Here is a 141,408-nt window from a genome sequence, read left to right as displayed (position 1 = left end):
TAGCTTTCGGAGCGCTGCTCCTTCCTCAGGTGAATGAAGAGGTATGTTCCAGAAACATATATATAGACAAATTCAAAGATGCCAAACAATGCTTGGAATGCGACCATTAGCAGGTGATTAAATGTTTACAGTTTACAGTCTTTACAGTCTTTAATCACCTGCTAATGCTCGCATTCCAAGCATTGTTTGGCATCTTTGAATTTGTCTATATATATGTTTCTGGAACATACCTCTTCATTCACCTGAGGAAGGAGCAGCGCTCCGAAAGCTAGTGACATCGAAACAAACCTGTTGGACTTTAACCTGGTGTTGTAAGACTTCGTACTGTGCTCACCCCAGTCCAACGCCGGCATCTCCACATCATGACTTCAAATGACATATTTACATTTTTTGGAGGGTTTACATTTTTTGAGTTTGCGGCCTAATTTCAGTGAGTCACTGGTCCAAGATAGGAGATAGCGCACAATGCTGATGTGTCTGATCTCTTCAACTAATTTCTCTTCAGGATCACTTTGTGATCACCATCTTTATTTGTCCAGGCAATTCATATCTACTGAAAGCTCCAGCAATGCCCACATATGCTCATTGTTCATCCTGTAATTTTGACATGTGCTTCTGCAAACATTCTTGGCAATTTGGATGCTGAAAGGAATGATTTCTTACAACATTTTCAAAGAGATTCTGCTCAGTCCCCATCCAAATGTTTCTTCCATATGCAGAAATGTGAAGTCCCTTGCAGCCATATGTTTTGACAGGCATCTCTATCTCATTTTGTACATAATTTACTCCTGCTAAAGATTGGAAGTGCACCTTACTAATCCTTTTTGGGATCAGCATTGCACCAAGGTCCGATTGCAATGGGATCACTCCCTTCAAATCACAGCATGGACGTTCCGTACTTCATACTTTCATCTTCTGTTACAACTCGGTACTGGGTCTATATCCAACTCTTATCCATACCTACATCCATTTCAATGGTCCAGTTACAGTCAACAAATTACTACGATTCCAGACCCAGACCTGAACAGTAGCTAGGATAATGGACAGAAACTCTAATATTTTATTTTAATTTTGTAAGACTGGCTACAGGAGTGATTTCACGCAAAATAGGAACATGGTATATTGAAACTAACTTTATTGCTAACAAAGTATTAAAATATCTTTAACGTCACTCAAGGACATAGCTTATAGTTACCCCCTAAACAATGCTAATTAATACAGTGACACAATAGTGCTTAAATACTCTTTCTTCCACTCAAACAACTAAACCAGCTCAAGTTCACAATCCACTTTTAAATACAATTATCAGACTCAGGAATACTTGCTGGACAGAGATGTCACGTATACTCCATTTTTGAGAAAGAGAGATCTGTTGAGACTGCTTTGAAAGAAAGAGACCTGACCCCTTGTCAGAATAATGCAGAATCTCTGGCTGTATTTCTTCAAAAATCTTCTCGGTTCACCTTCCAGCAAAAAACGAAACCGAACCTCAACCCCTTACTACTTCACTCCTGGCTCTTCTCATTAACTACAGCATCTTACTAAACTGAACACAATGTCTCTAATTGACTATTCAGCAGGGAACCCACTTAATATGAATAAAAGTCCTTCAGCCCAAACTTTTACAATGCTTTAATTGCACCTCTGGCTCCAAAAACTCTAGCTGTCTTGCAAACCAGGATTTTTAAAAACATCACTACAGCAGTCATACACGCTTTAATTAATGCTTTTAACCTTTACTGCACCAAAAATATATGATACAATATATCTGAAATTCCTAAGTTCATCACACCTCCCCCTTAAACAAAATGAACCAGCAATATGAAAAGATGGCTTCATTTTCCAAAGCCATTCAACTCTAAATATTTCTCATTAGTAAACACAACTAATATTCAATAAGATCCATATCATATTACCTTAAAGAATGCAAATTTAACCATGAGTACAATCCAGTTCAGTCTTTCTTTTCCATCTTCGTACGTTCCAGTCTTCTCACATCTTAAAGTCAAGATAAACCATTTGCAATCACATTTTCTCTTCCCACTACATGTATCATTTTTAAGTTAAACGGATGTAGCAATAAATTCCATCTAAACAGTCTTGCATTTCGATCCTTAAACTTTTCCAAAAACTTTAATGGATTATGGTCTATGTATAATTGTCTCCGATGAATTGTTAGCACCATAAATGCCAACATGTTGTAATGCCAGTATCAAACTCAATATCTCCCTCCCAGTCCTTATGGTTGAATATTTCTTTTGATGAATATTTAATTTCCGAGAAAAATAACCAACAGACCGTTCTATTCTTTCATCATCTTCCTGCAACAGTACAGCACTAACGGCCACATCGTTTACATCAATTGCCACCTTACATTGCTTGGCATAATTAGGTGTTGCCAACTGGTGTGGTGGTTAACACCAGTGTTGAAAACCACCTGACATTCTGATGTCCACTGAAATATCTTGTGTTATTTAAAGAAGTTTAGTCAGTGAAGCAACACCACCGCAAAAATTTGGCATGAATTGGTAGAAGCCACTCATGCCAGAAATCTCAGAACTTCTCTCCTTGTTGATGGTATTGGAAAATCCCCAAGAGCTTTCATTTTCACATTCCGTGGGGCCATCTGACCATGTCCAATTGTACGGCCTAAAAATGTGACTTGAGCTTTCGCAAATTAATTTTCAGCCAAGTGTACCACCAATTCAGCCCTCTTTAGCCGATTGAAAAATTCCTTTAAATGTTTGAAATGACTGAACACCACCAAATCGTCAATGTACACTGCACAATAGTTTAGTCCGGAAATTACCTCATTGGTTAATCTTTGTAAGTTGCTGCCGCATTCTTCATTTTAGATGGCGTAACTTTAAACTGATACAGACCATTTGGTGTCACAAAGTCCGAACCTTCCATTGCCCTGTCTGATAAGGATACTTGCCAGTATCCTTTACGTAAGCCACGTTTGGTAATAACATTTGATTGTCCCACCTTTTCATCAGAGTCTTCCAAATGAGGAATAGGACATGAATCTGACTATGTAACTGTGTTTTATATTGTCCACACACAATTGTTGTGTTCCATCTAGTTTTGGTACCATTTCAATAGATGGGATCCAATCGCTGCAACTCAGTTCAATGATACCATTCTTAAGTGGATTGAGCTTGCATGAAAGTTGCTTAATTGGAGGAGCATTTTTTACATCTACATCATGTATAATTACTTTTATAATAATAATCTTAGGGCGGCTCGGTGGCACAGTGGTTAGCACTACATTCTCACGGTGCCAAGGACCCAGGTTTGATCCCGGCCCCGGGTCACTGCCGGTGTGGAGTTTGCACATTCCCCCCGTGTCTGTGTGGGTATCACCCTCACAACACAAAAAGATGTGCAGGGTAGGTGGATTGGCCAAACAAAATTGCTCCTTAATTGGGAAAAAAGAATTGGGTACTCTAAACTTACAAAAAAAAATTATCTTTATTAGTGTCACAAGTAGACTTACATTAACACTGCAACGAAGCTACTCTAAAAATCCCCAAGTTGCCACATTCCAGCGCCTGTTTGGGTACACTGAGGGAGAATTCAGAATGTCTAATTTACCTAACAACTACTGTACTTCCTAATTTGTTCCCACATATAGCTCTATGTGACTGTAATATCTCTTTTAGATCATTTTGAATTTCCTCAGGAGGTAACTCAGTAATTTATCCCAATTTCTTATCGCGTCCTCATTGTCCAATCTAATTTGAGGAATGTCAAATTCAGAATAATCTGGATTCTCCATGATTTACAATGACTAACACCTCCTCCTTCTTTCCTTCTCTACCAAAATACATGTTGAGTATATTAACATGACACACTCTGAGCTTTCCTTCTATCTGGCATTCTTATCAAATAATTCACCACACCCAATTTCTTTTGAATTTGATAAGGCCCATTAAATATTGCTTTTAATGGTGCACCTACCATTGGTAATAATATTAATACTTTCTCCACAATAACAAAATTATGAATTTTTGATTTCTTATCTGCCTCTTTTTTCATTGTATGCTGTGACAATTTTAAATGCTTTCGAGCCAACTCACCAGCCCTAGTTAATCTCTCCCTAAAGTTTGACACATAGTCCAACAATGTAGTCTCCAAATACTGACAAGTCTTCTTACCTCAAGACCAAAAATCAATTTGAATGGACTGAATTTAGTTGATTCATTAAGTGCATCCCAAATTGCAAATAATACAAATGTAATTTCTTTATCTCAATTCTCTAGATAATCCTGACTGTAGGCCCTCAACATGGTCTTTCCACCTTTCTAACGTTCCCGGTGATTTTGGATGATATGCAGTTGAGTTAAATTGCTTTATTCCTAAGCTATCCATAACTTCAACATTAAATTGGACCCCTGATCTGACTGGATTTCTTTTGGTAGTCCATATCTGGTAAAACATTTGGTTGACTCCTCTGCAACCCTCTTAGCTGTAATGTTTCTTAATAGAATGGCTTCTGGAAATCAAGTAGACACATTTATTATGGTCAACAAATACTGATTGCCACTTTTTGTTTTAGGCAGAGGTATTAGGACCCAAGTAAAAGGTTGCTTAAATGGGTGTTAAGATAATAATAATCTTTGTTAGGGTGACAAATAGGCTTATATAACACTGCAATGAAGTTACTGTGAAAAGCCCCTAGTCGCCACACTCCAGCCCTTGTTCGGGTACACCGAGGGAGAATTCAGAATGTCAAACCTACCTAACAAGCACGTCTTTCGGGATTGTGGGAGGAAACCAGAGCACCCGCAGGAAAGCCACGCAGACACGGGGAGAACATACAGACTCTGCACAGACAGTGATCCAAGCAGGGTTTCGAACCCGGGTCCCTGGCGCTGTGAAGCATCAATGCTAATCACTGTGCTATCGTGCCACCTTTAATTACCACTTTAGGTTTTCCTATTACCTGACGTGGGTGACATGTATGGCAAAATTCAACTACATCAGCACGGCAGCGTGATAGCACTGTGGCTTCACAGCCCCAGGGTCCCAGGTTCGATTCCCCGCTGGGTCACTGTCTGTGCGGAGTTTGCATGTTCTCCCAGTGTCTGCATGGGTTTCCTCCGGGTGTTCCGGTTTCCTCCCACAGTCCAAAGATGTGCAGGTTAGGTGGATTGGCCATGAAAAATTGCCCTTAGTGCCCCAAAAAGGTTCGGAGGGGTTATTGGGTTACGGGGATAGGGTGGAAGTGGGTCGGTGAAGACTCGATGGGCTGAATGGCCTCCTTCTGCACTGTATGTCCTATGTACATCATTATGCAGTCCAGGCCAATCAAAATATTTTTGTATTTTTGCTTGAGTTTCTTTGCTCCTAAATGACCACTTACTGGAACCTCATGCACCACCTGCAAAACCTCCTTTCTATAACCTACCAGTAATACCACTCGATAAACCTCTGCTCAGTTCTCATCTGCTTGAATATGTAATGGTCTCCACTTTCTCATTAATATATTATTTCTAATATAATAACACTCTGGTGCACACTCAGATTCCATTTCCGTATATGCTTTCTGATACAATTGCTTTATCTCTGAATCTTTCTCTTGTAATTCAACCAACTTGCTTGAACTAAAGATAACCGCTATATCTGCTCCTGTTATTTACTAACCATCTGATCAAACATGGTTTCTGACAACTGAATCTTAGCCTCCCTATTGGTACTCCTCGAGTAAGCAACACTCCCACCTGTGATCCAGCTACATCATTATCCAGGTTAAACTGTATAACGGAAAAGGGTAATTTTTCTATTACTCCAATGACCACTTCACCACTTTTGCCGGACTCTCTAGCCTTACCTTACATAGTGGCACACTATTCCTCTCACCACTAATTCCACATATTATCATGTTTTCCGGCATGAACTACATAACTTCTTATCTCTCACCATTGAAGATTGACTTTCACCTGTATCCCTCAAGATCTACACACGAGTAAACATTACCCTCACAAATAAAATCTTTAAAATGACCTGACAGCTGCTTAGCCACCAACCTCTGAATAGGCTGTACACCCCGTTGCACCTTTTCCATGGAACCATGATTCCCCCCCCCCCCCCCCCCCCCCACCCACTTTAATAAATTTAAATAATCTTTATTGTCACGAGTAGGCTTACATTAACACTGCAATGAAGTTACTGTGAAAAGCCCCCAGTCGCCACATTCCGGCGCCTGTTCGGGTACATGGAGGGAGAATTCAGAATGTCCAATCCATCTAACAGCATGTCTTTCGGGACTTGCGGGAGGAAACTGGAGCACCTGGAGGAAATCCATGCAGACACAGGGAGAATGTGCAAATTCTGCACAGACAGTGACCCGGGAAGCCGGGAATCGAACCTGGTACTCAGGCGCTGTGAAGCAACAGTGCTAACCACTGTGCTATCTTGTTGCCCAGTCTGTTTCCCAGTACGTTTCTTAAGCCACCAGCACTGTGACTTCATGTGTCCAACTTTATTACAATTAAAACATTTAAGTTTTCTTGTCTCTCTTTGACTATCATAGGTTTCCTTTTTAAGCTGAGGCAAACTCTCCTTAATACCTCCAACTATAGACCTCCTTTTCCTTGACTAGCTGTGAATTTCTCATTTCCCCAATTTCTATTGAAATTGAAGTCAAAAAACAGAATTTTCTGTGTGAAATAATTCAAAATATACTATAAGTGACCATAGACCAGTGAGCCTAATGCCGGTAATAAGGAAGTTGCTGGAGTCCATTATCAAGGATTTCATAGCACAGCATTTTGAAAGCAGTGATATATCAGACAACATCAGTATGGATTTACGAAGGGAAATCATGCTTGACAAATCTACTAGAATTCTTTGACGATGCAACAAGTAGAGTTGACCAGGGAGAACCGGTGGATGTGGTTTATTTCAGTGTTTTTCAAACTTTTTTTCCGGGGACCCATTTTTACCAACCGGCCAACCTTTGGGACCCAACCCGGCCGACCTTCGCGACCCACGCTGGCCGACCTTCGCGACCCACCATTTTCTCTTACCTTGTCTGTTGCTGACAAAAATGGAGGAAATGGTTTTGGGTCCCTTTGGCCCCAATGGTCCCTTTGTCCCCCCAACTTGTAAAAACAAAAGGCTGCGACCATAAAAAAAATGCGACCGCACTGCGCATGCATGCCTGATCATCGGTGCGCATACGCATAGTTTTGCGCACGCGCACCGATTATTGGGCACTCATGCGCAGTGCGGCCGCATTTCTTTAATCTGTTCCGGGCCATTTTGAAGGCTGCTCGCAGCCGGCTGCTGCGGCTGTTGTGCGTGGATTTGCGCGCTCGGGAGCGCCGCGAAGGATGGCTCCGCAACCCTCCCGTTACCCGCCACCAAGTTTGACAATGCCTGGTTTATTTAGACTTTCAGAAGGCTTTCAACGAGGTCTCACATAGCAGATTAATATGTAAAGAAAAAGTGCATGGGATTACGGGTAGTGTCTGGTGATAGATAGAAAGCTGGTTAGTAGACAGGAAGCAAAACGTTGGAATAAATGTGTCTTTTACTGATCGGTAGGCAGTCACTAGTGGGGTACCGCAGTGACATGTGCTAGGACCCCCAACTGTTCACATTATATATTAATGACTTGGACGAGGGAACTGAATAAATGATCTCAAAATTTGCGATCATACAACGTTGGCTTGGGATGATGAGCTGTGAGGAGGATGCAGAGATGCTTCAGTGGGATTTGGACAGGCTGAGTGAGAGGGCATATGCATGGTAGATGCAATATAATATGGATAAATGTGAGGTCATCCCCTTCGATAGCAAAAATTGGAAAACAGATTATTATTTGAATGGGTGTAAATTGAGAGAGGTGGATTCTCAGCGAGACATTGCTGTCCTTGTGCATCAGTCGCTGAAAGTAAGTGTGCAGTACAGCTGGCAGGAAAACAGGAAAATGGTATGTTGGCCTTCATTGGGAGAGGATTTGAGTATAGGAATACGGATGTTTTTCTACAATTGTATGAGGCATTGGTGAGGTCACACCTAGAGTATTGTGCACAGTTTTGGTGTCCTTATCTGAGGAAGGATGTTCTTGCAATGGAGGGAATGCAACAAAGGTTTACCAGATTGACTCCTGGGATGGAGGGACTGCAGAAGAGAAACCGAAGGGGCAGCACGGTGGCGCAATGGTTAGCATTGCTGCCTCACGGCACCGAGGTCTGAGGTTCGATCCCAGCTCTGGGTCACTGACTGTGTGGAGTTTGCACATTCTCCCCGTATCTGCGTGGGTTTCACCCCCACAACCCAAAGATGTGCAGGGTAGGTGGATTGGTCACGCTAAATTGCCTCTTAATTGGAAAAAATGAATTGGGTACTCTAAATTTATAAAAAGAATAAAATTGACATTTCCTAAAACCTCTGCTTTTGTCGCTGTTAAACTGGAGTAGGGAGGAACACCTCACATCACTGACCTTCAATACTACACAATTATTTGTCATATATCCATTATTCAAAAGTGTCAGTGGCAGCACTTTCACTTGAGTCAGAAGATTATGGGTTATGAGCATCTAAGATGATACTCTATTGCAGTACAGAGGATACCATGGCATTAGGTAAAAAGAAGTGTAAATGGACTGTCCTTGGATTGTGGCTTGGCCAATACTTATCCCTCAGGTAACATCACTAATATCAGATTATCTGCTGTTTACCATGTGTCTGTTTGAGGGAGCATTGCTCATAATTTCCTCCTAATGTCTTGAGGATCCTTCTGGCTGGATGAGGAAATGTTCACACCTATTTAGAATTATTATTGTATGTTTTTTTCTTCGGTTGGTGAATTGGTGGGGTGAATTCAAATTCTTATGAATGGTACAAGCCACCCTACGTAACCCATTGCAGAACGACAGTTGTGATGGAAATTTAAAACGAGAGTCGATCTGTAACTTCTTTTATGGGATGGTGACATTTATTGCCCAAAGGCTATTCCATAGGGCAGTCAAGAGTCAACCATTCCACTGTGAATCTGGAGTAATATGTAGACCAGACCAGATAAGGGAAGCAGATTATTTCCTTCCCGAAGGGGCATTAGTGAACTGGATGGGGTTTTCGACAAACGACAATGGTTTCATGGCCGTCATTAGACTTTAATTACAGTTTTTAAAAATTGAATTCAAATTTCACCATCTGCTGTGGTAAGATTTGAACCCAGGTCCCCAGAACATTACCCATGTCTCTGGGTTACTAGCCCAGTCGCAATACCACTGCAGCAGCACCTCCCACTGGTATGGGTAGCAGCGTCTAGGTAAATAATCTGTCTTATTTTTCTACCGGTAATTATGAAATCATAAAGTTGAGCAAGTTAAATTCCACAAATGTCTTAGGGAACGGTTTTGAATAACTGTATTTCCTACCCATTCAATAAAGTAAAAAGTTTTACACCGCAATCTAAAGAACCTAACACTTTTAGAAAATGATCACCATGCATACAAACTCGACAACTGGAAAGACCACCCACTATTGGTCAACATTTCTCAGGGGCTAACTTTGATATCTGACAGGGCAATACGGTGGCACAGTGGGTTAGCCCTGCTGCCTCACGGCGCCGAGGTCCCAGGTTCGATCCTGGTTCTGGGTCACTGTCCATGTGGAGTTTGCACATTCTCCCCATGTTTGTGTGGGTTTTGTCCCCACAACCCAAAGATGTGCAGGGTAGGTGGATTGGCCACGCTAAATCGCCCCTTAATTGGAAAAAATGAATTGGGTACTCTAAATTTCTAAAAAAAAAATGTTGTTATCTGCCAAAAAATGGGCACAGGGATTGCGATTAACTCATGCCTATTGATGCAAATGCAAGTGAGATGCCAACTTCATACTGCCTTTGGTTTCTGCGTACAGCCAGTATTCCCTGCACTGCTCATTGACTTGCATGTCGAGTGCTATTTAATGCTGGCCTACCCTATTTAAAGCTGGTCTGTACCTTTAAAGAAGAAGGTGTATTGTGATTGCAGGAGAGGCTAAGATAATTTGGAAAAGTGCTATGCAACAAGTGCCAATGACTGATCATGGGAGAAATTGTGCACCAAAGTTTTCAGATAGAGGTCTTGCTTGACGAGCTAGAAAGGAGAGATACACTGATACGTTCAGGGGGGACATTTGCTTAGATGGTTGTGGTACGAGATAGCAGAAAAGGTCCATGGCAGGAATATAGCTAGCTGCAAGAACACAGGTAGTAATAATAATCTCACACAGGTCGACAAGGTCAGTGAAAGCATTTTCAAATGCCATGTCATTTTAAGTGTAAGACTAAGCTCAGAAACTGCTCAATTCACTATATCCCCATCACTCATCCACCACCAATTAAACAGGGCTCGTGTCCAAAATTCATATTCTACCAACACTTAACACATGTGGAAGCATCAACCCCATAGCCCTTAGCCTGCACACATAAGCAACTATTTAACCACATCAACCAAAAGGATTGCACAAGACTCATTGACCCACTTTCCCATCTAGCAGGAGAAAGTATGCACAAATGGAGGCAGCAGGAATTAATTGGCATGGGAGAGGGATGATGCATGTGTTATGGACCAGGGTTTAGAGAACACCAAATTATATCATGGAGTTCACCTGACCTACAACTGTTTATAGATTTTGGTTATGAGGAGCACAAGGGCCTGCCTTTCAGGTGTTATGCAACAGAGCCTTAAGCACTTTTAAACAAAGCAAAGTTTATTCTACGAAGTCAGTTAACACTTTATAAACACACACAGTAAGCATTTCATCAACTACCTAAACATAAATACCCCACACAGCTACAGTACTCTATATTTGACCTTAATAACTTCTCTTTATTGTTTCACTCAAGTAACAACATCCATAAATCAGACAATCCCTTTTACCACAAAACAGTAGGTTTGAATCTCTTCCAGAACACAGTTATTACTTTGGAGTTATCAAGTGATCTGGAGACACCTTTTTTTAACATGCAGAGAGAGAGAGACTCCAAGATCCTTGTAGTCAGAATACAGCTTCCAACTGTCTAAACCGAAAGTAAAAGTCACAGCCACTAACAGCTTCCAGCTCAAAACGAAAGTTCAAACCAGAGCCACCGCCCAGCTCCACCCACACAATGACATCATGCCCAATTTGAGAAGACAAACAGTTCTTAAAGGAACATTCCCATGACACGTGCTCTAATGCCATGGAAGAGACAATGTTTGTCATTATGGGTTGCACCATTGCAGAGGTCATAGCAAATGGGAAGGGGTGGGGGGTACTTGAAGTTATTGAAGATGAGGCTATTGTTGCTCTTTTTAGCCTTAGTTTTATTACCTCTGATTATGTCACCTTTGCTCACGAGTCGCCAGGTATCTTTCTGATACCGCCACGTGGTTCAAGCTCGAGTTATGATTAATAAGTCAGCACACCGCTTAGTAAGATTGAAATCAATGGTTATTTATTATATACAACAATTAATGCTTACACAATAATCCTACTATCTATATCGAAACCTACCACTACTGGCCAATACTTAACTTTAGGAAGGGCCCACCAGGTCAGGGAAATGAATGGCTTATCGAATTGGATCTGGCCCGCGGGATTCAAAAGGCTGATACGGGTCGATGGCTAGGAATCTTTATCGGGTAGCAATCGCTGGAGTCAAACTTACGGTTCTTTGCTGAAGGTTCTTGCGAAGGCTGCGAGCAGGTGAAGAAGGGAGAGAGAGAGAGAGATCTGAACTTGGCCCCTCACTTTATAGGGCCCAGGGGCTTCCCGCCTCTCAGGGCGGCCCTTGACCCTGAGTCCCAAGTGATTGGACTTGTTCCCAATCACTGGGTTCGATATGCTCCAATAATGGGGCGATTCCTCGATCGGGGGGTGGTCGTTCACCTGTCTTTGTTTCGGCCACTGCAGGCGCTGACAGGTCTGGCCCGGCATTCAATTGCTAATATGTTGCAATTGTTCCCGGGGATAGCCGATTAAACTGCAGATGTCTGGGTTGATGTGCTGATAATCGGCTTGAGTATCAATCTGGGCCGACTTCCCCAGAGCCGAATACGCTATTCTGTCTGCAGCTGTCCGTTTGTGCCCTGTTGGCTGCTTTCCCCATCAGCCTTTTCGGTTAGCCATTTTAAATCGGGTTTTGGCCAAATTAATAAGGAATCAGCCATTTTAGGTGGCTACAATATCCGCCTACTTAATCCTTCTCTCATCTTAATCCATCCTCACCCCCAATCTCTTCTGACAGAAAAGCTGCTGATAATCTAAGCAAGTCTTACCTTTTCCTCTCTTATCACAAACATACTTCCTATTAGCTCCATAAGAACTGCAACCTGTCCAGTTAATGGCGGAAGACCAAGCAATCAGTGAAGACCACAGCAATACTACAGACTAGGCAGTGATGCTCAGACTGGTGTTATTGAATTTCAGCATGACACTCCAGCTTTGACAAAGGGTCATCTGGACTCGAAACGTTAGCTCTTTTCTCTCCCTACAGATGCTGCCAGACCTGCTGAGATTTTCCAGCATTTTCTCTTTGACTCCAGCAATGTTCTCTCCTAACAGGTTACTAGGATTGCTGGGGCAGTGCACTGGGATTGTGGCATCAGCACAGAAAGGGGACTGCAGTAGAATTGTTTTGTGCTGCTTTCAAGATAATGGGTATGATGTACAGCTTGTGGTCACACAGCAGCTGCACACTGAGGGAGAGGAACTCCTTCCTGTTCAGCACCCTGGCAGAGTTAACTCGGGGTGCCCACAAAGCAATGTGCGTGCAGTCAATAGCAGCCTGCACTACGGGGAAGGCTGCAGTCCTTGCAGGCCAGAAGTTTTGCTCTGGCAAGCGGTATTGAGATGAAGGTATGGAAATTGTTCCCTAAATACCCTCAGTAGATTATGACCTTCTGCCCAGAGGCCTTCGCTCCCCCTCCTCTCTCTTCTAGCAGTTTGACCAAGGGGAAGATCTACCTGTTTGCCATATCTAGGAGCAACTAGTCCATCCAGAAACCTTTAAGGCAGCAATACCTGTAAACTACTGACACTTCAACAAACTGTAAAAAGCACCAGAAATGTGGACTTCCAGTGATGGCGGGCGGGAGGCAGCCGCGCGTTGGAGGGCTCCTGTTCGGGAACGGCACTGTTGGGGGTTAATGCCCGGTCCTAGGGCCAGCGAAGGCAGTAAAAGTCGGGAGACAGCAAAGAGAAGGGAAATGTCGAAGACCAGCAAAAAAATGGCTGTGAAAAAAGCAGCTGAAAGTCCGTCGGGAGGTGGAAAGGTCACCGCGGGATCAGTAAAGAAAATGGAGGCTGGAGCACCAGGGGAGGCCGCATTGCTTACGGCTGAAGAAATAACTAAGGTGATGGCCGTGGAATTCGAAAGGCAGTTTACAAAACATATGGAGGCAATGAGGAAGGAGATGAGGGCGGTTTTGAAAGTGCTGGTGGAGGAGGCGATTACCCCGGTGAGGACGCCGGTGGCAAGCACAATAGCGGAGGTGCGGGAGCAAGGCGAGGCGCTGAAGGAAGTTGAAGAGACATTACTGCAGCATAATGGTCAACTTACCTCGATGGGGAAGGAGATGCGGAAGGTGATAGAGATCAACAAGGATCTGCGAGACAAAATGGAAGACCTGGAAAACAGATCCAGGCGACAGAATTTGAGGATTGTGGGTCTGCCCGAGGGAGTGGAAGGACCGAGGCCAACTGAGTATTTTGCCACGATGTTGGCGAAACTATTGGGGGAGGGGGAGGATCCCTCCCGATATGAGCTGGATCGGGCTCACCAGTCGTGGAGGCCTGTACCAAAGGCGAGTGAGCCGCCAAGAGTAGTGAGTCTGTGCTTCCGTAGGTACAGTTTAAAGGAGGAGGTCCTGTGCTGGGCTAAGCAGAGGCGGGTGGTGCAGTGGGCTGGAGCTTGTATACGGGTATACCAGGACTTTACAGTGGAGCTGGCGAGGAGGCGGGCTGCCTTCAACCGGGTGAAAAGGGCTCTGTACATTAGCAGGGTGCAGTGCGGCATTGTATATCCAGCGAAGCTGAGGGTGACCTACAAGTTCACGGACTTTTATTTTGGGACGGTGGAAGCAGCGGAGGAGTTTGCGAAGACAGAAGGACTGTGGCATTATTGAGAAATGGTCATGTACCAATGTAGCCTCATGACTATTTTTTCTTTTTTGTTTCACTGCGTGCTGGTGTATGGGCTATAGGAGTCAACGCTGTATGTATTTGGACATTGGAAGAAATGGGACTTTCAGTCGGAATGAGGGTTCTTTGGGGTGTGGGTGTGTAGGCGGGGTTTGTCTGCTAAAGGGACTTCTGGGTTTTTCCTGGGGCCAGGCAAGGGGGAAAGAGGCCCGGGCGGGGACCTCCATGCTGGCCGGTTTAAGCCGGCCAGTGAACGGGGGTGAGGGACTGCGGCCATCGGAGCTGGCAGAACAGGGTCCGAGTGGTCTAGCCGGGGTGGAAAGTTAGGGGGAAGGAACCGAGATTGGGGGGAGGAGTTTTACAAGAGGAAGAGAAGGGGAGGAGTTTGGGAGGGGGGGTTTGCAACTCTTGGGTGTCATTTACGGTACTCTTTTGGAGGTTGGATGGCATTGAGTGTCGTCGTGGATGGGGACGGGACGGGACGGGGGGGGGGGGGGGGGGGGGGGGACGACGACGACTCTAAGTTCATGGTGGCCATGGGCGATTCCGGACTCCTTTCTCTTTTTCCCCGTTGATTTTTTTCCCACCGTGGGAGGGTTTGTTTTATTTGATGCATATATTGACAGTTGGGTGGAGTGGTGGGAGGATGGGATCGTTGTTGATGTTAAGGGTACTGACTTTGTATTTGTTACCATTTGCTGCCTGTTGGTGGGGTGTAAATTTTGAAGGAAAATCTGAAAATGGAGAATAAAAACATTTTTAAAAAAAGCACCAGAAATGTGTAGAATTGCTCCAACCGCCATAAAAAAATGAAACAATAACTAACCTGGAAGTCGTTCACAATCCCTTGGTGGAGAAAGCCATGGAGACATTATGATTCCTTATTCCAAACAGATCATCGAACCTCATGGCCCCATTGGAAATAAGGCAAATTAGTTTTAGTTTTTAAGTCCCTGTTTTGATTTTGATTTTCAGTGGGATTTTTAGTTGAGCTTTGATTGTGTTGGCTAAATGATGAGTTCACAGAAATCAGGCTGGTGTGGCGATGGTCCCTTCAGCGTGGAGATTTAGGAATTTTAAGGAAGAAATTGGGACAGTCTCTCAAGGCTGAGCCCTTCCCAGCCGGGACATAAACCGGCTTAAGGACTTCCCTATCTTTTTAAAGTTTCCTCTAACAACAAATGGTGTTAAATGTTTAATACTCTCCTCTGCCACCATAACAACGCCAATTTTAATGTCTTCATGCGTGCAAGGATGAGTTTACATCACCTTTTAAAAAGCCTAGTTAGGTTCAATGGAATTGACATTTCATAGAGAGTAGAATCTATATTAGAGAGTAGGACTATATTAACCAAGATAAGGTGAGCCCCAAGGATAATTGTATTGTTCAGCATCCTGAAGCCTTGGTAATTTTACATTTTATAACTCCAACTTTGAATATTACCAAGGATAATTTAACTAATCTTAACAGTTTGAGTGCTTTAAAACCAGATTAAAAATATTATGCAGGTGAAGAGTACTATAATGAAAGAATCAAAGGATAATCCAAATTTGGGTCATGTCAATAGTCAGAATCCATTGTCCATGTGATCATATAATGTGCAGCTTTTGTCAGGTTTTTAATTTGATTCGTCCTTTGAAACAAAAATCTGAAAAACGAAACATTTCATTTGTCACCATAAACATAGGCAGGAGGGTGTCATTATGGGCAATAGGGTGGGAAGTATTAAGCCTTGACAGAGGAATTATTGTATGTTTGTGGACTGAATTTTAAGACACAAGAGATATCTAAGCCAACTTCAGCCTTGGGGCTGGTTTAGCACAGGGCTAAAGAGCTAGCTTTTAAAGCAGGCTAGCAGCACGGTTCAATTCCCATACCAGACTCCCCAAACAGGCGCCGGAATGTGGCGACTAGGGGCTCGTCACAGTAACTTCATTTGAAGCCTACTTGTGACAATAAGTGATTTTCATTTTCATTTCAACAAATGGAGGGATGTAGTGAGAAGAGAATCGCAAAGAATGATTTCCCCAGAAGGCTAAAAGCCGAACCTCGTGGACTGTGAAGGAAGTGAAACACTTCCGCGAGTTCCAGGTCAAATATAAACACTCTCAAAACATTAAGGTGACATTAAGTTTTAATATCCAAAATGAATAACTAAATCTTAGCTGGAAGAAGATCTGAAGAGATTACATCTCTCAGGAAGAACATGAAGACGAAGAGCAATTTAACACCTATTGTGGAGACCCTGGAGATAGTCTTGGATGAAGGTGAAATGGTTAACCACAGTGGTTAGCACTGTTGCTTTACAGCACCAGGGTCCCAGGGTCGATTCCCGCTTGGGTCACTGTCTATGTGGAGTCTGCACGTTTTCCTCGTGTCTGCGCGGGCTTCCTCCCACAAGCCGCTAAGGTGTGCTCGATAGGTGAATTGGACATTCTGAATTCTCCCTGTGTTCCCGAACAGGCGCCAGAGTGTGGCAACTCAGGGAGTTTCACAGTAACTTCATTGCAGTGTTAATGTAAGACTGCTTGTGACAATAATAAACATTATTATTAAAATCACCAGTGCTAGCTAGTTTACAGGTTAGTGAACATGTGACCCATGTGCCAGAGGTGACAACAATTGACCAGAATAGTAACGATTTGACAGCTATGATTACTAATGGGGAACAATTGATTGTATACCAGGATGATGCAGATGGCAGATTATAAGCTGCTGGTTTGATTGAAAGGATCGCGGAAAGTTTAAATGTGAAGAAAGAGAGGTCTGGAGGTCATTTTAAACGGAATTTTTAATAAGCTTTTTAAAAAAATATAATCTTTTAAATAGCTCTCTTAACAACAACAATCCACGTAAAAGTTTTGCTGTAAAGTCAGATTTTAAGACCCATGTTCTTTTATAAAATGACAGGAGATTGACGAGAAGAATAATGCGTTGCCCAATTCAAATCAAGAGGTCAAATTCAAAATAAATTTTCTGAGTAAATGATTAAATTTTGGTACTAAAACTGACTTCCATAAATTTGTCTGTCATCTGTCTGTGAAAGGCTAATAATAATGGTTTAATGGAAGTAGTTAATGAAATAGAAATTAATGGGGCCTAGAAGATTTGAAGAAAAGCACTGTCCCCAGTACTGATGAGATGTCGGTCGGCGCCCTTTTCAGATTTAATAAACACCAATTTGATGATGTCACCAAGGCACTTTATCTTATAAGTGAAAGCCCAGATGGTTCATGAAATATTGCAGATAAATAGAACTGCATTGCTGCCCTAAAGATATGGCGATAGGTTCAATTTTGCTCTGCCTCTTGAACAAAATAATCACTGAAAGATTGGCGGTGCAATTGATCTTATCCTAGACAGAAAAGGTTTTACTCCACAATATATGGCTCTAATGCAAACATCTCTACTCTTTTAAACTGTTTCACTGGTGCAAAGCAGTAACAATAATGGGCTGTTGTTTTTGTAGGCCTCGCTAAAGCCTTTGATTCAGCAGCACGGTAGCATAGTGGTTAGCATAATTGCTTCACAGCTCCAGCGTCCCAGGTTCGATTCCCGGCTTGGGTCACTGTCTGTGCAGAGTCTGCACGTTCTCCCAGTGTGTGCGTAGGTTTCCTCCGGGTGCTCCGGTTTCCTCCCACAGTCCAAAGACGTACAGGTTAGGTGGATTGGCTATGCTAAATTGCCCTTAGTGTCCAAAATTGGCCTTAGGGTTGATTGAGTGGGGTTACTGGATTATGGGGATAGGGTGGTGTGGGCCTCGGTAGGGTGCTCTTTCCAAGAGCCGGTGCAGACTCGATGGGCCGAATGGCCTCCTTCGGCACTGTAAATTCTATGATTCTATTAGGCATAATTTCTAAAGGCCTCAGGTGAATGTGATAGTGTGGTAAATTTATTAATTACGTGTATTCTGGAATCATGACTGAGATTGAGGTAGGTAAAGGTAGGACTGTCCTCATATGCATTAATAAGGTGTCAAGCAAGGTGTCCCCTTATCACTTATGCTCTGTCCAATTCTCTTTCCACAATTAGTAGTGCATTAAGACAGACTTTTGCCTGCTTCCATAGCCAATAATGCCCAGAACAAGTCGCTGGTCAGCCTCACACACCCACACACACATATTCACTCACTCCAACACAAACTATTTCCGACATAAGCGATTATTATTATTAAACATCTCCAACCACCTCTCCTGACCGAGGGCCCAACAGAGTCAGTCAGGGGGCTTGTAGCTTCCGCTCAAAGGGCTCCACTCCCCGCTTCCACCTGGCCCACCGACTCCCGCGGGACGGCTCTCTGACTCTCAGCCTCCCCCGGGCCCAATCCGGCTCACCGCTTCCCCCAGGCCCACTCTCCGGCCACCGCTGGCCCCAGGCCCGCTCATCGCCTTGCCCGGGCCAACTCTCCTGCTCACCGCCTTGCCCGGGCCCACTCACTGCCTCGCTTGGGCCCACTCTCCCGCTCACCGCCTCGTCCGGGCCCACTCTCGCGCTCACCGCCTCGCCCGGGCCCACTCTCGCGCTCACCACCTCGCCCGGGCCCACTCATCGCCTTGCTCAGGCCCACTTTCCAGCTCACTGATCCACCCGGGCCCACTCTCTGCCAACTGCTTTCCCCGAACCCACTCTCTGGCTCACTGCTGCCTATCAGCAGGAAAGGCGAGGGAAAAATCAGCCTGCAATGGAGGAACCTTTTCTTGAACATTCCTTCACTGCAACTTGCCTGTTTGATCACCAATTTCCAAACTATTTCCGGGGGCCATACAGAGGGGCTTCCCAGGAAGGTTCAGGCTTGTAGGCCGTACTTTGGACAAGCCAGTCAGCAGATTTGATAGACTGAATGGCCTCTTTCGGTGCACTAAATGGCAACGATGCAAGGTGAGAATATTAATTTCTTTGGTTTCATCATAGAAGGGCAAATAAATTAGGCTGAACAATTGCTAAGGAAATTCTTTAATACTGAACATTTCAACACCGTTGCCAGCTGAACCTCAGCTTGTGATACTGTTGACACTTGAAATTTTGATATTATAGGTAGTCACATCCTGTTTTTACTTGGTTGTTTTTCAAAAACTATATTCTGTTTTAGCTTAGTTTCGTAATAAATGAATTTATTAAATTTTGTTTCAACGTATCAGATGAAGAGATGGTTTATAATTCCTTATCAATAAATTATTTGCCTCGGGTCCTCCCACACAGATTCTTTCATCCTTGGAGACATCCTGCAGCTTTGTGCGCCTGTCACTTTGAGTTAACACCCCGCTCTTGATTGATCGTGACTTTTTACCTGCATGTGACAACCTGGACAAGCTATGACAATATTTGAAAAAGGTACTCATTGGAGTGCTTCATTAATAGCTGAATAGATCATGGTCCTTCATGTCATTTAATGTTGTGTTCAGATGTGCAAGGTTGAGAGTGGACATAGGCTGGAGTGTGAAGCTCCAATATGGCAGTGTGGACATGAAATCAGCGTTGCATGCTGATTGACATTGTTATCTGCTTGCGAACATTAGATGCCTGCACACAACCTTTTATACAGTCGGTGCCCAATGGGCGTTTCATCAGAAACATGCGCCACTTTCGATGTTCAAGGAGCCCTGTGGCACTGCCTAAACTTGTATTATAAAATCCAATTTCACCTCACCACGTGTTTTCCTGTGACGTCAATTAGTTTTGAAACAACGCTATCCAATCATAAGTCAGTATTTATAGATAGAACTTCTGTGCATCAGAAAATTTCAGGGTTGAACTTGGACAAAAATCAGTGAAACAAAAAATGGTCACCAAATAGCTCCAACATTACAACTGAACTGTTGGTTATTAAACCTGATCAGTAATTCTGCAGTCATATTTCATCTGGAAACCAGATGACGAAAGCAGTAAGTGGCCTCCGGTGCCCACAGGTTTGAATACAGTTTAATCAAATATATAGATTGCATTGATCGAAGTCTAAAGCCAAGATATTATACTGATATTTTAAAGAAATTTCAGCACGTACAAATCCAAACAAAGACTTCTTTACAGGCTTTTAAAGCTTAATCATCCAACTTCTTCCACATGCAGTATAGATATTAGATAAAAGTCATAATTTCAGGGGCAGAATGACTATGCACCATTTCACGTGCCCAAACTAAAGTGTTTGTTGAGAGAAAATCTACTGCACGGCTTTAAACAAAAAACAAAAAAATAAATAAAAATAAATTAAAAAAATCGGCAATTTTATTGCATCCTTCAGACAGGTCAAAAGCTTTAAATAGGTTAACTTTACACTATTACCATAGATCAGAGAATTTACAGTGCAGGAGGCCATTCAGCCCATCAAGTGTGCACCGGCCCTTGGAAAGAGCACCCCACTTAAGCCCACACATCTACTGTATTGCCATAACCCCACCTAACCTTTTGGATACTAAGGGCAATTTAGCATGGCCAATCCACCTAACCTGCACTTCTTTGGACTGTGGGAGGAAACCCACGCAGACAGGGAGAAAGTGCAAGCTCCACACAGACAGTAACCCGAGGCCGGAATTGAACCTGGGACCCTGGAGCTGCGAGGCAGCTGTGCTAACCACTGTGCCACCATAGTTATCTTGTATTACTGCAGCAACTATGCTCCAAAAGTGTTTCATTGACGTATGTACTTTGGGAAGTCCTAGAATTTTTTATCACATTATTTAAATGCCATCCCTTTCTTCCTTTTCAAAAAACAGTATTTCTAGAGATCTAAAGCCGATTATTCTCCCGATTTTAATGCAGCATTGGGATTTTGTGGACTCTTTGTAATGTAAGCCAGAGGCTGTAGTAGACAAATAGATACTGTAAACACGTTTCTTGCCCAGGAGAATTTAATGCACCACAGTATCACGGTGCAAAAACTATACTTTAATCATTTAGCGGTCATTTTACATGTAAATATTCCAAACATATTGGAAAGTGATGTTGTTAAATCAGTATTGATCAGATACACAGACAAATATACTTAAGCCAACTAGTTTTAAATACATTCATTTTAATAGTTTCCAAATATTAAAACAGGCTTTACAGTAATTGAAATTTGTTATACCAATCACAAAATTTGAAAAAAAACAACCAATACAGTCCATTCAATCAATGTTACTGATTTGGAAGTCTAATATGTTTACCTAAACATGTTTAATTGCAAGCCATAAATAACAAATTTACACAAGAAATTACATTAACATTTTCCCATCATTTGATAGGACAATGTCTTCAAAAGGGATTCAGTCATAAAATATATACAAAATACAGTTTCTAATTGAAATCATGATCTATTCCAGGGCTGACAGTAAAAACCTAGGGTTAAGTATTGGCGCCTTCTCCAAGTCATAGGTTCAACCCATTGTGAAGAGGAATTATCCAGTCACTTTGGGTCTGATTTTAATACCAAGGATTGGAAAAAAAAAAGGAAGCAATCTTACCGTTTTGGGTGGTTTACATTGGAAAAAAGAAGCCAGTCAGTTCCTGAGATTGAGTTAGTGGCTTGGCTAAAAATAAGAAAGGCCTACACTTCAAAAAGCTCCGTCATAGTGCTCAAGACATCTGGCTAGCTGCAACGTAAAATCTGCACTTCAACCCCCATAACATTAACCAATTTAACTCCAAGGCTGTTTGGAGTAACAGTATCAATTCTTGTAAATATTTACAAATCTACGTTCGTACATTACATGACTGTGCTATGTTCATGTTACTGCATGGCAAATATTTTGTTACAAATGGTTTAAATTGTTTTAATGTTCCCCCTTGCATGTGAAGGAGCAAACTATTTCTGATTAGTGCAGAGGATGATAAACCTCATGTAACATGTGGCAAGCAGTGCAGATCACGATCCCAACGGCCATACTCTGTTACGAATCATGTCCTCAGAGCAAGTATATGCTGGGATCAGGGTTGACGAGAAAGTTACAGGCTCCTTTAAAAATATACACAAGTCTGGTCTTATTTTTAAAAAAAAACCGGGGAGTGTATTTTTCAGTTATTCTTTAGCGATGTTTGTCACATGCCCTACCTGCCAACCTCAATATATTTATGAATTTTACGGCCTGTGAATAGTGAATAAAGACAAAAAGAAAAGCAGGACCATGGAAAATAAAGAGTTACAAGGATTGGATGTTGGGTCTATCATTATCCATTGCACAATACCATGGACCCTGGCCTTCCTCAAACCCAAACCAGCGTCATAGTGACAGTATCATAGTGATCGAACCCGGGTCATCAGCACCCTAGGCAGCAGTACTAACCACTGCGCCACCGTGCTGCACCATTGCTAACTGACTCGTGTTTACTTTGTTGTATTGTGGAAAAGAACAGCCAGCACATACTATTTTGCAACTATCAGTTATGATCCAACAAACTCCCAATTCAATTTGCAAAACTTCTGTATTATCACCAGACTTTCCATGATGCTTATTGCTATCAAAATCGGCAACTGCATTTGCATTCAAATTCTAAATTGGCAAAGAAATGGAAGGGGTAAATATCACCATATAATTCATGGTCTTCAGCGGCAAGCTGGGCTAAATAGAGAATTGCAAGATTATGGATGCGTCCTACATGATAAACCACAGCAGAACATCCTTGCGCCACAAATTGTAAGAAGTTGTTAAGTGACACTACTCAAGTAACAGCCATATTTTTGTTGCATCCAAAGTCTCAAACAGCATGGCCAAAACTGATACCCAGATCAGGAACTCAGCTTCTCAGGACGAAGAGCCGAAGTACTCCTAATTACATTTGAACCTCATGCTCTAAAGACCAAAAGCTTAAATCAGTTTTTTTGTATAAAAATAAATTATATCATATCAAGTCACTGTGCAGTAATAGTTAGGGTTTACAGTGCCACTGAATATCATACGAAGAAATCTGATAAGAAAAGAATCGGACTGAAACGACGTACTCTTGGCTACGGTCATCGCTTGGATTTCCGAGAAACCCTAGAATAGGGAGCAGTTCGTGATTTGTTACTCTGTGCTTTGTCTGTGGGCTTATTGTACGAGTAAGTTGGGGACCCTGTAAACTCGGCATCTGGGTTTTCGGCCATCATTTTAAGCTTGGTTTCAATTGCTTTTATTTTTGCACTAATGCTGCAAATAGAAAAAAAAGAGATGACCATTAGAACAAGATTAAAGCGCTTCAATCTACATTATATGCCGTGGCTTTGAAAAGTCAATTGAAAAGTGGCTTTTGAAATCAAGTAGCTGGCTATTAACATAATAGCTTAAGATATTGTTTGCTAGACGTCAGAAAATGCAGATATCTGATGTCAAGCATCAATATAAAAGCTTTCCTAAAATGTTTGAAGTTTTCATTTCAATACGATAAGAAACTTTTATTTTAAATAATGGAAGAGCCTTGGTGGCCGAAAGAGTTACATTTTCAGAACATCAGTACCTAGAATTTGATTCAACCAACTAAAGGGCAATTGTTTGCAGCTTCAAATAACAAGAATCAAAACATGAATCAAAACGCAGTGCACTCAATGACCAAACTGCATTCAGTAAATCGCACCCATTTTGTTTTTCCTTGTGCCGAACACACTTGAGATATCATCTATTGTAGAAGGATTGTGATAAATTCAAATTCAGACTCCCAGTCCATGAAAATACACTTCCAGCAATCAAATGGGACATGGAATATGGATCACAAATTTAAATGTGCTTTAAAGACCCATGTATGCAGAGTGTGGTGAACTCAGCCCAACGCATTACACAAGCTTGCCATCCGCAGATGATTCTGTCTACACCTCCTGCTGTCTCAGGAAGGCACCTCCCACTGCCTCAGGAAGGCAGACAGCATTATCAGAGACTCCTCTCACCCAGGCTTTGCCTTCTTCCAGACCCTTCCATCAGGCAGGAGATACAGAAGTCTGAAGACCGCACATCCAGACATAGGAACAGCTTCTTCCCCACAGCTACTAGACTCAACGACTCTCCCTTGGGCTGACCTGTTCCCTGTAAGAACACTATTCACAACGCCCGATGCTGCTCTTGCTCATGTATTTGCTTTGTTTGGCCCCTTGTTCCGCACTGTAACCAATCGCTATTTGTCGATGTACCATTTGTCGATGTACTCTGTTGATTATTCTTTTTTTGTCTACTATGTACATACTGTGTACGTTCCCTTGGCCGCAGAAAAATACTTTTCACTGTACTTTGGTACATGTGACAATAAATCAAATCAAATCCATCCCTAAATTTTTTTTAATTTTTTTATTTATTTATTTTTTTTTTTTATAAACGGCCCAATTTAGGATTTCACAGTACACCCAATGGAAAAATCCTATTGGGCTCCACCAATGTAACACAGCATAGTTTGGACTCCATATAAGAAACAGCTTTCTGTGTAATTTCTTAAAGTGGGAACTCCACTTGTAGACTGTGCTATTCAAATGTGCTCTGATTTTATATTAATAAAAGCAGTCTATTTAATATGGATCTTCAAATGTATTTCATTATTTCAAACCAGTTTCACTATCACCGTGAAAATTTGGTACACTTTTGGCAAGCAAATGGTTTTGGCCTTTATTCTGTTCTTGGGCTTTGACTGCTCATCAGTAACATGTCAAACAACATGGCCACAGGTATCTGTCCCTACACAATTCTTTTAAAATAAATTTAGAGTACCCAATTATTTTTTTTCCAATTAAGGGGCAATTTTGCGTGGCCAATCCACCTACCCTGCACATCTTTGGGTTGTGGGGGATGACACCCACGCAAACACGGAGAGAATGTGCAAACGCCACACGGACAGTGACCCGGGGCCGGGAGTGAAACGGATTCTTGGCGGCGTGAGGCAGCAATGCTAACCACTGTGCCATGTGCTGCCCATCCCTACACAACCTTGACACCATTTCGCAAAAGCCTTAGACCACTGGCTGCGTATTCTTATGTTAGATTCTCCATGTAAATATCACCTGGTTTATCATTTTATACCTGGACTATCAGAAGCACTAGTTATAGTGAGCCAGTTGTATATCTAGTTTAGTAGGAACAATAATAAGGTTTTTCTAATTTAAAAAAGTGTTTGAAAAGCAAATACATGAAAACATTCCAGTGTGCCAATAAGTGATGCATGAAGCACATCAAACTGCTTGATTCTCTCCTTTTTTGACATTTTACCTAGTCGTAGAGATGGGCAGAGATAGAAAATCAGCTGGCCAAGCAGGGGTTTCTGTATAATTTATACAAGTCAAATTTATATTTGACTTCCCCCTTCCATCCCACGTTTTGTTTTGTTAGTTATGACCATGCTCAGTTCTGGAGTGTGCAGTTAAAATGCTTTAAAACATGCAATTTAACTCCCCCTTTCTCTCTCTTCCCCCCCCCATTCAAATTACATCAACTCTTGAAGGTACTGGTTGTTCACTGGGCTACAGCTCCATGATCTAAGTGGCCAGCATTCCATTTGGAGCCTTGATAGTTAATGTCAATGAACTAGATGTCTGTGGGTATATCCAGCTAAGCCAAATCCTATCCTCGCCCTCGATCCACATATGGAATTTCCAATCAGGTTTTCTGGATTCTGACCAGGAGCAGAAATTCTGACTGACGTCCTGCCCGTCCGCACTGCCTAACCCGACATGTTGAGGCATTTTGGCATAGCTATATTATCTCCAGTTATCAGCTAAACCCATGCAGGTCTCGGATCTTCTCATCTTGTAAACTTGACTGATTTTCACAGTAACTTCATTGCAGTGTTAATGCAAGCCTACTTGTGGCAATAATAAATATTATTACTTATTGATGGTGGCCAGAGAAGCTCAAAATATGCTGTTCTTGTAGTAAGTGAATCAAACATAATTGAATGTCAGTGGATAGCACACCTATAGAGTCAGAAGACTGTGGGCTTAAACCTCACTCCAGAGACTTAAGCACATAAGACTCTAAGCCTGATACTTCAATGCCCCACTGAGAGAATGTATCCTGCCTTTTGGATGAGATATTAAACCAATGTTCTGATTGCTATTTAAGGTGGATAAAAAAGACCCAGTGGCACAATTCTGATAAAGCAGGGGAGGTCTTCCCAATGGCTTGGTCAATAAGTACTCCTTGGCCAGCGTCACTAGAACATATGATTTGATTGTTACCATATTGCTGCCTGTGGGACCTTATGGTATGTAAATTGGCTGACGCTTTTCCTACATTACAACAAAGACTACATTTCAAAAGTACTTAATTGGTGGTAAGGTGATTTGGGACATTCTGCGGTCATGAAAAGCATTGTATAAATACAATGGAGGACGGAAGTGCCAAAATGGTATTGTCACTGGACTAGCAATCGAGAGATCCAGGGTAATGCTCTGGGGACCCGGGTTTGGGTCTCACCACAGCAGATGGTGAAATTTGAATTCAATAAAAATATGGACTTAAAAGTCTAACGATGACTATGAAACCATTGTTTCATCTGGTTCACGAATGTCCTTACCTGGTCTGGCCTGCATGTGACTCCAGATCCACAATGTGGTTGACTCTGGAATGCCTCCTGAAACGGCCATTTCAAGATGGGCAATAAATGCTAGCTCAGCAAGCCACGAATCAAAAAAAAAAGTCTTTGTTTTATATTAAAACTCTTAACGTAGTTAAAGACGAATCAATTAAACAATGGAGTTTTGCTTACTTCAGAGTGAGGAACAGAAAAATGCAATTATAATTATTGCATTTTGAAATGAATCAGTTTAGCATCAGTTATTCAGAAGCAAAATACTGCAGATGCTAGAAATCGGAAGTAAAAACAGAAAATGCTAGAAATGTTCAGCAAGTTAGGTAGTATACATATCAGGCCAATGACACGGCCAAGACACCGGGGAGAGTTACCCTGCTTTTATCAGCATTGTGCCTCTGGATCTTGTGTCCAGTAAAGAAAAATGAGAGGTTCTATCTTCCATGGCATACATTGACACTTCCCAGTTCTGCAGACTTTACATATTTGCGACGAACTGGTTGAAGAAACATTCTCTACATTACCTCAGATTGGACTGTACTGGCTCAGTGCTTGAAGAAGGCTCCAGACTTATAGGAAGAATCTTATCATTTTTGTATTGATCATATCTCTGCATTAAAAAAAAAAGGAAGAAATATAGGTGATAAAACTTTCACTGGGTCAAACCTTTGATGAACTAACAGTAGATAAAACTCAAATCTGAAATCCACTTGTATAAATTTGCATTAGGGGGACTAAACAACAAAGAATATATTATATTTTAGTGTAAGAGCACTTGGTTTCTGCCAGGTAGTTATCCAACTTGCTGGTACAAACACCAACAATGTCCCAGGCCCAGACATCTTCAGCTGCTTCATCAATGACCATCCTTCCATCCGAAGGTCAGGAATGGGGATGTTTGCTGATGACTGCACAATGACTCCTCAGATACTGAAACAGTTTGTATCTAAATGCAGCAAGATCCGGACAATATCCTGGCTTGGGCTGACAAATGGCAAGTAACATTGGCACCATAGGTGCCAGACAATGACCATCTCCAACAAGAGGGCATCTAACCATCATCCCATGATATCCAATGGCATTACCATCACAATCTCTCACAATCAACATCCTGGGGGTTACCATTGCTGAGAAACTGAACTAGTCATATAAATACTATGACTACCAGAGCAGGTCAAAGGCTAGGAATCCTGTGGCAAGTAACTCACAAAGCCTGTCCACCATCTACAAGGCACAAGTCAGAAATGTAATGGAATACTCTTTGCTTGCCTGAATGAGTGCAGCTCCAACAAGACAAGACGTTCGACACCATCCAGAACAAAGCAGTCCACTGGATTGTTATCCCTTTCACAAACAATCACTCTCTCCAACACCGACGCACAGTAGCAGCAGTGTGTACCAATTACAAGATGTATCGCAGGAACTCACCAAGTTTCCTTAGACAGCTACTTCCAAACCCATGACGACTACCATCTATAAGGACAAGAGCAGCAGATATCTGGGAACACCACCGCCTGGAGGGGTCCCTCCAAGTCACTCAGTCATAACTTGGAAATATATCCTCCTTCCTTCCCTGTCACTGGGTCAAAATCCTGGACTTTCCTCCCTAATAGCACTGAGTGTATCTACACCTCAGGGACTGCAGCAGCTCGAGAAGGCAGCTCACCCTTCTGAAGGGAAACCAGGGCCGGGCAATAAATGCTGGCCTAACCAACGGAGCCAACATCCCGCAAAGTGAATTTAAAAAATACTTACAACAAAATTAATTCTTTTTACTTTAAAAAAAACTAACTTTAAACTATTTTTTTTCCCAATTAAGGGGCAATTTAGCATGGCCAATAAACCTACCCTGCACATCTTTGGTTTGTGGGGGTGAGACCCATGCAGACACGGGGAGAATGTGCAAACTCCACACGGACAGTGACCCGGGGCTGGGATCGAACCCAGGTCCTCCGCACCGTGAGACAGTGATAACCACTGCGCCATCGTGCCGCACCCAAAATTAATTATTTTAAGTGCAAACAGCATGTTACATTTTGTTCAGTACAAATATGGAGAAACATTAACCAACCTACCTATGGGCAAAACAATGGACTGCTGGAATGTAATAATTGTTCACAGCAACAATTAAGATCTGTAAATATGTGATACAAAAGTAGGAAAGTAAACGTTATCCTGTGCTTCCAGCAAAAAAGCTACACTTGAAGTGTAGATTAGCAGTAGAGATACAACACTTTGCCTCATCTCCAACCTGTGCTCCCTGCAAATTCTCAAACACCAGGTTTTTGGCAAAAGCTATATTCACATAAACTGGAATGCATATTATTCAGGCACGTTCAGATAAAGTTGACTGAGCGGAACAATGCTCACGTACATCTAGTTAGATAGCAATAGTGCATAATTAAACACCAGATGATTCTGAAGCAGCGTTAGACATCAAACGCATGAAAGTACTAACTCAAATAGCTCTTAAATAGTGAATGAATACTTGATCAATTTAAATCTCTATGCAATGTTATTTTATACAGTGCACATATACACAATTATGTACAATTTGTACATGATTCACAAATCTACAAGAGTACATGCATGTTCTATTTTGTAACACAATGAAATACAAAAGTGAATGAGAGATCCACAAATTGTGGAAAAATACTATCGGGGCAGGCGGATGAGGTATCTGAGGGATTGTGCTGATGTTCAAATATCATGTAATTCTCTAGCTCTTCACAAAAGCGCCTGCCGTATTTCCCCCTTCTGCCTAAGTGAGCAAGTGACAGTACTGATATCTGTAGACTATTGGCTCAAGTGACCCAAAAACAATCCATAGTTCTTGCTAGAAAAACTACCATAATCTGTAATAAGCTCCGACTTTCAATAGTTACGAGAGGTGTATTCCAAATAGAGTTAAATAATGTTGGTTAAGTTTATCTTTGCAGTCCACTGGAGATTATGTCATCCTAAATCATTTATAATGTTTCCACTTTTTTTAAAGCTAAGTACACTAGAGAGCTAGGATAAATCACTTACTACTGGTTCTTGAAGCAATAATCTCCCGCTGTACTTTGGATATAGTCATGTAGACACTTTCAGTGCAGATTAGTGTTAACGTCTATTTCTACGCTTACTTTTGAATATAATTATTTTGGAACGTTTACAAAGAAAAAATAAATAGAACACAATTAATGAATGAGTAAAGACAACATCATGATATATCTAACTAAAATGAATGTTTTAAGCAAAATATATGAAAAGCTGGTTACTATAATTCTGAAAATAGAAGCTACAATTTTCAATTTAGCTGTAGGCTTCCCCACCCTGAAATATGGAAGTTAGGGCCCCTGTCCCAAGTCCTGGGTTGTAAGGCCCCCTGGAACAGCATCAGCATGTTCGTTTCCTCAGAAATGTTTTACTTGGCAGTTGTTCAAACTTACTTTCTGGGTGGAACTTTTTGAAATGTCCCGCAGCTGTTAACCACTTCATACCCAGGCAATTTTCATGAAAATAGCCAGGGCCTCCAACATAACCAAGTAATAGGTCAGAATTAGAGTGCTATAGAATGTTCCCCATTATTTATGACAGCACTCAATACAGAAACTAGCATACTTTGATAAATTACTCAGTCGACATGACTACTGCAATCAACAATACTGAATATGACAAAAACAATCTTTGGCAGGAGTCAGATGAAAGGAACTAGCGCTTTCTCTATTTCAACCCCGAGTTAACCTATTGAGAACCAGAACTCATCAATTTGAAAACTTCATTCATTTAAGGTAAAAGGCCAATTCGTTTGAAAAAGCTATTAAAAATATTTATTAAAAAAAAACAATTCCTCACTCATTCTCTCCTCCCTTCCACCCACAATACAGACTGAGAGCTCTGACCATCGACACAACGCACTGTAACACATTACCGGCTCCTTACCTCAACATATTAATCTGAAAATTCACTGCGATAAGAGTCCCGCCTGAACTTACAGATGTTGGCACACACCAGACGCAAGTGTCAGTATAAAGCACTGTTGCAGTACGCAAATGTTAATCACAACCGTTGGGACAGATGACCAGTACTGCGTGTTGCACATTTTGACTAGAATTCTCCACAATGACTGAATAGATGATATTATTTCAGCAGTTCTGAAATTAGAATCCATAGGATCCCTCCAGTACAGAGGATGCCTTTCTGCCCTTCTACCCTTTCAGCCCATTGAGTCTGCACTGACCAGCCAAAAGAACACTCAAATGATCAATGCGCGGAGTCTTGCCCCATCTCTGTTAATCTGTGGGAGGAAACCGGAGCACCCGGAGGGCCCATGCAGTAAACTCCACTGTCACCCAAGGCCGGAATTGAACCGGGGTTCCTGGCCCTATCAGGTAGCGGTGCTAACCATTGTGTCACCGTATTCGTTCATGGGAGGTGAGCGTTGCTGGTTGGCCAGCATTTATTGCCCATCACTAATTACACTCAAGGTGGTGGTGGTGAGCTGCCTTCCTGAACCTCTGTTCCTGTGGTGTACATACACCCACAGTATTTAGGGAGGCAGTCCCAGGAATTTGATCCAGTGACAGGAAAAGAATAGCGATTTATTTCCAAGTCAGGATGGACTTGGAGTGTGGCTTGGAGAGGAAATTCTATGTGGTAGTGTTCCCAAGTGTCTGCTGCCCTTGCCCTTCTAGATGACAGCTGTCATGGGTTTGGAAGATGTTGTCTAAGGAACTGTGGTGAGTTCTTACAGCGCATCTTGCAGACAGTAGCCACTGGTGCCACTATGTGTTGGTGATGGAGTGTGAATGTTTGCTGTAGGGGTGCCAATCCAGACAGCTGCTTTGTCCAGGGTGGTGTCAAGCTTCTTTAGTGTTGCTGGAGCTGCACTCATACAGGCAAGTGGAGAGTATTCCATTGCACTCCTGTTTATGCCTCGTGTCATGGACTGGATTTTGGGAGTCAGAGGATGCACCGCAGGATTCCTAGCTTTTGACCTGCTCTTATAGTTACAATATTTTTATGTAAAGTCCAGTTCAGTTTCTGGTCACTGGTAACCCCAGGAAGTTGATATTGGGGATTCAGTGATGGTAATACCATCTAATGTAAAGGGGAGATGGCTAGATTCTCTTTTGTTGGAGATGGTCATGGCCTGGTACTTATGTGGCACAAATGTTACTTGCCACTTATTCGCCCAAGCCTGGATATTGTCCAGGTCGTGCTGCATTTGGATGTAGAGGAACAGCTTCAGCCTCTGAAGAATCACGGATGTTGCTGAATATCAGTGAACATCCCCACTTCTGACCTGATGATGGACGGAAGATTATTGATGACGCAACTAAAGATGGATGGGCTTAGGACTCTACTCTGGGGAACTCCTACAGTGATGTCTTGGAGCTGAGAAGATTGACCCTCCAACGATCACAACTATCTTTGTTTGTGTTAGGTATCACTCCAATCAATCACACTCACCTCTGGAGCTCAGTTCTTTTGTCCAGGTTTAAACCAAGGCTGTATGGAGGTCGAGACTGAGTATCCTTGGCAGAACTGAAAACCGAGATTCAGTGAGCATGTTATTGTTAATTATGCATTACAGCATTGTTGATAATCCCTTCCATCACATTGGTAGACTGATGGGTTGGTAATTGGTCAGGTAGGATATTTCCTGCTTATTGTATACAGGACATTCCCAGATAATTTTCCAGAACTTGCCATACCCCTACAACACTGGCATCTACCTGGCAACCTGGAGCACAGGATATTGCCGGAATATTGTCAGGGCCCATAGATTTGTAATATCCAGTGCCTTCAGTCGTTTATTGGTATCACCCGGAATTGGCTGAAAACTGGCACTGTGATGCTGGGAGGAGAGTGAGATGGACCACCACTTAGCACTTCTGGCTGAAGATTGTAGCAAATGCTTCAGCATTGTCCTTTACACTAATATGCTGGATACCCCTATCATTGAGGATGGGGATATTTGAGGAGCCTCCTCCTTCAGCGAGTTGTTTAGTTGTCTGCCAACATTCACAAGTGGATGAGGCAGGACTGCAGAGTTTAGATCAAATCAGTTGGTTGTGGAATTGCTTAGCTCTGCCTGTCGGTTACTGTTTGGCACATAAGTAGTCCTGTGTTGTAGCTTCACCAGGTTGACACCTCATTTTTAGGTATGCCTGACACTGCTTCTAGCATGCTCTCTTGCACTCTTCATTGAACCAGGGTTGATCCTCTAGCTTGATGGTAATGGTAGAATGTGGAATATGCTGGGTGGTGTACAGTTCTGCTGATGGCCCGTAGCATCTCCTGGTTGTCCAGTCTTGACTTGCTAGATCTGTTCGAAAATCTATCCCATTTGTACTGCCACACAACATGATGGAGGGTACCCTCAATGTAAAGAATGGGCTTTGTCTCCATAAGTACTGTGCGGTAAAAGGGGGCCAGTTTAGCTCAGTTGGCTGGACAGCTGGTTTGTGATACAGAGCAAGACCAACAGCGAAGGTTCAATTCCCACACCAGCTGAGGTTGTCATGAAGGCCTGCTTTCTCAACCTTGCCTTACGTCTGGGGTGTGGTGATCCTCAGGTTAAATCAACATCAGTCAGCTCTCGCCCTCAAAAAGGAAAGCAGCTTAGGGTCAATCCGACTGATTTTGCCATGAACAGATGTATTTGCGGCGGGCAGGTTGGTTAGGAAGAGGTCAAATACATTTCTTCCTCTTGTTAGCACCACAGTCTCAGCTATGTTCTTTAAGGAACAGCCATCTGTCTGAAATGGTGCTCCCGTGCCACTCTTGGTGATGGACACTGAAGTCCCGCACCTAGAGCATGTTCTGCACCCTTGCCACCTTCACGCGCTTCCTCCAAATGGTGTTCAACATGGAGGAGTACTGATTCAGGATGGGGGTGGGGGGGTTCACCTGCTGCCACGAGACATCATGTGGTCCAAAGCCAGTGTTGGTCGGTGTTAAGGACTTGCAGGTAATTCCCTCCTGACTGTATAATGCCACCTCAGCGGAGTCTTTCCTGGTAGTGGGATAGAGACTCCGAGATGGCGATGGTGGTATCTGGGACATTTTCTGTATGGTATGATTCTGTGAGTATGCCGATTAAAGGCTGTTGCTTGACTAATCTCCGAGGCAGCTCTCCCAATTTAGGTACAATTTCCAAGACGTTAGTAAGAAGGACTTTGCAGGGTTGACAGACTGATTTTGCCATTTTCGTTTCTGGTGCAGAGGTTGATGTTGGATTGTCCATCTGGTTTTATCCCTTTTTGAGACTTAAAAAAAAAGATTTGATACAACTGAGTGGCTTGTTGGGCCATATCAAAGGGCATTATGAATCAACCACATTGTTGTGGGTCTGAAGTAAGGATGACAGATTTCTTTCCCCAAATGATGTTAGTGAACCAGATGGATTTTTATGACAATCATGAGAATTTCATTTCCCTGTATTTATTGAATTTTCTTTATCAAACACGGGTGCCCAGAGCATTACCCTGGGTATTTAGATTACTAGTCCAATGACAATACCAAGACTCCACCGCCTCCCCTGCCTGACCCACCAAGTCATGACATGTTCTGTCCATGAGACCCGATACAAAGGTGCCTGCCCCACATACACAGATTGTAACTGTTCAGGTACCAAAATCTTCCAACATCAAAAGTAGAAATTCAGTTAACAAAGGGTCCTGAAGTAGGTAAAACAATGTTGGGAAAATAAGATACTCAAACTGATATTGCGATATGAATTATCTTTTCGGATAGGCATTAGAAATACTTATAAAATTAAAATCTGAAATACAAGATATACTTACACCACAGCTGAAGAAAATATCTGGTTTGTTTAAAGGCACAACTTAAAGCATTTATTGTGCTAACAGTATCGACCTTCTGTTCATTGAGCTGGGTACTATAAAATTATAGTCCAGTAAAGCAAACCAAAAGGCTGCACTTTTAAATTCCAAAACCTTTCTGAAAAATCTACAGGAACTTTTATATATGTGTGACAAATTGAGAAATTCAGCAACAGTATTCACCTTCACTTGTGCATGTGCCCAGCGCACTACCAGTTTCTTAGAGAGAGCAAGTTTGCCATTTAAGCACTGAATAGCTCGCTCAGCTTCCTAGAAAAATAAAACAAGGGGGAAATTGAGTTAATGTTTGATTAGGCAACATATGCTTCTTAAAAAAACTTCAACACTAATATATAGTTATCTGAATAATTCATTGGGTTTAGTCATTGTCAGACTTGGCTCAGTTTGTAGAACACCTGTCTCTTTTATAGAAGGTCACGGATTCACATTCCAATCAAGATTTGAGTACATAACCTAGGCTGGAACTTTGATGCATTACTAAAGGAGTACTGTACCCACCTACATTGGCCAACTCCTGATTTAAAATGGCGAATGGCAAAGGCTGATGGGAAAGTCAGCCAACAAGTCAGAAACCAGCGGCTGCAGGTTTGCTGTGTATTTACCTCTGAAAAAACCAGACAACATCGATACCAGCGGCCATCAGCATAACATAGTAGCAGCCATCTGCATACTGATGAGCAATCCCCGGGAACAACAAGTAACATTTTTGACACACAAAGCAAAGCCAGACTCCTCAGCGCCAGCAGGAGCCAACACAAAGGAGGTGTACGAGCACCTCAAGACCACCCATCGATCAGGGAACCGCTCCAGTATTGGAGCAAATCGAACCAAGCGATTGGGACAAAGTCCAATCACTTGGGACCAGGTACAGGGTCCACCTCGAAAGGCGGGAAGCCCCTGGGGTCTATAAGAATTGTGCCCCAAGTTCAAATCGCTCTCTTCACTCTTCTTCACCTCTGCGTCCTGCCCGGGTCACCCAGCAACACGAACCAACATTGACCGTGACCGGTGCAGTGACTCCAGTGATCACCGAAGCCTGTAAGTCTTAATTCAACGCTCGCTACGAGATAGGCGCTCCTAGCTACCAATCCGTACCAACTTCGAATCCCGCAGACTCAGAACCCAAACAAAAGGCCATTTGTTCCCCTGACCTGGTGGGCCAGTCCAAAGTTAAGTATAGGCCTGTTAGTTGTAGAAGTAGCTTAGAAGTAGAATTTGTGCATGAGTAGCGATTACTGTGTATAATAAATGTGCTTTGATTTAAATCTTACTAATCGGTGTATTGGGTTATTGATCATTACTCGGACTTGAACCTCGTGGCGGTATCATAAAGATACTTGGCGACTCGAGAGCAAAAGGTAATAAAACAGAGCAATTGAACCGAGGAGAAAATCAGCAACAGTACTGCACTCACAAAGATGATGTCTTTCAGATAAGATGTCTGCCCTCTTGAGTGGATATAAAAGAGCCCAAAGCACTATCTGAAGAACAGCATGTGAGTGCTCATAGTCAATAAGATTTATCTATGAATCAATGCCTAAAACAGATCATCAATTTCATTGATCTGCTCCGGGGGGACATTTTGCGAGGTTAGAAGAGTTGGGGGAGAAATATGGACTGGGGAAAGGGGAAGGGTTTAGGTACCTGCAGCTCCGGGACTTTGCTGGGAAGTAGGTTCAGAGCTTCCTGACCGCGCTGGCCCCCTCATTGTTGGCGGCGATCTACGGGAGGATTTCGGGGGAAGACGGGGAATCCATGGTGGGGATTAAAGCCAAGTGGGAGAAAGAGTTGGGGGAGGTTATGGAAGATGGTTTGTGGTGTGAGGTGCTCCAGAAGGTGTACGCATCAACCTTGTGCGCAAGGTTGGTGCAGATACAGCTGAAGGTTGTGTATAGGGCGCACCTCACGAGGGCGAGGATGAGCCGACTCTTTGAGGGAGTGGAAGATGTGAGTAATGTAGGAGGAGCCCCGCAAATCATGTACATATATTTTGGTCCTGTCCGAAGTTGGAGAAATATTGGAGGGAGGTTTTCAGTGTCACATCGGGGATAGTGCACGTGAACTTGGAACCAGGGCCCCTGGAAGCCATTTTCAGGGTGCCGGAACGGCCAGGGCTGCAGGGGCAGAGGCGGGTCCTGTTGGAGTGGAGGTCAGCTTCTCCACCCTGTGCCTCTGCTTGGTGGGGGCCCTGTTGGAATTTTTGACTCTCGAGAAGGTGAAGTTTGAGCTGATGGGGATGAAGGAAGGGTTCTACAATTCACGGGGATTGTTTATTATGCACTTTGGAGAATTGGTTGCCATCGAACATTGGTAGGGTGGGTTGGAGTTATTGTTGTTCCTGAGTACACTGTTTACGGATTGATGGTTAATTTTCCTTTTTACTTGGAATGTACGGGTGATGGTTTGATCTGTATATTGAATGGGGTGCTGTTTGGGGATTGGCATTTTACTTTATTTTGTTTGTTTCCTTTTGTTGATTATTTGATAAAAATTAATAAAAAGATTTTAAACAAAAATCAATTTCATTGATATTTGGAAGGCCTTCATATGTGCAAATTGGCTGTCTTGTTTCCTATGTTACTAGTTGCTACAATTCAAATGTACTTTTTTTCCTTTATTCTTTCATAGGATTTGTGTGTTGCTGGCAAGGCCAGCATTTGTTGGCTTGTTGGCATCTAATTTCCCTTGAACTGAGTGGCTTGCTAGGCTATTTCAGGGGGCACTTAAGAATCAACCACATATTGCTATGGGTCTGGAGTCACAGGTAGCGCCGTACAGACCTGAAATTCTATTGATGTCCTATAAGAAGGTCTTTTAAAAATCAAATATTTTGACAGAGTTTCAGAAAGAAAAATGATTAAAAGGCAATAAGAAAAATACCATGGCACTATAAGCTACGGAACTATCCATGTAAAATTTATTGAGGACGATACCTTTCAGTATTTTAGGAAAACTTCCAGCTTGTCCAAGAAAGATACATCTCAATGTTTCGATCACACTGATAACTATTAAATAATCACTTCTTAGAACATCCAACTGGAGGTCAAACTATTGTAAATTAAACAAACAGCTAAGTTTAGGTATGGAAAACAAAATTATCTAAGCAATATCTACGTTCCAGCACCATTCCTTGACCACTCGCCATGCATCGTACAATGAAATATACTTGGAACCTTCGATTAGAATATACGCTAACTCAATCTGAGCAGGTGACATCCTTAGTTGGCCATTTACGGAATACCTTTCAATGCAGTAACAATCGTAAGTATAGAGATAGCTCAACCGTTTGATTATATAAAACACTCTAGTCTGAGCTGCAACAGAACCGTGCCACTCAGACAACATTAACAAGCCACTTGAGGTTCAATCATCGTTTATGATGTCATCTTAACCCCTTAATTGTTACAGCTTGGATACAAACCCAGCTAGATATACATAGATATACAACACTCCAGCTCAACTGCTATTTTATGTCATGAATACTTTGAATGGTGCATTGGACAGTATTAAAACAGGGCCTTAAAATCTAGTTGGTACATGCGATCTAGATGGTGAATCGAGACGGCATATGCGAACTCCACTTGAAACCTGCACTTAATCAATCAGTTAATTTAGTATAGCGATGTTACCTGATTTCAGACCCACCCCAGAGTCAAATAACAAAGTGTTTTATCAGACCATTTAGCCTATATGCAAGCAGAACTTGAATGAGGGCTTGGGCCAGTACTGCAAATTTCCCAATGAACTCTCAAATCTGTTGGTTTGTTATCTTGGCAATCAATGGTGCTGCTTGATTAAAAAATTTTTTTAAGAGTACCCAATTTTATTTTTTAAAAACAATTAAGAGGCAATTTAGCGTGGCCAATAATAATAATAAAAATATATGGCCAATCCATCTTTGGGTTGTGGGGGAGAAACCTACACAAACACGGGGAGACTGTGCAAGCTCCACACGAACAGTGACCCAGGGCCGGGATTTGAACCTGAGACCTCGGCGCCGTGAATCAGCAGTGCTAACCACTGCACCACCCTGCTGCCCTTCATGGTGCTGCTTGATGTAGGGAAATTGAGAATAGTTTTGTAGGCCTAATGGCATTCTGCTTTTTGTCATCGTATAATACCATTAGAAATAATCCTTAGTGGCCCACCAGTGTTAAACACTAATTCTGCCAAGTTGTTATTTGTACTGGTTCAAACACTGAAGTTGCAGACGGCGCTTTTTTAAATTGAGAAATATTGGGAAAAATAGACTGGGTGAAAGAACGAGGATCCAGGATTTTCATGGCCCAGAGTTCATAGCCCTAGCAGCTAGTGTTTCCACAAAATTAAAAACGGAAAAACTTGTCAATACATTAGTGGTAAGAGATAGAAGTGCTAAGGGACAAAATTTACTGTGAAGAATAAGGGAATGGTAGATATAATAAGCAAATTCATTCCCTCAGTTTTAACAAAAGAGATAGATAGCGAATTTCAAACAGTTGATGGTTTTTATTTAAGAAGGGATTGATATGATAAAGTTAACTAAAAACTTAAACTAGACAAATCACCAGAATCAGCAGGATTATAGTTATTCATTGAGAAATTGTCAAGATTTAGCAGACTAACTATAATTTTCAAAGATACGTAGGAATGGTTAAATTGTGCCAGAGCTCTTTAAAAAAAAAAAATGGGAGAAAAGCCAGGAAATTATAGCCTAGTTAGTCTCACTTAGTTGTTGGTAAACTACTCATCTGGGCACAGTACAAAACTCACAAAGAAACTGGAGCCACAGCCATTCAATACAGATGGCCAAAAAGGCAATCCTAGAATTGAAGAAATGATAGTGGATAGAAAAAATAAAATGTAGTGGATGCTATACGGTATATCATTTATATGGATTTTTAAAAAGCATTTGTAGAAGTTACAAGAGGCAAAAATTAAAGATAATGACATGGAATTAAAGAGGAAGTAGTCACATGAAGAGCTGTTTGGAGGGTAGGAGTAAAGGACTGGAAAGATGTGGCAAGTAGTGTTTCACATGGTTCTAGCTTGGTGATGCTTTTATTTACTACATACATAAATTATCTGTTCTTGGGTATCAACAGCCAAGATTCACTAATGACACCAAATTGCACTGAAGGAGAGATGACCTTCCAACCACTTATCCGTGCCATCATCAAGATTGCCTATTCCAAATCTGTAACATTACATAATTTACCTCAATCCCTTCATCCTCAGCCAAAAATTTCTTTCATGTTTTGTTTCTAGATGTGACTATTCCAAAACACTGCTGGCTGGTCTCTCATTTTCTACCTTTTGTAAACTTGGGGTCATCCAAAACTTTGCTGCTCAAGTTCTACAGTGGATTCCAGTAAGCAACATCTAAAATCCCACCCAAGTTTTCAAATTACTTCCCAGCCTCCTCATTCCTCCCTATCTCTGTAATCTCCTCCATCCCTACAACCTTCAAAGATATTTGCACTTCTCCAATTCTGACCTCTGAGCATCCTGGATTTTAATCGCTCCATATATTGGGTGCCACGCGGTCAGCTGCCAAAGAACCTAATAGCTGGAATCTCCCTGCTAAACCACAATGCCTTCCTGCGTGTCTTTCCTCTGAGACACTCCTTAAAGCCTACCTTTTTGACCAATTTTGGTATCTGCGCTATGATCTCATGAGGTTTGGTGTCAAATCTTTTTTAAAAAAAATATTAGATTTTTTCCATTTTACAATGAACTTTATCACCAAACTCACATTACCCACAGCAGATGTTAAACATAATCAACATAATGAAAACCCAACAAACGAGAAACATCTCATCCACAAAGAGACAAAACAAAAAAGAAACAAACCCCAAACACTCCCCCGCCCAACAGCAACTGACGATGACTAATTCCTTAAAGTAGGCAACAAAAGGTTGCCATCTCCAGTAGAACCCCTCAACCAAACCACTCAAGAACCGGTGTACTTGACTCTCTCCAGGTACAGTCATTCCATTAGGTCACCCAACCATACCAAGGTGTTGGATGGAGTAGGAGACTTCCACCCCAGCAGAACTTGCCTCCGGGCAATCAACGAGATGAAGGCAAGGACATCCACCTTCGCTCCCACCTGTAGCCCCGGCAGGTCCACAGGCCAAAAATGGCTACCAGAGGATAAGGCTCCAAATCAATATTCAGAATCGCTGACATGGTGCTAAAGAAGGAGACCCAGAAGCTTAGCATTTTGGGAGAAGACCAGACCACGTGTGTGATTGACCGGCCCCCAGAACACCATTCGCACCCGTCCGCTACCTCCCGAAAGAAACCACTCTTCTTAGCTCTAGTCAGGTGCATCCTATGCACCACCTTAAGCTGGATCATCCCAAACTGTGCACATGAAGACATGGAGTTCACCCTACAAAGAGCCTCACTCCAAAACTCATCATCCATTATATATCCCAACTCTGCTGTCTCACGGTGCCGAGGTCCCAGGTTCGATCCCGGCTCTGGAGTTTCCACATTCTTCCTGTGTTTGCTTGGGTTACCCCCGCACAACTCAAAGATGTGCAGGCTAGGTGGATTGGCCAAGCTAAATTACCCCTCAATTGGAAAAAATGAATTGGGTACTTTAAATTTTTTTAAAAACTCTGCACTATAGATCCAACTCCCTCTCCACTCCACCTTCACCTCATCTGCCGAGCCCGAATCCTCAGACAGAATTCATCTGTAAATGCCGGATGTGCTATCCGCCTCTATTGACCTTGCCAGTGAAAGGATCCTTTTTATCAGAGACGTCGGCGGTGCAACGGGAAATGTCGGGAAGGACCCTCGTACAAAATTGCACATGTAGAGATACCTGAATGAGTTCAACCCCGCAAGCCCAAACTTCCCCGACAATTCATCCGAGCTGACGAACCATCCAGCTCCAAACAAATCCCCCAATTTCTCAAGCCCTTTTCCTTTCCCACACCCCAAATGTGTTGTCCAGTTTTGATGGCTCAAATAAGTGATTAGCACCAGTAGGGCCCATCCTCGATGCAGCTCCAAGCATAAAGTGCTGCCTGAATTGTCTCTATATCCTTAATGTGGACATGACCACTGTGTTTAGGCAGTACGTTGCTGGGGAAAACGGAAATGAGGCAGTCACCAATGCACCCAGACTAGATCCCCTAAACGGCCTCACCATCCCAGCATCTGGGATTCAGATCCAATTCAGGGCATATACATTAATCAATACCATCAATGATCATTAGGTACCCTCCGCACGGGTCCGACATGACGTTGTCTGCTGAAAAAAGGACCCGTTTATTGATTAAAATTGCTGCGCCTAGCCGCCCCCCCCTAGCCTGCCCAGAGGGTGGTGGCCCAAAGCCCACCCATGATGGCTTCCAAATCCACCCATAAAATGAAACAAAGAAAACCCAATAGTCACCACCAGTAAACTAACCATCCCCGCACCCCCGAAACAGACCCCACCCAAATGTACATGTTGATTACATTCCAAAGAACAATATCCCCTCCCAACCCCAACAAAACGACGATCCTGTTGAACCATGAAAATCAGGTCAAACAGGCCGCAGATTTTCCCCCATCTCGCGCCCATTCGCTAGCTAAACATTCACTGCTAGCAAAGTAGCCCCTGCCCAAGGCTGAATAAAAAGAGAAAGAAATAGCCCCTCCCATACTGGCTACAAAAGTACATCAAAATTCAACATCCCGACAAAGAGCAAGATCCCACCGGGAGCCACACATTTCCCAGGAAAACCCCCCAAACATTACCATAAAACAATATCCCTCAGAACAATTAACGTCCCACCCCCCACTGCACAACATATGCAAAACACTCCCATCCCAACCCAAGAACAAAGAAATAACAACAACGATAGACAAAATACTCCAAAACCCTTTCTCATACACACCATTAAAAAGTCCACTCGTGTCAAATCTTAACACTCCTGTAAAGCGCCTTGGGACATTTTATGATGCTAAAGGTACTTTGCAAATGCAAGTTATTATTACGGGTTGAGAAAGACTTGTAGATAATTATAAATGTAACAGAAAAGGTGCCTTGTAATTTCACCAGGTTATTATGAAGGACGAGAAGGAAGAATTAGAAAGAGAAACTTGAAGCGTTTGGACATTTTTTACTAAAGCTGCAAAGAGTTAAAGTCTCATCCAATCAAGGATTTTAGAACTATGATGGAATGAAAAGTAAATATCAATGGATTATTTCTACAGAGCAGCAGCGGTTGAGAAGAGACTGGTAACCACAAACCTGAAGCAAATGGCCAATTCTGGACTGTGATGTTCTATGATTCTGTGCAAATAGGGCAACTAACCAGAATCCAGGAATGAGGAAGCTAAGTTCTAAGCAGAATTAAATTGAGCTTATTTTCTTTAGAAAAGAGTCTTCAGACTGACTGAATTTTAACTTTCTGAATTCTGAAGACTGAAAGCTGATTGAGGATTTTGTTTTAAATATAATTAACACGGTTAAATCTCTTTAAAAAAAAGTAGGATGGTCACCATGAAGAATATTTTCACACAATGCAGGCAAAAAAACTGGTGCAATAGGTTACCCAGGGAGACTGTTGAGGCAAATAGAATATTAGGTCAAAAAGAACCTGAAGATATTGCTGAACATGGATAAAGGATCCAACAAGAAGATGGAAAGATTGGACCCATGGAAAAACACAGATTTGTTGGACTAAACTGATGCCAGAGAGTACAATTTAACATGTACTGATTGCTGAATAGGACAGGTCAGTCCCACGTACTTTATCCTATATAATGCTGAGATTCCTGCAACATTCACAACCTCCCAACTTAACTGAGAGCTAATAAATCATATCTTTTGCTTTTAAAGCCAACAAGCTTTTGTACCTACTCTTGTTAAAAGCAGGTCTAGAAAGTACAAAGTCAGTCCAACATAATTAAGGTGACTCGCTTTTAACATTATGGTAAATGTAAGTCAACATTCAAAATGAAGTTGGTTACTCTTCACAAAGCTGTTTTTGATTTGAGGGTTTTCTTTGTAGGAAAATATTGACTGCACCTTATTAGCATACGAGAGGAAGTGAAGTCAAGAGAAAAAAATACCTGAGGGAGGGCACCCAAGGTCACCAATTATTAAGGCCTGTACAGTTGACTAGTAAACAGACTGGTCCAGGAGGTTTTCCTCATGTTCACTGCAAAGGTCATCTGGTCTTTATTTTCTTTTGTTGCTACTATGTTCTAATATTTAAAACCTTCGCCAAACAAATGGTTTACAGAATTCTCAATTGTACATCCTGATGGTTTGTGAAAATAGAAAATAATGGTTTCTATATAAATATTTCAATGATCCCTTAAAGAACCAAATGCAACTTGCCTTGTATACATGATTAAATACATAGTGTGTGAATTTTGTGCTCGATTAAATTTAATATCTAACACTAGGAATCAAGTCAAAATTAAAATCCCATCACAAATAAAGTCCTTAACAATGCTCAGTGAGGTTTGAAAGAAATGAGCAGGTAGCTCATTGAGTGCTATTAAAAAAAGGAGAAAACACAGAGCGCACTTGACGGGGGCGAGGTTGAGTAGGTTCTTTGGGGTAGAGGACAGATGTGGGAGGTGCTCAGGAAGTCCGGCGAACCATGTCCATATGTTTTGGTCATGCCCGGCACTGGAGGGATTCTGGAGAGGAGTGGCGGAAACAACATCTAAGGTGGTGAAAGTCCGGGTCAAGCCAAGCTGGGGGCTAACAATATTTGGAGTAGTGGACGAGCCGGGAGTGCAGGAGGCGAAAGAGGCCGGCATTCTGGCCTTTGCGTCCCTAGTAGCCCGGCGAAGGATCTTGCTAATGTGGAAGGAGGTGAAGCCCCCCAGCGTGGAGGCCTGGATAAACGACATGGCTGGGTTCATTAAGCTGGAGAGGATAAAGTTTGCCTTGAGAGGGTCTGCGCAGGGGTTCTACAGGCGGTGGCAACCGTTCCTAGACTATCTCGCGAAGCGTTAGATGAAGGTCGGTCAGCAGCAGCAGCAGCAACCCCAACCCGGGAGGGGGGGGGGGAGCAAGAGAACACATGAAATATCTGGAAAACTGGCATGTGCGGGAGGAATCCAGTGTACAAAGCTCTGTAACATATCGTTTTACCATGTTTATATCTTGCTATGTGCGTTTTCTTTCTATTTTGTTACGAGGGGTTTTTTTTTGTTTGTAAGGGTGAAAAATTATGTTAAAAAACTTTAATAAATATATTTTTTTTTAAAAAAGGAAAACAACATTAATGCTGCCACTGGCCTTAAGACATTAGAAAAAGGAATCACCATTCACAAAGTTCCAAGGGTGTGACATAGATATGAAGTACCTATGATGGCATAAGGTACATGCGCTAGTCTTAGATAGTATTTGGCTCAGGAAACTTTAACATTTAATTATTAAGATTTTGAGAGTTTGTTATTAATGACACCCGTTGTGGTGATATAAAAATGCTACTGAACCAGGGACTGTGCATACAGAAGACCATACCGGCCATCTTGCTGGTTGTTTTCTAACAAGTGAGCTTTTTTGTTTTCTTGGTATGAACCATTTCATTGTAATTTAAGCTAATAAGTATTGGGGTTTCGGTGCATGCCACAACATATAAAGCGTGACCTACTTAATCAACTACCCAATGTCCCAAACCTTTTTAAAAAAAAACTTAATTTATGTTTTCAGGATGAGGAAGATTGACAAAGTTGTAGGCAAATTGTTCAGCTACAGGAGGATTAATAAAAATGTAAAGAGTGAAATTTAAGTTAATAGGCTGGTTTACAGGGAAGGTCACAAAGGTGAATAATAAGTGGGTACAACAGACAACTGGATAGATTTGTAACAGTAGCAGGGACTATAGAAGATGGTGAGAAAATGTGTGGATGGGGAATTAAAGTGTCACTGTAACTGCGACAGATAAAATAAATAATGTTTAAAACGACTTTGGTAAGCACATAAGCAGTTATTTGAAAAAAAACTTGGAAGCAAATTTTGTATTGGGGTTTCACATCAAGCTTGACCTCACTAATAGTGTTAAGTTCGATTGCAACAGTATTACTAGCCAGATTTCTTTAATTCCACGCAAGTATCCAACATAAATACAAAATTAAAAAGTCTCGATTGAACTAAATCTTCAGTGGCAAGCAGTAACATCCTTGGGAAAATACCTACCACTTTTGTCTCAAAGTTGACAAAACAGTAGCCCCTAGGTTGTCCCTCAAGTGGACCCGATTTGTGAAACAGAAAATCAAATTGCTTGACTTTTCCAAATTTCTGGAGTAGCTTTAGAAGGTTATATCTGCAAAACAGGGGAAAATATTGTTAACATGAATGCAATGATAGGAAATTCAGAACTGAATATGCACTGTCCAATAAACCTGGACGCCTACACATAATTTCAACAAAAACTGTGTGTATAGCCTAAATTGCAAATTCAAAAAGGTGGTATACTGAGCTCTATTTAAAGTCTTGCTTTCATCTCAAGCTGGAACATTTTGTTAAACTCAGTTAATGCTGAAGTAAAGGAACCTCTTAAGCGTCAGGGATAAATGTGCCATGTCCTTTATCTGTTGAATACATACCTTGGTAGTTGAGGGAATTGGGCAATGAACATCAGAGCAGGCACATTAGCAGAATCGGTGCTATATGGAGGATGTCATGGGAGGACATGGTTAGTGACAGAAAAGCAAAAGTGTACGACTGGGGAGAATTTTTTTTTTTTTTTTTTTTTTTTAAATTTAGCCCATCCATGACAGGGAGAATAATTTCTTCTTTTGGAAATATTGTTTCTTTTTCCTTTCCCTTCAACTAAAATGTGAGACATTTTTTTGCCAAGACATCAGACGGTTTTAATTTTTGAGTCGCATCAACTTTGGGATTCTGCACATTTCAATTCAATTCCTCTGGTTGTCCCACCCCCGAACAAAACAAAAACATATACTTTATACCAAAAAACAAGACAGGCAGCTGGTGATACACGGGGGGGGGGGAAAAGTTTGTTGGTGAAGCTTGGAAAAGAAAATTACCATGAATGTTTATTGCACAAAATACCATGGCAACAGCAGTGCACCAAAAAGCTGACAGTCCCCCTTTTGCATTGTTCAATTTCTAATATCAGTTTGACAGAAAGAAGCAAGGTACATTACAATCTAATAAAATCAGTCCAATGACATCCAGTGTCCAAATCTTTCTGGAAGAATACGTTTGAAATTATTTTGAGTGCAGCTATTTAGGTTCAGACTTCTGTTTCAAGGACATGGTCAACAGCAGCAATGGATTAGACAGCTGTAACCACAACTTGTCAATCAAACACGCCATTTCCACCCAATTCACTGCCAGGTTTCAAAAACATTCCGCAGAGCCTCTACTTTTAAAGAGCTATTGTAGTATTATTATTTTCCAACCATTAGACCGCAACTTTCTATAAACTTTTATCACAATGGGAAAGCCTGAACTGGGGAGTTATTAATGGATCCATGCCGAAAGCTGGTAGTGAAGAAAATAAATAGCCAAACATCACATTTAATAGAAATCCTTATTTTACTGTGATTGACATGATCTTACTGATAAATTCAAACTGAGTAAACGTATTTTTGTGGTTTTGCCTCCATTCTTAATATAAAAAGTTTAATTTAGAATCAAACTAACTTGACTGAAACAGCCTAACCGTGCTGATACTTCAAATGCAGTAGCTTTAATGGGTATATTAGCAACTTCCCTTATTTTCCCTCTAGCAGTAACCTTCATGTACAGAGGTGCTCACCTCCCCAGTCACCACCCACAGAGGCTGGACAAAAGAACTCCCTTTGGGAAAACTATATAAGGGCGTTAAAAATTACAAGGAATGCACAACAAAGTACAGATATGGACGTCAGATGTTTACAGAAACATATCGAACTTTAATTCCATTGAATTATGGCTAATGTGGTATAAAATAAAGAAAAACAAAAAGGTTACATGCAGGGCAGAAATCAGAAGCTGGGGGGCAGGGAGAGCTGGGCTGAAAGAGATCAGTTTCTGAGACAGGCAGTTAAAACTAATGGGAATCAAACATGACAAGAAAGGCGTGAAGAGAGGACCAAAACATGGAGTAACAGTGTTTGTAATATACAACAGATTGTACACATGAAGAAATATAGGAGTGAGGGGTAAATAAAGACAGCTGGAATTACAGGAATTATAGGTCAGAGTAGAAACTTATTTTTCAAAGAGGTGGCAATATAGAAAGATATCGTTGATGGGAATGAAAGACAAACAAAGACACATGGACAATAGAAGATTTCACAACAAACCATGGAACAGAAATAAATCAGGAGAGGAGATTCAAGGCTTGAGATAGGTCAATAATGAAATAAAGATGGACAAAGACAGACAAAGTTTGTGGTACAATGCAGAAACACTGATCAGACACACAGCAATCTCAGGAATATCACAGATCATCTGTCCATCTATACTGCCTGGTGATTCCATTGGCCCAGAGTCTGCATCATCTTCCAGTAATTTGAAATTCCTGTGGGATTCACAGGATCATTGCCATTCCTTTCTTATACAATGCTGATCTGACTGATCCATGGGACGCAGTATTCTTCTTCCTCCTGGAATGACAGCGCTCAGGTCTCACCCGAGTCCTTGACCTTACGAGACCAGTGTTCTTTGTGGGGATGTTGGAGCATTGGGCCTTCCTACTTGAAGCAATATTTGAGGAAGTACAACAATGCTGAGCCACAACACAGGGGATCGATGACCATCTTCCTTTACTTTTCCCACAGGGTTTCTGTGGAGTTCAGAGGCACTATTTTCAAAAGTGGAGAGAGCTGTACTAAAGTTTATATGCCCATCTAAAATACAAACTGTTGAAGCGGACATGTAGAAAACTTTCACATTTAGAAATATTATGGAACAGTCGAAAGTTAAGAACATAAGATACACAAGGAATTGGCCACACAGCCCTCGAGCCTGCTCCTTCATTCAATATGATCATGCCTGATCTTTTACTTTAACTCCATTTCCTGACCCCCATCCCCATAACCCGGATTCCCCAGGAGATCAAAAATCTATCAAACTCAGTCTTGAATATACTCGAGGATGGAGTTTCCAGAACCATCCGGGGTAGATAATTCCAAAACTTGACAAACACCAGTGAAGAAATTTCTCCACATCTTAGTTCCTTCACTGTCGCTGGATCAAAAATCCTGGAACTCCCTCCATTGTGGGTGCACGTACACCCCAAGGACTGCAGCGGTTCAAGAAGGCAGCTCACTACCACCTTCTCCCTAGGGATGAGAAATAAATGCTGACCTAGCCAGCGATGCCCACATCTCAAAGAATAAAATAAATGATTGGCCCTTAAACCTGATACTATGCCAGTGTTCTAGAATTCCCAGCCAGTGGAAAATAAGCCTCACAATGTCTACCCTGTCAGAATCATGTGCGTGTCAAAAAGATCACCTCGCATTTTTCTAAACTCCAGAGAATATAGGCCCAACTTACATAGTACCTCATCATAGGACAGACCTCTCAGCCTAGAGCCCAATCTAGAGAACCTTCAATGTACTGCCTCCAAGGAAAGATATCCTTCCTCAAATATGGAGGCCAAAACTGCTTGTAATGAATTCTAGGTGTGGTCTCAACAAAGCTCAATGCAACTGGAGCCAAGTTTCCTTATCTTTGTAGCCCAATCCCTCATAACTAAAGCTAACAGGCCATTTGCCTTCCCAATTGTTGTACCTGCAAGCTAACTTTCCATATTTCTTGTATGAATACACCCTCTGAATACGAACATTTAAATTGTTAAGCCTTTTAAAAAGGTTTTCCTATTATTACCAACGTGAATAATGTAACACTTCCTCCCCCCTCCCTGCAAAATGTCACTTTTGTTATTCAACCACTTCTTTGTTAGACGTTTTAGTTGCTGTGATATGAAGAGTCTAAAGCTCTGTTCCTTGTTAACAAACACACATTTATTTCCTTCCAACAGCCTTTGCACAAAACTCTCACTATACATCACCTGACAGAGGCCACCTGAAGCCCCTTTACATATCAGTGTCAATTAATGGATACTTAACATAAATGAGACAACTAATTGCAATATCTCTTAACCCATTACTTACCAGTCTCCACTTCCTTGGAGAAAAAAAAAATAGGTGAAAACATAATTTCAAGAAACTCAAAAACACACACATGATTTCCCCCCCTTTTTTTTGTTTGGACAAGAAAGAAAAAAAAAGTCACAGAAACAAGCGCCCTTCATTAACAATATCCAAAAGTTTCTGTGAACTCGCCCCTCTTTTCGTTAAACAGTCCGACAGTTGATAGCTCCTGTCGACCCATTTAATTTTTGTTTTTTTCCCTCTGTCCAACATCTGCTTCAAACTTGCGATGTCTATCCGTAACCTTTCAGTGACACTTCTTGTAGAGTGCACGTTTTCCCACAGGGATTTATTGTCAATGTGACAGTCAATAGGTATATTACCCAAATCCCCTAATCCCAAAATTTGTCAATATCATACTTGTATAAAAGGCCATATCCACCGCCTCTACAAGGCTTAACGTCTCAGCAGCCAAAGTGCTTTTTACCACTCTCCTTATTTTCTTTGTTTCCCACACAAGTGGGCAACATCTACCATTGTTCCCCAAAAGGAAAATTATAAAACCTCCTGTGCTTGAAACCCCGTCACATAAATTTGCGTAGGACACATCACTATAAACTATGAGTTTCAAGTGCTTAAGGTCACCTAAAACCGGGAACTTCAAAACACACTCCTGCATTTTTAGTTTGGCCAACACTTTATTTGCTCTTATTATGTCTTCCACTTTGGGATCATTCATTTTTGTACTCAACTCTAAGACATCAAAACTCACGTCCGGTCTAGTCTGTCTACCTAACCAGTTCAGTTGCCCAATTAAACTTCGCAGTTGCACTTTTTCTATCTTTGAAACCATTGCGTCTTTTTGTGAAACTCGGCCACGACTAATTGCTATTGGGCTGATGCTTTCCAAATAAGATTGCTGATGTAAAGTTGCCCCTAACTTAGTCTGTCCAATTTCCAGTCCAATATATTTAAATGCACCGAAAGCCTGACTTCCAACCCTGAATTCTTTCCTCAAACCAGAGATTACAATAGCTTCAAAATCACTAGTCCCACCCCACAAAAAATCATCGACATGCAACATAAAAATGCCAGAAAGATTTCCTTTATAGTGCCAGTAAAACACTGCAGGATCTGCTTTCAACTGGCAACAGCCTAACTTTAACAAAACTGGCCTTCCCGAAAAATACCAGACTCTAGATGCATCATTTAATCCATATACACATTTGTTCAACTTCCAGAGTACTCCTTCTGTGTTAGCTGCTTCTTTTGGAGGATGGAGAAAAGTGTCTCTCTGGAGCTGATGCCCCTGCAAAAAGGCAGCTTTTATATCTATAGATTTGCATTCCCATGCCTTTGTGGCTAATAGAGCCAAGAAGATCTTTAAAATAACCTTTCCTGCTGTAGGTGAATCTACCCTTAAATCCTGATCTTCTAAGTTTTCTTCAAATCCCCTTGCCACAAGCCTGGCCTTTGCCTTATAAGTTCCATCCGGAAGAACCTTTTCCGTGCAAATCCATCTGTGGGATAGAGCTCTTTGTCCCCTATCCGGTACTTCCGTGTATACCCCAAATTCACTCCAACTATGCAATTCTTGCTGTTTACCTTCTTTGATAACTTTTTCCATCTAATTTATTTGAAGCCACCAAAATCTCACGTGCATGTGGGCTTCTACTCCGATTAGTATTCATAGTCTTACTCATATTCAGAGATCTTGATAAACTACGTCCCCTCTCCCGCCTGGTATCTTGTTCTGTACTGCTACTGCTTAATCTTCCCCTTCTGCTGTGGGATGTCCTTTCAATAGTTCTCGACCTTTTCCTGCGGACCTATTCACTATCCGATGTACTATCTGAACTGGCACTGCGGTTCTGTGCCCTCCATTTTTGAACTTCGCTTTCCCAATCCATTGTCTTGACTCCTTCCCCTGAATGCTGTACATTCAACCAATGTTTATACTTTCCAGTGGCCTTCCCTGCTCTACTAATAACAGTTGCATCCTTCCATTGACTAGACCCTTCAGGCAAGTATGTCACTTTTGTACCAACTTTTGGCAGTTGCCCTTTCGGAAAAATGGCCCGTTCTAATTCATCAGAAGTGTTGTGTTCCTCCAGAGAAACCCTGTCTATATCAGTTAATTGGTCCTCATAGTTCTGTAACACATGCGTACCAGATGACTCTGGTTCCTCGTCATGCCTGTCTGCTCTGTCTAAGTTTGAAAATTTGTAATCTGTACCCATTATCCTTGATGAATGTACCCTAACAGTTTGATTACCATGTTGCAAAATAATTGTTTTGCCATCTATGCCTATGAACTTCCCTGGGTCTTTCCATTCATTAGAATTGTCTCTCTTATAGTATACCATGCCTCCTTGCTGCAAAACAGCATCTGATGGCCGTACGTTATTTCTTAAAGCTCTGCGAATTCTTTCAGAGACTTCTGCTTCCAAAAAAGCTTTTCTACTGTGATGTAATGCATTTAAATGTTCAGCAAAACCAGAGCTAATTGATGTCCCCTCCCAAGCTGGAGGTTGGTCATCCAAAATGGACGGAATTTTAGGATTTCTACCAAACACTAATTGATAAGGACTATAGCCCCCAACCATCTACAATGAATTCTTTGCATGTACTGCCCATGCTAAAGCTGAATTTAGCCTGCAATTTGGCCAAAATTTTCCGAAGCACGTCATCAATGACAGCATGATTTCTTTCACAGACACCATTACTAAACGGGCTTTCTGCAGCCGTATTCATAACTCTGATATTCATGTTTTCACACATATCCCCTAAACTCATCATTAGCAAATTCTCCCCCATTTTCCGTAAGGAATTTTGCCGGTGGACCCTTTCCTGTCCCTATCCATTTTTCCACGATTTGATCCAGAATTACTCTCTTTTCTTTACTTCGTACAATCGTTGATTGACTAAATCTGGTTGCTAAATCTACAAAATGCAAAATAAATATATTAATTGCTTTATCCCAGATCTTAAGGTCCATGGCCACAATGTCGTTAAAATCCCTGGCCAAAGGTAGGGTTACTATCGGTCGTGCTGGTGTCCTTCTGTACTTCCTTCAAACTTCACAGCGGTCACTAACCTGTTCTATCAGTTTAGTATAGTCATCATCCCTTACCCCTGAATCCTTTAATAAATTTTTCAGCCTCCGAGGAGACGGATGTGCAAATTGCCTATGCAGTTTTAATACCACAAGCTTTTTATCAGCTAAAGTCCCATTTTCAACTGCCATTAACACATCCTTAACCACTCTACTTGAAATATTGTGTGTCAGTAATGGAATACAATAGTGTCCCGACTGTGTAAATTGTAAGTCCACCGTCTTTCCAAAAGCTGTTGCCTTATCCTGTTCCATATCCAGTTTCACGTGTGCTTTCTTCAGCGATGGTCTGCTCAGAAGCAAAGGTATCTCACTTGATACAACATCTGTGCTAATGAAATGATTCACTCCGGCAATATTGCAAGGGACCACCACTCTTTTTCAGCGACTTCAGAGTATTATCATCCCCAAACCTGAAACTTGTGGAACTTTCAAATTCCTTAACCTTGTTACGATTTTCAGCATTCAAAAAGTCCAGGTAACATTTTAACCAGTCAATTCCACACACAGTAGATGTGCAGCCACTGTCCAATACAGCACAATTGAAGGATTCTGCAACCAACACCCTCATTACCGGCGTAAAACTGCTTGTCAATAGGACAATGCCTTCTTTCTGGTCACTATCTTTTTCCTCTTCTGACTCTTCCATGCCATGTGTCGCTTCAAACACTAACATAACGAGTTGGACAGTTGAAAGCATAATGGTATTGAGAGTCACATCAAAAACATCGATTTATCATGCCTCGTGCATTTCTGGGGTTCATCTTCCTATTGTAGGTTCTAACTGGGTTTCTATCTTCATAATTTCCTTGTCTCGGTCTCCTTCTATAATCTTGAGCCCTGTTCGTAGCCATACGATTTTGCCATCCTGTTAGTAGTGTATCTTCCATATTCTGCCTTATTGCAGGCTGACCTATTTGGGTCATCAGAGCCATCGGAATCGAATGTTTCCCCAGAAACCTTTGCCATCTGTTCGAATAGGGTATCCTCATCAGTAAACTGAACTGTCAAAACCTATCCATGTTGCTCACTCTAGCACAGTCAAGTAATTTAAAGGCCAACACAGACTGTGGAAATTCCAGGTTGTGCTTTTGCAGTCTGTTATATAGTCTGCCAAATTCCATTATATAGTCTTCCATGGAGATATCCTCCATTTTCCGGAACTTATCAAAATCCGACCATGCTTCATACGCACTTAACAAGTCATCTTTCTTATAAATCTTATCCATATAATGTAATAAAGTCTCCAGACCTTCTTCTGAGTCTAACTCTTCCAATTCCAGCTCAGAAAGCACTTTGTTTCAGATTTTACTGCCATATGGTAGAGAAAGAGCCAATGCCATACCTTGTTTTCTCTTTCCCAAAGCAGTTACCTTAGTCCACTTAACTACTGCACTTCTCCATTGGTCGTACAATTCCCTTTCAGAAAATAAGGGAGGATAGTCATATCCAGCCATCTTTATCCTCGGTTCAGCCATATATCCATTTTATTTTTATTTTCTCACTCACACTTGGTTTGATCTGGAAAGTTGTATCTTTCAACCCTTCACATTTACACAGCAACCATTCTCTGCTACCAATTGTTAACCGTTTTAGTTGCTGTGATATGAAGTCTAAAGTTCTGCTCCTTTTTCACAAACACATTTATTTCCTTCCAACAGCCTTTGCACAAAACTCTCACTATACATCACCTGACAGATGCCACCTGAAACCCCTTTACATATCAGTGTCAATTAATGGATACTTAACATAAATGAGACAACTAATTGCATGTCTCTTAACCCATTACTTAACATTCTTGTCTGCACCTCCATGCAGTGTGTGTCTTCCTCACAGCTTACATTTCCACCCAAGTCTGCAACATCAGCAAACTTTGATACATTGCTCTCCATTTCTTCATCCAAGTCAATAACGTAGATTGTAAATAGTGGAAGTCTCAGCACTGATTCTTGCTGTACTCCACTAATTACATCCTGCCAACTTGAAAATGCCACATTTATTTTGTCAGAAAGTTGGAATGAAATTAAAAATAAAGAACTGAATAAAAAAGAAACTGATAGGGATTTAGCTGCACGGAGGACTTGAGATGCAGCCTAGCCTTTTAGCAGGATGAAATGGCTACTTTGTTAAACAAAGTGGAGACTAATAAGCTGAATAATAATAATCTTTATTGTCACAAGTAGGCTCACATTAATACTGCAATGATGTTACCGTGAAAAACCCCTAGTCGCCACATTCTGGCGCCTGTTCGGGAACACGGAGGGTGAATTCAGAATTCCAAATTACCGAACAGCACGTCTTTCGGGACTTGTGGGAGGAAACCGGAGTACCCGGAGGAAACGCACGCTGACACAGGGAAAACGTGCAGACTCCGCACAGTGACCCAAGCCTGGAATCGAACCTGGAACCCTGGCGCTCAAAAGCAACAGTGCTAACGACTGTGCCACCGTGCCGCCTAGTCTAAGGACCTAAGGATCATAGCCACGCCCAGTTGCAAAGTAGGGCTCTCTGAGGATCAAGTTGTGCAGAAAGAAGCAGAAGTCTATGTCAGACCCCATATGTTCTTCCCTAAACTAGAAGAATGGTCCCCAAATAAAATCTACAGGTCGTATGTGGTAATTATTTTCTGGATTTGGCTCATAGTGTTAAAATATGTGGGATTTTGTTCTGGGGGGCATGTACTCTCAGAATTTAGGAAAGTAGATAAATTAATCCCCAATCCAAATCTAAGTATATGGTCTATGTAACCATTATTGTAGTTAATTGTGAATTATGAATGAATAATTCTGCACTGTAAATTCAATGATAATATCTGATTAATCTAGGACAAAGGTTCGGCACAACATCGTGGGCCGATGTTTGTTTTGAGTTTAATAACAACAAAATTGACCCATTCCTCACTGCATTCTATCTCTTTTCTCACATTTTTCCCAAGTTGCAAAAAGTGAAGAACCAGCGTTCAAAGATTCCCTTCTTTTTAAAACAAAATATTTTTATTAAAGTTTGCATTTTTACACTGTGCAAGAAATGGAGGAAACGATTAGAATTTACACGTTGTTCCTTTTGGCACTCCCCTTTGCACCCCCCTCCCCTTACTGCTGTCTCCGGGTCCTATCCGAGGTCCTTCTTTTCACAGTAAGAAGCTTTCGGAGCGCTGCTCCTTCCTCAGGTTAATGAAGAGGTATGCTCCAGAAACATATATATAGGCTCAAAGTGGAGAGGATCTCCAGGAAGATCGCGCATATAGACACTGACATTAAGTTTCTACAAAGATGCAAGAAAGCAGACAAGATAATCACCTGCTAATGCTCGCATTCCAAGCATTGTCTGGCATCTTTGAATCTGTCTATATATATGTTTCTGGAGCATACCTCTTCATTCACCTGAGGAAAGAGCAGCGCTCCGAAAGCTAGTGACATCGAAACAAACCTGTTGGACTTTAACCTGGTGTTGTAAAACTTCTTACTGTGCTCACCCCAGTCCATCGCCGGCATCTCCACATCATGGCTTCTTTTCACAGTAGATGGTTTGTACTGCCGTTTGTTTTATTCTTATAGTGAGGGCCCCTCTGATCTCCTTGGACTCTCCTTCGGCATTTCCTTGGGTCTATCCCTCCTGTGCCACCCACCCCCCCTGTTCCTGTCTGCTTTCTGTGGCCCTGGTGGTTCCTGTGCACCTAGCCCCCCCCCCCCCCCCCCCCCCCCCCACCCCCCCATCCCACTGTTCGACCCGTTGTTGGATTCAAACAGGTCTTGACGAATGCCCCCACACTTTGTGGAAGCCATCTTCCGATGTGCACTTTCTACAGATGGAAAAATTCCAATAGGTCTGCCAGCCAGTCCGCAGCTGTGGATGGTGCTGTTCACCAGCCAAGCAGGATTCTCCGGCGGACGATTAGGGAAGCAAATGCAAGGGCGTTGGCCCTCTTCCCCATATGACGTTCTGGCTGGTCCGATACCCCGAAGACTGTCACTCACGGGCATGGCTCCACCCTCACCCTACAACCTTGCATATAGTCTCGAAGAAGGCTGTCCAGAACCCGCCAAGTCTGGGGCAGGCCCAGAACATATGGCCGAGGTTGGCTGGGCATCCCGGTTACCGTTCACATTTGTCCTCCACTCCGAGAAGAACCTGCTCACTAGGGTTCTTGTCAGGTGTGCTCTGAGCACCACCTTAAGCTGCATGAGGGTTAGCAGTGTGCAGGAGGTGGTGGAATTGGCCCTGTTCAGTCCTTTTGCTCCAGAGGCCCCACCCTACTTCCGTCCCTACAAGTTTCCCTTCTGCATCGAACATTAGTGGAGCTCACAACAATTCCTACTCTTTGCTTTTATGCCTGTTAGCCAATTTTCCATCCAAGCTAATACATTACCCCAACAAATGAGTTCTCAGCTTGCATATTAACGTTTTGTGTGCATTTTATTAACTACCTTCTGGAAATCCAAGCATACAACATCTACTGGTTGCCCCTGGCTACATCCTCAAATCCTAATAAATTTGCGAACCAGGATTCCCTTTTGCAAAACCATATTGACTTGTTCTCATCATACTATGTTTTCCTAAGTGCAGTCTTAAGACATCCTTAATAACAGATTCCATCACTTTCCTGATGACTGGTGCCAGTCTAAATGGTCTGTAGTGCCCTATTATTTCTAAGGAACTTGAAAGGAGCTTTAACTTGCGAAATAAATCGACAGTGAGGCTAGTCAACTCAAGTCAGAAAAATTTATTAAATATAAAACTTAAAAGAGGACTGCTTCTCCCAGAACCTTGACGAACATTTAATCCCCAAACTACCAAAAGTAAATTATCTGATCATTTATTGCTGCAAGCAAATTATCTGCCTTATTTCCCTACATCGCAACAGTGATTACACTTCAAAAAATATTTAAGTGGCTATGCAGTACTTTAGAATGCTCTGGGATGATAATGGCGCTATGTCAATGCAGGTATATGAAAATGAAAATCGCTTGTCACAAGTAGGCTTCAATGAAGTTACTGTGAAAAGTCCCTAGTCGCCACATTCCGGCGCCTGTTCGGGGAGGCTGGCATGGGAATTGAACCATGCTGCTGGCCTGCTTTAAAAGCCAGCTATTTAGCCAAGTGTGCTAAACCAGCCCCTACTTCAGTCCACCTGACAAAATGTAGAAAAATAGATACTACTATCTTGATTACAGGTTGCTTAGAAACTGCAACTATTCAAAAACTAGTGCAAATGAATACAGAAGTTGAGAGTTTAGCATGAAAAGCTACAAAAGACCTAAAATTTGGGTGTACTAGAACATTGTTGAGCATATTCAGATTGCCAGCTTCAAATGAACCCTGTTGTATTTGGGTTCATGCTGAACACAATTGTAATATCTATGTTTGGAATATATGCTTTATTCGAGAAAATCTCAAGTTCTCATCTTCATACTTCAATAACAACCGGTGTGGAAATATTTTCTGGAACACGTCTGTTGTAACTTTATTTTCTTTCTAAACTCTTTATCCAATTTGAGATAATTCCACCACAGGTAGGATGCGCTGCTGCTTTCTGGTGGTTGGATAATCCAGAAGACGCTTGAGATTTGTTCTGGAACCTTCTTGGTCCACATGGCTGAGGTCCACACCACACAATTCATAGAATTTACAGTGCCGAAGGAGGCCATTCGGCCCATCGAGTCTGCACCGGCTCTTGGAAAGAGCACCCTACCCAAGTTCAGCACCTCCACCCTATCCCCATAACCCAGTAACCCCACCCAACACTAAGGGCAATTTTGGACACTAAGGGCAATTTATCATGACCAATCCACCTAACCCGCACATCTTTGGACTGTGGGAGGAAACCGGAGCACCCGGAGGAAACCCACGCACACACGGGGAGGATGTGCAGACTCCGCACAGACAGTGTCCCAAGCCGGAATCGAACCTGGGACCCTGGAGCTGTGAAGCAATTGTGCTATCCACAATGCTACCGTGCTGCCCCGTACAATTATTAGATGCAATGAGCCTTTTCAGGAGTGAAGTCAAACTCATGCTGACACCTGGGAAATTCTTAAAGCAGGATTAAAAAAAAAAAGGATTTTTGGGATGCTGTTTACTTCCAAAGGAGAGCCAAAATCACACTTCTGTTTCTTACAAATGTATTAATAGCTTTGGCAAGCATTTGATGTGCCGCTATTCTTCATCATTTAGCCAGAAAAATTCATTTCTGTCTTTGTTTTTGAAAAGCCCTTTCTGTCTTGGCAAGATCACCTGATGACATAATCAGAACAGTACTGGCATGGCATTAGAATTGTTACAGGTTCATTCCAATTTTGCTAGTCTCAATAATTTCACTATAAACCCAATAGTTCAGGTGCCAAAACCGGCTCTGGCACTCTGCATTGGGTGAGGGAAATGAGAAGAGGGGAAAAAGAGAGCCACGGTCACAACACATTGCTGGTGTGCTTCATGTGTGACATTTTACAGAAATTATTTACAGAAAAAAGGCCATTAGAAATATAAGCTCTCAGAAGGCACAGGGTAAACTGTCCCATTAAAAAAATGCTGTGAAAATGAAGCTATGTAGCATTAAGGGAAATGTAGCTACGTGGAAAGAAAGTTATGGGAAAATGGGAATGGGAGGGGTGGATAAATAAATGCTTTTCAGATTGGCAGGATGTGGGTAACCATTTGCCACAATAATCTGTCTGGGCCTGCTTTTTCTTTCTATTTATATCCAAATTATTTTGACTTGGGAATGAGGAATAGTATAGAAATTAGGGGCCATTGAAGATTGTGAAGAAGAATGCAGCATTGCAGGAGAACAGACAAGTTGATAAAGTGAGAAGATATGTGACAGATGTAGATATGTAGTAAAAGTTAATATACCCCAAGCAGCAAGGTTCTTAACACGTTGGAGAAACAAACATTTAGGGTGCAGGCAAACTTTAAATATTTGTAGGCAAGAAAAATGAAAGGCAGCAAATGGGATCACAGGTATATACAGAGATATTGAATAAAAGCTTGTGGTGAGGTTGAATTTGTGCAGTATGTCAATTAGACCAAAGTTGAGAGGGGCGGCACGGTGGCTAGCTCTGCTGCCTCATGGTACCGAGGACTGGGTTCAATCACGGCCCCGGGTCACTGTCCGTGTGGAGTTTGCACATTCTTCCAGTGTCTGCATGGGCTTCACCCCCACAAATCAAAAGATGGGCAGGGTAGGCAAATTGACCACGTTGAATTGCCTCTTAATTGGAAAAAAATAGAATTGGATACTCTAAAATTTTTTTTAAATTAGACCAGTCATATTTGTTTTGGGCACCTATTTATAAGGATATCACAGAAATGGAAAGGTTACAATGTAGATTTACTGAATTGTTAATCCATGTATGAAGAAAGATTTCCCTGCAGCTGAACAGAGAATGATAATGGGGGAAATCTACTGGAGCTTTTCAAAGTTTGAAAGATTTTGAGTTGTTAACATGTAAAAGATGGTTTTCACAGGATAATGATATGGTGACAAAGCACAAGGCTAACGTAAAATATTATGTATGGCCTAGCCCATGTGGCTAGAGTGGAATAGGAATGGGCTGCATCTCCACAGGCAGAAAGTTAAGAACGGTCATGGGTTTGATTGGAGGTCAATTACTAGTGTTGATGCACAGGAATCGGTGTTAGGTCCATTGTAGGAAATGGCCTGCAATTTCATGAATGAGAAAACAATTTAAGTGCTAGGACTATGGAGGAGAACAAATTTCTGCAAGGAGATTTAGATGCATTGTGAGAATGGGGCAAACTCTAGCAAATGGCATTTAAAGTAGTTAAGGGCAATGTCCTGCATGTGGTTGGACTAACACCAAGTTTACCTCCAGTTCACATGGAAAAACAGGCCTAAATCGGTTAGGTAATTATAGTTCAGAATAGTTTGCATTATAGGTCAAGGCCAATGTCAAGAAGCCATAGCCCATGCAAATGAGGAATTAATCTATTTAACAGGACTATTTAAAATAAAACAGGATTTGTATAGACTTCAGTTAGATCACGGGCGGGATCTCTCAGCCTGGGGCCAGCCCGGAGAATCCCTGTGACCGACGGGGATCGCGCCACGCCACACGATTCTCCGCAGAGTGGAGAATCGGCGCCATTGGCGCTGGCGTGGTTGGCGCGGCACCGGTAGGGGGCCGCTCTACGTGGCCAGTCTGCCGATTCCCGGGATGGGCTGAGCGGCCATCGTAAAAACGAGAAGTCCCGCCGGCGCCGTCCATACCTCCTCTCAGCCGGCGGGAACTCGACGTGGGAAGGGTCAGGGGGTGGCCCTCCGATTTGGCCTGACCCGCGAACGGGGCCCACCGATCGATCGGTGGTCCGGCCTCTCTGGCTGGGGGCCTCCTTTCTTCCGCGCCAGCCCCTGTACTCCTGCCCATGCTGCGTCGGGGCCGGCGCGTTGAAGGGAGACACTGCGCATGCGCGCGTTGGTGCCGGTGCCACTGCGCATGCGCGGACCCCGCGGCGCCCAGTTGACGACGGGATCAGCTGCTGGAGCGGCGTGAATCGCTCCAGTGCCGTGCTGGCCCCCTGTAGGAGCCAGAATTGCTGATCCTGAGGCAGTGTTGATGCCATCGAGAAACGCGACAGCATCAACACTTAACCTCAGGATCACAGAATCCCGCCCCACATTTAGAACACTGCATCCAATTTTGGTCATCTTTTCATCTAGGTGGTGATTTGAGGCTTTGGAAAAGGACCAACAAAGGATCCAAACACTCATTATATCCTCCAAAGCAGACTTTAGAGTGACAGCAGTCACAATTAACAAGCTCCAGCTGCCCAGAAAGGAGTGGTCATGCACATTACTGCTGGCCAAGTTTGCCTTCTATTTCCTGACAACTGATGTGAACGTGAGTCACAACAGCAGCCTTCCCAATTCTCTCTCTTTCCTCTTCCTCTGGCTTTCCGCCTGGCACTATTACAACTATTCAAACTTTTTTGCCATTAGAGTCAAGGCTTCTTTCAAAACAATAATATCTCAAACACCGAAAGCAATAAAACAGCAGTCAACCACATATGCTAAATCAATCACCACCAGTGATTGTACCCCAAGGAACAATGCTAGTTTACTCTGACATAGACCTGCGACAACTTCTTAAAAGTATAAAAGCTGAGACATGGTCCACCATAGCAACTGAAACATACCTCTATACATTTTGAGCTGAGAATAATTTCAATATAGTACTAACTTTTTCTTAATATAATAAATATTTCCAAATACAACAATAGCTTTTTGAGAACCTGAACAATATTCATACATCAAATGAATGACAAGATCCCCAAGTTATTTGGAAAGTATTGCAATGATCAACTATTCTGTACAGTAATTCAATCTACTAAACACCTGTAGAAAAGCAAACATTTATAATTCAGATTAACAGCATAACATTAAGTAATCCATTACCCCGCAGATTATTTTAATCACAAATTTCTATCATGTTGTAATTTTGTAATTTTTCTGAAGCCACCAGCGAGAGAGGCACCAGAGACATTCTGTGAACATGAATATGTTTCTCTCACTTCATTCTTTCTCTTGCTGCAAGACCAAACAGTAATAGCATATTCAAATATCCACCAATTGAAACATTCTTCCAACATTCATTGCAGCAGAATAACACTTGATAACGCTTTTATACTTAAATATCTTAGGACATTTTTTTCAAAGCAGAACCTTACTACCGTTGAAGTCTAGTGAACACTAAAGAGAACCATTTAACCAACAATATGAAATCAAACAGCTCACACCAAACATTAGGGCATATGGAGTCACGGAACAAATAGGTAATTGATAACAAGTGGGCTATAGAGCAGAAAGTTATGGTTAAAGAATAGCTTTTCATTTTGCAGGTAGGTAGAAAGTGGTGTTCCACACTGAACAGTGCTGGCATCACTGTTAGTTACAATCTACAGTATTGATGAAGGTGGCAGGGGAGGCGAATATGGTAGTTATCAGTCGTGGCGTAGATTATAAGAGCAGGGAGGTTATGTTGGAGCTTAGGCCACATCTGGAGTACTGTGTTCAGCCACTGTACTATAGGAATGATGTGATTGCACTAGAGGGTAGAGGAGATTAATCAGGATATTGTCTGGGATGGAGCGCTTTAGCCATGAAGGCAGGCTGGATAAGCTTTGGTTGTTTTCTTTGAGGCCGAGATGGGACCTGCTGTACGTGTACAAGGTTATGAGGGTGATGGACAGGGTGGATAGAAAGCAGCTGTTTTCATTAGTTGAAGGGTCAATAACAAAGGTGCATAATTTTAAGGTGAAAGGGAGGCGGTTTGGAGGGGATTTGAGGAAAAGAATTTTCACCCAGAGGGTGGTGGGAATCTGGAATGCACTGCCTGGGAGGGTAGTTGAGGCAGGAAATCGCACTATCTTGAAAAAGTACTAGGATGAGTACTTTAAATGCCATAACATTCAAGGCTGTGGGCCAAGTGCTGGGAAGTGGGATTAGTGTAAACTTAGAGAAGCTTTTGTCGGTGCAGGCTTGATGGGGCGAGGGGCCTCTTCTGCACTGTATGATTTGATGATTTGGACTTAGGAACAAGTATCACAACATCAAAATCTGCAGATACTAACAGTTGTTAGCACTGTTGCTTCACATCACCAGGGTCCCAGGTTTGTTCCCGGCGTGGGTCACTGTCTGTTCGGAGTCTGCACGTTCTCCCAGTGTCTGCGTGGGTCCTCCCGATGCTTTGGTTTCCTCCCACAAGTGCGAAAGACGTGCTTGCTAGGTATTTTGGATATTCTGAATTCTCCCTCCCTGTACCCGAAGAAGCGCCGGAATGTGGTGACTATAATAATAATAATCTTTATTGTCACAAGTAGGCTTACATTAACACTGAAATTAAGTTACTGTGAAAACCCCCTAGTCGTCACCACTTTCCGGCACCTGTTCGCGTACACAGAGGGAGAATTCAGAATGTTCAAATTACCAGACAGCACGGTTTTTGGGACTTGTGGGAGGAAACTGGAGCATCCGCAGGAAACCCATGCAGACACAGGGAGAATGTGCAGACTCCGCACACCGTGTTGATCCAAGTCGGAAATGAACCTGGGACAATAGCGCTGTAAAGCAACAGTGCTAACCACGGTGCTACCGTGCCGCCCACCAGGGGTTTTTCCACAGTAACTTCATTGCAGCATTAATGTAAGACTACTTGTGACAATAAAGATTATTATACTAAACTGCATGAGAAATGGTGTACAGCCAACACTGAAGATCAATACATTAGACAAATAACTGACCTGGCAGTGGGAAATTAAATTCATAGGAACAGGAGTAGGCCATTCAGCCCCTCAAGCTTGACTCGCCATTCAATGAGATCATGGCTGATCTGTGGCCTAACTCCATATACCGCCTTTGGCCTATATCCCTTGATCTCAGATTTAAAATTCAACATAAATAAATGTGAGGAGATGGATTTTGCTCGAAAACAGATACATCAATTATATCTTAGAAATTACAGAGCTAAATGGGGTAGAAGAGCGGATCTAAGGGATACACATGAAAACATAATTAAAAACAGAATCAGAGGTTAGTAAAGGAACTAAACATTCTCAAAAGCATTAGGATTTCTGGGGGTATGTAAATCAAAAGTAGTAAGGCTCTGCTAAGCATTTATAGGATTCTGATCAGGCGGCCTTTAAAATGCTGTGCACAGTTCTGATCTCCGTACTATAAAAAAGGAAATAGAAGCACTGGAGAAGTGAAGAAAAGATTCACAAGGATAGTACGGGAACTGAGAAAGATTGAACAGGTTTGTGCATTTAGAAGCTTGAGAATGCTAAAATTCAGCATAATGCTTAAAGATGTACCTACAAAAATACAAATTAGGAGCAGGATGAGGCCACTTGGCCCCTTCTGCCTGCTTCGCTATTCAACAAGTTCATGGCTGATCTGATTGTAACTTCAACCCCACGAGAGACCAAGTGGCCTCATCCTGCTCATCATTTGTATTTTTGATTGAGGAACATTCGAATTAGGGACAGGAGGCCTCTTGTGCCTATTCCGTCATTCAATGCAATCATGGCCGATCGGATTGCAACGTCAACCCCACATTCCTGCCCACCCCCTATAACCTTTCACCCCCTAGTTAATCAAGAATCTATCTAGCTCTGCCTAAAAATATTCAAAGATTCTGCTTCCACTGTCTTTTGAGGGAGAGTTCCAGAGGCTCATGACCCTCAGAGAAAACATTTCTCCTCATCTCTGTCTTAAATGAGCAACTTCTTATTTTTAAACAGTCGCTCCTCGTTCTGGATTCTCCGGCAAGAGGAAACATCCGCTTCACATCCGCTTCACAACATGATCTTAAGGGCTTTTATGATCAAGTCATCCCGTACTCTTTTAAACTCTAGTGGATACAAATCTAATCGCTCTGACCTTTTCTCATAAGACAACCCGAACGACAACATTTTGAGTCTGAACACTACTTGGAAAATAAACCAACATTTAATGTACTTACTCGGTTAACCTGGAATCGAGATTGCCAATCCAGAGTCGATGTCCCTCCTGTGAGGAGCTTTCAGATAGAATAGAAGCATTCTCCAATGGAAGAGATTCATTTTCAGTCCCCATACGTTGCTAGAAGAAAGCATAAACTGCATTCATACAGCACTTATCTCAAACCTCAAACATACCAAAGTGCTCAGGTACTTTATAAATGTAGTCACCCTTGCAATTTAGAAAACGTGGCAACTAATGTGCTCATAGCAAGGCCCCACATATAGTCATGAGAAAAATGGCTAAATTAAGAGATGTTGGTTATGGGATAAATATTTTCCAGCACACCAGGGAGAACTCCTGGTACCTATTTGATCTTTTAGACTGGTTTAATATCTCATCCAAAAGATAACACCTCAAATAATGCAGTACTGCTCTAGAATATCAACCTAGATGACGTTGTTTGAGTCTCTGGTATGGAACTTGAACCTGAAAACCTTCTGACCACGAGACGAGAGTTCTACCACTAAACCATGGCTAATACCTCAAGAAGATTCAATTACTAATATACATTAAGATACATTACTAATTTAGCCACTTTAACAATTATTTCTAACTGAATTTAAATAAGTAAGAGCTGGAGTAGGCCATTTGGCCCTTAGAATCTGTTCCACTATTCAGTAACATCTTCTATCACAACGCCATCTGCCCACACGACCCCCATCTCTTGTTTCCTTTGAATCTGTCAACCTCTGTCTTCTTGAATAAGCTCAATGACTGAGCATCCCAGCTTTTGGGGGTAGAGAATTGCAAAGATTCACAACACATCTTCTCAAAGATTCTCCTCATCTCAGTCCTAAATGCCATTATCCTGAGGCTGTGACCCCATATTCGAGGTTCTCCAGTAACAAGCATCACCACAATTCTTACTCTCCATGTGACCCCTCTCATTTCCCTCTTTCCCCTTGAAATGCAAAGCCAGCTTTTCATAATACACTGGATAGAAATAAAAAACAGAAATCCTAACTGACTTTCCCCTCCCTAACACCAGCCTTGGGACCATATATAGATTTGCCTCTGCTAGCTACCCAGGCTGTCATCTGAATTAGCACTTTCTGGAGCTTCTGGTGTATATGAGCCAGGAAAACAATAATTTGTCTTCAAATAATGATGTGTCAGAAAGCGCAAATTATATTCTTGATTCTGCTCATTATTTTAGTAAATCCCCACTTACTATAACTACTTTTAGCATTAAATCAGGCACTGGTTAAATTAAATTATTTTCTAACTAATGCAAGGAACTACAATTACATAGTGTAGTATACTTCACCATTTAAGAAATAGCCAATATACAATTCTCCCCCCCCCCCCCCCCCCCACCCCAAACTTTACTACTGCGTTGGTGCAAACAAAAATCCAGCTCTGTTCTCATGGCTCAGCTGGCAATTTCATATCCATTGTATATGGTGGATGGAACGCTGAATTATATAGCAAGTCAATGAAGTTCAAGTTGGAAGCTATAGCACTGAAAATGTATCAGGCTAAAATCAGACACCCCCCATACTTAGTAAAGTGGGTCATCAATCCTTAAGAGAGATATTCAAACCCTCGAAACAACAGAGAGGGGAACCATGAGGCTGATACTTGGCTTAAGTCTGAATTGAGGAAAGACCAAAGAAACTTAGTCTTTTCAGTCTCGGAATGGAGGCAACTAAAAGAAGAGCTTGAGAAAGTACAGAAAAAGATCGAGAAAACTATTTCAAATCAAATCTAACATGCATTAGAATATAACAGTGTTGCAGTACAGTGAATCATCCTTTACAAGTTAAAGAACTTGTCCTACACTGACTTACATTTTTACAATGATCTCAGTGCGCTACATGGGGGTGGACCTGGAGCAAACATAGAAAATAGGAGTAGGCCATTCTGCCTTTCGAGCCTACTCCACTATTCATTATGATCATGGCTGATCATCCAACTCAGTAACCTGTTCCCACTCCCCCACGCCCCATGTCCTTTAATCCCCTTAGCCCCAACTGCTATATCTAACTTCTTCTTGAAAACATACAATGTTTCGGCCTCAAATGCCTTCTGTGGTAGAGAATTCCACAGGCTCACCACTCTCTTGGTGAAGAAATTTCTCCTCACCTCAGTCCTAAATGATTTACCCCATATCCTTGACTGTGGCCCTTGGTTCTGAACTCCCCTGCCATTGGGAACATCCTTCCTGCATCTACATTGTCTACTGCTGCTAGAATTTTATAGGTTTCTAGAAGATCCCCCCTCATTCTTTCAACTCCAATGAATATAATCCCAACTGACTCAACCTCTCCTCACATGTCAGTCCTGTCATCCCAGATATCAGTCAGACAAATCTTTGTTGCACTCCCTTCACAGCAAAAACATCCTTCCTCAGATAAGGAGACCAAAACTGCACACACTATTCCAGGTGTGGTCTCATCAAGGCCCTGTATAACTTCAGCAAAACTGCCCTGCTGCTGTACTCTAATCCTCTCGCTAAGAAGGCCAGCATACCATTTGCCTTCTTCATCACCTGCTGCACCTACATGCTTACTTTCAGCGACTGGTGTACAAGGACACCCAGGTCTTGTTGCACAATCCCCTCTCTCAATCCATAGCCATTCAGATAATAATCTGCCTTCCTGTTTTTGCTACCGAAGTGGATAACCTCACATTTATCCACATTATACTACATCTGCCATGCATTTGCCCACTCACTCAGCTTGTCCAAATCACACTGAAGCATCTCTGCATCCTATTCACAGCTCACTCTCCAGCTTTATGTTGTTTCCAAACTTGGAGATATTACATTTCCCCCATCAAAATCATTAATATACATTATGAATAGTTGGGGTCCTTGCACTGATCCCTGTGATATGGCACTAGTCACTGCCTGCTACTTGGAAAAAGGCCTGTTGATTCCTACTCTGTTTCCTGTCTGCCAACCAGTTTTCTATCCATCTCAAAACATACCCCCACTCCCATTCTCTTTAATTTTACACGCTAATCAAAGTGGGACATTATCAAAAATCTTCAGAAAGTCCAAATAAACCACACCCACTGGCTCTTCCTCACCAACTCTACTTGTTACATCAAAGAATTCCAGAGATTTGTCAAGCATGATTTCCCTTTCATAAATTCATGCTGAGTCTGTCTGATCCTGGTAGTGTTTTCCAAGTGGTCTGCCAATAAGTATTTTATAATGAATCTTAGCATATTCCCATTACCGACATGAGGCTGACTGGTCTATAATTACATATTTTCTCTCTACCATCTTTTAAATAGTGGGGTTACATTAGAATCATAGAATTTACAGTGCAGAAGGAGGCCATTCGGTCCATCGAGTCTGAACTTACCTTGGAAAGAGCACCCCACTTAAAGTCCACACCTCCACCCCATCCCAGAAACCCCACCCAACCCGTTTGGACACCAAGAGCAATCGAGCATGGCCAATCCACACCTGCACATCTTTAGAATGTGGGAGGAAACTGGAGCACCCGGAGGAAACCTACGCAGACACGGGGAGAACGTGCAAACTCCACACAGACAGTGACCCAAGCTGGGAATCGAACCTGGAGCTGTGAAGCGACAGTGTTAACCATTGTGCTACCGTGAGCTACCCTCTAATCTGTAGGAACTGTTCCATTCCGGAGTCTATAGAATCTTGGAAGACGACCAACAATGCATCCATTATTTCTAGAGCCACTTCATCAAGTACTCTACGATAAAGATCATCAGGCCCGGTGATTTATCAGCCTTCAATCCCATCAATTTCCCCAACACAATTTCTCACAATACTAATTTCCTTCAGTTCCTCCCTCACTAAATCCTTTGCTCCCCAACATTTCTGGTTCAAAGGAGAGAAAATAATTTTATGAAGCTATGGATGGATTTGTTCACAGGGGGGGTGCTAACATTCAATATAATTTCACAATCACCAAATTATTTTGAGACAGAAGACCATTCGGCCCATTGTGTACACATCAGCTCTCCAAATGAGCCATTCAGCTTGTGCCTCTCCCCTGTAACTCTGCAAATTCTTCCTTTTCAGATATTTGAAAGCCTTGATTGACCCTGCTTTCATCTCACTCACGGGCTGTGCATTCCAGATCGTAACCATTCACTATGTGGAAAAGTATTTCCTCACAATGCCGCTACTTAATTCCTTACTTTAAACCTGTGCCCTCTCATTCCCGATCCTTCCACAAGTGGGAAGTTTTTCCCTATCTACTCTGTCCAGACACCTCAAGATTCTGAATATCTCTACCAAATCTTCTCTCAGCCTTCTCTTCTCCAAGAAAAACAGCCCCAACTTCTCCAATCTATCAACATAATTGAAGTTTCTCTTCCCTTTAACCATCTCGTGAATCTTTTCTGCGTCTACCACCTTCACATCTTTCCACTTCAGAACTGGATGCAAACTCCAGTTGAGGCTGATCCAGTGTTTTATACAAGTTTAACATAACCTCATTGCCTTGAATATTTATAGAGACTTGAATATTTTATGCTTCATAAACCATGCCCTCAATTCGCCCTGCCATCTTCAATGACCTATGCGCACACACACTAAGATGCCTCTGATTCTACATCCCCTTTAGCATTGTACTCTTTATTTTATATTGTCTCTCCATGTTCTTTCTACCAAATGAATTACTTGATTGTCACATGTACTGAAGTATTTTTCTGAGGTAAAGGGAACGCACACATTAATCAGCATTGAACTTCACTTGCTACTTATCCATCCATTCCAACAACTTGTCTATGTTCTTTTCAAATTCTACACTATCCTTTTCACAGTTCACAATTGTTCCAAGTATCATATGTAAACTTAGAAATTGTGCCCTGTACACCAAGGTCTCGGTTAAAGCAAGGGTCCCAACATCATAGAATCTCAGTTACAAACTTTCCTCCAGTCGGAAAATATCTATTAAACCAAGCCACTCAGCCAATTTTGTATTAGGTTACTAATGTCCCTTTTATTCCATGAATGATAACTCTATTCACAGGTCTGCTGTGTGGCACCGTATCAATTGCCTTTTGGAAGGTCCATGCATCCCACATATCCTCATCAACCCTCCCTGACACCTCTTCAAAAGACTTCTAGCAAGTCAGTTAAACACTTTTCTAGGTAATTGTGTGAAAAATACAGGCAAACGTTGGTGAAGTGGACAGGTGAAGTTAAATGTGGAGAAGTGTGAGGTAATGCATTTTGGTAGGAGGAACATGGAGAGACAATATAAAATCAGGGATAACATTTTTTAAAGGGGTGCAGGAGCAGTGAAACCTTGGTGTATATGTGCATAGATCACTGAAGGTAGCAGGACAGGATAGAGAGAGCAGTTAATAAAGCATATAGTATTCTGGACTTTAGGGCCGAGGACGCAGGTTCAATTTCGGCCCGGGGTCATTGTCTCTGTGGAGTTTATACATTCTCCCCGTGTCAGCGTTGGTCTCACCCCCACAACGCAAAGATGTGCAGTGTAGGTGAATTGGCCACGCTAAATTGCCCCTTAATTAGAAAGAAATAATTGAGTATTAGTATTGTGGACTTTATTAATTGGGGCATAAAATACAAGAGCAAGGAGGTTATGTTGAACTTGTACAAGGCACTAGTCAGACCTCAGCTAGAGTGTTGTGTACAGTTCTGGGCACTAAAGGAAGGATGCAAATGCATAGTGAAAGTTGCCAAAGAGGTTTACAAGGATGGTTCCAGGGATGAGAAACTTCAGTTATGAGGATAGATTGGAAGGACTGAGACTATTCTCCTTGGAGAGAAGGCTAAGAGGAGCTTTAATGAAGATGTTTCAAAATCATGAGGGCACTGAACAGAGTAGATAGGAGGAAACTGCTCCGGTTTGAAAAAGGATCCAGAACAAGAAGACACCACATGTAAAGTGACTTGCAAAAGAAGCAAATATGATGAGAAAAAACTTTTTCACACAACAAGTGGTTTGGGTCTTGAATGCACTGCCTGGAAGTATCGTGGAGGCTGGTTCAATCGAGGCATTTGATGATTACTTGAATAGAAACAATGTGCAAGGGTATGAGAAATAGGCAAGGGAATGACACTAAATCATAATCATAATGCTGGTTTGCAGAGCCGGCGCAGACATGATGGGTCAAATGGCTTCCTTCTGCGCCGTAACAATTCTGGGGAAAAATTGGATCTATTCTATAGTGGGTGAACAGGCGATCTACTCTGCCGCACTAACCCCTACTCTAACTGCTGATGCTGAAAATTATTCCTTTTGGTTTGTAATACATTTTTGTTCATAGAATTTTGCTAGTGGGACAGCTAGAGGCGGTTTACCAAAACCTAGATCGTCCTTAATACAGAATGGTCATCCAAAGTGCTTTACTGGAGCACTGCCAGACAAAATTGACTGAGCCATATAGAAACATAATGAAAGGTGACCGAAAACTTTGGTCAATGACCTCGTATTTAAAAGGCGCAGTTGAAAAAAATCAACATAGAGGGGCTTCAGAAAGAATTTCAAAAGCTTAGGATCAAGATAGTTTAAAGCATGGTTTTTCAAAGTGCGGGTCGCGACCCATGGGTGGAATGCAGGCAGGTGTCAGGAGGGGCAGCATGGCAGCAGTGGTTAGCACTGCTGCCTCACAGCTCCAGGGACCCGGGTTCAATTCTCAGCCTCGGGTGGAGTTTTCACTTTCTCTCCGTGTCTGCATGGATTTCCTCTGGGTTCTGTGGTTTCCTCCAAGAGTCCAAAGATGTGCAGGTTGGGTGGATTGGCCATGCCAAATTATTCCTTAGTGTCCAAAACGTTAGGTGGGGTTATTGGGTTACGGGCATAGGTTGGATGCATGGACTTATGTAGGGTGCTCTTTCCAAGGGCCGATGCAGGTTTGATGAGCTGAATGGCCTCTTTCTGTACTGGAGGGATTCTATGGGTCGCAAAGCAATCGGTCATGCCCTTCCTGCTGGTCCCGATCGAGGGAGAAGCACCCAATGGCCACTTCCGGCTTTTACATTGAGAATGGCGGCTGCTGAAAATAAATGAGGCTGTGTGGAGTCTTCCGGCCAGAAGCACCACAGAAGGTCACGCGCTCTGCACTTAACGTCAAGCGCCCTCCATGTACGTACTTTTTGCGCCAAATCATGGAGCAGAGTTCCTTCCATTTTCCAGCTGCTGGAAAGAAGACCGTGAAGATGGATCATTTCCTTAAAAGTAAGATACACCAATAACCAGTGTACCTACTGGATAGGTTCTGACAACAGAATCTGCTGGAGGGAGCTGCTCAGAAGAGTCCAGGGCAGGACAAAGCAGTGCTAGCTCTGTACAGAGCTCCAGGGTCTCTGGTTAACAGCCTACAAAGAAGAAACTTAACTCAGGAACGAAGCAGTATAACAATTTCTTGATGTTTTTTCCAATTGTGCCAATGCAAAGCCCACATGTGTTATATGCAGGGAAGTTATGGCAAATGAGAGAAGTTTCAGATGTTAGAAGAGTGGAAAATTGGCCCTTCGAGTCTGCACCGACCCACTGAAAGAGCACCCTACCTAGGCCCACAACCCCACCCTATCTGAGTAACGCCCCCTTAACCTGCACATCTTTGGACACTAAGGGGCAATTTAGAATGACCAGTCCACCTAACCTGCACTTCCCTTTGGACTATGGGAAGAAACCCACGCAGACACAGAGAAAGTCAAACTCTACGCAGTCGCCCAAAGCTGGAATTGAACCCAGGTTCCTGGCATTGTGAGGCAGTATGCTAATCTAACCGCTATGCCACATATTCTGGAGTAGCATCTCCCAGTTGCAATTGCTCTTCACAACAACCTACACGTGCGAGGCTTGATTTTCCATTTTCATGAAGATGAAGACTGCAAAAGGCACTGCCTGAAGTCTGCACCGGATATGCACATTGCCCTCTTCTCTTGTGAACCTAATTGAAGTGAGATTGCGAGGACCAAACAGGTTTACCAAGGTAAGCAAATATGGCGTGGACCCCAAAGGTCGGCCAGTTGGCAGAAGTGGATACACTCGTTTAAAGCATAGTTAATAATGCACCACTGGAAGATGGGGGTACACCAAAGACCAGAACTGGGGGAAGCGCAAGGACCTCTTTCAGTCGCCAGAGTTGGGGTAGGGGAGGAGAGGGGGGGTCACCACGGGGGCGGGGACCTGGGAAAAGGAAGACACTTTTGGTGAAGCTGCCTTTGCCGGCAGAGAGAGGACGGGCCGAACGGCCTCCTTCTGTACTGTCACCTCTGTCGGGATACAGGAAATGGGGTCCCCGCGTGCGTGATTACCCCGGGACCGTGGAAAGGGGGAGAGGGCGGGCGAATGAACACCCGAGTGTGGGAGAGACTTAGGCCCTTGGCTGACGGCGGGGATAAACCTGCAGCTACCCTTTCCTCCCCGCCTCCGGGGATCACTCTGGGCCCCGGTATCCACTCATCCACGTCGTGCCCGATCGGAATGGGGTGGGGGCTTTGTTCCATTCAAACGTTCCTCCCCCGACTGGATCCTTATTAACCCCGTGTCTGCACCCCTCAGCCTGGCCGAGGGCCGCTTGTCCCACCTCCTCCCTTGATTACCTGTCCACCCGGGTGAAACTTTCATTCCCTCGCCGCTTCTCTCGCCTCTTCACGACATCCGGTGAAGACAACGGTTAACCTTTCACCCCTTCCGCCCGGGCTCAATCACCGCTTCCGGTCTCTGCCACCCCCCCGCGCCGGGGGACTACATCACCCATGATGCAGCAGCGCGGCCACAAGGCACCGCTTCCACCACGCAGCCGGGCCGGGCACTCTGGGTAGTGTAGTTCTCAGACCAGAGAGGGGCGTCAGGCCCGGATGTGGCAGCAGGGTGGACGGTGCAGGAGGAGCGGAGAGTCTAGTCTTGGAAAGCCTCTGGGTAGGTAGTTGACCTTCCAGTCCAATCGCCCCCATGGCAACAACAATCGCAATGAGGAACGGCCACTTTTGCTAAGATGTCTTCGCGTACAGGTGAACGCATCCCCGTTTGAAATGTCCGACTCTCGAGTCTGGGGCTTCAGGCCACATGCCCTTCAGTGGCATCCCTGTTCCACAGGCACCGGCTGCTTGTGACCAGGCCCATGTGATAATGCACCGTTATGCTTCATAGTAATCACATAATTCAAATGCAAAATGAGATGGGGCAGTAGTGAAAGGCATAATTGTTCCCCATCATCACATAAACACATTCTCTCCCTTTCTGGGGCATTTGCCTCCAACAATAAAACGGGACAAAAACAGAAAATGCTGGACAATCTCAGTAGGTAAAAAGCAGGGAATTTCCCTTTTTTTCTGCAGGGCGTTGCACAGTATTTATTTTCGTTTTGTTTGATCAGAAAGTTGACCAATTCCAGTCGGTTTTGGTGATGAAATTGATGCAAATTGTTCGATTTCTGTAACTGAGGGTCTGTAAAACAAATTTGTAGCAATGGTTGATTAGCCTGTTTGGTGGTTCTGCTTCACTTTCTTGCTCGTTTTCCCACATAAAAGGTTTGGCATGTTATTCCTTGTTACCTTATATCAGGTGCTGAGCAGATCGGTTCAGGTTTAAGTAACGACTATTATAATTCAAATGCATGCAGATCTGGCCATTAAATCATTTGAGACAATATTGTTGCCCATGAGACTACATACAGGTGAGCAATGAAGATGATTCTGAGTAAATATAAATGTCGCCACAGTCCCAGAGGGCCATAGGTTGCTCTCCTCTTTGACAGAAAGCTGACTGCTGGTGATTTAACCCGAGGGTCACCACACCTCAGGCCAGGGGCAAGGTTGAGAAGGCACGGCCTTCATGAACAACCACAGCTGATATGAAAATTGAACCCGCATGACAAACCAGCCAAGTGAGCGAACTCACCCCAATAATTCTGCTTATTAAAGAAGCAAAGATCTGGAAGTAAGTGAAGGAAGTTAATGGTTGAGATCACTGGCAGCATTGCTCCCGAAAGGCTGTGCGATGCGGCCGGTAGATGCCGGGAGATCTTTTATCCGGGATCTACCTGCAAGATCTAAGGCCACCTTGCGAGACATTGTGATGTGAATCCCACCCATTGTGGGGGGGGGGTCACTTTTTAGCAAATCTGCATATTAGAGTGAGATAGCTAGTCTCACTCGAATATACACTCCCACGATCTAACCATGGTGTTGGTAACGTGGTACTGTTGTTGCCACCTGGACACCTTGGCACTGCCAGCCTGGCATCTGGGCACTGCCAAGTTGCCCAGGTGGCACTGCCAGCTTGCAGGGGCACTGCCAGGGTTCCAGACTGGCTGTGCTAAGTTGTAATTTTTCCCATGACTGGGGTCGAGCCTGCGGGTGTCCTGGGTGGGTTGCAGGAGAGTGTGGGAGGGGGCCTCAGGACCCCCTTATAGATGAATTGGGGTTTTGGGGGAAGTTCAGGGGTCATGTGGGGGGGGGGGGGGGGGGTCGAATGGTGTCCCGCTCACCGGAACTTCTCAATGCAGAAAATGGGACTAAGTGCGGCTTCGTCGGGAAGTTCCCCGCCGAGGCCCCGAATCTCCCAAATGGAAACAGACTCCCGTTTGATCGGGTGGGGTTTTACGGTGCTCCAAGAAACACCCGGCTAAACGCCCTCGTTATGAGACTGTTACCATTCGAGTAATTGGCACCCCATCTCTTTGGCAGAGACTCTACCATTATGAAACGGATAAACAATGACAATCAAGATACATTTTTCACCGATGAAGTACTCCCAAACTGGAGACACAAGTTTAAAAGTTAGGAGCAAGTTGCAGAAATTTTTTAATGCGTCTGATTTTGGAGAGATTGAGAAATATGGCATGAAAATGGAGGTTAGATTATTTGAAAATGACCAGATTCATTGGAAGGCTGATTTTTAAAATCTTGTTCTTAAAAACTCTTTTGTTATACATGCACTTACGTACAAGCAGTATTTGTGCGGAACTTGGCTATAAGCTTCTGCTCGGCGACCCCAGTCCAACGCCGCCATCTCTACATCATGGCTACCATCGACACCGCAAGCTGCCGGCTCAAAGTGGAGAGGATCTCCAGGAAGATCGCGCATATAGACACTGACATTAAGTTTCTACAAAGATGCAAGAAAGCAGACAAGATCCCGAAAGGGCTACAGATCACAAACCCACTCAAGTCGACCTACAACACAGACTACGCTGAGAGACTCTGCCGTCGCACCTCTCTCACACTCCTCAACCACCTCATACGCCAGCTCTACAGCAGACGACACAACCTGGAAACCAAGATAGAGGCCATATTCTCAACTTGCGCTCAGGACGCAGCAGACCAGCTGCGCAACACCGCCAAACAGATGAGACAACAATACTATGCCACCTATATGCATACCAAGAACAGGAAGCTTGAGAAACTCGGCATCACCACCAGCAGCAACCAAGCCACCCCCGGTACCACAGTAGAAAACAATACAGAGAAATCTATTGTCAACTTGTCAGACTACACCCTTCAACCAGATGAAGTCGTCAGCAGAGGGCTCAATTTCTGCACCACCACCAAAATGGACCCCATCAGTCTCACGGCAGACACGGAGGAATTCATCAGGCGAATGGGGCTCCGGGAATTCTTCCACAGACCCCAAGAGGCCAACAGCAAACCCAAGCAGACTATCAATGAACCGGAACAGCAGACCGAGAGATCTGCGGTGCGGCAACCAAAGAGGAAAGAGTCGAATTGGACCCCTCCGGAAGGCCGCTGCCCTAGACTCGACATGTATGCTCAAGCCGTCAGGAGGTCACGTCACTGCATGATTCATCAGTCGCATTCACAAGACAGCCCCGAACGTCACCCAAGCACAACGCAATGCCATCTTCTCAAGACCAACCGCAGCATCGTCATCAAACCAGCAGACAAAGGAGGGGCCACTGTCATACTGAACAGAACGGTCTACTGCAAAGAAGTATACCGACAACTGAACAACCAAGAACACTACAGACAGTTACCCGCAGATCCGACCAAGGAACACATCCGCCAACTTAACAGACTGATCAAGACCTTGGATCCAGATCTTCAGAGCACCTTATGTGCTCTCATCCCACGTACTCCCCGCATTGAAGATCTCTACTGCCTCCCGAAAATACACAAGGCCAACACACCAGGCCGTCCTATTGTTTCAGGCAATGGGACCCTGTGTGAGAACCTCTCTGGCTACATTGAGGGCATCTTGAAACCCATCGTACAAGGTACGCCCAGCTTCTGTCGCGACACGACGGACTTCCTACAGAAACTCAGCACCCATGGACCAGTTGAACTAGGAACATTCCTCGTCACAATGGATGTCTCGGCACTCTATACCAGCATCCCCCATGACGACGGCTCAACACCGACAACTGCCAATCTCCAGATGCAATTCTGCAACTCATCCGCTTCATTCTGGATCACAACGTCTTCACCTTCGACAACAAGTTCTTCATCCAGATGCACGGAACAGCCATGGGGACTAAATGCGCACCCCAATACGCCAACATCTTCATGCACAAGTTTGAACAGGACCTACTCACCGCACAGGACATTCAACCGACGTTATACACCAGATACATCGAAGACATTTTTTTCCTTTGGACTCACGGCGAAGAATCACTGAAACGACTACACAATGACCTCAATAAGTTCCATCAGACTCACCATGGACTACTCTCCAAAATCAGTTGCATTCTTGGACACACTCGTCTCCATCAAGGACGGTCACCTCAGCACTTTGCTTTACCGCAGACCCACGGATAACCTCACGATGCTCCACTTCTCCAGCTTCCACCCTAAACACATTAAAGAAGCCATCCCCTATGGACAAGCTCTCCGTATACACAGGATCTGCTCAGACGAGGAGGAGCGTAACAGACATCTACAGACGTTGAAAGATGCCCTCGTACGAACGGGATATGGCGCTCGACTCATCGATTGACAGTTCCAACGCGCCACATCAAAAAACCGCACCGACCTCCTCAGAAGACAAACATGGGACACAACCGACAGAATACCCTTCGTCGTCCAGTACTTTCCCGGAGCGGAGAAACTACGTCATCTTCTTCACAGCCTTCAACACGTCATCGATGAAGATGAACATCTTGCCACCGTCATCCCCACCCCCTCCACTACTTGCCTTCAAACAACCGCGCAACCTCAAACAAACCATTGTTTGCAGCAAACTACCCAGTCTTCAGAACAGTGACCACGACACCACACAACCCTGCCATGGCAATCTCTGCAAGACGTGCCAGATCATCGACATGGATACCACCATTACACGCGAGAACACCACCCACCAGGTACGCGGTACATACTCGTGCGACTCGGCCAATGTCGTCTACCTCATACGCTGCAGGAAAGGATGTCCCGAAGCGTGGTACATTGGCGAGACCATGCAGACGCTGCGACAACGAATGAATGGACATCGCGCAACAATCACCATGCAGGAATGTTCCCTTCCAGTCGGGGAACACTTCAGCATTCAAGGGCATTCAGCCTCTGATCTCCGGGTAAGCGTTCTCCAAGGCGGCCTTCAGGACGCGCGACAACGCAGAATCACCGAGCAGAAGCTTATAGCCAAGTTCCGCACACAGGAGTGCGGCCTCAACCGGGACCTGGGATTCATGTCGCATTACATTCATCCCCCACCATCTGGCCTGCGAAATCCTACCAACTGTCCTGGCTTGACACAATTCACACCTCTTTAACCTGGGGTTACCCCATCTCTGGATCTGTAAAGATTTAATCACCTGCTAATGGTCGCATTCCAAGCATTGTCTGGCGTCTTTGAATCTGTCTAAATATATATATATATGTTTCTGGAACATACCTCTTCATTCACCGAGGAAGGAGCAGCGCTCTGAAAGCTAGTGACATCGAAACAAACCTGTTGGACTTTAACCTGGTGTTGTAAGACTTCTTGGATTGGATTGGATTTGTTTATTGTCACGTGTACCGAAGTACAGTGAAAAGTATTTTTCTGCGAGCAGCTTAACAGATCATTATGTACATGAGAAGAAAAGGGAATAAAAGAAAATACATAATAGGGCAACACAACATATACAATGTAACTACAAAAGCACTGGCATCGGATGAAGCATACAGGGTATAGTGTTAATGAAATCAGTCCATAAGAGGGTCATTTAGGAGTCTGGTGACAGGGGGAAGAAGCTGTTTTTGAGTCTGTTCGTGCGTGTTCTCAGACTTCTGTATCTCCTGCCCGATGGAAGAAGTTGGAAGAGTGAGTAAGCCGGGTGGGAGGGATCTTTGATTATACTGCCCGCTTTCCCCAGGCAGCGGGAGATGTAGATGGAGTCAATGGATGGGAGGCAGGTTCGTGTGATGGACTGGGCGGTGTTCACGACTCTCTGAAGTTTCTTGCGGTCCTGGGCCGAGCAGTTGCCATACCAGGCTGTGATGCAGCCTGATAAGATGCTTTCTATGGTGCATCTGTAAAAGTTGGTAAGAGTCAATGTGGACATGCCGAATTTCCTTAGTTTCCTGAGGAAGTATAGGCGCTGTTGTGCTTTCTTGGTGGTAGCGTCGACGTGGGTGGACCAGGACAGATTTTTGGAGATGTGCACCCCCAGGAATTTGAAACTGCTAACCATCTCCACCTCGGCCCCGTTGATGCTGACAGGGGTGTGTACAGTACTTTGCTTCCTGAAGTCAATTACCAGCTCTTTAGTTTTGCTGGCATTGAGGGAGAGATTGCTGTCACTACACCACTCCACTAGGTTCTCTATCTCCCTCCTGTATTCGGACTCATCGTTATTCGAGATCCGGCCCACTATGGTCGTATCGTCAGCAAACTTGTAGATGGAGTTGGAACCAGGTTTTGCCACGCAGTCGTGTGTGTACAGGGAGTAGAGTAGGGGGCTAAGTACGCAGCCTTGCGGGGCGCCGGTGTTGAGGACTATTGTGGAGGAGGTGTTGTTGTTCATTCTTGATTGTGGCCTGTTGGTCAGAAAATCGAGGATCCAGTTGCAGAGTGGGGAGCCAAGTCCTAGGTTTTGGAGCTTTGATATGAGCTTGGCTGGGATTATGGTGTTGAGTCAATAAATAGGAGTCTAATGTAGGAGTCCTTGTTTTCGAGGTGCTCTAGGGATGAGTGTAGGGCCAGGGAAATGGTGTCTGATGTGGACCGGTTGCAGCGGTATGCGAATTACAGTGGATCAAGGCGTCCTGGGAGTATGGAGGTGATGCGCTTCATGATCAACCTCTGGAAGCACTTCATTACGACTGAAGTCAGGGCCACTGGTCGGTAGTCATTGAGGCACGTTGCCTGGTTCTTCTTTGGTACCCGTATGATGGTGGTCTTCTTGAAGCAGGTGGGGACCTCGGAGTGGAGTAGGGACAGGTTAAAGATGTCCGTGAATACCTCTACATACTGGTCCTGAGTGCACGATCAGGGATCCCATCTGGGCCCGTCGCCTTCCGAGGGTTCACTTTCAGGAAGGCCAATCTGACTTCGGAAGCTGTGATGGTGGGTATGGGTGAATTATGGGCTGCTGGGGCACTCGCCAGCGGATTGTTGGTTACCTGCTCGAACCGAGCATAGAATGCATTGAGTTCATCGGGGAGTGGTGCGCTGCTGCCAGAGATACTGATTTATTTGAAGTGAACTTTAATATAGGAACTTAATTGTAGTGCTTTTGGACAGACTGGGTATGTAAAAATTGCAAAAATATTGCAAAAATTGCTATATGAATGCAGGTTCTTTCTTTCAAGGACATCCATTTATCTGTAACTTTTAGATTGCAAACTCAATTGTCAACGTAGCAGTAGGCCTGGAAAATGCAGTTGGCTAGAACGCTGGCCTCTGACTTCTCAGAACTAAGTCCAGTCAATTTCAATTTACATTTTTCTGGTCAGGGCCCAATCCTTCAAAATATGTTGAGCAACTAGACTCAACCAAAGCCTTTGGAATGTCTTGGAATTATCGAGTCATTTACGACCCAGGAGTCCATTTGGCCCATTGGGTCCAGGCTGACTCTGTCGCGGAGACCATTCAGTCTCGTTCTCGTGGTCATTCCCCATGGCCCTGCAAGTTTATTTCCTTCAAGTGCTCATCCAATTTTCTTTTGAAATCATTGATCGTTTCTGCTTCTACACCCTTGTGGGTAGCAAGTTCCGAGTCATTACCACTCGCTGCATAAAAAAGTTCTTCACATCCCCCGATAGACATGTGTGGGAAATAGAAAAATTCACATACAATATCAGTATTGGGCACTCTTCTGAAGCTAGAATTATAAAATGGAATTGAGACAGTTTTTATTTTGTCCATTTGCAGTTCCTTTTAAAGAGAGTAGATTTTCCATCAGTAATTATACAATGAGGAGATCTTCAAAGAGATGGCTCAGATACAAATTTAATGCACGTCCGCGAGGGGTAAATGAAAGTCTTTTAAAGTTAAAGCTCCCTGGATGACGAACAATATAGAAATTACAATGAGATAGAAATATGAGACTTATGATAAATGTAAGGTAAATAATATAGAAGAGAATCAAATTGAATAAAGAAAGTACATGGAAGGTCCAAAACAAGGAACAAGGAAATAGATGAGCAGCTAACATAAAAGGGAACCCAACAATCTTTAATTGACCTGTAAATAGGAAAAAATATTAAAATGATTATGGACCCAATGGTTCATAGAAACATAGAAAATAGGAGCAGGAGGAAGCCATTCTTCATTATGATCATGGCTGATCATTCAACTCAATTTCCTAACCCTGCATTCCTCACATATCCTTTAATCTCCTTCGCCCTAAGTGCTATATCTAACTGCTTCTTGAAAACACCCCATGAGACTTCCGGGTGCGGCGATGACCAGCTGAGTCGCACGTTTCGGCAGCTCCCTGTGAAACGGACTTTTGGGCTCTTGATAGGAGCCCCAACGGCAATTTTAACGGCTGAAAACACCGTGCGGTAAACCAGAAGGGTGTTCCCCCTGGACACGGATGGAAAAAGGAGAGGAAAGTGGCCGGATTGCAGCGGATCCTTTGGAACAACGGCCAGGAAGGCAAGCAGAAACCAAGATGGCATCGGAAGGTGGCAGTTTCATATGGGGCCCTGAACAACAAGAGTTTTTGAAACGCTGCGTGGAGGAGATAAAAAAGGAAATGAAGAAAGAGTTGTTGGCCCCGATATTACAGGCGATTGAAGGGCTGAAAGAGGAACAAAAGACACAGGAGCAGGAGCTTCGGGTCGTGAAGGCGAAAGCAGCAGAGAATGAAAACGACATACAGGGCCTGGTGGTGAAGTCGGAGATACAGGAGGCACACCAGAAACGATCTGTGGAGAGGTTGGAGGCACTGGAAAATAACGCAAGGAGGAACAACTTGAGGATTCTTGGCCTTCCTGAAGGTGTGGAGGGGGCGGACGTCGGGGCATATGTGAGCACGATGCTGCACTCGTTAATGGGAGTGGAGGCCCCGACGGGTCCGTTGGAGGTGGAGGGAGCATACCGAGTTATGGTGCGAGGATCGAGAGCAGGAGAAGCTCCCAGAGCCATAGTGGTGAGATTTCTCCGTTTTAAGGATAGAGAAATGGTCCTTAGATGGGCGAAGAAAACTCGGTGTAGTAAATGGGAGAACGCGGTGATCCGCGTCTATCAAGATTGGAGTGCGGAGGTGGCGAGAAGGAGGGCGAGCTTTAATCGGGCCAAAGCGGTACTTCACAAAAAAAAGATAAAGTTTGGAATGCTGCAACCGGCAAGACTGTGGGTCACATATCAAGGTAGGCACCACTACTTTGAGACGGCGGATGAAGCGTGGACTTTTATTGTAGAAGAAAAATTGGAATGATTGGACTACGAAAATGAACGTTTGGACAAAGTGGTGGGACGAGTGGGGGGGGGGGGGGGGGGGCGAAGAGGGATTGTATGATTAATCCTGCGGTATGGTAACTTTTCTTTCTCCCACAGGTGGTGATGGGGGGAGGTGGGGAGGGAGAGGAGATGGGGCGTTGGCCATGGGAGGCGGGGCCGAGGGAGAGGCGCGGGCTTGGTTCCCGCGCTATGATAATTATGGCGGGAATAGAGAAGCAGGAAGGAGGGGGCGCCGCACGGGGCGAGCCGTGATCACGGGGGGAAGCCGAGGTCAGCCAGAGTTTGCTGACTTCTGGGAGCAACATGGGGGGAGTAATTACGCTAGCGGGGGGTCTAGCGGGGGGGGGAGGGGGGAATTACTGGGTTGCTGCTGCTGGGGAAAGGGGGGAGTGGGTACGGGAAAGGATGGGCGGGGGGGCACCGTCTGGGAGAAATACAGCCGCGTGGGAACTGGGCGAGAAGCTGGAAAAAGATGATGGCTAACCGGCAAGGGGGGGGGGTGGGAAGCCCCCCAACTCGGCTGATCACGTGGAACGTGAGGGGGCTTAACGGGCCGATAAAGAGGGCACGAGTACTCGCACACCTTAAGAAACTTAAAGCAGATGTGGTCATGTTACAGGAAACGCACCTGAAACTGATAGATCAGGTTAGGTTGCGCAAAGGATGGGTAGGGCAGGTGTTCCATTCGGGGCTGGATGCGAAAAACAGGGGGGTGGCTATATTAGTGGGGAAGCGGGTAATGTTCGAGGCAAAGACTATAGTGGCGGATAACGGGGGCAGATACGTGATGGTGAGTGGCAAATTACAGGGAGAGATGGTGGTGTTGGTAAACGTGTATGCCCCGAATTGGGACGATGCCAATTTTATGAGGCGAATGCTAGGACGCATCCCAGACCTAGAGACCGGAAAGTTGATAATGGGGGGAGACTTTAACACGGTGTTGGAACCAAGGCTGGACAGGTCGAAGTCCAGGACTGGTAGGAGGCCGGCAGCAGCCAAGGTGCTTAAGGATTTTATGGAGCAGATGGGAGGGGTGGACCCGTGGAGATTCAGTAGACCTAGGAGTAAGGAGTTCTCGTTTTTCTCCTATGTCCATAAAGTCTATTCACGCATAGACTTTTTTGTGTTGGGTAGGGCATTGATCCCGAGGGTGAGGGGAACGGAATATACGGCTATAGCCATTTCGGATCATGCCCCACACTGGGTAGACTTGGAGATAGGGGAGGAAACAAGAGGGCGTCCACCCTGGAGAATGGACATGGGACTAATGGCGGATGAGGGGGTGTGCTTAAGGGTGAGGGGATGCATTGAAAAGTACTTGGAACTCAATGACAATGGGGAGGTTCAGGTGGGAGTGGTCTGGGAGGCGTTGAAGGCGGTGGTTAGGGGGGAGCTGATATCAATAAGGACACATAAAGGGAAGCAGGAGAGTAAGGAACGGGAGCGGTTGTTGCAAGAACTTCTGAGGGTGGACAGACAGTATGCGGAAGCACCGGAGGAGGGACTGTATAGGGAAAGGCAAAGGCTGCATGTGGAATTTGACTTGCTGACCACAGGCACTGCAGAGGCACAATGGAGGAAGGCGCAGGGTGTACAGTATGAATATGGAGAGAAGGCGAGCAGATTGCTGGCACACCAATTGAGGAAAAGGGGAGCAGCGAGGGAAATAGGGGGGGTGAGAGACGAAGATGGAGAGACGGAGCGGGGAGCGGAGAGAGTGAATGAAGTGTTTAAGACATTTTATAAAAAATTGTATGAAGCTCAACCCCCGGATGGGAGGGAGAGAATGATGGAGTTTTTGGATCGGCTGGAAATTCCCAAGGTGGAAGAGCAGGAAAGGATGGGATTGGGAGCACAGATCACGGTAGAAGAAGTGGTGAAGGGAATTAGGAACATGCAGACGGGAAAGGCCCCGGGACCGGACGGATTCCCAGTTGAATTTTACAGAAAATATTTGGACTTGCTCGCCCCGCTACTGACGAGGACCTTCAACGAGGCAAAGGAAAGGGGACAACTGCCCCCGACTATGTCAGAAGCAACGATATCGCTTCTTTTAAAGAAGGAAAAGGATCCGCTACAATGCGGGTCCTACAGACCAATCTCCCTCCTCAATGTAGATGCCAAGGTCTTGGCCAAGGTAATGGCAATGAGAATAGAGGAATGTGTCCCGGGGGTGGTTCATGAGGACCAAACTGGGTTTGTGAAGGGGAGACAGCTGAACGCGAACATACGGAGGTTGTTAGGGGTAATGATGATGGCCCCACCAGAGGGTGAAACGGAGATAGTAGTGGCGATGGATGCCGAGAAAGCATTTGATAGAGTGGAGTGGGATTATCTGTGGGAGGTGTTGAGGAGATTTGGGTTCGGAGAGGGGTATGTTAGATGGGTGCAGCTGTTGTATAGGGCCCCAGTGGCGAGTGTGGTCACGAATGGACGGGGATCGGCATATTTTCGGCTCCATAGAGGGACAAGACAGGGATGTCCTCTGTCCCCATTACTGTTTGCACTGGCGATTGAGCCCCTGGCGATAGCGCTGAGAGGTTCCAAGGGATGGAGGCGAATACTTAGGGGAGGAGAAGAACACAGGGTATCTTTATATGCGGATGATCTGCTACTATATGTGGCGGATCCAGCGGAGGGGATGCCAGAAATAATGCGGATACTTGGGGAGTTTGGGGATTTTTCAGGGTATAAATTGAACATGGGGAAGAGTGAGCTGTTTGTGGTGCATCCAGGGGAGCAGAGTAGAGAAATAGAAGACCTACCGTTGAGGAAGGTAACAAGAGACTTTCGTTACCTGGGGATCCAGATAGCTAAGAATTGGGGCACATTGCACAGGCTAAATTTGACGCGGTTGGTGGAACAGATGGAGGAAGATTTCAAGAGATGGGATATGGTAGCATTGTCAATGGCAGGGAGGGTGCAGGCGGTTAAGATGGTGGTCCTCCCGAGATTCCTCTTTGTGTTTCAGTGTCTCCCAGTGGTGATCACGAAGGCTTTTTTCAAAAGGATAGAAAAGAGTATCATGGGTTTTGTTTGGGCCGGGAAGACTCCGAGAGTGAGGAAGGGATTCTTACAGCGTTGTAGGGATAGGGGGGGGGCTGGCACTACCGAGCCTAAGTGAGTATTATTGGGCCGCTAATATTTCAATGGTGAGTAAGTGGATGGGAGAGGAGGAAGGAGCGGCGTGGAAGAGATTAGAGAGGGCGTCCTGTAGGGGGACCAGCCTGCAGGCTATGGTGACAGCCCCATTGCTGTTCTCACCAAGGAACTATACCACGAGTCCGGTGGTGGTAGCTACACTGAAGATTTGGGGACAGTGGAGACGACATAGGGGAAAGACCGGAGCACTGGGGGGGTCCCCGATAAGAAACAACCATAGGTTTGCCCCGGGGGGAATGGATGGGGGATATGGAATGTGGCAAAGAGCAGGTATAACGCAATTGAAAGATCTATTTGTGGATGGGAAGTTTGCGAGTCTGGGAGCGCTGACCGAGAAATATGGGTTGCCCCAAGGGAATGCATTCAGGTACATGCAATTGAGGGCTTTTGCGAGGTAACAGGTGAGGGAATTCCCGCAGCTCCCGACACAAGAGGTGCAGGACAGAGTCATCTCAAAGAAATGGGTGGGGGACGGTAAGGTGTCGGATATATATAGGGAAATGAGAGACGAAGGGGAGACTATGATGGACGAACTAAAAGGGAAATGGGAAGAAGAGCTAGGGGAGGAGATTGAGGAGGGGATGTGGGCAGATGCCCTAAACAGGGTAAACTCGTCGTCCTCGTGCGCCAGGCTAAGCCTGATTCAGTTTAAGGTATTACACAGGGCACATATGACTGGAACACGGCTCAGTAAATTTTTTGGGGTGGAGGATAGGTGTGCGAGGTGCTCGAGAAGCCCAGCGAATCATACCCATATGTTTTGGTCATGCCCGGCACTACAGGGGTTTTGGATGGGGGTGACAAAGGTGCTTTCGAAAGTAGTAGGAGTCCGGGTCGAACCAAGCTGGGGGTTGGCTATATTTGGGGTTGCACAAGAGCCGGAAGTGCAGGAGGCGAAAGAGGCCGATGTTTTGGCCTTTGCGTCCCTAGTAGCCCGGCGCAGAATATTGCTAATGTGGAAAGAAGCCAAGCCCCCGGGGGTGGAGACCTGGATAAATGATATGGCGGGGTTCATAAAGTTAGAGCGGATTAAGTTCGTCCTAAGGGGGTCGGCTCAAGGGTTTACTAGGCGGTGGCAACCGTTCGTCGAATATCTTGCGGAAAGATAAATAGGGGAGAACAAAGAAGGCAGCAGCAGCGGCCCAGGAATTGGGGGGGGGGGAGGGGGGAGGGATGGGGGGGGGGGGGGAGGGGGGGGGATGGGGGGGGGGGTGGCCTGAGACAAGGCAGTTGCCAATTAGGGCTAGTTTTTATTTTTTTGTTATTTAATATTTATTTATTTGTTGTTTTTCTTTAAATTTAAAAAGGTCATTATTATCTGTATTGTTACAATGTTGTGTAAAGGATGCACAATGTACTGTGTTGGTTGACCAAAAATTTTCAATAAAATATTATTTAAAAAAAAAGAAAACACCCCATGAAGGCAGATGGCATTAGCTGAGGTACTGGTATCCATATTAAACTGGAGAACCAGACATTATAGTGAGATAAAAGGCCGTATATTCATTGAATCTTAATAATAATTATAATCTTTATTAGTGCCACAAGTAGGCTTACATTAGCACGGCAAGTTACTGTTATATAGAAACACTACAGTGCAGAAGGAGGCCATTCGGTCCATCGAGTGCACCGACCCTCTGAAAGAGCACCCTCCCTAGGCCCACACCCCACCCTATCCCTGTAACCCAGTAACCCCACCTAACCTTTTCGACACTAAGAGGTAATTTAGCATGGCCAATCCACCTAACCTGCACATCTTTGGGCTGTGGGTGGAAACCGGAGCACCCGGAGAAAACCCACGCAGACATGGGGAGAATGTACAAACTCCACAGAGACAGTGACCCAAGGCTGGAATTGAACCCGGGTCCCTGGCGCTGTGAGGCAGCAGTTCTAACCATTGTGCCATAAAAACAGATAAAGGGAGAGGTACTTAAAAGGCAGGCCATACTCAAAACAAAAAGTCACCAGGTTCGGATGGGATGCATCCTAGATTCCTGAGGGAAGGGTAGAAATTGCAGAGGCACTCTCTAGAATATTTCAGTCCACATGATCTAGATCAGTGGGCAAATATCACGGGCAGGATTCTCCAAGCCTCCGTGCCGAAATTGCGATCGGCGCGGGGGGGGCGGAGAAAACTGACCGAGTTCCAGATGGCGTGGTTCTAACCACGCTTTGCCTGCCGGGAACTGCGGACTCAGTCCGCGGCTGTCCTGGTGGGGGGCGGGGAGGATCCTTCACCGGGGGGGGGGGGGGGGGCCTCGGGGACGGCCAGGCTAGCGATCGGGGGCCACCGATCCTTGGGCGCTCACGATCTCGGGGGGGGGGGGGGGGTCTATATTTTCAGGGCCCCTCCGCAGTGCGAGTCTGCCATGTCGCGCGGGGTGACCGCCCAAGGCCGCCACCATGTGCATGTGCAGACTTCTGACCGGAAGTGCAGGGACCTGTATCGGCAGGCAGAGCTGCGTGGAGTACTTAGTGCCCTGCTAGCCCCCTTCAGGTAGGAGAATCACTTTGGACTTTCTTCAGGAAAGTCCAGAGTGAAACGCCCGCGTTTCACATCAAGGGTTGCAAGGTTTAAGTGGTGTGTATGGACATTCAAAAGGTGATTTCTAAAATATCATATGTTAGTCTTGTTAGCAAAATTAAAACACATGGGATTAACGGGACAGTGGCAGTGTGGTTAGGAACTTGACTTGATTTTCAGACTGGAGAGAAGTATACAATGGTGCTCCCCAGAGGACAGGATTAGGACCACTGCTCATTTTGAAACATTAATGACCTTGTCTTGGGTATATTGGGTATACAGGGCAACATTTCAGCTTACATATGACATGAAATGTGGTTGACAATGAGGAGCATAGTAATAACTTCAGAAGGACCTAGTCAGGTGAAATAGGCAGACATGTAAGGTGATGAAATTTAACACAGAGAAGTGTGAAGTGATGTATTTTGGTACGAAGAGTCGACGAGGCAATACAAACTAAGTGGTACATTTCTAAAAGGGGGATCTGGAGCAAGGAGACCAAAGAGTGCAAGTACACTAATGTTTGAAAGTGGCATGACAAATTGAGAAGATTAGCACGACAAGTTGAGTAGATTAGCAAGAAAGCACATAGGATACTTGACTTAATTAATTGAGGCTTAGAGTACAAAAGCAAGAAAGTTTTTAAAAATAAAGTTAGAGTACCCAATTATTTTTTCAAATTAAGGAACAGTGGGATTCTCTGCTCCTGCCACTGTCTGTGGGATTTCCCATTGAAGCCATCCCATGCCGCAAGGAAACCTGCAGGTGGGGGTGCACTGCCGGTGGGATCAGCGAATCCAGTGAATGGCTGGAGAATTTCAGCCAGTATGTTTAATTCTGGACACCACACTTCAGGAATAATGGACTGGATTCTCCGCTCTGGAAACTAAGTGCTGCTGCCGGAGTAGAATCGCGGGACCTGTGGCATTACATGTCTGAATGGCCAGTGAATGGCTGGAGAATTTCAGCCAGTATGTTTAATTCTGGACACCACACTTCAGGAATAATGGACTGGATTCTCCGCTCTGGAAACTAAGTGCTGCTGCCGGAGTAGAATCGCGGGACCTGTGGCTCTCGCTAGGAGTGCCAGCCAGGAGAAGTTCAAGCCGTGCAAATGGGCCACCGCACTGCCCACATGCAGCCTGCATGATTACCGGCCCCACTGGCATCTGATTCGCTGGGGTCGGGATTCTCGTTCAGAGCCAGACAAAGTGGAGCAGCTTTTAAGTGCTTCACTCAGCAAAGATGTCATTCCAGCCATTCCGGCTGTACGAAGATCAGCACCAAGGTTCCTGGATGCTGACGTCAATCAAATTCTGGAAGCCATCAAGGAGAGGAGAATGCTCTTTGCCAGGGTGGAGGAGAGACTCAAACCGTCCTTCTGAACAAGGCCAGGGATGAGGCGGCAGAGGCTGCCAGTACTGACAGCCACACCAGGAGGACCAGCACGCAATGCAGGATGAAGATGAATGACCTTCTTAGAGCAGCCTGGGTGAGTAACCACCTCTGTGCACCTGGCATCACTCCCATCCTTCACTCCTCACATTTCCCCCCAATCCCCTAGAGGCCAACAACATCCCACCTGCCTGCAGCTCCCTTACAACCCATCCTCCACAAAACTCCAACACATGTATTGCCCTCTTTGGCCAGGAGCCTTGCACGCACATGCCACCAGCTACAAACCTCCCATAAAAACCGTGTCCCAGCATCTCATTATGTCCTTTCTGTGCCCGATGATAAAGATGACCAAAGATGGGAGCACCAGAAGACGGGAGGCGGCAACCCGGATATTCGGGTTAACACCTCCTATGAGGAAAGGGCACTGCAACTCGGGGGAGGTTGAGGAGAGGCTGCGATAGAGTGCGGCATGCTCCAAACAAGTGAGAGTCCAATGCGACGCTGCTGTCCCTACAGGAGTGTTTTTCAAACATTTTTTCCTGGGATCCACTTTTACCAACTGTCGGACCTTTGGGACCCACGATGACCGATGTTTGCGACCCATTCTGGCCAACCTGAACAACCCAAGCTGGCCGACCTTCGCGAGCCACCATTATTGCTTACCTTTAATGCGGCAGGTGATCCTGCTTGATCCTCACAATCTCACTTGCTTCATCATTCACCGTTATATTTCTGCTAAGGACTTCAGCTGAAGAGTTAAGTTCTCGCTGCATCCTTTGAAAAAATCAAGAGGTTGTTCCTCGAACACACCATTTGAAAGTCTTCAAATGCCTTTGAATATTTGAGGTTTTTAAACTTCCATTTGCCAGTACTTCCCTGCATATAATACACATGGGCTTCGCATCCTGATTTGAATTGGCACAATTAAAGCCATACCTCAAAAAAATCATCTTTATTCTGCTTTGTTCCTGATTTCAGTTACTTCTTAATTGTTTGTTCATCAGAGGCCCTGGAGCTCTGGATACAGCTCACACCAGCATTGCTTTGTCCTGCCGTGGACTCTCCTGTGAAGGTCTCTCCAGCAGATTCAATTGCGATATCCTGGCTAGTTTGTATCTCTATCTTTCATATTTAAAGGCTGGTCGCGGCCAGCATTTTTAATTTTAAAGTTGAAACTTTATTTCCAATACCTAACATTTCCAAGTTTATGATTTTGTGCTACTGAAAATTAAAACAATTTCAGTTGAATATGTGCAACCATACATTAACATATAAACGTTGTTTTCAATCTATTCCCATGTCTTTGGAAAATAAGTATAGAAAAAAATACAATCTTGTTTTTACTTTACAAATATGACTTTAGACGAGATGAAGTAACTTGTCAAACACATACAATATCCCAATATTTCTTTCTGGTTCCACTGCATTGCACTATCCACACATCCAAATTATATCCTTCTCCATTCTCATCAAAATCACTTAATTCCTGGTTTCCAGAGAGTAGCGACACAAAGTGATGACTTATTGACTGTCAGAATAATTTAGGATTTTGAACATTTCATCAAAACTCCCAATTTTTCTGCTCTCTAAGAACAACTCCAGCTGCTCCAAATAACTAAGTACCTCAACTCTGATACCATTCTAATAAATCTCTTCTGCACCCTTACTAAAGCTTTGACATTGAGCTGGATTCTCTATTGCCCGATGCCGGTAGCGGGTTCCCCGATCTAGAGAATGGAGCGGCGGCTAAAAAGCGGGATTGGCACCCGTTTCAATGCTCCAGTCCCCCTCTAGCATCAGCAGCGAGCTACATGCCCAGCGCTAGCGGGAAGATGCAGATCGATCATTTTCACCAATTTGCGTCTGATTAACAGCCTGGAAGCCCAATTCTCCAGCGCCGCCCCTCAGCCAGGAGTCATGCGGGTGTGAATTGGTGCAAATATTTACCAGCGGGACCCGGGCGCGATGGCTGTTGAGAGGGAGCAAGGAGGTAGTAAGCAAACGTTTCAAACCTTTCAGGCTTGCTGGGTGATGTTTGCCTGGACCTCAGTGGGTAGCAGGAAATGACCTGGCAGCAACTGCGTGGACTTGGGGACCCTGGCTGAGACCCCTATTGCTGCACAAATTCATTTAAATCCACCCCCTAACTGCAGCCTTCAGGCTCCCGGCTGTTGAGACTGCCCACAGTTTCCTGCAAATGCTCTGAGGGCTTCTGGTCATGTGGAAACCCATCCATTTGAAAACCCTCATATCCCAACAGTGCTAAGCGCTGCACCACCGTGCTGCCCTCTAAGCATAAATCGGTTGCAAATCAGTAACATTTTTATGTCTTATAACTTCAATTTTAAACAGTTAGTCGTCAATTAATATAGTTTTTCTGATGCAACATTGGGTAATGAAATAGCACTGCCTGTAGACCAGCTGCTTAGCCACTGATTCGCAGAATGGTGAAATGGCAGATTATAGATATAAAAAAGTAAAATAAAGTATCGATTGATCATGAATCCTTTACAGCTTAGTTCAAAAACAACAGATAATGCATCCAAATAAAATCCATGCATCCTTTGTTCAAAAAGAATGAAATGATATTTATTTCCAGAGTTTAAGAAGCTCAGACCTGTTCTGTTAATGCAAGATACAGGTTCAGGTGGAGCAAAGGATCCGCTTATTATGATGCATGTCACTTGATGTTGTCCATCAATGACTTCAATCATGGCACTAATGCACTAACCTGCACCTTTATTATTAATGTTTTCCAGAGTGAGGCGATCTGAATTTATTTTCTATTAAACTGGGCTTCAAAAGATAAAAGGAAAACAAACCCACTTTGTTTCTAATTCTGTGGGGTTGACAGTGTCTGTACTAAGTGCGGCTGCACTCTTGTGCAAGTGTATTTTGCAGCCAAACTCTGGTTTAGCTCTTAGAACTGTGGGCTGAGTATTTGAATTCAATGTAAATGTAATACTTCACACTTTTCGTGCTTTAAGTCATTTTAAATTGTTCTTTCTCTCCTCTCCCACTCTAGTACTGTTTTAAATGATAAGAATTGTATTCTACACTAAGTCCAAAGTTGGGTATACAATTTACACAGGTCAACCAACTGTGGAGGACACCATTTAGAGTGAACTGCAGTGCTTGCACACACATGCAGTTCCAGTCAAGTTGGTGTACAGCATTCAAAAGTGATAACTGTGGCTGATTTTCTTTGTTTCCAGCTCAGTGGTACTTTCAATCAATTACAGAACCCTTAAATCTGTAATCTTAGCAGAGTTCTGGGGCGAGATTCTCCGACCCCCGGCCGGGTTGGAGAATCGCCGGGGGCTGGCATGAATCCCGCCCCCGCCGGTTGCCGAATTGTAACGGCGCGGGCCTAGCCCCTCAACGTTAGGGCTCGGCCCCCCAAGATGCGGAGGATTCCGCACCTTTGGGGCGGCGCGATGCCCGACTGATTTGCGCCGTTTTTGGCGCCGGTCAGCGGACATCGCGCCGATACCGGAGAATTTCGCCCCTGATATGTAATTTGGGGTCTTCCGGTCTATGGAATTGAAAGACAAGGATTTCACCTTTGAACCAATGCCTTTTGAAGGCTTGAATGGACTATCAAGCAATTCCAGGCCTAAGATGTCCATAAAATAGAATTGTTGCTTGACCAGCCCAGTGGTCAGCTCCAGAGTAAGTTGCTTGGTGTATGGGTAGTGTCTGTGTATGTGGAGATCTGATTGAGATCATTTATTGTGGCTACAAACTGTAGTCCTGGTCATCTGAAAGCCATCAGTTGTAGCACGTTAAGCTCAGTTACAATGTTGTGGCTTGAAGTTCCAGCACAGAAAGAGAGTGCTGTCTTTTGGCGAGAATGGGCTGTAGGTGAAATTTTCTTTAATTCTTCACGCGATGTGGGTGCTGTTAGCTGTTGCTCATCCCTAATTACCCTCTTGTAACTGGCTTGATGGGCCATTTAAGAGCCACACATTGGTGTTGGTCTGGAGTCATCACCACTGTGCCACAATCTCTTCTTTAATTTCAAAGTTAGACCATGCCTGCCTATTTAGAGGAAATTAAAAGATTCCATGACATTTAAAGAAGAGCAAGGTGCCCTCCCAATGTTTTGGCCAACATTCAACTCTCAACCAATCCGAAATAATCTTTCTTTATGGGACTTTGCTGTACCTGAATTGGCTGCCATGTTTGCCGACATGGGCATGACTACGCTTCAAAAGTAATTTGTCAGTTGGACATGACCAATGCTATATAAATATTCCTTTCTCTAGGCTGTCAATGGCAAAACCATTGACTGCTACATTGTAAAAGCTCAGTAACTATCAGGAAAATGGGTATTAATGTGCTAGAGAACTATGGAATGTAGGCTGGAGCCCCTGATTACAGAGGAATATGCTTTCCAGTTGCAATCTTTCAGTTGTCATGTGGACTTCTGATGACAAAATGTGTTAAGACCTGTGAGGCGTTGAAAGTACTGAACTCTCTCTACTGGAAAAGCTTCCAATGGGAAAGTGAATAAATGTCTCTCATATTAAACCTGAGGTGAGTCTCTTCCCAAACACAGCAGCAGATGGGGTTATTGGCTAGATATCCCTTTTTTTTATTTGTTCATGGGACATGGGCATCGCAGGCATTCATCACCCATCCCTAATTGCCCTTGAGGGAGTTAGCATTGCTATGGGTCTGGAGTCACATGTAGGCCAGACCAGGTAAAGATGACAGATTTCATTCCCTAAAGGACATTAGTGAACCAGAGGGGTTTTATGACAATCGTTTCATGGTCATCATTAGACTTTTAATTCCAGATTTTTATTGAATTCAAATATCACCATCTGCAGTGATGGGATGTGAACCTGGGTCCCCAGAGCATTACTCTGGATCTCTGGTTTACTAGTGCAGTGACCACTACGCCATCACCTCCCTTCAGTAGTCTTGAAAGATACTATGATAGCACAGTGGTTAACACTATTGCTTCACAGCGCCAGAGTCCCAGGTCCGATTCCAGCTTGGGTCACTGTCTGTGCGGAGTCTGCACATTCTCCCTGTGTCTGCGTGGGGTTCCTCTGGGTGCTCCGGTTTCCTCACACAAGTCCTGAAAGATGTACTTCTTAGGTGAATTGGACATTCTGAATTCTCCCTCAGAGTACCTGAACAGGCGCCGTCTTGTGGGGACGAGGGGCTTTTCACAGTAACTTCATCGCAGGATTAATGTAAGCCTACTTATGACAACAATAAAGATTATTATTATTAACAAAGTTGTGACCCTTATAATATGGGAAGAATGATCCAATCTTTATAGAATCATTAATCCCTACAGTGCAGAAGGAGGCTGTTCGGCCCATCAGGTCTGTACCGACCCTCTGAAAGAGCACCCTACCCAGAATAACTCCCCCACCATATCCCCAGAACTCCATTTGACCAGCACATCCCTGGACACTAAGGGGAAATTCAGCATGGCCAATCCACCTAACCTGCGCATCTTTGGACTTCGTTGTTTGTAAAATAGCTTATAGCACGCCACTTAGCTGAATCAGTGTCTCGGCTGTGGAGTGGTGGTGCCAAAGACAAATATATCTGGTCTGTAAACATGGATCCTTGGGTGTTACCAAGGAGAAAACATACTGTATGAGGTATTACTGATCTGAAGATGTTGTGCCCTTTTTGTGCACTTCATTCAGCCCTATGGTAACACCGAAAGGGATTCCCATCCTCCCAACTTTGTAAACTGTAACCTGTCCTGTAAGAGCAATAAGAAGATCTTCAGAAAAATGTGTGTTGGCCAATTGTTTCTTTTCAACAATCAGGCAACATGTAGAGGGAGGAAAAGTACACAGGATGTTCAAAGAAATGGTCATTGTCAATTCAGAGTCCTTCAAAACACGATAACAACAACAGCAGCCTTGCTTTAATTGATAGTCCAAAGCTGACTAGACCAATTTTTCTGTAATGCATGCCATCTGAACTACAATTCAGTGTGGGACCTCATTTCCCTAATTATGCCTTTGAACAAGGCTTTTCATGCCCATGTCAGCCTCTTTTGTTTTCCTCAGAAGTGTCGGGCAATAGAGGTGTGATAAGTTTTGTTACAATTTTCCGATCCATACTTGCTGCCAGTGAGTCTGGGGAAAGTTAAGGCTAGGATGTATAATATGTATTGTTTCTGATACACATTCAGCTGTTGTCCTCTTCAGTACAGTGAAATAATTTTGTGGTTTATGAGACATACAAGTAACCAATCATAAGAATGTGCGTAATGCATCATTCACTCTTATATTAATCGTTTAACTAATCCATAGTTTTAATCATGGAAACACAATTTACTCCATTCCAGATACCAAGATCATGCTTGGAAGTGCTTTGAACTACTTTATTGAAGTAAGTACTCCAGGACTTTTGCAGTATGAGACATTGTTTGACTTATGCTAAAGCAAGCAACAACAACTTACATTTATATGGAACTGTAACATAATAAAACATTCGCAGGAGCATTAAAACCTGCCGTTTTGGTCAGTCAGAGTTCACGTGTCACAGTCCTCAATTCTGTTGACACAGGGTGGAAAAATGTGAATTTGTAACACAATGAGTTCTCCCTCACAGCCACAACATTGCCAGGTGGTGACTAGAACCTAGAACCTGTTCCCAGGAATAGTGAGAGACCATCTGCAAATGAATCACCGTGGGCCACTCTCTCAATTTGAGAAGAGTAGAGTGATGATATCTGAGGGGAGAAAAAATGTGAATTCCAGAAGGAGACTTGAGAAATGTTTTAAAAATCTGCTGGAAGAAATTGTCTAACCCCGTCTGAGGCATAGTATTTTTACAACTGTGCCTAATTGTACAGTTGGAAGAATACTGATTACATATTGGGGAACAAAATTACAAAGCTATATTCATCAGTCAAGCCACCTCTCATGCATTCACTCACAGGAGGAAATTGCACAGTAATGTTAGAAGCAGAGATGTAAAAGAGCTACTTCCAGAATTGGATTACTGCACAAATTCTAATTGTTAATGACTAGAATAATGAATAAGTTACAAACAATAATGGTGGCTGCCTTTGAGAATCGAGTTTCAGGAAGAAAGGGTTAAACATGCAGCTGCACGAATACAGTAATTACAGATTTCATTGGGAATTAAGATTGTTAATGAGCCTTAAATCCTTAATGCTGATGCCCCACAATTGTGCCATTCTTCTCTTGTTTTGGGGGTTTTACTTAAAAATACTTTTACCCAGCCTCTATGCTCAGCAGTAATATTAAAAATCCAATGATATTGAAGGTAGAATGACAAAAATAGTTAGAAAAGTACATGAGATGATTTGAATAAACCATTATGAATAAAGGGAAGAAAACATTAAAATGTGCATCTCATTTGTTTCTGAAGCACTCTATACATGATTGCTTCTGTATTTGAAGACATTTAGAAAGGTTTTTCAGGTAAAACTTTGCATGTAATTTTGTATATTATAGTAAGTTAAAATCAGGTTGCAAAGGTTAAAAGGAAGCTTCTATTGATTGGGGAGTGATCTGTGTGAGATGCTTTTATTCAAATGTGTTAATTTCAAATTTGAAGTAGCTCTTCAAGGCGGATTTTGTTTTGTTGGCATTATTGCTTATCTAGGCCCAGATTCTTGCTCCTGGTTAGGTGCACAGAAGCTGACCGTTGAAAATGGCTGCTCGAATGTTGGATATTCGGTCCAGGGGGGTGGTTTGAATTAGAAGTCCTGAGAAGAATAGCAAGGATACCAATTGCTGAGGCGGACTGGCTGAACGGACTACCTTGGGGCTCTGGATCTGTGTCCAAAGTTTTAAAATAAAGATTAAAGCATGGCACATCCCTCCAGCCCTAATGCTCCCCATGCTACCTCACGCCCCCTCTAATCTCTTACAGCCTTCACGCCAACCTATGTCAGCCTCCCTCCCCCCATGGCCCTCTACGTCATTCCACCCATTCACTTAGCATTCGATAGCCGCTATGCCAATCTATAGCCCCTACATCAACAGTGCCAACATACAAACCCATGCCCCTACCCACCATTCTTTGCCCTTACGCCTGCCATGCCAACTCACCCCAAAGGTATCCTGTGACCAGATCCAAAGGATACCTAACTTCTCCAAAGGGGTAACCTGGCTATCCAAACAAATCCACAAGCCTGTTCTCATCTGGTCTAGTCTACACACCGGGTTTCACTTTACTGGCCTACCAGATTTCCACTTCAGTGGAGGCAGCTGATGATTTAAATAGCCAGCTGCCTCAGTAAGCCACACCCACTCCCAAACCTGCCCTCATGAAAATAGGAAGCGCCACAACCTTAACCTTCCATTGTAAAAATCTGGGCCATTCTGTTTAAACCCATTAACTGCAATAGCACTTCATCTGCTGGGATATGTTTTCCCACATACTGAGCGTCTGAGTTCACGTATGACGCTGAGGGGTGTGAGTATAAATTGGCTTATTTTTCCTAGAAGAGTCACCCAAGATCACTGTTGAGCAGCTTCTAGTAACCAGATCCAGAACAATCTATACCTACTTGATTAGGCTTACAGTTGAACTGTAGCGATACCGTTTCACCAGATTCTCAGTCCAGTTATATGTTTTGTCCGATATTGCATGTAATTAATATTCATAATTGAATGATAAATGCAATGTATGTGCTGAACATTTCATATCTTGGAGAGTATTGTGAGTGAGTAGCTCATCAAGGGTTCATATGATGCCAAACTAGAGAACAGGAAGCAGAACCAATGGGGCTGGATTCTCCGTTATTGGGACCATGTCCCCACGCCGGCATCAAAACTGGACTTTTAAGCCAGAAAAACTGGCGTGTAAGGCCACATATTCCTAGCCCTGCAGGGGGCTAGCAGAGACCCGGCGTAGATCTGGCAGCTTTTGCTGCGGATACGGGCCCTCGTTTTCTGGGTCTAGCGGTCGCGCTGTGCTCTATGGAGGACTCGGACTGCGGAGCTGGACTGAAAATAAACCCCCCGATCGGCCGCGCGCTCGACCCTTACCGCCCGCACAAACATTGCATAAGGCCCCCCCTGCCCTCCGATCGGCCCGCCCCCGAAGAGTGCGTCCGCGGACTGAGTCCGCAGCCTCCACGCTAGTTTCCCGAACCGGCAGGACCACATTAGATCCACGCCATTGGGACTTCAGCCATCGGGGGTGGAGTGGGCCTCCAGCAATGGCCACAGGTAGATGCTCCGAGTACGCCGCTTTTCGTGGCCCGTAGAGTCGGGGAACCGTCGCTGATCCCGATTCCGTGCGGGGAAACGGATTCTCCGCCCTGGCGCCAGCCGGGATTCGGGGTGTGGAGAATCCAACCCGTGGTATCTGATCTTTTGAGAAGAAACATAGGGTGGGATTCTCCGGTCATGTTCGCCAGGCGACTGGAAAATTCCTCCTGAGGTCAATGGATTTTTCCATTGTTGGCGTCTCACCGTGGCGTTCTTTTGGCGGACAGGGCGGAAGAATCCAGCCCATAGTGAACTGTATGTAATTGCATTCACAGGTTTGGTTGAAGGAGCTGGGCATTTGGTCAGACTTCTTACCTACACTGTCATTATCAGGATCTCTCTTCTGGTGAATGCATTCTGAAAGTTTCATTACCAATAAATCACTAGGAATTTGACCTGAGTTTAGAGCTGTTTATGAAGTAGCTCTTTTGACCTGATATGAACTCAGAGTGGTTTGCTCCCAGTTTACCTGCTGCAGTTTGAATACACCAAAAAAGAACAAATTTCAGAACCATCTTGCCAAACTATTCATAGTCCTGAAGTGATAAAGGTGGCCCATACAATTCCTAGAATGTTCCACATCCACCAAAACCAAGCAGTCTCTTTTAAGAAAAACAGAGTTCATGGGTGGGATTTTCACCCCACCAGCGGCATGTTTTCCAATGACTGAGGTAGCTCGGCATTGGCTAGCGGCATTTGTCCCGCTGATGTCTACGGCATTTTGTATGGCCCCCCCGTCCCGCCTCCGGGCAAGCCACCACAGTGGGTGACCTAGAACATAGAACATCGAACATTACAGCGCAGTACAGGCCCTTCTGCCCTCGATGTTGCGCCGACCTGTGAAACCACTCTAAAGCCCATCTACAATATTCCCTTATCGTCCATATGTCTATCCAATGACCATTTGAATGCCCTTAGTGTTGGCGAGTCCACTACTGTTGCAGGCAGGGCATTCCACGCCCTTGCTACTCTCTGAGTAAAGAACTTACCTCTGACATCTGTCTTATACCTATCTCTCCTCAATTTAAAGCTATGTCCCCTCGTGCTGGACATCACCATCCGCGGAAAAGGGCTCTCACTGTCCACCCTATCCAATCCTCTGATCATCTTGTATGCCTCAATTAAGTCACATCTTAACCTTCTTCTCTCTAACGAAAACAACCTCAAGTCCCTCAGCCTTTCCTCATAAGATCTTCCCTCCGTACTAGGCAACATTCTGGTAAATCTCCTGTGGCGGGACAGGCTGGAAAATCCAGCCGAACATTTCAGGTCAAATCCTGCTTGTTTCAACAGAACTGTGATTCTCCCCCCATTGATGCTGCCTGACCCGCTGACTATCCCAGCATTTAAATTTTATTTCAGATTTCAAGCATCTTCAGTGTTTTCCTATTGTAGGCAAGCACCTAGTAAGAATGAGTTGACATATATCCTATGGCCGGAATTCTCCGTTGGGATTCTCTGGTCCCCTCCCATGGGTTTCCCGATGGTGTGGGGTGACCCGAATGGAAATTTCCATTGACAGTGGCGGGAACAGGGAATCCCGTCACTAGCGAATGGCATGGCGCCCCCCACTACAGAAAAACGCGGCTGGGATTGGAGAATCCCACCCCATATTTTCTTTTCCTGAATTTTTTTTAATGATAAATCACTGGTTTGTTTGTAAAGCTTGTGTTCAAAGCAGACCTGTTAGTATTATTTATTTATCTCGGTGAACCCTTATATCGATCAAATGACCACTCAACCAGTTAGTTAGTTAGTTCAAAAGATGGTTTATTTACATACGCAAGAGTTACCTCAACATGCAAACACAATGTCTACTACGAGTTAAACTACACCTATCAGCTACAATAATCTATACTTAACTTCAGGGCGACCGGCACTGTGCAAATGGATAAAGGCCTTTATCTGGATTTCACTTGGCTGGTTTGAAGAAAGTGGCTCTGTCTCTGCTGGGCTCATCCGTCAGGTAGCGATCGTTAGTATTGAACTTAGCTGGTTGTTCCTGCTGCAATTGGGTGCCACAGGGCAGATCCAAGAGAGACAGAACACATGGCTGCGCTCTCTTTTATCCCTCTGGGATTTCGTGCTCTTTGGGGCAGTCCTTAACCTTGGACCCAATAGTTCGACAGGCTCTGATCACTCTCTTCGATTTCGGCCAATAAGGAGGTGGGTGCCTTGGTAGCTAGGCGGGTCCTTCGCGGTCATTGACCTTGGCAGTTGTGCTGTCTGGGTAAGGGGAGTGGCGCCGATCAGTCTGTGGCTGTACAGGTTGCTTGATTGGAGTCCTATTGTCGTGGGAAAATGGGCCATTGAAATGTAAACGAGCGGGGGTTTCGGTCAGGTCTGGTTACCTGTGTTTTAGATACACATAGGTTGTGTATCTGTCTTGAGTCCTGGGTTGGCCATAACTCCCATGGTCCTTTGCAGGTGGCCATCTTAGATGGCTACAGAGCCAAGTCTCGCTTCTAAACTGTAATATGGGTGGCAGTCCAGATGATTGGCATAACTATTAACAAAAGACAATAATATGTACAAAGAAATGCACATTCAACATTTCATTCTACACTTCCGTTTGTGTTATCAAAATTGAATGACCCCTAAGAAGATAATGCTATTCAGTATTTAGTTTGAAACTGTGTGGCACAAACCAAGACTTAATTCTTTAAAGGAATTCATGGGTCCCTGGTGTGGGAGGTCTCCATATTAAAGGGGAGAGGGAGGAGCTGGTGTGTATGGGGGGTTGTGCAGGTAGTGCATTGGTGAGGAAGAGGTTGGAGAGTGGCCCTCGGATGGACTTTGGGGGAAACTCCTCGAAGGGGTTACCCCCTTGACCCACCGCCAGGTTCACCACATCAGGGCCATGCTATGCTGGTGGATACCAGAAGTGATCCGCGCCCACGTGATTCCTGGTCGAGGGGACTGGAGAATCATGGAGGGCCGGAGAATATGGTGCTGGGCGCGCTAAATGGATACAAATGGTTAATGAAGACCCATTTGCTTTCATTGACATTCTCCTGCTAGTGCATGGTCGTGAACCTCGATCCTGGCCCCAGGGGGGGGTGGGGTCAGTGGGTCAAAGCATCACAATTTTCCCCCGATGTCCGATTCTACGTCCCACCGGGAAAACGCTTCAGGCGTAGCAGGATGGAAAATCCAGCCCTTCATCTTTCCAAGCATTTTTAAGATGTTGCTACAATGCATGTTCAATTATTTCAATCATTTGATTTCTCCAGTCTTTGATTTATCTATCAGATAATAGGATGGAAGGATAATAGTTCATCATTTAGAAAACATTTTTACTTAAAAACATCTTGTATGTTTAATTCACTCCTTAACTCCTCCGATAGAATTCAGAGAACAAGCTGATGCTGTGAAGCTGAAATCAGCTCGATGTTGATTCATGATCGCCAACCAGGTTTCTCTCACCGCTGTTTACCTTATGTGCTTTCTGCTTGCCCACTTTGCAATATCCTGCTTCTTCCACCCCTGAAAATATCAGGCATGCTCCTGTTGGTCCATTTACATTTCTCAACTCCTTCTCCTGCTAGTAAAACCACCAACCCCACTGGCTCTTTGAACCCCACTATTGACATTGCATTAAAGGTCAAAAGTCACACCTGAGATCTGGGAGTGCTGCATGCGACTAGATAAAGGGGATCTCAACCCTCCTTCTTTTGGAGTCAGCTGATATTTTAACTTGAGACTTGCACTACAAATATGACTGCAGCCTTGTTTCACTGTTACCAGGAAATGCCATGCTTTGTATATAAATGCTTCGGGAGTCATTACAAAACAATAATCTATTTGCGTGGAGGGGAGGGGATCAGATATCCTCAGCAAACCACGTGAGCTGAACTGGCTCGGCATCGGAACTCCAAAATACAATTGCTGGCACAAAATCATCACTTCTGGTTTTCTAATGGCTTTAGTTTTGTCGGAAGGTTTTACAATTTGGCGTTTGTTTTTCCACCCTCTATGCCTTTTGTGCACCCTGATGTTTAAACTAAAGGTATCACGGGCCGGATTCTCCGAGCCTCCGCGCTGAAATCGCGATCGGCGGGGCGGCGCAGAATGAGCGTTTACGCTGAAATCCGGTCCGACGCCGAACCCGCGATTCTCCGGTCTGGGAATCGCTCAGGAGTTTCTCGCACGCGAAGTACACGGCGCGAGTAGGGAGCCATTGACCGAGGCGCCACCCCATGCGATTCCCCGAGGAACTCTGGACGTGTTCCCGACGGTGTGGTTCTAACCACCTATCGGCTGTCAGGAACGGCTGGTGGCGGCTGTGGATTCAGTCCGCAGCCGCCCTGGTGAGGGGGTGGGGGGGAATTTATCACCGGGGGTGGGTCTCATCGACGGCCAGGGGGGCAATCGGTCGTCACGGACCCTTGGGCACGCGTGATCTCGGGGGGGGGGGGGGGGGGGGGGGGGGCGGCGGGTTGAGGGGGGGCCTACATTTCTGGTGCCACTCCGTGGTCCGAGTCCGCCATGTCCCATAGGGCGGCCGCTGCAGGCCACCGCCGTGCGCATGTGTGGACTCCCGACCGGAAGTGCGGGGCCCCGTATCCGCAGCCAGAGCTGCGAGAAGCACTCCGGGGCCCTGCTAGCCCCTTGCACGTCGGAGAATCGCTCAGGACTTTCTTGAGGAAAGTCCAGAGTGATTCGCCAGTGTTTGTATGCTGGCGTGAGGATATAGCCCTATTATTGGAGAATCCTGCCCCACAATTCTGACTTGCTTAACACTTGTATACTGGAAATTATCATTCAATTATTTAACTTGTCTGCAGTAGATTCAGTATATTCTGCCTTAGGTGCATGTTATTTTAGACAGTGGCAACGTTCCTAGCTGTTGAATAACCATTAAACTTAAGGTCTCGATTATAAATATTTAAAAATAAATTTAGAGAACCCAATTCATTGTTTCCAATTAATAGGCAATTTAGCGTGGCCAATCCACCTAGCCTGCACATCTTTGAGTTGTGGGGGCGAAACCCATGCAAATACAGGGAGAATGTGCAAACTCCACACAGACAGTGACCCTGAGCTGGGATCGAACCTATGACCGCGGCACCGTGAGGCAGCAGTGCTATTCACTGCGCCACCGTGCTGCCCCCCGATCATCAATTTTATTAACAACGTTACCAGATTAGCATTAACACAATTAGTGAATACACACTTGGAATAATTGATTGAGATTCTCTCTCTTTGAGTTAATTTGGCTGGCTGAAGAGGGAAGTACTGATAGTTTGCGATACATTGGTTGTTCCCATACCGGCCTCCCCGACCAGGCGCCGGAATGTGGCGACTAAGGGCTTTTCACAGTAACTTCATTTGAAGCCTACTTGTGATAATAAGCGATATTATTATTAACTCTGAATGTATAATTTTCTACATCCTCTGAACAATCAGGATGCTCACAGTGGGATAAGTAACAAACCAGGACCACTCAGCTGAGATTTTAGTGCTACTGACTGATGTTGACAATTAATACTGCGAAATGTGTGCACTGAGCCAGTGTAATTTATCCTTCTGTAACGAGGTGAAATCTTCATGACTAAGTGTTATTGATATTCAGTCTATTTTAGGATAGTGGGTGACATGTTAAGTTTAAACCTGTTCTTTGATCTGTGGGACTTGCATTCAAATCCAGTCCAAGAATGCAGATAAAATGATTCCCTGTTAAAAAGGTCCTCCATCAAATGGCTGCTGAACCCAGTTCCTAACGGGAATAAATTTCAAGCACAGAGCTGGCCGAAATACAGCACTAATTAGCCGTCTCATTCAGAGGCCACTGGGATAATTTGTGTGAAAATTGGAAACGTTCACACTCCTGTAGCAGGGCTTACTGTTGTGAAAATTGATTTAAGGTGCATTGATGGGATAGGGCGGAATTAACTTTATTCTGCATCTGGTTTGTGTTATACCTGAACGGGAAAGTGATTAAATGGGTGTTGAGAGTGGAAAGGTTTCTATTTTCCCGCACTGGCATCGGCCAACTTGATCAGAATTAAATTCTCCCAGAAAATTGAATAGAATTCCAAGGCCTACCTTAATTATTAGAGACTAGACGGTGGCATGTGGCACAGTGGTTGTACTGGGACTGCGGCGCTGAGGACCCGGGTTCAAATCCCGGCCCTGGGTCACTGTCCGTGTGGAGTTTGCACGTTCTCCCCATGTCTGCGTGGGTTTCACCCCCACAACCCAAAGATGTGCAGGTTGGGTGGATTGGCCATGCTAAAATTGCCCCTCAATTGGAGAAAAAATAATAATAATTGGGTACTCCAAATAAATTTTAAAAATTACTAGAGACTAATACAAATTGTTCAGATTTGCAGGGTATTTCCCACCTTCAGTACCTTCCCTCTCCCAATAACAACCATGCACTAAGCTTTGATAGATGGATTTTAGATGGACTAGGCACAAGGTATCAGCTGGTGTTAAACTCAGCTTAAATGCTCAGTGTAATAATTATTTGGCAGTACTTTTCTGAGGCAGTATGTCTTGAACACTACATTGAGTTCGAATCAGCTATATTGGGCCACGTGTAAAAATCCTTAATGAAAAAAAGCTGGAATAAAATTAGTTGTTTTGAATGTTGGAAGATGTTGAAGGAAAAGTCTGCCTTGCAATATTGGGAATAGGTAGGTGACTTACTGACAGAGGCCTGGGAAAACTAAAGCGTGTGAGCAAAATGAAAATTTAAACGATGTTAACAAGCTGCTGAAAACTTCTCTTCCCTGCATTTTTTGAACTTTTCCTCAACCCTGAAAATGCTTTTCTGCTATACTTTAGGTAACAATTAAAAGCAGTTTCCTGCGCAATGTCGATTGTGCTGAGACAGATGTACCAGCTCGGAGCCACGCTGTACAAATTCCGACCGCTTCTCATGCGATCAGCAGTGGAGAGCCGGGTAGGACCTGCAGCTGTGTTCCTGGACAACTGCAAGCTGTGTGGGGCCCTACATGTATCCCTGAGCCGACCACTTGCTACCAAGAAGACCAAAGGTAACCACCTTTTCCCTTTTTTATAATATATAATATGTAGAAATGGAAAACGGTGTACATTTAGTTGTTGAAATCATTTGCCTTTGTAATCATGTTTGATACTTTTATAGAAAGTAATTTGGTTCAATTTACTTTTTGGTTTTTGTAATTCAGCCAGTATTGTTTGAAAAATTGGTTCAAAATGTAATCTTATTTTGGGCTTGAAATCTTATCATCTGGGAACTTACTTTGTGGGATGCAAGAGTGTGCAGTATTCATTTCTAAATTCATATCCTTTCTAGTTTATGGGATAGAATTGTTTACAAAGTCTTTCCAAGTGATTGCTAAAAATATCTGTTGGTTACACAGCCAGCAAGATGCAAATACAACCACGAGAATCTAATTCTAAGGCGGTTATCAAATCTGAACATTTGCCCAGATGAGCTATTAATGAAGATTTTAATAAAATATTTGAAAATGAGCAGCATTTGTACTGATGCAATCCGCAAACCAGAAAACATCCCATTTAATTTGGTGTACAAAATGTAGAGTTAAAAAGTGGTCTAATTACTGAATTATTCCAGTCCAAACAGAAAATGACCCTGCCCCAATATTACCTGCTGTGTCAGGTAAATCTTTGTAAATTCAAATGATTTTGGCTATTTACAGATGAGCTCCCAATGGCAAGTTACTGTGCGCTGAATTTACATTAGCTTTAAGTTTATTTATACCTGCAGTATAATGTACCTGAACTGTTGCTGTTTGTAACTTCTAGTGAAATCTAAAGGACAACCAGGACCTCGAGTGAACATCAATGCTGCTTTAGTGGAGGGCATTATTAATCTCAATGAATTGAAACAGGAGATGTTGGAAATCATAGAGAATCTCAAAAATGATTATGGGACGAATCTAAATATAAGAACCTCACCAGGTAAGCTTGATGAATATAAAGTGTATTTTAAAATATTAATTATTGATCTTACTCTTAAAAACATAACCCGCAGAATTCTCTGGCTATTGGAATTCACTTTTCCCGCCGGCAACGCACCCTCGCCCATGGTTTTCCTGGTGGCGTGGGTTGACTTCAGTGGGAAATCCCATTGACCAGTGGCGGGAGTATAGAATCCCGCTGCCACCGAACGGCGCGCTTCTGAGAAACACGTGGTTAGGGGACTGGAAAATCTAGGGGGCGGGATTCCCGTCCTGCCAGCCACCAATGTGGTATCCCATTGTGGGCAACCCCACACTGTTGGGAAATCCCCGGGCGTGGGTGCGCTGCCGACCCAACGGAGAACCCTGACAGCGGAGAATCCAGCCCTGCGACTTTAGAAATAATACATGTTTAATTGTTCCATGCATGGCTTATTCATGCTGGATTTCTGTCTGGAACTGATTTCTTCATACAGTGTGATCCTTTCAGTGTCACTGTGCATGCACTATTACAGGTCACCCAGAATTTTGCTTTTGCCACTCACCACTTCCTACATAACATTAACTAGCACATTTAAAAAAAAATGCCACACATGCAGTCATGCAGCCACACATAACATGTGGAATATTAAGCTGCTTTTGGCTTCTGTGGTCAAAGCGGCTATCAGTCCATTACAATTGTTCAGAATGTCTCTTCTCATCCAAATCGCACAGTCATAATAGCCAACAGTACATTGACCTCCATTTTACGTATTTTTATTCATTATCCAACAAGCAGATTTGGCTCCCCACAATTTATCCGATACCTAAATTGCTGCTCATGTAATCATTTATTTTGTTTGGCAAAATTGACCTTCATTTTCACTGCTGTGTATTTGTGAGACTGTTCGTTTGGTGGTGTAACACATTTTCATAGCCAAGCGCCTGAATTAAGTGTTCCTGGGTTTGCTGAAATGTGTCCCAGGTTAAATTTCATTATATTCTTTGTTTGAGTTCTAGAAACTAAAAAGTCAAGATGAGTGATTAGCCAATCTTTATATTTAAAAGATCTGTGTGTGGTGGAATTTTTCATTTGAAAATTAGGCAGGACATTTCATGCTAAATTCTTCTTCTATACCAATTTAAAAGGAAATCCAGATACCAGTTTAAGAAAGCAAACGGTGTCAGTTATCCCACATTCAAACTTCCCAATTTTTGATATTCCACACTTTACTATAAAATGCATATGCGTTGCCCTCAACCGTGCTTTGTATGCTACATTATACTTTGGTCACTTTGTACGATCTTCCAGAGCCCCTTTCTACCATGGTCTTGACCAGGAAGAATCCATTTTTGCTAATAGCTTCCTGAAAATGCTTTTTGTAGGAGGCACATGTCAAAACTGTCTAACAGAAGTGTTTGCAGATGGTTTTCCCGATATGTTGACAGGTAACAGCATCCCAAAGCAGAAAAAATAATAAATGTGTCCCAAATATCGAGCAAGTTATGAAGTTTCTAGTTGTGAAGGAGGTTTTTTTTTTTTTGCCTTAGCTGATTAAGTGTTGACATGAAACTTCCAAATACAAAAATACCGATTATAGTGGTCTGCAAAATTTCTGAGAACGAGCTACCAATAGTAAAACTGACTTTTCTTTCAATGTTACTGCCAACAGTGCAGCAGAGACTGTGGCTTGTCGAATAGTAGGAGAAAAATATCACACATCAGGCAACATGCTGAGGAACCATTCAATATTGTATTGCTTATTTTAACAGATAAATTAGAAATTTGTATACTTGACATTTTAATTGCCTTACAGTATGGTAAATAATGAACTATTCAACATATTGTACAGTTATGTTAGCTGTATGTGAGTTTACTGTAAAATATGAAAATAGAGAGAGCCAGAATGTGAATGGATACTGGCTGTAATGCTGAGCCCTTGATTTATTTGTATTGGAACAGTTTTAAGATACCAGAATTCTTGTAGCATCAAATATGAGGTACTATATCTGGAGTCACGTGACTGTCTATGTTTACTATTAAAAAAAAGCATTATAACTGTTATTATAATAAAATAATTGTTAATTATACTTCATTTATGATCAGAATTAAATTTCTGAAACTCTTGTCGACTTATACTATTAAACCAAAAGTTATTTCAGTTATGTCCATAAGGAAGCTGTTAATTCAGGTCAATTTACAGAAAATATTCACCTTTTAAGTCATGAGGACTAATAATATAAATCAAGGAAAACGTTCTAAAAAATAAAACCATAAAGATTTCATATTACAAGATCAAACACCCGCATGAAGTACTTTGTCACTTAGATTTAACAGATATTGTCCTATTATCCACTGTGATTCTCCTAATATACTTACTTGAAGAAGCCAATTGATCAGTGATTATTATATATCTGACTCATTTTCACAACAATATCAGAAACCAGAAACAGTACCATGCTTCTATTGTGGTGGATACTGCGGTGTGAAGTTTTGGTATTTACAGGGTTATATCAAGGTTATAGCAATGATTCATGTTGACAGCAGCCCACAAGGCACAATTATTCAGCAGTTTGAAACTTTCTTGTATTTTAAAATAAACTTACTTCTGATCACAAGAAAGAAAACAGCAAAAGTGTAGAATTAGCAGTTTTGGGTTTCCATAATTTTCTGCCTATTTCCAAAATAGCTGCTTTGTGATTTAAGAACAAAAAATGTCATAAGCAGTCAGTGAGCTATAGCATGCCACCCGTCATCAATTGCATTTGACATATAATTTTAACCGTGTATTGCTGCTAGGCAATTTGTTAAGAGATAAAATTGAACTGAATTTCTATAATTTACAGAAGATTGTCTCTCAGGACCTATGTTCTATGGCCTATAAGTAGGATAAAAGTATGGGAATTTTGCAGTGGATTATGGGAGCAATTCTAAATTGAATACAGGGAAGACCATTTGTGATCTATGAACATTCAATTTAAACAAATACTTCTATTACTACAGAAATGTTATCTAAAAATGCTCCAATTTACATTTACTTGATCTTGTTTGTTAAATATTGTCACCATGTGCTGGAATCATATTTTCTTTAGGTGCTTTGGACCATATAACAGTTACCACTAACAATGGAAAATTTCCATTAAATCATCTGGGACAAATCTCCCTGAAGTCACCTCAACTCATCTTGGTAAATATGATGAGTTTTCCTGAGGTAAGTAAATGTGTAAAATATGCATATGTTTATGTTCTCTGTTAGTGTGATATTTGTGGTTGTAATTAGTGGCATGTGCCTATTTAACCTTTATTTGGTATATAGCTAAGTATCGGTCAAGGAAAAACAACATCATTGTGCGTACAGCACTATTCAATTAAGAAATTGCATTTCCGTGTTTAAATGTTGCAGCCTTTTTGTTATAGCCTACGCAAGGAGGAAGAATAAAACATATATTTGAAAAAATATAAACTTATGAATTCCAGTTAAGTGCAACCCTAGAGTACAGTAAAGTCCTGCCATTTGCAGGGGGTTACGTTCCCACAAAAACACGCAAACGACAACCGTACTTTACATTGGGAGTCAATTAGATAGGTTCTAATTGACTGATAGCCATCCTAAAACTTGACATATGCAAAGGATCAAAGGTAATAAAAATTATGGAATTTACTGGAGAAATTGTTTAATAAAAATAATAAAACAAGAGCAATGTGAGATACTCAGGGAGTCCAGTAGTAATAGCTTTGTTGAGAATTTGGAGGCAGTTTCAACAGCACTTCGGATTGGGGGCAGTGTCAAGGGAAATACCAATTCGGGGGGACCATAGATTTGAGCCAGGGAAGTGGGATGGAAATTTTTGGAGATGGGAGGAGAAAGGAATTAGGACAGTAAAAGATTTGTTTCTTGGGGGTGGTCTTGCGGGATTGAAGGAGCTGGGAGCGAAGTATGGGCTGGAGCAGGGGGAAATATTTAGATACATGTAGGTTCGAGACTTTGCCAGAAAGGAGATACAGGGGACCTGCTGGAAATCTTGATGCTTTAAAAGGTCAAATTTGAACTGAGGGGAAGGATGGAGGGATTCTACAATTCATGGGCGTTATTCATTATGCATTTTAGAGAATTAGATCACATCGAACATTAGGGGGGTTGGGGCTGGATGGGTTGGGGGAGGAGGACTGTATGTGTTAATGGTGACTATGGGTGACTCCTGATTCTTCTTTGTCATTTGTTTATGTCAACATGCGGGCTAATGTTTGGGGGTTTGATGGGAGGATGGGATCGTTGTTATTGATATGGGGATTGACATTACATTCGTTACTGATTATTGTTGGGTGTAAATTTGGGAGAAAATGTGAAAAAGGGGAGAATAATTAAAAAAAAACAAGAACAATGTAAAATTTGTCACATTTGCAGTGCTTTACTTGAGAATGGAGGTGGACTGTGATCAGGAATCAAATCACAGCAACAACAAACACCCACATGCAAACAACTGCAGACGACACATTTTCTACAGCAGGAAATGTGTAATGGACACCTTCAGTTTAAAAAAAAAACTTAATTTAGGTGTTTTTTCTTCTTTTCAGCATTTTGTAAAGTTGACTTCTATTTTTTATGTTTAAGTCCCCGGATAGGTGAACATTTGGGACTGTAATGTGTGATCTGGTGTACAAGGATCTTTGCACGGATAAACAAATTTGTGAAAGAGGAAGCTGCGAATGGCTGGACCTTACTGAGAATACGAAGCATAAGAGTCATCCAGAATCTTGATTTTTAATAGTCTTATGAAAAATAGATTTTCATAAACAGACTATCATCTTTACATACATCGCACATTCCAATCAGTGTGCAATTGTTGTAAAACTAAATAGAGATCCAAAGCACTTACCTCGTTCTCTTCCCCTATTGTTCACACTATTGACTGAAATGGTGGGGATGAGGCATGCTGCCATATAACAGGTCACAAGGAGCTGTGCTCTTCCTTATTCTTGGTGCACAGCTGCCTGAGAATTAGGAACTTTCTGTGTGGGGAATCACAGGCATCGTGTTACTGTGGTCCAGTGGCTTAGTAAACGGGCGCACTGCTGTGCTTTTTCACTGCTAGGCGATGCTTGTCATAGTTTCCTTACAGTGTAGGAGGAGGCCATTAGACCCATCAAGTCTGCACCGACGCTCCGAAAGAGCACCGGGTCAAGGCTCACTCCCCCGCCCTATCCCTGTAACTAAGCTACACATTTTTAGACACTATGGAGTAATTTAACATGGCCAGTGCACCTAACTGCACATCTTTGGACTGTGTGAGGAGATCGGAACACCTGAAGGAAACCCACGCAGACACAGGGAGAACGGGCAAACTCCACACAGACAATCACCCGAGGTCAGAATAGAACCCGGGACCCTGGTGTGAGGCAGAAGTGCTAACCACTGTGCCACCGTGCCGCCATGTGATGTGTGATCTTTTCTAATCAGTAAAACGACTGTGAACCTGATAAATACTTTAATTTTTTTCACAATTAGGAAAGTTTTGGAGAGGGCAGTGAAAAATGGCATTCACTGGCGGTCGAATGATTAACAACGGGACTTAAACACAAAATAGTAACAAAAAGAATAAGGGAGAAGTTCGAAGATTTTTTACACAGAAGATTATTAAAGTATGGAATGCTTTATTGCAATTAGCTAGAGTGTCAGAAACTATCATTGAAGAAGGGAATGGAATAAGCAATGAAAGAATAATGGGAAAAGCTGAAAGAAAATGTGACACTAGATAACACTAGTTGAAGAGCTGGCACCAGCCCTGGTGAGATAGGCTGCACAGCCTCTTATGCTGCAATTTGCATGATTTTGACCAGTTTTAAATAACACATTCGGCTGGATATTATGATTGTACCATATTTCAAAGGCTGCCACCATGAAAAGAGCTATTCAGTTAAAACTCACGCTCAATTACAATAAAGCCTGATGTTTACTGTATGACAAGATGATGGATTGTTCAAAACCTATTTTAACTTTTAAGTACTTTATTCCAAAGCATCTTTCATGAGAAGGAAATGAGCCACACTTCCACCTTGTATTGTCTTATTCAAAAACCTGTTTGCTCGGTAAACAGAGATTTCACTACAATTGTGTAAAATTTGCCCTGCCTACTTTGATAATGCCTTTTACTGTGGTTACAAAGACAAAAGTGTTGTTAATAGAACTGTCATGATAATGGGGGGTTCTGCTATTTTCCTTTATCTCGGTAAACCGTAATTTGAACCAACACCCTGGCACGCTACAGTTTTGTGGCAGGAACTCTATTTCCCTCCTGGAGGTGCTGTCTCATGTGGAGTAGAGTTCTGTGCCCTGGCAACCTTGCAGTAACTTGCTTAGAAAATGATGAATCTAAGACCTGCCTAAACATCAGAGCCAGGCCTTTCGGGGTGAAGATAGGAAACACTCGTACACGCAGATTGTGGATCTCTCTTCTGCATAAGGCAATTGATGCAAGGGCAGCACGGTAGCATAGTGGTTAGCACAATTGCTTCACAATTCCAGGGTCCCAGGTTCGATTCCCAGCTTGGGTCGTTGTCTGTGCGGAGTCTGCACGTTCTCCCCGTGAGTGCTTGGGTTTCCTCCGGGTGCTCCGGGTTCCTCCCACAGTCCAAAGATGTGCGGGTTAGGTGGATTGGCCATGCTAAATTGCCCTCAGTGTCCAAAATTGCCCTTAGTGTTGGGTGGGGTTACTGGGTTGTGGAGATAGGGTGGAGGTGTGGACTTGGGTAGGGTGCTCTGTCCAAGAGCCGGTGCAGACTTGATGGGCCGAACTCGATGGGCCGAATGGCCTCCTTCTGCACTGTAAATTCTATGTTTCTATGTTAATTTTAAAACTGAGGGGCTAAATGGCCTGCTCCTCTGCCTACATTCCTAAACCGTTCTTAGTGAATAATTCCAAATGAGTACTGTTAGGCTATTTATCCCTGGGAGGCATTGCAGTCGCACCTAACCCTGTTCTTTCCTGATGCACGCAGACACATTTCCCACCAAGGGATATTAGGGCAGTGAACAAGATTGATGGATTATGTTTTCTCTTCCCCTAATTCCCATAGGTTTTTACATTGTCCTAATGGCTGAATTGAAATGCAAAATTACTGCTAGTTAATGACACTTTGGCGAAATGTATGTACTTTGAATTTCCTGAGTGGAAACAGTCTCGCTACCAAATACCATGGGTGGGATTTTTGTCCAGTCGATGCTGAGTCGCCAATTTTCCTGCAGCGGGTCCCATCACGACAGCGCTGTTAAATTCAGGCCCATATTTCCACATTGGAGTAACTCCACAGATTTTAAGTTTCACAACTTCAGAAAATTTGACTGTTCTACAGTTAATTCCAGGCGAAAAGGAGTTAAGTGATTTATCTTTATATCTTCGCCATTTTCCTGTCTGTTCGTGACTGTTTGTCATTGGTGTTTCTGCTTTCATCACCAGAAAGGCAAGCTGAGCTTACTTATTACATTCTGATTTCTCTTTGTGTTTGAATAAAAGGGAGCTGGTCTGTCAAAACAACCCAGATCTAAATCTACAGTACAGACATTTATACAGGACGACATAATACTGAATTATTTTGTCTCTGAACAATTTGAATGTTTTATTCAGTGTTAAAAACATTGAGTGACTGTAATTGTGTTACTCTATTTGTTGTCACTACAATGTTTTGAAGGCAATTAACATTATCCCCTAATATTTTTATCCCGCCAAACCTAGAAAAACAGTTTTGTGTGCAAATAGTGAAAATTTAATCATTTGAATTTTCTAATTTAATAAATTCTTGTTTGGAATACATCAGATGGTAGGTTGGGATCTCAGAGTTGGCTGTTTATTTACTTTATTGCCCACTGATTGCACAGAATGGGGCAAATGGACAAAACAACAACTTTAAATGGACAGGTCTCCTCTATACTGCAAAGTGGTAACTGAAGAATATGAAAGGGTCAAGAGCCTTTCCCAACAGTATCAGCAACCAAACAGATAAAATGCTCTGTAACTTCCGTTGATGTTTCAGGCATCTTGGTGACTAAACCATTTAATCCTTCTTGCATGATGGGAGAAAAATGAGCAGGCGCAATGATAGCAATGTAAGCAGTTACTCAATAGAGTATGGAGTAATGGTCATGTTGCCCTTTGCCCCATGAATTGGCAGCTATGCCTTCAACCACCTAGAATTTCTTTGCTTCAGCCCATATGATCCTCCACATGCTTTTCCTCTTTACAATCCCCTCCCAGTATACCCTTTCACTCGGCAACTTTATCTTTTCCAAATACGTCTCTGTGTAGAAAATCTTTTGTAACGTTAGAAGCGCTACATAAAGTGGTTATTATTGTTATATCTGGTTTATTAACATGTTAGGTGCAATCTACCGGCCGCATTGCGCTCGAGCGAGAGTGCAACACGCCCGTTGGATCCTGGGAGAGGCATCCCTTGCGCTTTCCAGTAGTCTTTACGCCTCGTGGGATTTGCCCAAGCCCCGCGAGGCGTCAAAGACTCCTGCCCAAAGGGGGCATGGCCAAACAACGTGTGACTACTTGGGTGAGGTACAGAGGTGAGGACATTATCTACTGGCCTCCCGGGATCTACCGGCATCCCCAGCAAGCCACGGGCCGGCACAGTTCAGTCCTGGTCGACACAAATGTGGACCAGGCTGGAACGGCACCTGGGGATCTCTCGGTCCATCAGATGCCCCTGCTTGGCCAGGGATAGTGCAGGGTGGTACCCTGGCCCTCCCCCTGGAACATGGGCATCTTGACTGCCAGGATGGCACCTTGGCATTGCCACCCTTGCACTGCCAAGGTGCCTGGGTGGCACTGCCAAGCTGGCAAGAGCACTACCAGGATGGCAGGGCAAGGATGCTTGGATGCCAGGCTGGCACTGCCAAGGGTCAGTACCTGAGGGAGGGCATCCCCATGAAATGAGGGTGGGGAGGTATGAAAAGTGGGGGTGGGGTGCAGGGCAGGTAAGTAGGGGCCTGTAGGAGGTTGGGGGGGGGGGGTGAAGGGCGGGGTGTCCTTAGTTGCGGGGCAAGGGGGGAGGACGTGTAATGACCATGTGTGTGAGGGGTGATATTTCCCATGTGGGGGAGGGGCACCCTTTCAAAATGGCTGCTCGATCTCTGAATTCAGCTCCCCAGTTCTGAAAGAAAGTGTGGGCTAAACTGGTGAGAAACTCCCCTGGGCCCAAAGGAGTGACTACATGTTGTTTGATAGCGGTGGGGAACTCGCTGACAAAGTCGGCGGGAAATTGCCCGCAAATCCCAGCAAAAATGAACTTAGAAATCCTTCCGTTAAATTCCGCCCCATATTTCTATCGCTGTGCTAATTTTTTGTTTCAAATCTTCTTGCGCGTTAACACTTTTCTATTTGGTGGCTCACAATATCTTTGAAAAGAGTATCACAATTTGCAGTTTGACAACCATCACTTACGAAAAGGTAACTGTTTAAGCAGCCCTGCCTTGGGAACCATTAGTACAAGCAAAGTGCGAGATTTATAACAAGACTTCTTTGGCTTGGTTTTTGACATCTGGCTTGTAAACCATCTCTGCGGGAATTTAAAAATATCCCTCAGAGGATATTAGTTGTTTTTATTTGTACTAAGTACCAGCATCATTAACATTCTCCATTTCTCCCCTTTTTGTTTCCTAATTCTCTGCTTTTCCCCTCGAGGTTGACTTTTGCTGGAGTAATGTTTTAACAGTCTTCTGCTCCCTCAGCCAAGTGACCATTTTTTTTTAAAGTGTAAGTGTAGACAAACTATTCGACCAGAAAAAACTTCACAACCCAGTCTGATCTCATCGATAATTACATTTTGCATTGAATCGTGATCAGGAGTATGAAACCTGGCTAACACTTTTCCTCCCTTATTCAGCGGCGTGAAGGCCAATTGTTCCCCAGCTGTTGTCATGAATGAAATTACCCAGATTGGGGATTAGCTTTTGCTGTATTCATTCAAAACCCTTATCCAATAAAAATCTATCAATCTCAGTCTTTAAAATTTAAGTTGACTCAACATCCATAAGCTTTTGCGGGAAGGGTGCTCCAAATGAAAACTGCTTCCTGATTTCACTCCTAAATCACCCTCTTTTTAATATTATGCTCTCTTGATTCAACACCTGAGAAAATAGTTCACCTGTATTCACCCTATCGTTTCAAAGACCTCAATTGCATCACACCACAATTGTCTAAGCTCAAGAGAATACAGGTCAGGTTAGTGCAACCTGTCCTTATAATTTAACTCTTCAAACCCTGGTATTATGTTGGTGACTGCACTGTATTTTCTCCAAGGCTCTTGAGGTTTGGTGCCCAAAACTGAATGGGGTTTGACCAGGTTTCTGCAAAACTGAGGCATCGCTGCCTCACTTTTCAATTCCAACCACTATGAGGTAAAGACCAAGACCCCATTAGCCTTTTGGTCCTAGTGGAAGGGAGAAAGGAAACAATCAAAAAAGGCTACTTTTGCATGTCTGTCATCATGTGGTTTTGCACTTGTGGAGCAGAGCAACTCCTAAGATAGTGTCACCTTGATGTTGTTTGGTGCAGGGAGACTAATTATCAAGTCAAAGGCACAATGAGACCAAAGCTGAACCCAAGATAGGAATATTAGCTGGAAATCAATCTCGCTTATTCACTACCTTTGCCAATACACATGATATTTAGGGGGGTTTCTATTGAGATTTTGAATCCATATTTGCATTGGCAAATACTGCCACTCTGGACACTTGAATTTCACTGCCTGGTGCTGATGTACATCGTTACTGCTACTTTATCAAGAAATAATTTGTAGCTGATTAGTTAGCAAATCTGTGTCCAGTAAGTAATAAAATAACTTTAACACAATTAGGAAGAAACCTGGTTTTGATTATAAAATCCTTCTGTTCATTGCTTTCTGATCAGCCCAAAATTACTCCTTATTGATGTCAGATTGGCATCCTTTAACAATAATGACCGTTACATGTATATCTGTATCTAGAAAATGCATTGATTTAATTTATAATAAACGCTATATCAAACTATTAGACACCCAATTTAAACTTTAAAAAACTTTGATTTCAAAAAAAATCTTGATTTTGCAGCTATTCCCTGGAGCATTAATTTGTGGTTTCCAAAATAGATGGATTCAAACCATTGAAAATATGTTCAAAGAGGCAGAACTTTTTTTTCTTTTAAAATTTTTTTTGTTTCCTTTCTCCTCCTCTGCAATCCCTGTGTGTGCAGAGGGACTGTTTTATCCCTGTGTGTGCAGAGGGACTTAGCTCGCAATTCACAGTGGGATCAAAGCTGCTTGGACTGAATCTAACTTCCTGATATTCTTGGTGAAAGAGGTAAACGTTTCCATGTTCTGGGCAAATAGATTAGCCGGACGGAGACGGAACAGTCATCTGTAAGTAATTATTCTGCTAATGCCCTTTACCTTTTGATCTGGTTCACAGGCGACGATGGCTGCCACCAAGGCCATAAGAGAAAGTGGAATGAACCTGAACCCAGAAGTGGATGGGACTCTGATCAGGGTGCCAATTCCTAAGTAAGTAATTTGAAGGTTATGCCTAAGGTTTCCATCTTTGTCTGCTCACTGGCATTACAGGGCAGTAGCTGGCAAAAATACTTACGGCTGAAAATTAAATTTCAACATCACAATGTGAATTTTCCTGAAGGTTATTTCTGCATAAAGTGCAGAATTTTGTGTTCTCCATTCAGAAAATAATGCGAGTTAAATATTTGACTTCTTGCTCTAATTTAGAATATTTTGTAAAATGCAGAGAAATAAGATGTAATGGAAAATGTGAATATTTGAAAATTACAAAGCCAAGTACTTGAAAGTAAATGTGCACATGCCAAGAAACTCCAGTTTAAATACTGCTAGAATAAAATTATTTTTTTAAGTCCTCAGTTCTAAGTAGTGTAATTGCCTTGGTAAGTCTATAGTTTTCATTCCGAATGCTTTGTCAAGTTTGCTGATCTCTTCTGTCTTAAATTCAGGACAAGTGGCATATTCAAAAACTGCAGTAATCACTTCGAATAATCCAATTATTAAGGCATGACGTATTGTTCAGTTAAAATACCGCATGTCTTCTTTCAATCATGAACTCTCACATAACTTGATCTTAAGCTGTCGGATCCACTTTAGTAATAGTATTATCTAATTGAGTGTTAAATTAGCCTAAAATCATCCTTTTGTGTACACAACGCAAAGCAAACGCAAGCTGGTTGCTGGTAGTACTGTCATTCTGTCAGTTCTGGGGGGGCAGAGTCACAAGATGCGAGCGCTTGAGCGGCTGCGTTTTCGCGTTTTCACTGGTGAGCAGTGTGCTGTTCACTCAGATGAACACCCTGGGTGTGTTGAGGAGTTGGAGGACAGGCTTGGGTATAGGTTTTGGGGTGTGCTGGAGGTCTTGAAGGGCTGATTTTTGTGATGTGTTGGAGTGTGCTGGACTAGGCCAGGTCTGGGGCTGGGGTTGATATCCTGTTGCCCTCTGGAGCTTTGGATGTCCCTTCTTGAAGTCACTTATTAGTGACATCCTGAAAAGACTCTTCTGTCTGGTGTTGACTGATCTGTGGGACACTTCTCGTTTGATTGATCCTTTTTTTTCTCTTTTTCATTAACAATGGTGGGGATGTGCTGAGGAAATATAGACCCACGGAAGGATCCTGTCCCTTCGTTATCTACTCCTGGTAGTTTTCCGTCCCTTTTCTTGGGAGAAGTTGATGGCACTGATCATAAAGAACTATACTGGTCCTCCCCTGTTATATTGAATGATGTTGGCTCTGTACTGGGCCTGAGACCGGTGTTGGTGCGTTGTGTGGTATATGTACAACATAACTTTTGAAATGGGGTTTTCGCGAATTTTCTTTGTTTTTTTAATGGATGGAAATAATGAATCCGTGATTGATCCTGTAGGGGTACAGGCGGGTCTGGTAGCTGAGAGAAGGAGATGGCATTGTCATTGATGCCTATGGCACTGTTGGAGTTGAGGGATTTGTAAATTTGTAAATTGGTGCTTGCCCGAACATGGTTCGAAAATGTATCCTGAACTCTCATGGTAATTATGAGCAATCGGCACACAGGAAGGGGTGTGTCATTTTACCATGTTTTTATGACTTTATCCCATGTCTCCCTTTTTTTCTGGTTGGGCTTTTGTAGGTATCAAGTTATGTCTAATTATTGTATTGAGCGAATTGTACTGCTGTTCTCCTGTTTCTCCTCTGTCTTCCTGTATGTTGAACCGTTACTTTTTCTTACAGTGCTGTCCATTCCTGTGGTTTTGTTGCGTTGTTTGTTAATATGTAAAACTTCAATAAATATATTTTTTAAAAGGCTGGGCATCTAATGGCACAGAAGCAGCCACACAATATGGTGGAGAGGTGGAACCAAGTGTCATTGCATCAGTGGGGAAGCTAACCCTGTGTCTATAATCACTGAGGAATAGTATGTGGATGAGGAGAAGGAGGAGGGCAAAAATAGTTCCTTGGGGAACTCGAGAGGTTATGGTGTGGGGAAGGAGGATAATCCATTGCTGGGCAGCACGGTGGCACAGTGGTTAGCACTTCTGCCTCACAGTACCAGGGACCCTGTTCAATTCCGGCCTTGGGTGACTGTCTGTCTGGGGTTTGCAAGTTCTCCCCATGTTTGCGTGGGTTTCCTCCAGGTGCTCTGGTTTCCTCCCACAAAGATTGCAGGTTAGGTGGATTGGCCATGCTATCCGGGTGCTCTGGTTTTCTCCCTTATTCCAGGGATGTGCAGGCTTGGTTATGGGGTTATGGGAATAGGGTGGGGTGGACGGTGGAGTGGACATGGGTCAAGTGCTCTTTCGAACGATCGGTGCAGATTCAATGGGCCGAATGGCCTTCTACTGCACTGTAGGGATTCTATGAAGCTCCTCAGGTTACATTCAGATCGGTAGGACGGGAACCGTATAGTGGCATTGGATGGAGCTGGATAACGGAGTAATAGTGCTGATTTCATTGTGCTGAACGCTGGAGGAAGATTTATGAGAAAAAGGAGGAATAAAGGACCACAGTCAGGGGATGTCATTCTTCATTTTTGTTTGGGCTGTTGTTAGTATGAAAACTGAAACTGGGCTACAGAAATCCAAACAGCTATGGGAGAAAAGGACACGAAACTGAGAGGCTTTACTGTGTCTGAGGTGCTCTGAGAAGAAATGAAATTTGGAGATAGAAATGTGGTTAGCAATGATGGAGACAAAATGCTCTTAATAAATTCGTTAGGCATGGCCTTTTTTTTCAGAAGCCACATTATGGGCGGGATTCTCCGTGAATCGGCGCGATGGCCCGAACCCGGCGGCAAAATCACTCCGGCGTCGGCCCCCCCGAAACGTCGTGAATTCTTCGGCCCGGAATAGGCTAGTAGCGCACGATGGCGTCACCCGTCACGGATGCACGCGGCGTCTCTGCACAAAAGGCAATCCCCCCCCCCCCCCCATCCGGAGACCCGGCAAAATGGCCGCCCGCCACGCAGTACCAAGTGAAATCCCCCACTGCCTGCCCCCACATCCCCATCCCCCTTCCCCCACATCCCCCCTTCCCCGTATCCCCCCTTCCCCCGTATTGCCCTTCCCCCATATCCCCTTCCCCCACATCCCCTTCCCCCATTCCCCCCGTCCCCCATATCCCGCTTCCCCCATATCCCGCTTCCCCCATAGCCCCCTTCCCCCATAGCCCCCTTCCCCCATAGCCCCCTTCCCCCATAGCCCCCTTCCCCCATATCCCCCTTCCCCCATATCCCCTTCCCCCATATCCCCCTTCCCCCATATCCCCCTTCCCCCATATCCCCCTTCCCCCATATCCCCCTATATCCCCCCTTCCCCCATATCCCCCTATATCCCCCCTTCCCCGTATTCCCCCTTCGCCCATTTCCCCCATATCCCCCTTCCCCATATCCCCTTCCCCATGTCCCCCTTCCCCCATGTCCCCCCTTCCTCCATATCCCCCCTTCCTCCATATCCCCCTGCCCCCATATCCCCCTTCCCACATAGCCCCCTTCCGCCATATACCCCCTTCCCCTCCCCATATCCCCCCTTCCCCCTCCCATATCCCCCCTTCCCCCTCCCCATATCCCCTTCCCCCAAATCCCACCTTCCCCCTTCCCTATATCCCCGCTTCCCCATATCCCCCTTTCCCATATCCCCTTTCCCCATATCCCCCTTCCCCATATCCCCCTTCCCCCATTACCCCCTTCCCCATTACCCCCTTCCCCATATCCCCTTCCCCATATCCCCCTTCCCCCATATCACCCTTCCCCATATCACCCTTCCCCATCTCCCCCCTTCCACCATACCCCCTTCCCCCAAACCCCCCTTCCCCCATACCCCCTTCCCCCATACCCCCCTTCCCCCATACCCCCTTCCCCCATACCCCCTTCCCCCATACCATCTTCCCCATATCCCCCCTTCCCCCATATCCCCTTCCCCCATATCCCCGTATCCTCCTTGTCCCCCTCCCCCATATCCCCCCTTCCCCCAAATCCTCCCTTCTCCCTGTATCCCCCTTCTCCCTGTATCCCCCTTCCCCCGTATCCCCCTCTCCCTGTATCCCCCTTCCCCCGTGTATCCCCCCTTCCCCCGTATCCCCATATCCCCCTTCCCCATATTCCCCCTTCCCCCATATTCCCCCCTTCCCCCATATCCCCCCTTCCCCATATCCCCCCTTCCCCCATATCCCCCTTTCCCCCATATCCCCCTTTTCCCCCATATCCCCCATTTCCTCCATATCCCCCCTTTCCCCCATATCCCCCCTTCCCACATATCCCCCCTTCCCCCATATCCCCCCTTCCCTGGATATGGGGGAGGGGGATATTGGGGAAATGGGAGAAATGGGGGGATATGGGGGAAGGGGGGGGACAGACCCGGCCCATCAGGCGGACGCCGCTCCCAGGACTTTCCATGGTGGCCACGAGCCAGGTACAGACCCGGAGAACCAGGCTGATGCCGCCCCCATCTCGTGCGAGTGCGGCGACGCCGGCGGACCACACCCAACGACGAGGAGGGCAGCCACAGCAACAGGCCCACGTCGCAGCCGACCCAGGACACCGACGCACAGGACCCTAACGCACAGGACACCGACGCACAGGACACCGACACACAGGACACTGACGCACAGGACACTGACGCACAGGACACCGACACACAGGACACTGACGCACAGGACACCGACACACAGGACACTGACGCACAGGACCCTAACGCACAGGACACCGACACACAGGACACTGACGCACAGGACACCGACACACAGGACGCCGACACACAGGACCCTAACGCACAGGACACCGACGCACAGGACACCGACACACAGGACACCGACACACAGGACGCCGACACACAGGACGCCGACACACAGGACCCTAACGCACAGGACACCGACGCACAGGACGCCGACACACAGGACACTGACGCACAGGACCCTAACGCACAGGACACCGACACACAGGACCCTAACGCACAGGACACCGACACACAGGACGCCGACACACAGGACACCGACACACAGGACGCCGACACACAGGACGCCGACACACAGGACCCTAACGCACAGGACACCGACGCACAGGACGCCGACACACAGGACACTGACGCACAGGACCCTAACGCACAGGACACCGACACACAGGACCCTAACGCACAGGACACCGACGCACAGGACACCGACGCACAGGACACCGACACACAGGACACCGACACACAGGACGCCGACACACAGGACGCCGACACACAGGACCCTAACGCACAGGACACCGACGCACAGGACGCCGACACACAGGACACTGACGCACAGGACCCTAACGCACAGGACACCGACACACAGGACACTGACGCACAGGACACCGACACACAGGACACCGACACACAGGACACCGACACACAGGACACTGACGCACAGGACACCGACGCACAGGACACCGACGCACAGGACACCGACACACAGGACACCGACACACAGGACACCGACACACAGGACACCGACGCACACGACACCCACACACAGGGGATGGCTGGACAGGAATCACCATTCCAGGGGACCTCAGAATTTGGGACGGATGAGGAGTACGCCATTACACAACTACTATCCTATTATCTCCTTCACCCTCCACCATTGCAGAGACACTCACCTCAGTTGGGATTTTAATGATGCGTCTTCTGGGACACTAACTGGTGCGCACAACACAGCCATCCCGGTACAGAAGGTGGAGGCAGGAGCAGCTGAGGGGCTAGGCGGTCGAAGGGTAGCCCGGCGCAGGCAACCACCTGCTGCTCAGACAGGTCCCGGGTTCCTGGAGTTACCACACCCACCCATAGTCCTGATGCAGACACGGACCAAGGGACGACCAAAGTGGGTGACGGCCGACTTGTGGCAGTTGCAGACAAAGGTGGAGGAGTCCACCCGCGTGCAGGAGCAGGTAGTGGTGCCGATCATGCGTGCCACCAAGGCTGACACCGCACGGGTGGCGTTCGGGTGAAGGCAATAGGTGCGACGGTGTCAGACATGGGTCGCAGTATGCAAGGTGTGGGGCTTTCGTGACCCAGGACATGGCTGCCCTCTCGCAGGCAGCCATGAGCCAGATCCAGCAGCAGATCGCAGAGGCACTCAACGCCTTGGCCCAGTCTCAGCAGGCAATGGCCCAGTCTCTGCAGGCCATCGCTGAGGGCATCGGCGCCATTGCTCAGGTGCTGGCCGGCGTCGCCCAGACACAGACAGGGATGGCCAACTCCCTGAGCTCCATGACTGCAAACTTGCAGATCCTTGTTAATACCAGGGCGGGCCTCCAGGACTGGCAGCGCCAGGTGTCAGGGAGGTGTCGGGTGCTCGGTCCATTCGCATCCCCGACCCATGTAGGGGCCCGGGCACCCCGAGGGAGGAGGAGGTGCTGGGACCCGTTCCGGGTCCCCTGTAGGTGAGGTCCCGCGACACCTCGCACCCCCCTTCTGTACCAGGTGCATCTGGTGGGCAACGGGCAGGACAGGCTGGCAGCTCGCCATCCCAGTCGCCCGAGCCGCGGCCTGGCCCATCTAGGCCGGGCCGCCCCAGGAAACGGCCGCCAAAGGGGTCCCTAGTCACAGGGCAGGAATCACAGGAGTCCACCTCCAGTTCTGCTGTGCCATCTGGGGAACCACCTAGACGTAGTCATAGGGCCCGTAAGGCCAAAACATGAGACACTGAGTAAGTTGGCACGGGTGCAGGGCACAGATTAGTTCTGGGGCTAGGGCATGTGTATGAACTGTTTGTTATTAAAATCACTTTCACACGTACAGAAGCTGTCTTTGTGCTCTGTCCGATACGTGCCGGGGTGTGGTGTGAGGTGAGCGCCAGTGGGTGTGTGAGGGGGTGATAGAACGTCGGCCTCCGGTGAGTGTGCCCCCCCTTCCTCCGAGTTGCCCTCGCCACCCCCCCCCCCCCCCCCCCCCCCCCCCCCCCGGGCCAGACAACGGGACCGTGCGCTGCAGTGTCACAGCCGCATGCAGGGACCGTCCGGGTGGAGGATGGTACTGTGGCCATGGGTCAGACATTGTCCAACGATGTAGAGCCCAGAGCTCATCACAGGGCAGGCTGTCATCATCCTCCATGGCCTGCAATAGACACGCTTCCACCGGCGACCGTGTGAGCAATGGAGGGGTAGTGTACATGCGGGTGGTTGGTGTTGGGTGGGTGGGGTGAGGGTGGTTGGTGTTGGGTGGTTGGGGTGAGGGTGATTGGTGTTGGGTGGGCGGAGTGAGGGTGGTTGGTGTTGGGTGGGCGGAGTGAGGGTGGTTGGTGTTGGGTGGGTGGGTGCGGGTGGTTGGTGTTGGGTTGGTGGGGTGAGGGTGGTTGGTGTTGGGTGGGGTGAGGGTGGTTGGTGTTGGGTGGGCGGGGTGAGGGTGGTTGGTGTTGGGTGGGTGGGGTGAGGGTGGTTGGTGTTGGGTGGGCGGAGTGCGGGTGGTTGGTGTTGGGTGGGTGGGTGCGGGTGGTTGGTGTTGGGTGGGTGGGGTGAGGGTAGTTGGTGTTGGGTGGGCGGGGTGAGGGTGGTTGGTGGTGGGTGGGGTGAGGGTGGTTGGTGTTTGGTGGGCGGAGTGCGGGTGGTTGGTGTTGGGTGGGCGGGGTGAGGGTGGTTGGTGTTGGGTGGGTGGGGTGAGGGTGGTTGGTGTTGGGTGGGCGGGGTGAGGGTGGTTGGTGTTGGGTGGGTGGGGTGAGGGTGGTAGGCTGGTGCCGTGGTGTGCAGTCTGTGCCCATACTCAGCGATTCCCACGCCCCCTAGTCCGTGAACCGGGCGGCTATCAGCCTGTCCCGTGCCCGCTGGCCCAGCCGGTAACGGTGGGCAGCCCTCCATACATGTCCAGCCCGTCTGTCCTGACCATTGCCCCCATTCTCTTCATCTAGCGAGGTTGCGCCTCGTTTTTCCCCTCCTCTGCCTGCAGCACATCGCCCCTCTGCTGGGCTATGTTGTGCAGGGTGCAGCAGACCACAACGATTCGCCCGGCCCTATCTGACGGGTACTGGAGGGCCCCTCCAGAGCGGTCCAGACACCTGGTGCATCTTTAGCAGCCCAAAGCACCTCTCTACCAGACCCCTGGTCGCTGCATGGGCATTGTTGTAGCGGTTCTCCGCGTCAGTCTGTGGCCTCCATATAGGCGTCATCAGCCACGACCGCAATGGGTAAGCCCTATCGCCCAGCAACCAGCCCCTCAGCTTGGGGGGGGGGGTGGGGGTGGGTCCCCCGAACATGGTGGGGATGAAAGATTGCGCCAATATGAATGAGTCATGTACACTGCCCGGGTACCGGGTGCAGACGTGCAGGATCATCATGCAGTGGTCGCAGACCACCTGAATGTTCATGGAATAGGTCCTCTTCCTATTCGAGAATACGGCCCTGTTATCCGTAGGTGGCCGCACGGCGACGTGCATCCCATCGATCGCACCCTGAACCATGGGCATCCTGGCCGCCGCAGCGAAGCCCGCTGCCCGGGCATCCTGGCTGGCCCGGTGCACAGGGAACTGGATGTAGCGGGCCACAATGGCATATAGGGCGTCTGTCACTGCACGGATGCACCGGTGCACCGAGGCATGCGAGATGCCGGACAGGTCCACACTCGGCGCCTGGAATGACCCCATGGCACAGATGTTCAGGGCCACCGTAACCTTGACGGCAACGGGGAGAAGGTGTCCTCCCCCAGTGCCAGGCGGTGCCAGGTGTGCCATCAGATGGCAGATGCGTGCCACGGTTTCCCAGCTCATCCGGAGTCGTCTCCTGCATGCCCGGTCTGTGAGGCCCTGGTACTTCGAGCGGGGCCGGTACACATGGGGCCTCATCGGGCGTCTCCGTCGCCATGGCACCACCACCCCCCTCCTCCTTGTCCTGTCGTGCGGGCGGCCCTCCAGCCTGTGCGGATGTGGCACGCTCCACTGCGGCAGCCTCCGCCACCTCCCTGGCACGCTCCTGCTCCAGCTCCCCCAGGGCAACATGTAGACGTGCGGCTCCCGCCACAGCGGCCAACATCACCAGCTGGCACATGGCCAGGCGGGGACCCCCCCCCCCCCCCCCCCCCCCCCCCCGGCACGCACCATCCCCAAACCCCCGTCCCCTCTCCTCCCCGGCACTCACTCTCTCCATCATGCCCCCACTCCTTCACGCACCCACTCCATCACGCACCCTCTCCATCACGCACCCTCTCCATCACGCACCCTCTCCATCGCGCACCCTCTCCATCGCGCGCTCTCTCCATCGCGCACCGTCTCCATTCCGCACCCACTCCATCATGCCCCCACTCCATCACGCACCCTCTCCATCACGCACCCTCTCCATCGCACACCCTCTCCATCGCGCACCCTCTCCATCGCGCACCGTCTCCATCGCGCACCGTCTCCATCGCGCACCCTCTCCATCGCGCACCCTCTCCATCGCGCACCCTCTCCATCGCGCATCCTCTCCATCGCGCACCCTCTCCATCGCGCACCCTCTCCATCGCGCACCCTCTCCATCGCGCACCCTCTCTAACAACCCCCCTCCCCACCAGGCCCCTCTCGCTCCTCCCCTCCCTTCCCCCAGCCCCTCCCTTCCCCCAGCCCCTCCCTCCCCCCAGCCTCTCCTTACCCCCCAGCCCCTCCCTCCCCCCAGCTCCTCCCCCCCCCCCCCCCCGGCCCCTGACCCCCTCCCCGGCACGCACATTCCAACGGCTCCTGCACCCCCCCCCCCACCATCTGCGGCCATTCCGTCACTTTTCCGGTGGCCACCCCACGCCGAACCCTACTTCCACGTTGGCCGGCGTCAACCATCACGACTGGTTGACGCCGTTGAATAGGTGGTTTGAGTTACGCCGGCGTGAGCCGTGGTCACGTCAGCGGCACTTCGGCCCATCCGGCCCGGAGAATTGGGGCGGCCCTGGGACCCGTTGCGTTGCGCTGGTCCTCGACATTCTCGCAGGCGCGTGGCGCGATTCACGACAACCGGATTTTTGGGGGGCCGGGAAATATCTCGGGGCGGCCGGGCAGGATTTACGCCGGCGATTCTCCGACCCGCCCAGGGGTGTCAAAGAATCCCGCCCTATAAATATTTAATGGGCCATTTCTTTTCACCAGTGATTATAAAGGACATCTCTTATCCTTTCGGGCATCTTCTTAGTATAGGGTGTCAGCCCAATAGGCCTGTAGTTCCTGGCCGTTTGTCCCCTTTATTTGCTTGAGAACTGCTTGAGAAATCTTCCAGGCTAAAAGACATGGGCAAGGAGAGCACCGAGCACGTGTCCCATTTCTTTAATCACCTTGGATAGATATTATCTGAACCTGGAGCCCTACCAATTTTGAGCTTTTCTGATCTATTCAACTCGATCATCACTATATAATATTAATGTGGTATTCCATGCTGAGCAATCCTAATCAGGATGATTCAAAATAGTCATTTGACAGCTCTGACAAGACCCGAGAAGCTGTTTAAATCTGCTGTTCTTTATCCTTTAGTCACTATATATATATAGCCCTTACTGTAATAATGTTTTGATGTTCCATGCCACAGTTGATCAAATATCTTGTGAAATAAGATAAACTGGCTATTATAACCATAGACATTCATTGTCCCCTTCAAAATTGCAAATTTGAAAAGTGTGATAATAGTGCAATGAATTGGAAAACAGCAAAATCCTGTAATTTTAAAATAAACATTAGATGGCGCAGGGTGCTTCATAGGAACAGCGTCACACAAAATTTGACACCAACCTACATGAGAGATTAAGTGGTGCGACCACCAGCGGTCAAAATAGGTGGAATTAAGATGTTTCTTGTCGGAAGAGAGGAAGGTAGAGAGGTTTAAGGAGGGAATTCCAGAGCTAAGGGCTCAGGCAGCTGAAGACACGATCACCAAGGGTGAAACAGTGAATATTGCAGAGCAGCAAGAGATGTGACGTGGTTGCGGAAGGTAATGCAGTTAGAAGAGGTTAATAGTTAGGGGAGGCCATGGAAGGGTTGAAAACTAAGGATAAGCATTTCAAAATTGAGGTGTTGCCAGACTAGGAGCCTACTGTGGGCTGCATGTTAGCACAGTGATTAGCTCTGTTGCTTCACAGCGCCAGGGTCCCAGATTCGATTCCTGGCTTGGGTCACTGTGTATGTGGAGTCTGCATGTTCTCTGTGTCTGCGCGGGTTTCTTCCGGGTGCCAAAAGACATGGTGTTAGGTATTTTGGACATTCTGAATTTTCCCTCAGTGTACCTGAACAGGCGCCTGAATGTGGCGACTGGGGGTTTTTCACGGTAACTTCATTACAGAGTTTTTTTAATGAAGAAATGTAGAGTGCCCAATTATTATTTTTTCAATTAAGTGTGGCCGGCCAACTAACCTGCACATCTTTGGGTTGTGGGGGTGAAACCCATGCAGACATGGGGAAAATGTGCAAACTCCACACAGATAGTGTCCTGGGGCTGGGATCGAACCCAGGTCCTAAGCGCTGTAGGCAGCAGTGCTAACCACTGTGCCGCCCCCTATTGCAGTATTAATGTAAGCCTACGTGTGACAATAAAGATTATTATTATTACAATAGGTGAACAAGTATGGGGTTGATAGGTGATTGGGACTACTGTTAAGTTCGGCCCTGATTGGGACTTCTGTGAGTTAAGATTTAGGCTGGAGAAGTTTAGATGAGCTCAACTTTACAGAATGTGAAATTGGAATAGTCAAATCTGGTGGTAACAAAAGCACAGATGATGGTTTAAGCAGCAGTGTACAGTTCCCTGATATGTTTTATAGTTTATTATGCTTATTGAATTATTTAATCAACAATTTTATGGAATCTTAGTAAAAAACTCATTTGTAATAACGTGGTGCAGGGTTTGGGTGCTTCAACGTCCTGTAATCATTGGATATAGGTTAACACGTCCTCTACTGTGAGAAAACTACTGCATGGAGGCCAGATATGAGGAGGGAAAAGGAGAAACTTGATAGCAAGGCATCCCTTTCATAAAACTTCTCGTAACCAGCTGAAAGCATTTTTGGCAGTGTCCTTGGGAATGTTGTCTTCCTGCTGCCTTGGCTGGAAGATGCTGCATAGCGCATGCAGAAAGGGAGGCGGAGAAAATAGGAACATAAATTTAGTTACATAATGTAGTAGAATCATAGAACAACTTCCGCATAGGAAGAGGCCCTTCAGCCCATTTAGTCCGTGCTAGAGCAATTCAACTAGTTCCACTCCACTACCCTTTCCCAGTTACCCTACAATTTTTTTAATCCAATTCACTTTTGAAACTATTCTTAAGTACATAATTTCATTCAACTGTGCTTTAATGTGTTGAAATGCCTGAACGTGCTTCACACGATGAATTACTTTTAAAGTTCAGTGGTTTATGTAGACAAATACATACCTTGTACTAGTAAAATTCTTTGATTTTGAAGTATTAAAATACTTATTTATAATGGTAGGTTTGGAATATTACATTGTAAAAGACATATTTGACTGTTGTTTTCATATGAATTGTTTTGACAGCTAATCAAAATGAGGGTTGTCATGTACTGATTGATTTATTGAATAATAGTTACACATTTCCCAGATTTAATTTGTGATCAGTCTAAATGTAAAGAATCTTGTGGTCTTTTTTGAAACTTCAGGTGTTGAAGAAGGATATGTCCTTGCCTTCTAATTTCCTTTTGACAAATAAATTAAAATGAGAAATATTCGTACCCCAGTGATAAAATGCAAAGTGAATGTTAAATATAGAAATCCATTATTTCTAATATTTGAAAAGGCAAAGCAATTTACAATCAGTATATTTTATTTTAATCCTTGCATTGTGAAGTACACTGTATATAATATCTCCTATTGTTAGCCAAATCAAAGCTTGTTATTCATGTAAATAGAAATGTAACAAGTGTTTTCACATTCTGGAAAAGAATAGGAACTTTAGGTACTGCCTAATCATAGTTATTAAGGAAAATTTATATTTTAAATTCAAATTGCTTCTTCATGATTTCAGTTGGCCCATGGTAATTATACTAGATGAAGTTCAGAGTCAGTTCAACCACAGATCTTTCAGGGCTACTATTACTATGCAAGATTGTTTTTATAATGAATCCAAAACTCACACTGAGCTGGTGCTATAATGAAGAACAGCAAAATGTCAAGGTCTAACCTGGCAGTACAACCGACAAATATTTTTTGCAATATGTGTAGCGACTGGTTTGCAAGATGAAGATTGAATGCAAATTTGTACTTGCTATCATTTGAAAATAAGCTTTTGAGGCTTAAGGGCAAAAATCTGAGCAGAAAAATTGAATTCAATTGTTGAACATCTTCACAATTAGTTTTCCATGAAAAAAGATTTATGCATTTGGAATTTTGTCTTGAGTTTTACAAGAGCACAACAAATAAGTTAACCCAAGGAGCGCCGAAGGTCCACTTCAGATAAATGTTCGCAGCTTTTGCTTTTACAATACACCAATACAGTTCTGTAAATTTCCAGTGGTAAACAATTACAAGTAAAATTGGCGATACCTAAGCATCAAAGCTTACAGCACATTCTTAATAGAATATATTTGAAGACAAATACTTTTATGTGTTGAGATGGTATGATGGGCATGTTGGTGTACTTGGATGAGGTGTGCCTGGAATAGATGGTCACAGCTTCGTATTTACAGTTCATGTTAATCTCATGTGAGCTACAGCAATCATGCCGAATGGAGGCAGGACACCTTTACAGAAGGAAGGAAAATCCAAGCATGAGTTATCCTAGGCTATTGTTATGCGCCTACTAGCAGATCACAGACAATTTCAGCTAACTGGATCTTGTACAAGTCTATGGTTCACATATGAGCAAAAGAAAAAAAAATTCCTTCATTGAAAATAGTTGACAATCAGAATGAATGACCATCAGTGGAGTAAACAAAGGCGCTATGATATTGGGCTACATTCAAGGAACATTTGCGCATCCTGATGCAAAACAACATTTAGATTTGAAAAATGTATCATTGAAAATACAGCTAATGTATTCATGTACAGTTAATTCTGGAATTTTCTTTTAATTGCAGAGTGACCAGAGAGCATAGGGAAAATCTAGCCAAACTAGCCAAGCAGTTTACAAACAAGTCAAAGGAATCACTCCGAAAAATGCGCACCAATGCCATTGCTCAAGTAAAAAAATCAAAGGACTCTGTCTCTGAAGATACAATCAGACTACTAGAAAAACAGGTCAGTGTCATAGCATTTAACAGAAGATGGTTATAATCTTTCCACCCTTGTTTTTTCTCTCTGTTTTCAGTATCATAGAATTTACAGTGCAGAAGGAAGCCATTCGGCCCATCGAGTTTGCGCCGGCCCTTGGAAAGTGCACCCTGCTTAAGGCCACACCTCCACCCTATCCCCGTAATCTAGTAATCCCACCTAACCTTTTTGGGCACTTAAGAGCAATTTAGAATGCCCAATCCACCTAACCTGTACATCTTTGTAGACTATAGGTATATCATAAATGTTTCTTAAAAAGTGTAATAATGTTCTGAGTGGACATTTGTTGTTCCCAATTGCACACAAGACTAGGTATCTTGTTTCATTGTACCCTGTGCTTTCTGTAGGTTGACACAAATAGAATAATGGATAAATAGGATGCATCACTTAATTTTTGTCAGTTTAAAAGGTGATGTGGATTCACTCAACAGATTTATAATCTCTTCCTTTTTTCCTAATCCCTCCTTTTTCCTCTTTATTTATTGTTTGCTTGCATACAAATTGACTGCTGTCAAGATAAGATGACAAACCAGGTCTGGATGTGGAAGACCTTCAGCCTCTCCGTCCATCTCTGACAAATACCGTACTTTTCCACCCCACCCCGCCCATCCTATAGGATTAGATGAGGATATTGGAGGTGAATGTGACTAGTAATCTTCCCGTTACTATAAACAAGGATAAATTTATTTGGCAGAGTAACTTGGGTTTCCTCCACAGTGGCCCAATTAATTTGTGTTGAAAATGAAGAACTGCAATGTAAAAATAAATCTTAGATTCCTTGTGGTTTTGCAGATAGTGAGTCAGACGTGGCACTGTTGCAAGGCGAGCCCATGTATGTGATGGGTTTTCTGACTTTTACAGCAAGATGGTGTAAACTGAACCAATTGCAGGTCAAATCAGTCTCTCGCGGCAATTCTCCACCACAATAGCTATTGGTGTCAGACCTGAACTGCAAATCTCACACTACAGTTTTTTTAAAGAGATATTTTGTTCCGAACATACATAACATAAACAGAATACACAGTCCACCAAAGCGTAGTCATCAGTTTGCACAGTTTTTCCCCTTTTAAACAGTGACCTCAGTTCACGTTCCAAAGGGCTAGGATTCAATCAGGTTATGGAAGAAAACCCTATTCCTGATTGGTGAAATTGTTCCTTATTTGGATGCCCCTCCTTGGACAAAGTTTAAAATAATTTTAACCTCTGAAATGTTCCTGTTTGGTACTGACATTGTGCCACCTGCATACCGGGTAAACATTCAAATTTAGTGGGGAGAACTTGGAACAAACAAGTGCCAATCTTGCATTCATATTGCGAGTTTGAAGTGATAGATGCGAGTTTGAAGTGATAGATGCATGTTGGAAGGAAGTCTGTTACAGTGTTGATATTAGTCTGCTGCCTTTGATTTGTCAGAAACACAAGACTCCCGACAAATATTGTTTGATACTTCAGCATAAAATCCTAATGCAAAGATGCAAATCTTTAATTTGAGTCCATTAATTAAATTACATTCCCAACACCAACCCAAAATTAATATGAAGGAAACTGATATCAATACAAATAAAACTCCAAAAGATCTTCCTCATAAAGATAAAACTCCATATACAGTGTTTTGGATGAGCACACATCCTTTTCTTTGTGAGCCAAGAAATTATGACTGACAATCTGTTGTTAACCGTGAGATTAGTGAATAAATCCCCCAATTATATATTATCTTTAATTTTATTGATAGTGTAATGTGGAAAAACTTGTCAACCCAATGGGAAGATGGTGGCTTGGATTTTGCACTCCCGTTCGCAATGGGCATGAATGGTGATGGGAGCGCAAAATCTCCCGAGAGACCCAAATCACGTTATAGATTGGCGGTAAGTTCAGTTGGGATTTTGCCCCCCCCCCCCTCCCTCGCTCCTCCCCCTGCCAGTGTCATAATGTCAAGAACCTCCATTAGAATAAATTTAAATCTATTATCAGGCCTCTATGGCTGACAATATATTATCCATTATATTATCATTCACGCTGACATGAATTACACAACCCTTACTCCCACTGCCGTAAGAGCAGAGGTGAGTGCATTGCTTGGGGACTGGGTCTTTAAAAATGCTGCCTCAATCTATAAGAAACTAAGTTGTTGGCGCGCCCCGCCAGCGTGATATCATATATCCGCCCCTTGCATTTGCTTCTTAAAGTTGCTAGCAATACAGCAAAGAACTCAGCCGTTGGGGCTGCCAGCTTCAACGTCGCGTTTTCTGCCCGCAGCCACACTTTGCCTCAAAAAGGGAAAATTCTGCCCGGTCTCTTTCATTTTATAATGGGAAGATTTCATCCTTGAGGATTCTTCTCGCCTATTTTCCTGATTTGGCCTCTGTATGACGTAAATTGTCCACAGTGGAGTCAGGCAATCCACTCTCCGAGGTCTACCAGTGTGCCAGTGCCCGCTAGGAGAGACACAACAGACCAGCAATTGATTCTTCCTCCAATTTGTTTTCTTGCTTCCTGCAGGGAAGCACCTGGACTGCAGAAATCTAAAAAGGCCAATTAATGTTAGTATAGATATCATATATATCAAAGATTAAATGCACTGGAAATAAAGGAAGATGTAATTATACTGGCATTGCCACGTTAATTTTCTTGTAAATGATATTCCAGCCGTAAACCCTTTGCGGATCAGTGTATGCAGTCTCTTGCATGACTTCCAATAATTACTTCCTTCTGACCTAGCTGTTTGATTTTGTTCGTTATGTCATAGTTCTTTAGTCTCTGTACTGGTTGGTGAAATTTGTAATGTTGGCCTGAAATTACAGAAAAGGCATGTTTGTGCCTTGTGGAAGGGAGCACTTTGCTTTCTGTCGCTTTATTTAAAGTTGGGGGAAACTATCTTCTACACTGTGTAAATTGTTTGCCGTGCAGGAGAAGTAATATTGTGATTCAAATAAGTCATGGGATCCGCCTTTAAAAACATCATTTAAACTTGGTCTCTGAAATTACATAACTGCCTTAAATGTGCTGATACTTGTGTGGAGTAATTTCAGTGGAATGTGTTAAGTGTTTGTACGTAGTATCATACAGAATAAATTCAGGGTTAGTATTTCCTGGTGTTAGCATGCTGGAGTGGTTTTAACTGAATCACATGGTCTGAACATGTTGATACTGATTGTAATTTTGAAGTTAGATAGGGTGGCTTTATAATGCTGCAGATTGGGAACAATCCCCTCAATTATATTTAAATGCTGCAGCTCGGAGAAACTGGCAAAATATCAACTGAGAGACTTCATTTCAAAAAATGCTTTCCAGTTATTTTTGTACACGTACCACAACATGTACAGCAAAGGACTACAGAATTACTAGATCCAGACCAACATAAAGTTGGCTTTGAATAAGAAATCATTGAATGGATAAACAAGCATTTTCGCTGGAACATTTTCAGGTTGAAATGTATCATGTCACTGCTTTTGATCTGGTTGATTTCTATTAAGCCATTGCTTAATGGGCTACGTTTTCCGATTCCCTGTATAGAATCAAGCAGCACAGGAGGCGGCCATTTGGCCAATCATGTCCCTGCTGGGTCTTTGAAAGAGCGATCCAATTACCCCCCTGCTATTTCCCCATAGCCCTGCAAATTACATCTGCGTGTTTCTACTAGCACTAACTTTTATTTTACTGATTACCAAATCTAACGTTAGTCCCTCCGAAAGCCAATTCATTCCATTTATCAATTGTCCGCACCAAGTTATCTTTTGTAAATTGAATATTTATGTGAATAACAGTGAGGGGCAGAAGCAAAGCAAATCATCCGGACAGAGCTAGTAACAACTGGCTTCTGTGATGTTTGCGCAATCTGAGAAATGACCACTCTTCATGCAATTGATAAAAGTTGATTCAGGTGACCATTTATTTGCTGTAAAAATTTTATATTTATTAAATATTACGTGAGCTAAACTCTATTCGTTTGGACCTGTCAGAAGCATTTGACATGCTTTGTCACTGTACTCCTTAAAAGCCCTGTCAAATATTATCCAGCTGGATTAGATTGTATTCACCTGATTCCATTCTTATCTGTCCAATTGTAGCCAGAGTATCACTTGCAGTAGCTTCACTTCCTGTTTCTGCGCTGTTACCTCAGTGTCTGCCAATACTATGGAGGTGGAAATAGGTGGTCCAAGAAAAGTCAGGGATAAGGTACCTAGTCAGGAGCTGAAGGGATGTTAAATAAAGGACAGAACATATATGCCCTCCCAATTTCTCATCCATATGCTGCCCCTCAGCGACCTCTTCCGAGCAGTGTTTGTTTTCACATGCAAGCTAAATGATACTCAGTTCTACCCTAGCAGCATCTCCCTCGACTCCTTCACTATTTTATCCAACACTGTATGGGCAGAAATTTCCACCAGTTAAATGTTGGAATTACTGAAGACATTGTCTTCAATCAACTTTGTTCCTGCCTACAAACTGCATCTCCCTCCTTAACGATTGTGGAGGCTGAACTAGATTGTTTGCAACCTTGGTATCATATTTGACCTCCCCCAAATGAACTCCTGACCACATATCCTAGCCATGCCATCACCAAGACCACCTATTTTTACCTCCAAAGCATTGCCCAAGTCAGCTCATCTACTGTTGAAACACTCATCCACACCTTTGTGACCCCTGAACTTTACTATTCCAACATCCTGCTGACCGGCCTTCCAACATTTTGCCCTCTGTGAACTGGAATTCAGCCAGACCTCTGGTGCCTCGCCCCATTTCCAGGCATCCCAGATTTTAGTTGCTCCACCATTGGTGACTGTTCTTCAGCTACCTGGTCCTAAGCTCTGGAATTCTCCCACTAAATCGCTCCATCTCTTTCTTCCTTTAAGGGCTCCTAAAAAATCTACCTCTGACCATTGGCCTAATATCGTCTGTTGTGGCTTGGTGTCAAATCTTGAAGTGTCTTGACAAAATACCTGTTCAGTCATGTGAAGGCCCGGGAGAAACTCACAGTGAATGACAGTGGCTCAGAACATTTTATTACATGGAAGGTGTTATCTGAATACAAGTTGCTGCTCTTATTTAAATTCAGATTAATTGATCCAAAATAAAACTCTACATTCAGTGATTGAATGGTTGTTGGTAAAATACTGGTTTGGTGAGAGGTTGCATTTGTGAATTCTTGTTATTCTTTGCAGATTCAACAGATGGCAGATGATGTTGTTGCTGATATGGACAAACATCTTACGGCAAAAACCAAAGAGCTCTTAGGATGAGCAAGTTGGGAAGTATGTAAATAGGTTGGACATAAAGCCATTCCTCTCCCCTCCCAAAATTGATTTCTCCTGCTAGATACAGATTTAGAAAAGTTAAGAACTTTTAAAGTCATTGTTCTCTTCTAGAACCACTGCTGCTAATTTTTAAACACAGTAAGCTCCCACAAACTGCACCGAAATAAACATCCAATCATTTGTTTTCTGCGTTGATTAAGGAATGAATTTCCCTAAGGAATAATCCTCTGACATTGGAAGCATTTCCCCTAGAACTGTGTCAATTAAATTTTAGGTTTCATTCACCGGAGGACACTGAGGCCTTCACTTTAAAGTCTCATCTGAAAAGATGGCACCTCCAATGTTGCAGTACCCCCCTCAGTACTGCGCAGAAGAGCCAGCCTAATTCATGTCTCTGGAGTGGGACTTAATAAGTGACTGTATCAGTGGACTTATCAGTAATCTGTTGGTGCTGCTTAGTTATGTCCTGGGTAGAGGAGGATCTGTATAGATGCAAGTTTTTTCCTTTCTTCTTTTGTATGGTCCTATAACACACCATGTGCATTGTTCCCTGAAGATAATGTACTTTGAAAGAGACTGAACAAGTTTTCATTGAACTGTAGAAAATGAAATTGATACATTCCGATTTGTGCGCCTGACTAACGTAATTTTGTAAAGCAGAATAACTGGCACAAGATTGGTCACTTGAATTATGGGAATGACTTTAAACTGCTATTGTCAGAAAGTAACTAAATCTCTTTGAAAATAAAGATACCACATCTATCTATCTATAATAGTTATGAGACCACAAATTATTAGAAATCGCACAGCCATTATGAACACCGACAGCATTAATCTGACTAACCTAGAATTATTGAAACCCACAACACAAGGAGCCCATTAGTCCCATCATGTTTGGATTGGCTGTTTGAAAGAGCAGCTGGGTTTAATCTTTCATCCTGGCGAGTTTCTAATCCTCGATACATGTACCAAGTCCCAGTTAAAATTATTTCACAGTAGTTCCCAGCACTTTTTTCAGATAGAGAATTCTCAATGCAAACAACCAAGTTTAAAAAAGAAAATCTCCTTTCCAGGTCAGTTGTCAATGGTTTTCAGTCCAGGATGACTGTTGATTATTGACCCATTGCTAGAGTCAATAATCGATTCTTTATCTTCTCTATCAAAGCCCCGCATCATTAAATCACCATTAGATTATCTCAACACGGTTCCATTCAGCCTCTCCTCATTAAAGTCCCTCATCATTCGTAATAGCCTGGTAAATCTCCTTTGTACCCTTAAAGCCATTACTCTGCCTGAAGTGTGCTTCCCCCAGAATTGTCCACAATATTCTAGTGTTTTATAAAGTTCTTGCATGATCCCTCCGCTTTCTCAGAGTGCATACAGTGCAGGAGGCCATTTGATTCATTGTGTCAGCAGTAGTTCACCAGTTAAGCGATTCACCTCTCCGCTGTTCAATTTCTCTGCCTTCTTCCCATAATCCTGCACCGACAGTTGTCTGAAAAGTCAAATTCCCTTTTGAATGCCTCATTTGTACCTGCCTCCACCACATTGAGACAGTGCACAGTTAAAATAGGGCTGAGTCAGCATGGTTTAGTCAAGGGGAGGTCATGCCTGACAAGTCTATTAGAATTCATTGAGGAGGAAGCAAGGAAGTTAGACAAAGAGAGCCAGTGGACTTGATCTATTTGGATTTCCAGAAGGTCTTTGACAAGGTATCGTACAGGAGACTACTAAATAAGATAAGAACCCATAGTGTTAATGAAGGTATTGGCATGGACAGAAGACTGGCTGACTGGCAGAAGGCAGAGTGGGGATAAAGGGGTCTTTCTCAGGATGACAGCCACTGACTAGTGGTGTTCCGCCGGGGTCAATGTTGGGACCACAACTATTCACTATACACATTAACAATCTGGAAGGAGGAACTTGAGGGTATTATTGCCAAGTTTGCAGATGATACAAAGCTATGTAGAGGCACAAGTAGTGTTGAGGAAGCAGGGAGGCTGCAGAAGGATTGGACAGGCTAGGAGAGTCAGTGGCATTATGCAGTTTGGTAGGAAGAATAAATGGGGGAAGGCTTCGGAAATCTGAAGCACAAAGTAGGCTGAGTTCAACATTCTCTAAGGTTCACATGCAGGTTCAGTTAGCAGTTAGGAAGGCAAATGCAATGTTAGCATTCATTGAGAGGGCTAGAATACAAGAGCAAGGGTGTACTGCTGAGGCTGTAAAGCTCTGGTCAGTTGAAAAATTGTGAACAGTTTTGGGTGCCGTATCAAAGAAAGATTGTGCTAGCCTTAGAGGGGGTCCACAAGAATGATCCCAGGAATGAAGGACTTGTCATAGGAGGAGTGGTTGTGGACTCTGGGTCTGTATTCTGTGGAGTTTAGAAGGAGGAGGGGGATCTCGTTGAAACTTAAAGAATACGGAGAGGCCTAGATAGAGTGGGCTTGGAGAAGGTGTTTCCACTAGTAGGAAAAACTAGAACCTGAGGGCACAGCCTCAGACTAAAGGGACGATCCTTTAAAACTGAGATGAGGAGGAATGCCTTTATGCCAGCCTGTCCACCTCCCAGCCCATCCGCAAAGAGGGCTGGTAAAATTCAGCCCCTGGAGTCTGCCTTGAAATGCAACTAGACTTGAACTAATATTAACTGGGATTGGCCGATCGACCATCACAAGACCAAGATAATGGCTGGGATTTTCCGATCCCGCACTGCTCGGGCGGATTTGGGGACAGAAGCGGAAAACCACACGAGAGGCTGAAACTATGTTTTACATCAGGAGGTCTCGCCGCGATTATTCCAACCCCACCAGTAACACAATGGGAATCTCGATGCTCAACATCGGGAACCCCATTATCATAAATCTGAATGTAATTATCAGGCCTCTACACCTGATAATCGCCCCGTCTCCCACAGCATGCCCTGGTAGGCATTCCTGGCACTTCCCCCGGCACTACCCGGGGTAGTTTTGCATGGGAAAGTGGGAGGGGGGGGTTCTATTTTTACTTTTGTGCCCCGATCTTTAAAAAAAACTAAGCGGCTGACAAAGCACACTCTGCCAACATAATGTGGGGGACCCACCCCTTCACATCTTTTCAGTAAGCTCAGATCACTAGGGCTGAGATAGCAGCCAAGGTTCAACATCGCTTTTCTCGCCCATTGCCACTCTGCAAAAAAAGGGGGCAAATTGCACCCAATATTCCTGTGCCATTTTCAACAATTTTATAAAAAGTTCCAGGGGCTGAATTTTACCAGCGCCCTTTGCGGATGGGCTGGCATAAAGGCACAGGAAGAAGCCAGGTGGTCACTCAGGACCACTGAAGAAAGAAATAATTTGTA

The 141,408-nt window shown here is 44.3% G+C and overlaps 2 protein-coding genes across 6 annotated transcripts; one reads left to right on the top strand and one right to left on the bottom strand.

Moving 5' to 3' along the window:
• Nucleotides 1-21,117: 21,117 nt before the first annotated feature.
• rbm18 (RNA binding motif protein 18) lies at nucleotides 21,118-73,798 on the bottom strand. Its single transcript, XM_072488385.1, has 6 exons — nucleotides 73,660-73,798; nucleotides 65,101-65,219; nucleotides 45,590-45,716; nucleotides 34,603-34,689; nucleotides 27,109-27,194; nucleotides 21,118-23,229 (listed from the first exon to the last, which is right to left on the bottom strand). Exons 2-6 carry the CDS (start codon nucleotides 65,211-65,213, stop codon nucleotides 23,055-23,057), a joined length of 588 nt encoding a protein of 195 aa, XP_072344486.1. The 5' UTR covers nucleotides 65,214-65,219; nucleotides 73,660-73,798; the 3' UTR covers nucleotides 21,118-23,054.
• An 84-nt stretch (nucleotides 73,799-73,882) lies between these two features.
• On the top strand, nucleotides 73,883-138,844 carry mrrf (mitochondrial ribosome recycling factor). 5 transcript variants are annotated; one of them, XM_072488379.1, is made up of 9 exons: nucleotides 73,897-73,978; nucleotides 96,319-96,362; nucleotides 106,016-106,227; nucleotides 106,982-107,137; nucleotides 110,209-110,327; nucleotides 118,563-118,654; nucleotides 132,624-132,783; nucleotides 134,549-134,681; nucleotides 137,979-138,844. In XM_072488379.1, exons 3-8 carry the CDS (start codon nucleotides 106,044-106,046, stop codon nucleotides 134,630-134,632), a joined length of 795 nt encoding a protein of 264 aa, XP_072344480.1. In that variant the 5' UTR covers nucleotides 73,897-73,978; nucleotides 96,319-96,362; nucleotides 106,016-106,043; the 3' UTR covers nucleotides 134,633-134,681; nucleotides 137,979-138,844. The 5 variants fall into 5 exon arrangements, with proteins under 5 accessions (XP_072344482.1, XP_072344480.1, XP_072344485.1 ...); XM_072488380.1 differs by having other exon boundaries at nucleotides 73,943-74,070; XM_072488381.1 differs by lacking the exon at nucleotides 96,319-96,362 and having other exon boundaries at nucleotides 73,883-73,978.
• Nucleotides 138,845-141,408: the final 2,564 nt, after the last annotated feature.

Source organism: Scyliorhinus torazame, chromosome 22, assembly GCF_047496885.1.
Source record: "Scyliorhinus torazame isolate Kashiwa2021f chromosome 22, sScyTor2.1, whole genome shotgun sequence".
Lineage (NCBI taxonomy): Eukaryota > Metazoa > Chordata > Chondrichthyes > Carcharhiniformes > Scyliorhinidae > Scyliorhinus > Scyliorhinus torazame.
The sequence above is the reverse complement of the archived record's forward strand: the minus strand, read 5'-3'. Positions and strand labels throughout refer to the sequence as shown.

Coding starts and splice junctions, on each gene's coding strand:
- rbm18 (XM_072488385.1), bottom strand. CDS start 65,213: ATGGGGACTGAAAATGAATCTCTTCCATTGGAGAATGCTTCTATTCTA. Junction 34,690..45,589: donor TCAACTTTGAGACAAAAGTG/GTAGGTATTTTC, acceptor TTATTTTTCTAG/GAAGCTGAGCGAGCTATTCA. Junction 23,230..27,108: donor CCAGTACAGTCCAATCTGAG/GTAATGTAGAGA, acceptor TTCTATTTGCAG/CATTAGTGCAAAAATAAAAG.
- mrrf (XM_072488381.1), top strand. CDS start 106,044: ATGTCGATTGTGCTGAGACAGATGTACCAGCTCGGAGCCACGCTGTAC. Junction 106,228..106,981: donor TGCTACCAAGAAGACCAAAG/GTAACCACCTTT, acceptor TGTAACTTCTAG/TGAAATCTAAAGGACAACCA. Junction 107,138..110,208: donor AAATATAAGAACCTCACCAG/GTAAGCTTGATG, acceptor TATTTTCTTTAG/GTGCTTTGGACCATATAACA.